The 142,553-nt window shown below is 42.6% G+C and overlaps 7 protein-coding genes across 8 annotated transcripts; 4 read left to right on the top strand and 3 right to left on the bottom strand.

Moving 5' to 3' along the window:
• Positions 1-44,797: 44,797 nt before the first annotated feature.
• LCTL (lactase like) lies at positions 44,798-53,677 on the top strand (the record flags this gene model as incomplete). The annotated part of the gene is made up of 13 exons (XM_082290622.1): positions 44,798-44,896; positions 45,833-46,030; positions 47,487-47,574; positions 47,817-47,926; positions 48,202-48,330; positions 48,815-48,910; positions 49,571-49,625; positions 49,707-49,868; positions 50,447-50,721; positions 51,053-51,179; positions 51,600-51,799; positions 52,341-52,404; positions 53,562-53,677. The coding sequence occupies 13 exons, from the start codon at positions 44,798-44,800 to the stop codon at positions 53,675-53,677; spliced, it is 1,719 nt and encodes a 572-aa protein (XP_082146748.1).
• A 1,634-nt stretch (positions 53,678-55,311) lies between these two features.
• ZWILCH (zwilch kinetochore protein) lies at positions 55,312-63,399 on the bottom strand. Its single transcript, XM_082290460.1, has 17 exons — positions 63,368-63,399; positions 62,799-62,894; positions 62,563-62,681; positions 61,848-62,044; positions 61,276-61,355; positions 60,855-61,010; positions 60,580-60,651; positions 60,170-60,263; positions 59,740-59,795; positions 58,795-58,897; positions 58,134-58,213; positions 57,771-57,927; positions 57,165-57,193; positions 56,654-56,790; positions 56,301-56,396; positions 56,094-56,212; positions 55,312-55,436 (listed from the first exon to the last, which is right to left on the bottom strand). Exons 2-17 carry the CDS (start codon positions 62,817-62,819, stop codon positions 55,345-55,347), a joined length of 1,608 nt encoding a protein of 535 aa, XP_082146586.1. The 5' UTR covers positions 62,820-62,894; positions 63,368-63,399; the 3' UTR covers positions 55,312-55,344.
• Positions 63,400-63,968: 569 nt separating this feature from the next.
• Positions 63,969-69,205, top strand: RPL4 (ribosomal protein L4). Its single transcript, XM_082290952.1, has 10 exons — positions 63,969-64,083; positions 65,434-65,605; positions 66,378-66,484; positions 66,818-66,956; positions 67,288-67,412; positions 67,648-67,777; positions 68,211-68,367; positions 68,513-68,596; positions 68,778-68,898; positions 68,979-69,205. Exons 1-10 carry the CDS (start codon positions 64,081-64,083, stop codon positions 69,123-69,125), a joined length of 1,185 nt encoding a protein of 394 aa, XP_082147078.1. The 5' UTR covers positions 63,969-64,080; the 3' UTR covers positions 69,126-69,205.
• Positions 69,206-69,463: 258 nt separating this feature from the next.
• Positions 69,464-72,345, top strand: SNAPC5 (small nuclear RNA activating complex polypeptide 5). The gene is made up of 3 exons (XM_082291034.1): positions 69,464-69,571; positions 70,286-70,375; positions 70,843-72,345. The coding sequence occupies exons 1-3, from the start codon at positions 69,482-69,484 to the stop codon at positions 70,942-70,944; spliced, it is 282 nt and encodes a 93-aa protein (XP_082147160.1). The 5' UTR covers positions 69,464-69,481; the 3' UTR covers positions 70,945-72,345.
• Positions 72,346-72,794: 449 nt separating this feature from the next.
• MAP2K1 (mitogen-activated protein kinase kinase 1) lies at positions 72,795-106,092 on the bottom strand. The gene is made up of 11 exons (XM_082290706.1): positions 105,786-106,092; positions 90,757-90,967; positions 89,030-89,176; positions 85,743-85,820; positions 85,204-85,255; positions 79,757-79,881; positions 77,405-77,612; positions 76,872-76,936; positions 75,560-75,621; positions 74,604-74,649; positions 72,795-73,709 (listed from the first exon to the last, which is right to left on the bottom strand). Exons 1-11 carry the CDS (start codon positions 105,863-105,865, stop codon positions 73,596-73,598), a joined length of 1,188 nt encoding a protein of 395 aa, XP_082146832.1. The 5' UTR covers positions 105,866-106,092; the 3' UTR covers positions 72,795-73,595.
• A 5,876-nt stretch (positions 106,093-111,968) lies between these two features.
• Positions 111,969-118,339, top strand: TIPIN (TIMELESS interacting protein). 2 transcript variants are annotated; one of them, XM_082290481.1, is made up of 8 exons: positions 111,969-112,088; positions 112,441-112,598; positions 113,029-113,116; positions 113,348-113,423; positions 114,603-114,725; positions 115,281-115,344; positions 117,230-117,427; positions 117,730-118,339. In XM_082290481.1, exons 2-8 carry the CDS (start codon positions 112,466-112,468, stop codon positions 117,870-117,872), a joined length of 825 nt encoding a protein of 274 aa, XP_082146607.1. In that variant the 5' UTR covers positions 111,969-112,088; positions 112,441-112,465; the 3' UTR covers positions 117,873-118,339. The 2 variants fall into 2 exon arrangements, with proteins under 2 accessions (XP_082146607.1, XP_082146608.1); XM_082290482.1 differs by having other exon boundaries at positions 112,065-112,092.
• A 438-nt stretch (positions 118,340-118,777) lies between these two features.
• Positions 118,778-133,208, bottom strand: DIS3L (DIS3 like exosome 3'-5' exoribonuclease). The gene is made up of 17 exons (XM_082290424.1): positions 132,992-133,208; positions 130,340-130,493; positions 129,485-129,613; positions 128,792-128,927; positions 127,855-128,031; positions 126,863-126,941; positions 125,814-125,993; positions 125,100-125,269; positions 124,614-124,775; positions 123,695-123,942; positions 122,828-122,920; positions 121,759-122,292; positions 120,875-121,029; positions 120,598-120,776; positions 120,115-120,260; positions 119,369-119,543; positions 118,778-119,299 (listed from the first exon to the last, which is right to left on the bottom strand). The coding sequence occupies exons 1-17, from the start codon at positions 133,134-133,136 to the stop codon at positions 118,988-118,990; spliced, it is 3,174 nt and encodes a 1,057-aa protein (XP_082146550.1). The 5' UTR covers positions 133,137-133,208; the 3' UTR covers positions 118,778-118,987.
• Positions 133,209-142,553: the final 9,345 nt, after the last annotated feature.

The following is a 142,553-nucleotide window of genomic DNA, read 5'->3' as shown; positions in this document are numbered from 1 at the left end:
GGAAATACTGCAACGTTTAGATTTAATCTGGTGAGCGTTAGATCATGATTCACTCTGACATAAAAGCTCAAGAGCACATTTAGCCAGGGCAAAACGCATTACTGTGTTTTACATGAGAAGGAAATAGGTCTGATGTTTCACGGGCTGCATTATTTGCTGTTGAAATCCTAATGACTGCCCATGCTCTACACCTACGTTGTACTTAATGAATTGGGTTTAAATTTCAGAAAGCTCCAGCAACAAATTGGACGATCGTATTTGCTTCTGGCTCTCCACTATAGAAGAGTTTTTTAGTAGAAGAGAACAGAAAATGGACAATAAATTAAAAAAAAAAAAGGTTTCATATGTAACACTTCATTTATCTTCACCACATTTCACTGCAGTGTTTTTAAAATAAGCACCTTTTTGATAAAATATTTTTTCAAACAGGTAACTACTCAAACACCATAAGCAGGATTGGAATCACTGGTTTTCAATACGCACAGTTAAATATACTGCTCAAGGCTCAGGAAATTTTGCTTTATCAAATAAAACACTGACTTAATGCTCCATATGAAACAGTGGCTGAATCAACACCAGTTTTACAACTGCCTTAACCCAACCTTCTGCTTTCTTCTCACCCTCATCCACAAGATTCCATTGCTTCCCTCCCATCACTTCCTGCTTTTTGGTGGTCATAGGAAAGAACAAATCCCTGCAGCCTCCTCCCTGCTCATTCTCACTCACACCAGTGAAAGAGCAGTCACTTTGGATGGCAGCACAGTCCTGCTCTGGTTTAACACAGCCCAGGACTGGCAGGCTCCAGGATAGACCTTTTTCCTGGTATATATCCAGGCCCAGCTGTGTTTTCCAAGTAGGGATCTCCATCAGCATTCCCAGAACTCTCTCAACAGGACAAAATAGACTCCATTTCATAGAATCATGGAATAGGTTGAATTGGAATGTACCTTCTAAAGGCCATGAGCAGAGGCACCTTCCACTAATTCCCATCCAACCTGGCCTTGGACACTTCGAGGGATGGGGCATCTACCACCCCTCTGGGCAACCTGTGCCAGTGTTTTACCACCCCCATTGTAAAAACTCCTTTCTTGTATCTAATCTAAGAATTTCGCCCCTTGTGCTGTTCATGGAAGGAATTTATAGTTGAGATGTGAGCCACAATGTGTGTCAGTGCCTTCCTCAGCCCAGGGCATCCCAATAAAACCCCCATGTCTGGGTTTCCAGTGTAATCCAGGTTTTACTTAGACTTGTGTTCATCTCAGCACATTTCCTTCATGTAGCAACAGGAATGAGTATATCTAAAACACCCAGATACACAGAACAAGCTGCTGACTCTTTCTTGCAGATGCCAGTTCCCAGAAGCTGCTGTGACTCCATGAACATGGTTCTACAAACCCAGACGAGGGTTGCAGGGCTCTCTAAGTATCAGCAATTTCAAGGCAGATAAATGTTATGCAAACTCAAAATTTGCAACTTTATTGCTGTGTATTATTTCATGCCAAGTTGTGCTTTACATAGAAGGCAAATATCATTGAATTTATTTTCTGTAAAAATAAAATGAAGTTTACAGTTCTGCCTGGCCTCAAGTTTGTTTATAAACACAGGAGCAGACTGGCCTTATTACAATGGGGATGGCAGAAAAAAACCTTCTTCAAGCTGAACATGACCCAAGAGTGCTCTCAGCAAGTGAGGGCTTCATCTGAGCGTGGCCTTGGCCTCTTGGGCCTGATGAGGAGACGGTAGATTTAATAACAGGTTATATAAGAGGAGATAGTAACAACTCCCTCACTTGGACGGAAATTATAGTGATGACAGAGCCAAAATTCTCCTTCGAGACAGATGCTGGAACAAGGGGAAACATCAAAAACTGTGCCTTGGCAGGCCCAGATCAGAGATTAGGAAAAAGGTTTTTCAGCAGAAGGGTGACGCAGCCCCTAGACAGGTGCCCAGAGAGGTGCAGGATGGTGATCCTTGGAGATATTTCATGCTAAACACATGCCTTTGGACACTTTTGATAAAATACGTTACAAAAAAGTTCTTGAGGTATTGGAGGAACCACAGATGTTTGGCACTTCTCAAAAGCACCTGTCCCTCTTTTTTTAATAAACAAATGCCTTCAAAAGCCTTATCATAAAATGCCTTATGACTGTGGCTCCATGCCTGTATCCCCACAACACCAGACCATTTGGGGATTCCATGCAAACCCTTGTTCTGATGGACCTTTCCCTATAAACACAGACTTAGGAGGAACAGTGCAGGATCTGTTCATGCAAGTTGTGTCACAAGAGCAAACTCCACATATTTGAAAAGATTATCAGTCAACTACAGTTCTTTCCACTGTAGAAACAGTTACTCAGTTAAGATAAACAAAGAAATTCCCATGCACTGAAAAGGAAAACCTATTAACTGATTAAACATGTGAATCAGTTGATAAACTGGTTATCAAAGTTCTGAAAACATTTTTAACAATGACCCTTCCTGCCATGTTTAACAATGACCCATAAAAGCTAGAATAATTCAGCCCTTTACAGGAAACCAGCTGGATAGAAAACAGAAAGTATTTCTGATTTAAGAAGCTGCAGCTATGCCATATGAGCTGACAAATTTAGACACTAATTATGAGTAAAGTAGTGATAAACATTTCAAATGCCAATTAAAAGCTTTGCACAAAGTTTTTTCAAAGGTTTCTAACTCTTTTCAGCACACAGAATAAATTCCCAGCTTTATCCCATCTGATGGATGTTTGTAACTCATTCCTCATTTCAGGCTTTTCATGTAACTATAAAAATACTTATTAAAAAACCAAACCAAAACACTCCTTAATTTTCAGGACAAGTTGAAGATCTACAAGCAGAACAGGAATGTAAATACTTATGTTTTTCTTACAACTGATCATGCAAATCCCATCTCAGCAAAAACTCCACCCCAGAACTACTTGCAGACATGCAAAAGCAGAATGTAGCACGGATTAATAATGAGATTTCATATGATAGAGAACATGGTTTTACTTCTCAGTACATTTTAAAAAAAGGTACACTGAAAAAACTGTTAGATCTGGCCCTAGGGATAGCTGAAGGATCCTTTTAGACAAGCCCAGATCCACAGAAGAGCAAAAATTTGCGTGCCAGATAAAGGTCACAGCTAACCGACAACACCACAACTGTTCACATGCAAAGCATGGACAGAACCCGCTGTATTTAAAGAAAATGCCCCTCATGAACTTCAGGTGGAGATTTATGTTCTCCCAAAATTCAGAGAAATATTCAGACCTAGGGTACTTTTCAGAGCATTCTATACCAAGGCTTGAATCTATTCCTCTTCCTCCTAAACTTTGTATTAGCCATGTTAACCAAAACATACCCAAATCCTACTTCTGCATGGCTTCATGGCAAGCAAATTACCTATAGGTTTATTTTTCATTATAAGAAAAATCTGTCCAGCTAAAAGGCAACATCACAAATCAGAGAAACCCCAGACTACAAGATATTCTCACCAGGGTCTTGTACGGCAAGTTAGCTAAGACTTCATCATAAAACCTTTCAATCAACTTAGAACTTTTTAAGAAGCCACAGAAAAAAGATTCAGGCTTTCTACCAATTACTGCAGAGTATTGGAAGTAAGTTAAAACAGTCAGTATTTAAACATTTGGCTTTACAATGATCTTAAAACAATCCAGTCTTTAAAAAAAAAAAAACAAAACATCTCCCAGCCTTCTCCTAAGCTGAAATAATAACACATACCGAATTAAATGCCAGTATTCTATTTTCATTCCAGAAACACAACATTTAAAAGCAATCAAATGAGGCATTTTTTAACGGAGCAGCATAAATAAAAAGAAAATATCCAGAGGTTTTCAATTTTGAAAAGTCTGCTACCATTTCTGGGAACATCAGATCTCAAACGTGGGGCTTGCTCACTATATAGAAAGACCATATTTATTTGGCTACAACCCTGTTCTCAGTAAGCACTGATGGCTCTGCTTTTGGAAGAGGAAGAAAACAAGAAGTTCAGAGTGTTGTTTTGAAGTGTATTCCAAGACTATAATGGATTTGGAATACATCTGAGCCCCATGCAGACCCAGGATGTAGAAGGAGCATCTCTCTGTGAAGAGTTCCTCAGTTCATCAAATCTAAAAAGAGATGAATACACCAAGGATTTGAGAGTTTCAGTTCTGTAATTTGAAAAAGATGTCAAAACTGCCCAGTTCATATAATTAAGGTCATGCTGCACTTCTTTGGTGTCCAGAAACAAAGCAGGAGCAGAACAGTCCATTCTCCCCATCATCTCCCTCTCAACAGTGGGAAGCTCCCAGTGGGAGCTGCTGCTTTGCAGAGGTTTAATGGTGTGTGAACAGAAAGTCAGAACAAGTTTCCCCATAACCCCTGGCTCAGGCAGCTCCTCCTCCTCTGCCTCAGAGCAGGACTCCACGTGGACTTTGCATAAAGCAGAAATGCATTTTCCCCATTGACAATGATTCCTTCAAATGAGATTAAGCAGAAAAAATTACAGCCAGTTTTCCAACCTTTCCTTTCTCCTGCTTATCCCTCGCTCTGGAGCAGCCACTCTGACCTCAGCACTGCCATCTTATAAAACCAAACCCTACACTTTTAAAGAAATTGATTGATTTCAAATGTTTCAGTTACTGGGTGCTCAGCTTGGATACCTTGAAGAATTTTTAAATTTTCAGGTGATGAGAACACAGAACTTTCAAGTCACTTTTCTCCAGACAGCCTGGAACCACAGAGCCCACAGTGATCATCAAACTTTTCCAGTGTCTGTTGCAGAAACTTGGTTACCTATAAATACATTTACAGCTATAGCTACTTCATACATCCCAGTTGTGTCAGCATTCAATTAAATGGTTTTTCTTATTCTACTTAAATGTTTTTGCAGTTACACGTGACACACAATCTTTGCTCTTCTTCTAGGGATGAAATTTGAGTTGTAAAAGCATAACAAAGTGATGCTGAGATTCATGGTTCTTGCTTTCAAAGAAATCTCCTTTAGAATCAGTGATGCAATGAAGCATCATTTTCAAAACCAGGCTTCGAGCTCTGCAGATGAAGGCAAAAGTGTCAGACAAATACCACTCAGGTCTGGTCCTTGCTGCAGCTCAAACCAGATCAAAGGCAGCAGGTCTGGTGTGCCAGAGTTCCTGAAGCTCCTCTTTGCAACTGGGAATTCCTGCCAGCTCCAGGGAATGTGTTTTATGGCTCACACACAGCCTGACTCATCGCTTGTAGCTCGATGCTGCATCAGGCATCCCTGGGACTGTCTCAAAATGGCAAGTGGGGGTGTGTTCCCACAGACTGCTGGGATGTGTGGGCACATCACCATGTCCCATGGGTGGGGATATGCTCAAGTACCACCAGGTTCAGCCCATTTTGTGCCTTCCTTAAGTGGGAGGATTAAGGAAAGGGAAGTCCTTTGGGCAGGGATCATTCCTTGGCTGCCAGCCAGTGTTTTCCATGCCAGAACCCCATCCCTGACATGGATGCTCCCTCCTGTCACAGGAGAACAAGTGTGTGCCACTCATTTCCAGCTCCAGAGGGGAGCATGATGGAAGCAGGCTGGACCAGAAATTAAAATAAAGTATTCCCTGATGCAAACCGTGACTGCAAATCCTCAGTTAGAACAAGCAAATCACTACAGTAACAATACAAGGTGTCTGAGCAATCTCCAGAGTAGTGCAGCCCTGGCCAGGCAGGAACTGTGTTTGGTGGAGGGAATGACAGCAAAACTTCTTCAGTTCACTATGAAATATTTCAACCCTCTGCACTGTTGAGGCAATTTTTCAAATTGAGTAATTCAATGAAATTGCCACAGACTGATAAAACAAAACAACTGTGTCAAATCTGCAGTTTCCCTGAAAGACCTGAGGGGGAAAAAGAGTTAACAATGACCCTGAAGGTCTTTATTTCAAAATAAACTGCATGTTACAGAAAGAAAGACAGAAAGACAGAAAGAAAGACAGAAAGAAAGGAAGGAAAAAAAAAAAATCACTGTCTGTAACATTATAGTTTTCAAAGACTGTGCAGCCAGGAATTACAGATAAGCCCTCTTAAAACCATAAAGAAAAATCTTTTGATAGTGTTCAGCTTATTGAACTGGCTCCTCCGTGTATTTGCAGCAATAAAGCTGTCAGGCAGACAGAAAAGGAGAACTAAGTGTTTCAAGACTCAGCCACATGAACTCCTATTAACCTGCATTAACATGCAATTGTTGCTGTGAGCACAGTGTTCCCTGTGTCAAGTGCTTGTAAAGGACACAGGGAAATCCTTCAGTGACAGACAAGGTAACTGCTGCTCTGTCCCACGGACCTTTGAGCACACAGTCTGCTTGGCAAGCACCACACCGATAGCTGTGAATTATTCCTGGAAATTTCCCATCTGCTTAGCAAATTTCAGGATGGGAAGAGATGTTATTTCACTTTAATAACTTTCACATTTTACATCCCACCAAGCAGTTGGTGGTTTGCTGGAGTCTGAGGACTGAATGAACCATTCCTGTCTGATTGCACATGGAACAGCCTCGGGAAGACAGCGGGGGCTGGGGAGGATGTGCTTCAAAGCTCTGAGACACCCTGACAAATCCAAGGTGATAAGACAGGAGGACATTCTGGATACAACTTCAACATTTTCATCTTCACTCCAGCTGCTGTGTCTGAGCTGGATGGGAACACACCAAGATCTCCCCTGGACACAAACCCAAGCTATGAAGCACAGACAGCTTTTTGGAACTGTCTGCAAAGCACATTCCCCTTCACCTGGAACCAGTAGCTTGGAATTCTCTGCACCACTCTCTCAGGCACTGCAGAGATGCGCCTTTAGGATGCACCAGAAGTGAGGCTGAGAGAGACACACAGGGCTCTGCAGATAAATCAGAAGGGCAATCAGCAGGAAGAAGTCATCCCATCTGAAGGAAAACACTTGCACAACAAGCAGTGGCTATAAGCCAGAGCTTAATAAATTTCTGCTAGAAATGAGAAAAAGGTGCAGAAATATTCTGGCACAGCCTTCCAACAGGATGGGAGAAACCACACAAAAAAATTTTACAGTGGTTTAAAATGGTTGTTTATAAATTCATAGAGAAGATGAGAGGCTGGAGTGACCTGTGACTGCAGGGACTGGACTTTCTCAGTTCTTACCTTGGATTTGTGCTCCGTGTTCTCCCAAATTCCCCTCCTTTCCAGCCAGGGCAACATCCTGGCATTTGTTTAATGCTTGTAAGCTTCAAGGGTATCCCTAGAAAGGTGATGGGGGAGTATTCTCAGAGATCAAGGTATGATTGCAGAGAGATAGATATGCTTGTACTGGGCTGATGGTTTGTTGTGGGCATTGCTGGTGCAGGTGAGGAGGTTGCTGTGTCCACTAGGCTGCTCACCAAGGCCTCTGCCCATTTCTCAAGCCTTAGCAGACTCATTTACAAGCAACATTACAGATGCCCTCATTGATACCACTACGGCCAATGGAAGAAGGAAGGGTGCTAACCCTCATCCAGTGCAGGGGCTGCCAGAATAGGGGCAGTTTACTGGGGTAACAGACTGGTGGTAACATCACTGCACTGCCCCACTGAAATATTTTCTAGAATTGCTTCTGTGAGTCCTGCTGTGCTTCCTTGAAGAGGTTGCTCCTGGACAGGCTGCTCTGATTAAACTTCAGTGTCTGGAAAGGAAGGGCAGCACACCAGCATACCCTGAGCAGGTAATTATGAAGCTGACTCTGTAGGTTTCATAAAAGCACAGAGGAAGTTTAAGGTGTGTTTACTCCCTTGGGTTTCATTCCAGGCATTGCAATGTGCCTCCCTCACCTGTCACCATCTTACTTCAACAAATGTAGCCCGGGGGGATTTCAGAGCCTGGATCCTCAACCCAGGTTTAAGTGGCTGCTGCTGACAGACGGAGCTGAGCAGCACATGCAGAACCTGAGCTCACAGGCAAGGAGCATGTAGCTAAATTTTGCCAAATTACTTCAGAAAAGCCTGGTCGAAAGGGATCTTCATTGTAAAATGACGAAAGGCACAAACACACATGGAAACCCCTGAAACCAGTGAATTGCACAGACAGATGGCAGGAAGCAGCCTGGGGTTTCTGACTCTCACTCACTTTCAGCAGATGACCACATCGGATTAAGGCATTCCAGAGACAATGCCCGTCACACACTATCCAACCCAAGGCCAGTCTAATTTTCACTGTAGCTAAATGGGCTGGAGAGCCGTTTAGAGTTGGAGGAAGCTCAGGTCTGCTGAAACCTATGCAAGGGGTGCCCATGGAATTACATTGAATCTCTTATGCTCTCCCACTTTTTCTCCTGTCTAAGCACAGCTGCTGAACAGAGATTCACTCATCAGGCCTGTAACTCTGGCTCTCTACAGATCTCCCATTTCCTGCTTCATACCATCCTCGTCATGGGAAACTTCTCCTGGAGATGCTCTGGGGTTGTGGCTAACAAAAAATAAATAAAACACACATCTCCCCAATCCAGCTCCAGCAAGGGGAGCAGGATTCTCCTCAAGGCACCGGCAAGCTGGGAGCTGTGGCATCTTTCTGCTCTCCCAGCAGCCACAGTAACCACCAAACATTTTGTAAGAGATTCACACTCCTGCCTCTGTCAAGTGCAGATCTAGGTGCCTTTTCCACTCTAATTCCAGCATCCCACTGAGTGAGAGCTGCAGGAGCCTCAGCTGTGCACACAGGACATGGACCACGCTGAGTGATGTTCACCCAACTGGTTTCACCTTCATTCCCAAGACATATTTCAGCCTGACTGACCTATTTCTTCAAATCCTCTGAGAAAAAAGACAGAGCAGTGCTCCTTACACACAGTAGCCACTTGAATTCACCACCTAACAGTTCTCTTTAGTAATGCAAGAGCTGTAACCACCAACAGAAACCACGATTTAGGATACGACAGAATTCACCAACCATTTCATTGAATTGAATGAGTATGAGCAGCAAAAGGAAACATCAACAAATTCCAGATGAAGAATGTAATTATGTTTGGATGGCAGAATGTTTCATATTGTTTTCTATAGGAAAAAAAAAAAAAAAGTCATCATTAAAGCAGTGGAATTTCAGTAAACTATGTTTTGGGTTACAGCCCAGAATAGTTCCAATTGGCAGTTCAGAGGCATGGGTAAAATATTCCAAGGTTCATAAATCCTTGACTTTAATTTGCAGATATAGGTTACAGCTTTAGTATCACTGCAAGGGGGTAAATCATGCTCCCACCTCAGCACTTGCCAAAGGGCACCGGACCAAGCCTTCGGCTCGACTGGGCAGTGTTTAGGAAAACCACACATCAATGTCTTTCCCGTTCCCATGGCACTCAGATCCTCTGTGCTCCCAGAAGGTTCCTTGGCTGGAACAGGCTCTCCAGCACCTATTTTTAATTCACACTTTAGATGGTGGTGTCCTGTGAGGGAAAATGGTACCTGGAGGTGGGCTGGAGATGGACAAGGTGATTCCTCTCTGACAACAGTTTATATCAAGTATCTCAGTCCTGCAGGCAGTTTGGAACTGGGAGGGATTAATCTGTAAACCCAAAAATCCATCAGCATTCAGCAGCCAATAAATAATTGCATTTAATTTGCATTCTCTGGAACAGGTTAAAGAGTTCCAGAAGTATTAGTTTCTTCAAAACATTTGAAGTGGCACCTGTGTTAACCTGGCTCTCACACAGTTCCAAATTCTGCAGAAAGGGAGTCCTGTATAATCTGGCCAGACTTGTTTTGTTCTTTGAATTCCTGCTCACCCACAGCAGCTCTACAAATACAGTCTGAGGTTGAGCCAGACTCCTCCAAGCCATCAGTCCTACCATTGTCCCAAAGAGCACCAGGAATTTGGGTGGCTCACCCAGAGACTTTGTCTCCTTGCTGCTTATTTTCCCTGGCAGCCTCCTATTAAACTACAGCAACATGTCCACACAGCAAACATTCAATAATCAGGTCACCATCTAACATCCAGAAATTAGAGAGCAGCTCCACTTCCACTGCCAAGCCAAACCCCAAAATGAAGTGCTGGCCCAAATTAAAAATTCTTCCAGAAAGGGAGAAAATTGTGGCCTCGTGTCTTAGAGTCTCGCCGTGGCTCCATTTTGGAGGCTTGTACTGTGTCAGACAGTAAATCTTCAGTGGAGACAATCCTGCTTCTCTAGAGTGATCTCCTCTCCTGAAAACAAACCCCAGTTGTCCTGCGTCCCAGCCTTGCCTCCCAGGCCAAATGCATCTTCTCCAATAAATGTTCCGAAAGAAGTTGAAAAATAAGTAAAGACATTTCCCATAAATCCAGATTTATATATAATATATTTTAAACAGCAGATGCCAGAGGAATGTAAAATGCTTTGCTAATGGAAGAATTTAAAGAAAAAGCCAGAGTTTTAACATGCAAAGAACGCAAATATCCTGCAAAGTCTGCAGATCCATGGCCTGAGGAGTGGACAGCCCCAACTGGGTGTGTAAAGGACGTGTGGCAACCCAAGAGCTGTTTGTACTTTTATGTTGCTGACTCCCTCAGTGACTATAATGTCTCACTCTTTGGGTTCTCCCAGACCCAGATTCTCCAACATATTCAAATCTGGGAGGCTTGGGACTCATCTTGATGATGCACAGCATCTCTGGTCATAAACCAGGCACTGAAACTGCGCTTTCCAAAATGACAGTTCTGGCTACAAAACCTGTGTTTGGAACAGGAAAAGAGATGGATATAAACACTCAGGAGAAGGCAAGGGAATGCTTCCAGCTCAGGAGGATGGGCAATTTTGGCAACTCAACTTTATAAACCCAAGCCAACCAAGTCCACAAGCCAACAGGAGCTGAGCCAGGGACCTCTGAGATCACCCCATAGCACCATCCCGAGAAAGTGGCCCAGCTTCAGCTGTCGTGACAATATTCCCAGAATTACAGAGTGCTTTGGGTTGGAAGGGACCTCACAGACCTTGTCACTCCTCACCCTGCCAAGGGCAGGGACGCCCTCCACTACCCCGGATTGCTCCAAGCCCTGTCCAACCTAGCTCTGGACATTTTCAGGGATGGGGCAGCCACAGCTGCTCTGGATATGCAACAACCATGAAGAGTCAAGCAAAACTCATACACAACATGACAAGGGAGGTTTGAGTGACTGTGCCTGCAAATCCAGGCAGGCATTTGCACAAGCAAAGGTCAAAACCAGGACACAAAGCTCTGGAAAAGGCCTGTGCATCCCAGTTCACATCCGGCCTATAACAATTTCTTTTTTGTGTTTTATTTACATCTTCATCTGAATAGAAACACAGTAAATGAGGTTAAGTTAAAATGGTAAACAAGAATTTCAGCTTTAAGCTTTGATTTAGACGATCTGTTTTCTGATAGTGCTGATGTGAATTGTGCCCCTCAGTTATTTCTGGAGGCAGAGTTTATAAACAGGTAACCTACAACAATGTTTCTTAATCCCACCACCCGCTTAATAAAGTGGAGGATCACCTAAATTTAAAACAATATATTTAAAACACCAAGAACCATTTCCTGGAGTGTTGCCTAGTTTGTTTCAAACTTTTTTTAACAAAAATAAAAGAGGATTCCAAGCTGTGAATGTTTGTTTATTGCTTTTATGTTCTGATTGTATTTATTTCTGTGCCTGTACAAGTGGAAGCACATAACTTTTATTTTTACAACAGCCCTTTTAAAAAAGGAAGTCACTTCTGCTCCTACTTGTATTTTCAACTAAGGACCATAAGATATGAGAAAGTGGACCACAGAATGATAACAAAGATTAATTTTAAAGGGTTTTTTGATATACTATAATGAGTAACTTTCAACCATGTTTAGATATGCTTGATTGTGGGAAGCACATGATGCCCATTCCAATTTTTTTTTAAATTTCAGACTTCCCTAAATTCTTAAATTCCCTAATCTAAATGTCTGGAGAGTTTAGAGTCTCCCTCCCACAGCTTCCCCAGGGATATTTCCTAAAGCACTGAGAATGGAAAGATAAGCATTCCTCAGTGTTCACACTGCTGCATTGTTTCGTTTCCCCCCAATTTTCAAAGAAATCTATATGATAATGGCAGTGCTGCTCTCTCAGGGAGAACCCTTGTTCCCATGGCCATAGATGACAAAACAAGCCAGGAAATGATTCCTGGGGTATCCGTGCAGGGCTGGGAGTTGGTCTCTGGTGATCCTTGTGGGCCCCTTCCAGCTCAGGATATTCTGATTCCATCACAGCACTCATTCCATTCCCAAATCACAGCACTCCAAAACTGTGTTGAGTGCAGTCCTAAGCATTATGATTTTAAAAATATTTACAGTTTACTGCCTAAAATGGAACCCCAAAAATTTAAGTGAGTTTCTGCTGTACCTTCACCTAAGAGTGAAATGATTTTTAAAGGTTTATCTTTTGGATTTAAAGGTAACAGATGCAAAGCTGCGCTATGGAATAAGGAGGAGAGCAATAGGGATTGTCTCTCCCTTGTGATTCCTTCAGCAGATGTTCCTTCCCTGGCATGGAGGACTCTGTGCTAAGCTCCATGAAGACCCTCCTTCCTTTAAAAGCTGTCAAAAAGCAGCTGTGGTTGGGCCACCTCTACCATGAGATTGACCCCCTGCCCCTGCCCTGCCTGCTCTATCCAGGCTCCATTCCCCAGGGACATGCAGGGCAGGGTAGAGTTTCCCGGCTGCCATTCCAAAGCAAAAGCCAGAAATCCAGGAGTCTTTGCCTAATAAATAAAATTCCAGCACTATTCACAGCACTGCTGGCTCAGTTTACAGGGACAGTTGACAGAGTTTTCTTCTTGCTTGGGCTCAAGTGAGTTACGGCGATGAAGGAAGACCCAAGAATGTTGATTAATAGATACGGTAAACTCCAAAAAGGGGGCCCAAAATCCGCGGCCCTTCCAGTCGTCAGGAAAAGCAGGAGGGCAGGGCTAAGAGGCAACCAGAACTTGAGCAATGTGGGGCATCAGAGACACTCTGCCCAGATCAAGTAACACTTTGTTCTTTGCAAATCCAGGAATGACTCATGGCAGAAAAATTCTAAATATCAGCATTTCCAAGTGCACAGAGACAACTTCCAACTGCACACACTGCCGGGCACGTGCCGGATTTGAGGCACTGAGCAGAAGCAAGATGGAAATTACTTATTGTTCCATATTTTTTCTCTCAAACCCATTGGCAGAAGCACTAGTTAGGTTTCTCATGGGTTTGGTTCCAGAGTCTCAGGGCTAAAATAGAAAAGAAGATGAAAATTCTGCTGGCTGCCAGGAATCTGCTGGAGTCCTTGGGACACTGGGTGAAAGGCTAGCTTGATCCAGCTGGGGAGACCTTGAGCTGTAACCATGGGAGGTTTGAGAATGGACAAACAACTGTCAAAAGTGATGTTGGTGTGGGTGATCATGTCAAGGGACTGGGAGATTTTCTGAGGAACTTCCCAACCTTCTCTTCCAGTTCCAAAGCACTTTCACATCACCAGCTGTGTTGTCAAGCACTGCAAAAAACTGCCCAGGGAAGTGGTGGAAGGGGTACTTGAAGACTCAGTTTAATGGTGGACATGGGGGTGGTGCTGGGTTAGAGTCAATGATCTTAAAGGTCTTTTCCAACATTTATGATTCTGTGATTAATTTGATTCTTATTCTTACCTAATTTTTCAACAACAAATATATATCCAACATTCTCAATTTCCCTGATTACTGACACTCTTGCTAATAAATCTTCTAAAGTCTAGGTCTCTTTCAGCTGACACTCCCAATGAAGAAAGAGCAGGACATGCATCTAACCCTGTCAGAAATCAGCTGTCAGCCTCAGCCAGCCCAGCAGAGCATCCAGCTCATGGCTATCACAGATCACTCTCCAGAAACTCAGACAGGAGTATGAGGAGCAGTTTTACGAATTCCAGACAAACAGCTCGTTCTGGCATCATGACAATGCAATAAACACACATTTCAAAGCCACTTTCGTCAGGTTCCTCTGTTGTTCACTGGACAGTTGCCAGAAGGAATGAAAATGTTACCCAGGGGTGAGCTCTCCAAAGGCATCAGGGCTGGAGCTGAACTGCACTGATGGATCTTGCAGAATCTCAGTTAGAATCTCCAGCATATATTCTGGATATTCTAAATTCCATGTTAGATTTATGGAAAACAAGGTGATACTTTTTTTTTTAAATTTTACTAGATAAAGCAAAACACAATTAATGCTTCAATACTGTGATAGGAGATTTCTTAAAAGGAAAAGAAAAAGGACCAGAACTAAACCAAACCCCACGCTCACAGGGAAGAAAGCAACCGTCAGTCAGCTGTTAAATGAAACCTGTTCTTTCTTTCAGATTAGCTACTGTCTAGTGGTCCATAATTAATACTGATTTGAAGGCAGTCTGCCCAAGGGATCCAGCACAAGTGAGTGCAGCACATGCTGACAAATGAAATATCATAATGGTCACTTTGCAGCACGCCTTGAATGAGTATCAGTAGGAGGGGGTCTTCCCCCCTCAGACTTGGAAAAGGCAAAATTCTAATTTGACCAGATTTCAGACACTGGAAAATGGAAATGATACTTGAGGAAACTGGAAAGTGCTGTTCTATTTTTTCAGCTACTTTAATCAGTTTTTCATGTCAAGCCCAGACTGCGTGTCTCGGGAAAGGAATTCCTCAGTGAAAGTCCATGGACTAAACGATGGCATTAAAACCTGCATTCCTGGGTGGGTTTTGTGTGAGTGTTCCATGAGCAGAGACCTCCCCAAGCAGCTAGGGGAAGGAGGGCGAGAGGTCAGGCTGTAACCCAGGATTTTAGCAACCTGAATTTCCTTTCTTGCCCTGACACAGACTTTCTATGAAATGGAGCAATTCTTTTTTTTGGGTTTACTTTCATACTTGTGAAAAGGGGGTAACAGCATCACCTCACAGAGGCACAGAAAGGATAAAAACTGAAGAGCTGAGAAAAATTAGGTTCTGATAAAAGTGTGATTGCCCAAATATTTAGAAGACCATAACCTTCTGCAGCCAGTGTTGTCTGACACCATCACTCTTAGAAACACAGTGGAGGAACCGAACTTCAACAAACTGAGGGGTTTTAAGAGGCGTTTTCCTTCATAAATGCAAACAGTAATCTCCTCAGAGGTAAAACATGAGAAGGGAAAAAAGGGCTATGAAGTCTCCTCCCTCAGAGCCACACCAAGTGGACTCTGGTGGGAAGAAGGAGCGAGTCCTCCTTGATGCCGTCTGTCCCTCTCCAACTGGAGGGTTCCAGGAAAAGTAGGAATGTGCTTGGGTTGAGAGCAGCCTAAAGTGATAATTAAAAGGATAAACCAAAAATTGCTTGCACAAGGAAAGCAGCTGCTGTGCGAGAGACTTATTTACACCTTGCACTGGGCTTTCTTTCATCTCTCTAATGACATATGCAAGGAGCAGAGCTCAGGGCAATTCCTACCCATACCAGAATATCAACGCCTGATGTGCAGCTACTCTAAGGATGCAAGAGAGACTGCTAAAGCAGACAGTAACATTACATAATTCAGTAAAAGCTGCGCTCATGACCAGGACAGGAGCTGGAAAGATTTCCCATGTTTCCATAAAACATCCTATTTCCCTCTATACAATCCTACCTCAGGAAACAAACACAACAAAATAAAATCTATTAATTCTAGGTTCTAAGACTAAAGAAGGAAATGACAAGTTATATTAAGAAAAACAGAGTGGCACTTTAAAAGAAAAACCAAGATGTCCCCAGTTACTAAAAGCAGATGTATGTCCCCTTTGGTACTGAAGAAAAACTGAAACAATTCTAGAACTACTCCTTTTTCTTCAATTTATTTTTAAACAAGCATGCTGAATGATAGACTTATCTCAATTTAAAAAAAAGGAATAATCCCAGAAATCATTAATATATTTCAGTAAGATTTTTTAAACTCCTTAAACTGTTTGTTTCCAAGTCCAAAACAGTTCAAAGCTCACTGTGTAAATACTGGGCTTCTGAGCATCCTGCTGAATTCAACAGCACAGAAAGTCTTCGGCACCATTAGAAATAACACATTGTTCGCATTTTTCATAAAGACATCAAGTGTATTTCATCCCTCTGAAACATGATCTCCCCCAGGGAATTATGGACGAGCAAAACCAGAACAAGTGGAAGTTTAATTTTTTTTTAAATGCCAAGAAGCCAATGGGTTAAGCTCTCAATTTATCTTTGTTTCTCCAAAGAGACAACACTCTCGCAGAGACATTACGAGCAAGACCACACCTGTGTTTCTTTAGCGGTAGCCTGCTGAAAATATTTGTCAGGCATTGTGTCAGAAGCCAGAGCACATTCCTTCACTTTATGATTGACCTTTGGAGAGATTACGTTGGGAAAAGGCTCAAAGTGACATTCAGAGTGAATTAACGGCACTCAGGCTCAAGGCTCTGCCCTTGAAGCTGCCGGTATGATTCAAACAAAGCCTAAGTCAGACATGGAGTGAGTGTCCAGAGGAAACAGAATCCACAGTCGAGTGTTGAAAACAAGCCAGGGACGTTTTGATATTTGGGCACCGGTAAATTCAATACTCCATAGGAAAAAAAAAAGACAGATGTGAGAAACCTGACCCTTCTAATCAGATCTGGTCACAGGGACGAGCAGATCAGCTTCAATGGAATAAAACCTGACCAGAACCTGGGCTCACGCTGTGAGCAGATCCTTCCTTCCCTCATGCCACACCACCCCAAACATCTGTAACAGGTCCTGCCATCTCTGCTGGGCTTGGCACTGCTCCGAACCGTTCCTCCTGACTGGGTTTGCTCCCTGGATCCGTGTCAGCTGGGGCAACTCCAGCCTTGTTTCATTGAGAGTTTATCTCAAGACTAAAGCAAAAGTCAGAGGCTGCCTAAGTCTGGGCACCCAGCCAAATCTCCAAAGACAAAGAACTTTGTCCAGCACAATGCTAATAAATGATTACACCCTCCTTTTACAAAACATTAATTCACTTGACTCAGGGCACAGGATCCCTTTCCCAAGTGTACAGTAGGGGTTTAAAGAAAAAACATACCCATGGCAAAGCAACAGCAACAAGCCCTGACCAAACGGATTTTCCCACTGTACGTTGACCAGACTCCCTCGTTCCACACCAGTGATTTGAACAAGAAATGAGGTGGCAGGAGTGATACAGAAGTGAATGGAATCCGGGTGTTTTGGAGAAGGTGTCAGGAGCACAAGGCAAAGGCTGCGCCGCGTTCCCCAATCCCGGCGTGTCCATGCTCACTGCGGTGGCAGCCAGGAGAAGGGGGATCCCTCAACACCCAGCTTCTATTATTCTGCTTAGGCACTGCTTGGGGACTGTCCTGTCTCAGCACTCTGCCTTGGACCTTTGCCCAAGCCACATGTTTTTTCCTTTAAACCCTGGATGCAGAATTACACCAAATGCTTCCAGAACAGCCAGCCCGGCTCTGCACTGCCCGGAGGTGACAGAGCTGCTGAATGACCGGGCTGGAACCAGCGGCCATCTGAGTGCAGCCCTCCAAAGCTATGAGAGGAGAACATTCCATGTTGTTGAGCACCCTCTGGTGGTACCTTGGCCACGGACACACGGGCAGCCACCTCCACCTGAGGCTCCTCTTCCAAGGAGGACAGGAGTTCCCTTACCCCACCAACTGCTGATCTTGCTATCTTCCCTTTTAACTTTTAGTTATTCTTACAACAGTGCTCCAATGTCAGAGCCTGACATGGTTTTTCAGGGTGGGTGGAGTTGGTAACAGTGTTTCTGCATTGGTCAATACCTGTCTGAATCCAGCTTCACCTTTATTTGAAATTTATTCCATCAGCTACAAGTCCATCATTTGAGGATGAACATTTAGCAGCCTAATCTCACACACAAAACAGATGATGCCCCTCCTGAGAGCAAGGACTGCCCTAAAAACTCCTGGCAAAGGACTTCAGGAAAACCAGAGGATGTATGGTTTCATCTCCATCCCTCTGTATAATTCCTGTTGCTTCCTCATGAAAGGCATGAGGAGGACAAGGAAAATTGTACAGTTCACTACAGTAAATTTTAAATACTTTGATATAAGTTTTTTTCGTGTGATTGAGAATAATTCCCTGTCTTAAATTATTAAAAGACCTGGGACAGGGATTAGTTTGAGTGCTCCAGACTCTGCAGAATCCCAGTCCCTCCCAGTGTGCTCCCATTTTCCATACTGCTCCACAGCAGTTTGCTTCTGCCCTTGGAATGCAGTGAGCTGGCAGCTACGTCCATGCATTTATCAGGAGTCTGTAAACTCCAGATGGGAGCACGGGATTAATCCCTGCCTGTTCCTAAAGCATCTGATATTCAGGAGCATCTGGGATTTCCGCAGTGTCCCACAGTGCAGACCTTTCCTACCAAAGCAGAAAACTCAGCTTTCCCAGGTGGAAGAGAAATAGCTGGGACACTGGGTCTCTCCCCAAAACCCAAGGGTGACTCTGGAAGTTGTGGGGTTTTGGTTAATCAGAAAGACTTGATATCAAGTAAATAACGGAGTTTACAGACATTCTTTCCTTGTGGAGTGACTTCTCAATACTTGGACTTTGAGATTGTTTCTGTCAACATCAAGGATTTCTGGTTTTTTTCTTTTTTTAATAAATTCCAAAAATCCTTGAAAAACACTAAGACAAAGGCATGACTCACATTCAGAATTTCCTGTTGATTTTTTTTAAATGACCAGGATGTCATTGGACAGCTTGTCCTAAAATAAACTGATTAAAACGACTTTAAGAGACATGGGATGTAGAAGGTTTAAAGAAGCAATTCTGCCTTTTGGGCCCCTCTTACCAGCAGTGCTGTGAGTGGAGGCCCCAGGGCAGTCTCTGGGACTTTTGCAGGTACAACATTCCCAGAAATGGGCTTTAGAGGTCCAGTTCTCACCAAAGGCTGACAAAGCTCTTCCTGCAAACTGGGACTCAACAGAAACCAAATCCAAAGCCATCTCCAAAATCAGAAATGCACTTCTAGGTTTGTCCTCCTGTGGGATATTGACACAGCCTTACAGGGTGGGAGGCTGATAGGGACACCAAGGGCAGATACATTCCTCTTCCCCTGGACCAGGAACGCTGGGAATGGGGAGGAATGACCAGTCTGGATCACTTTTCCCCATGCTCCAGGTCAGAGACAGCTCTGCCATCCAACACCACATCACTGTCTCCATTAGCAGCATGAGCTGCTTTTCTCTCCTGGGCTGCCAGTGGCAGGGAGATGAAGATAAATGCGAAGGAAGCACACTAGCAAAATATTAAACAGAGAGGAAGTGGTTTGGGATGGCACTTGGAAGTGCCTCAGGAGCACAAGGCTTGCAGTGCATTCCACTGGAGCCCTGCAGAAGCTGAGGTGATACAACAGGCATATTAACCAGAGAGGGGGATTTTTGGGTTTTTCTCAGGCTCTCACATTCATCCAAAGCATTGCTCTCTTGGAAAAGCATTCTGCTTGTTCATTAGATGTGGGGGATTTCTGCTGACCAGAAAGTCTGGGTTTGAATGCCATGTACTCCATAAATCCAGCCCAATAGCACTGATGATCTGTGAGTTATTTCATTAGCATTATGCAACTCCAAAGGGGGAGAGGCCACATTAAACTCCATAAAGCTTTTTGAATCCTGTGGAGGAGGGGTGATGGAGAGAGAAGGAGACTCTCATAATCCAAATAACACATTATGAAACTGAGTTTTGGTCAGGCTGACAGGGTTTGCTGGTGAGCAAAGCTTTCACACATACAGATTTTGCAGCTGCAGAGGAAAGCCTTGGTACAAATTACAGAAGGTTAGAAGGCAAGAGAGGCTGTTCCTTGATCCATTCTGAAGTGGTGCTGATCCCAGAGCACAAATCACGGAGGAACACGGGGTGCTCAAAGGCAGGAGCAGGCTCTCGCTTTGCACTGCTCTTGATGTGAGAGCAACAACAAACCAGGGCAGGAGGTGGTGAAGCCCTGACTTGGGAGCACAGCCTGCATGAGTCATTCCTCAAAAAGCATCTTTGAAAGTCTCACAGCTGAGAAGCAGCCAGCCAAGAGACTCTTGCTATTCAGAAATTCAGTATACAAGGAATAAAAATTTGTTATGGACTTACATATGGCACTACATCTGCAAATATTTTACATTTTCAAATATTTAGAGAATTACAGAAATACTAACTCCTCCAGCCTCCCTGTAAATGTTCTGAACACATTTTATAGGAGCAGCAGAGGCAGGAAAGTAGCTTTCTCCAAAGCCAGACAATCAGTAGCAGTTTTATTCCTACAGTTTGAGGATCATTAAAAATTTTAATTCAAATTCCATCACATATTTATGGAAAAGAGACTGGTGGCACCTCCACCTATCATAAAGCAAACAAAAGAGAACCCCTTAGTTAATTTTAGATCCTTACTATCTCTGCACACATTTAATGATATTAATGAAGGTTGATAATTAATGTTATGTCGACAAAACCAGGGACTATGTGAAGGATTGATAATGAAACATCCAGAGCAAAGATTCCTTTTGAAATCCTAACTTAACTCTTTCTACTTGTAAATTCCCAGTCAGCCTTTCAGGACACAGAATCACCACTGGAGAGTTTAGTTGCTCAATCAAGTACTGCACATACAAAATGATGAAAGAAAGAGAAAGCAAAAAAGTTTAGGAACATCTTATGGGCTCAAATCTGCTCCCAGGAAATCAGTCCTGCACAGATGATACAAGTGAACCAACAAAAATGAAATTCTGGTTAAAAACAATCTATAAAGAGGAGAAAAAGTCAGTAAATTACTGACTGCAGGCTCTGCTCAGGAGCTCCTGGCTCCCATTCACTAGCTCTGTCTCCTAAACCACATTGGTTTGTGCCGCACAAACTCCAGCTGGAAAAGGCTCAGCTTTGGGTGTCCTGGTTAAACAAAAGGCTGCAGCCCAGGGACTGGCAACATTCCAGCTAGGATTTTTGGCATCCACAGCATGCAGCTCTCTCCTCGCTGTGCTCAGGCGTGTGCACACCTCCATTAATAAATATGGGCTGTTCCCTCCAGGGAATAGCCAGAAAACTCCAAAGTGGTGACCTGCTGTTACTGTAGCCGAAGATGTGGCAGACCTTTCCTCCTCCTCCCTTTCACTCTCCTCATGCACGCTGAGCCCAGATGGCCAAACCCAGGCATGGTTTTAGGGACTTCCACTCTGCACTCCGATGTAAGCCAATGTTTGTCTGTTTGCAAAGGACACAGGAACTGATACAACACATCTGCTCCCACAACACTATTTCTTTCATCTGTTGGAGTTTTGGCTTCTCGGAGAGGAAGTAATTGGCTGTTAATTATGGGGGCTGAGAACTGGTCACATCACAGAACTGTGTTTGCAAGCATGATTCATGACAGCATCATTTCTCAGCAGCTGTCAGCAGTAAAGGCTCAGCACTTACAAGAAACTATTATAATATTATACCAGCAAAGGATGAAGACAAATGCTGTGCACAGCTGAGAAAGCAGCAAACAAAATATTTTTCTTAAACCTTTATTCAATGGAGAATCAACTTGAAACATGCTGTTTCTCAGGAGAGATAAACAACAATCCTGCCAGCACAGCTTCCCAGACCGTGAAACTGAAATCCAAACTCTTCAGATGTCCTCCCCAGAGCTGGATGAAAAATGAAAGACCTTTTCTCATTAATAGCTGGAAATTTTAAACTTGTTCTTAATACTCCCCAGACTGTCTCTGTTCCTGCGTCTTTCTTGTCTTGTGCTTAAATTGTTTGCTCCTTGGGGAAGACATTTTGATTTGTTATCTTCATATAAGCCCTAGGAGATCCGGCCAAAATCCAGCCCTAAAGTATTTAAAAGCAGGAAAACAATCAACCTGCATCAGATCAGAAGTCCATATAGAACGGCATCCTGTCTCCAGTGACTCCCAGTAGCAAACACTTTGGGGGAGAAAATGCAAATATCAGAGCATTGTGGACTGAACTTCTTCCTGACTGTGTTTTCCCTGCTCCCTGCAGCTTAGTAAGAAACAAATAATAGGAGATAAAATGGGCGTTATGGCCTTGGTGCACAACAGAGAGATCTTAATGCCATTTATTGTTGCTGTCCCTGTGGATTCTTTCTGAGGGAGCTTTGCCAAGCCAGGGGAAGTTTGATAAGTGTTACCTCATCCTGGCTGATCCCATCACCTGAGGCAGCTCCAGACCCTGGGAGAGGTGGGCTGTACCCATCCCATTTTATAGCCCTTGCAATGATAAACTGAAGTCAGTGGCAGCTCAGGTGAAAATGTTGGGCTGTAGACTGAAGTGATTAGGGAATGCCTTCCACAGTGTCCCATCAGCCATCCCTGCTAAATCTGCCCACACACGGCACACAAACACTTCTATCATTTTAAACAAAGTCTGCTCGTGAAAGAATTTCTTTCTAGAAACCAAACTTTAGTGCACTGGTCACTGGAAGGGAGAGTTGCACACAAACAGTTTGTCATAACCTCAGTTTTAGGTTGGGTTTCCACAGCATAAAGAAAAATGAGAAACTCTACAGAAGCTGCAGAGAGCTCTTTTCTCCTCACCAACAGCCACAGATCTCCTATTTGCCAGAGCAACCACCATGAGGAAAAGGACAGTAAAATGGGCAGCACCTCTGCCCCAATGTAGTCATCAGACATGGTGAAAAACAAGGTGGCCCAAAGACAACACACACTGAGGAACAGGGGCTTTTATGAGAAATTCAAATACTTTTGTATGGGCTTCAAACTTTTTGGTGTGCTTTTACGTCCGCAGTTCCCTTCCAGATAATTGATGCTGGGGAAAAGTCTGGTTTGCAGTAGGCAGGAAAAACGAAGGCTTCATGTTGTTTGTGGGCTAAACCAAAATACCAGAACTTGTATGTAAAACACAAATGAGAAGAAAGGAAAAACAATGTTATAAAAATCCCTCAAAATAGTTTAAAAAGAGCTGACAGTTAATGACATCTCCACGAAGCAGTGCCTGAGCCTTTTTCCCACTGAATTCCTGAGACTCTGGAGCAAACTGAGCAAAACATTTGTTTCTTAATACTCAGGAAACTTTCAATTCAGGACTACTTATATCAGGAAAAGGGGAGCTCTAGGAATTTGAAGATGATGATATACTGTCCTCAAAAGTCTGATTTTCACATCAGAGAAAAGACATTTCCTTAATTTTATGAAAACAGGCTCTCCCTGGAATTAGAAACAAAATATTACTGTTTTAGTGATGGGCAAGTGACTGCCAGAGAACAAATCCTTTGTCCAAGAACCAGAAAACGAATATCAATAAGAATTTCTTAAATATCTTTTAAGGTTACACAGGGGCAGAGCTGTGGTGTCACAGTACCACAGCTGTACTGCTGTTGGATGTACAGCCCACAGGAACATGGGCAGGTCTATAGTTCAGGTTTTGTCTCTTGGTGAGTATGAGCTAGGAAAACCAAAGGTGCAGTGCTCTCAGCCCCAAAGAGTCAGGTCTTATGCTCTAACACCCTCTGACTGAGCTTAATGCAACTGTGACTAGTTCCTAATTCATAAATCCCTGTGTAACTCTTCAGGTTGAGTAACTTAACTCCAAACCCAGTCCCAGTCCCTCAGCACCAGATTCACGTCCATGAGTCTAGCCAAGACACTGAGCACAGACACAGAAAGAAATAAAAAAACCACCTCAGACACCCTTGTCCTCACACCTGTTCAACATTCCTAATCCCAAGATAAATTAACCCAGGCCCTGTTGCCAACATTAACAAAAGTTATTCAAAGAAAAACAGTGGGTAAGTCCTGAATCTGGAAGCTTGGAGGGCACCAGTCTCTGTTTCTGCAAGTTCTGCAGAGAAGACAAATAGTTCTGATGATAGTTGAGAATTTAGTCTGCAATAAATGTGCCACAGACCATAGAGCACAAGCACCCCAAGAGTTAAGGGTGGTGTTACCTTACTGATCAAAAGCCGAGTTGAGAAGCACTTCAAAATCTACATACTTATTCAGGTTGTCTTCATAATTCCTGGGCCTTAGAGACATCCTGAACAGCATAAACTACCCAAAATTTCTCACCCACACAAAAGGTTCTGAGGTACTTCTGCCACCTGATAGAAGCTCATCAGGTCTTTAAATGTTTTCAGGTGGCACCTATAGAATAATAAAGGTTCTGCCCAGATAGGCATCACCTGTGAGGATTTGACTCCCAGCCTGCTCCCTCATTGGTGAAACTCAAACCCGTGTGCTCCAAAATATGCTGGGTGTAAGAGCTGAGCACGAGCAGAAGCTGCCCAGCCAGGAAAACACAGCTGTGCATGGCTGCTGATCCTCTCACAGGGTCCCTCCCAAGCACTGGGAGAGTTGGTGGCTTTTGTTCCATGACCACAACTGGAGCCATTCACCCTCATGTGACTGGAATCACAGAGCCAAAAATCTGCCTGAGAACAGCCCTGTCTTAGAGAGTTCGCAATCCCAGACAAAATCCGATGCTGGTGGTCAGTGCCAAGAGGTTCTTATCCAGTGGGGAGGGTGAGAACTGCACCAGCCACCCCCAGGAACAGAGCAGGTAGCTCTGAAGGTGATGCACAGGCAAACCAGTTTATTCCCTAAGTCATTCCTTAGATGTTCTCCTTGGAAAGTGGCCCTGTTTGGGACACCCTGAGCTGGCTTTGCCGCTCCAGAGTGAGGATTTAAGGATTGAAGTCAGAAGGGTGCACTCAGTATCCTGGACAGCCTTGGAGGCACTGCCTGCCCATCCAATGTCCATTTCCAATCAACTTCTGGAGTAATGTTGAAGATTCACCTAAAAACTAAACATCTCAGCTGGATAATATTTAACCAACTCATCACAAAGAAAAACAGCATCTTTTGCAGAACTCGGAGGAAACGTGGACAGTTCCCTTCTGCACAGATTTATTGGAAAGGTTTTAATAAACACAGATGTTGGGAACGGATGGCTACTGTGTAATCATGTGTAGAAAAAGCCAAAGGACAAAATATCCCTTAATGAAGACCCACATACCATGCAATATTCCAAAACAAGGGAGGAAGAAATATGGGTGGTGTTACAAATGGACAAATTGCAAGAATCCAGATGCCAATATTTATTTTTTAAAAAAATTATTTATTCTCCCACCCTATTTGTAAGCAAAAGAGCCCAAAAAGACCTTGCTCTGAACAACAGACAAGGCAGCTCAAGAGACCTATGTAGCATTTGAGTCAGTTTTTGGAGAATTAAGCCCAGTTTTAAACAACAGTATTGAGATGGGAGATGACTCTCACTATTACTGATGTCCTGATTTAATGCTTGCAAGGACGGCACACACATTTTTATTGACATTTCAATGTCACAATTTATTTGAAGAGCTTTTACTGGGTTTTATAGAATCACAGAATGTCTTGGGTTAGGAGGGTTAAAGATTATCTCATTCCACCCCTGCCATGGGCAGGGACACCTTCCACTATCCCAGGCTGCTCCAAGCCCCATCCAACCTGGCCTTGGACACTTCCAGGGATCCAGGGGCAGCCACAGCTTCTCTGGGCAACTTAAGATTTTAGTCTCTTCTGTTTCAGTTTTTAGAGGTATAAAACAGATAAAAAACTCTTCATGAAAATATTTGAGGCAATGAACCCACTGTCCTCTGCAATTCCCAGTGGCAACACTGATTCTACTGTGACCAAGAAAAATCCTGGATTAGCACAAATGTGTTCACCTTTTCCAAAGAATAGAAGAAAAGGACACTGAAACAAATGAAAAGCCAAAATCTATGGCTTTTAGCAGTTATTAGTGCAAAAATCTGTATTTTAATTTTTCTGGAACTGAGAATATAATAAATTGGCAGAATATCTCCATAGCATTTTTAGGGAATTTCACTCTCCCTTCCCCCTCCTTCATTTGTGACTTTTATTCACTAATCACAGCAAAATAATATCCAAGGAGAAAAAGTTATTTTAGCTAGTCCAATATCCCTCTTATTCCAGTGAACTTTGCTGAAGAACCCCAAACTCAGGCAACTTAAGAATATATTTGTAATATTCAACAAAATAATAAATTCTGCACATGACACAGGAAATAATAATCAGATGATCTCAGCCCCAGAAGTATTTCAGTGCTGTGGAAATGCCAGGTTGGAGAGTTCATGTGGAAAAGGAAAAGCCTTGTAACTTCTCCAAACATCAGTCATCACTTCCAGATACCTCTAAATACAGCCATTCATTTCACACTGCAGGATATTGTATTGAAAAGCAAGGCAGGGCCAACGCAGCACCTTCTACCACTAAATATGCACTGCACAAACCTTAGCTAAGTGTGTTTTTCCTATTTGGAATAGGGCTCTTTCATTTCCAAAAAAGAGCTTCATGCTTCTCGCAGAGCAAAATATTTATAGCGGCATGAAAAAAAAAAAAAAAAAAGAAAGAAACACAAAAGAGCTTGAAAAGGCAAATCCAGAGGTATTCCAAGATAGCTCCGTGTCAAATATAGAGTGACTCATCCACTTCTTTCAATGAAAATGTTCATCCCAGATAGATCAAAGGCCCTGAGTACACCAAGCCCTTTTTGCTAAACCTGGCAGGAGAGTAAAAAGGTTTTCAATCAGCAGCCACTTGGTGGGAGGTCTGGGAACAAATGAAAGCCAGAAGACGCTGGCATTTGAGAGAGACCATCCCCTACAATGCACAATAGGGACAATGTATATAAAGTAAGCACAGTTTGCAAGGAATAGAGGAAAGCCCGGCTGGATGTTTTTGTGCAGCTCTACCAGATGGATCTGATATGAGCAGTTCTGCCTTATTTTTGTGTAGACTTCCAAAGGTCCTCCCCAGCGCCTATCACCCACGTGCTTTCACAGACACGGCTTTGAAGGCTGGGCTCTTTATTGAGGATTTATTTGGAGTCTGGATGGATCCTGCCAGGCTGCCCAGGTCTGTGTATGCTGTGGAATAAAGGAGCCTCTGCAAACTGTGATATTCCTGTTAGCTCCCATTTTACTGCTTGGGCTTCCACCTCTTCCGCCACCCTCACAAAGATTGGGCTGCGGGGGAAGGGAAACCACAAAACACAGGAAAGCAAAATGTCAAAGTCTAATTTAAAATAACCCTGACCTGCTGCAGCGACTGCTTGCAGTGGTAGAACGCAAGGCTAAAGATTATCTTGCACAGTCGCGTTTTGTGTTGCGCTGCGGCCGCAGCCTCTCCCTCCGGCCGTCCCGGCAAGGCAGCGGCTCCCCCGGCCCGGGGAAGGTCCCGGTTTCCTCGGCAGCTCCGGGATGGTCCCGGATCCTCCAGCCCCGGCGTTCCCCGCTTCCCCCGGGATGGTCCCGGCTCCCCCGATGCCGGGGGTTCACTGGTCCCCTCGGGACGGTCCCGGCTCCCGCGGCCACAGCGCCGATCCCACGCTGCCATCGTGCGGTCGCTGCCGGCTCCTCGCACCGCTCGCTCCTCCGAGCCAGAATCGCGGAATGGTTTGAGCTGGAAGAGACCTCAAAGATCATCTCGTTCCACTCCACGGGCAGGGACACCTTCCACTATCCCAGACTGCTCCACGCCCCGTCCAACCTGGCCTTGAACACTTGCAGGGATGCGGCAGCCACAGCTTCTGTGGGCATCCTGTGCCAGGGCCTCCCTACCCTCCCAGGGAAGAATTTCTTTCCAACATCCCATCTAACCCTGTCCTCTGGCAGTTTAAAGTCATGATCCCGTCTGTCAAGCACTGCTGGGGCTTGGGCAGACCCGACTTCCTCAAGACTAATTTTGGGGACTGAGAGCTCTCACAATCATGCAGGATACAAGGGGCCCCTCCTGTGAGGGTTAAATAAGAATGAACATTTCTGGTATGTTCTATCCCCAAAGGTTCAGCACCTCTGTGCAGTAAAAAGCCATCATCCCATATTCCTCTCACTGAACACTTTACCTCATTGTTTGTGGGAAATGGAGAGAACTGTATCCTGTAAATGTTCCTTAACTCCTTCCCCATTTCCTTTGTCCTCCTGCTTTGCTGGCTGTTGTTTACCACTTTCAGCAGCAGAGACAGCAGGCCAGGAGACCTATTTACATCCTGCAGTGTGGCTCATCCATGGCCAACAAATGGCCAGAGGGACCGGGAATACACAGGCTGCCCGAATCATCCCGGGGAAGGCAGTACTGCCAGACCACAAGGCACAGCCTCCAGCTCGCTCCACACTGGGATACTCAGAGCACAAGGAGAGGGACGACACAGACTTGTATTAACACCACACTGACCAGGGCATGGTTTACTCCAACTGCCTCAACAGTTCCATACACAGCTGCCTCACCTTTCCATACAGAGGCATCATCTGGGCCACAATGCTCCAGCCCTGCCTCTGCAGCTGAACACAGTTTTTAGGAAGTCATTACAGTGAGAAAAGCTAACTTGCAAGTTTCTTGAGTGTTTTTGCTATATTTTTGTAACTCATTTAAAATATTAACTGTGAAGAATTGACGATTCCTACAGAAGGGGTAGTCCTGACACTAATATGCTTCTCAGTCATAAAGAATTCATGCATTTTACCCTGTTTTGAAACTCATTAACCAAGCTTCTGGAAGCAATATTTCCATGACCCAAAGTAACAAACAGTTTGAAAATTTCTCTGGGTAACAGTTGCCTACAAAGCGCTTAAAATTTATAAACTTCTCGTCCAGTTTGTGCCATTTATCATTGCTAAAGTAAATGGAAGCAGTGGAATCGACTATGCATCATGAGTAATATAATGCAATATTAAAGGACACCCAGTGGAGCACTTTGGAGGCTGAAGGATCTAAATCATACACTCGGTGCTGGGAAACCATAAGGAAAACGCGCAGCACCATTTGTTGGTGGCTGGAGCTGTCAGTGCTCAGTGTTCTGTGAGCACAGGGTTACAGGACTGACAGCAGGGATTTACTGTTTGTGTGAATGGGAAGAGAAAGGAACAGAGGAAAGAATTCCTAAGGAGTGACTGCAAGCGTTTCCATGCCGCCCAAGCTACACAAAAACTTGCAGGGAAATGAGAAGATGGGTTCAGTGAAAGGAAAAGCCCAACTCGTGCCACTGCTGCTGGGGTTCCCAGATGGGAAGCCTGGAGTAGCCCAGCTCTTTTAGAGTGTCCTTCTAAACTCTTTCCTAGAGAAGGACAGGTAACACACCTGATAACAGGCCTGCTCAGCGGCACAGATGAAATCGGAAGGAGATTCCCATCTTCATCTCTTCTTGCCACCTTCTTCCCCACTCCTTCACTGCTTCTTAGCTATATCCCAGGAGAATATATAGATTTTAGCACAATAATCAGCTACTGGAATTACACTTTGGAATTACTTTTTTTGTCCTCTGTTTTTTAATATATTTTGGTTTTTAATCTTGTATTCCTTTTCTTTCCCTCTTTTTGCCTTTTCTGTCAGTCCCACTGAAGATGCACAGAATCATGACGTAAGAAATAAGTCACCCTTCCCATTCCTCTGTTCCTCCTCCAATAATCTGCAAATCCCATCAGCTGAAGGATGTGAGACAGGGATGGATCAGGGCAGACAGGGAGGCACAGACACAAATCCTGCCTGGTGCAGGGCTGTGCTGATACAGGGGAAGAGTTGTAGCAGAAGGATCAGGACAAACCCTTATCATGTTAGAGAAATTGTGATATGAAAATGGAAGTTTAAATTCCTTGAGTATTTATCTTAATTTGTCATTTTTTGGCTCTTAAGATGGACACGTAGACATTACCACCCCCAGACAAATTATGAGAGGATTTATGAAAGATGAAGTAGTATGAACTTCATCTCAAAAGTCTCAAAATGCTACTAAATTTGTGTTTGTGTCTTTAATATCAAAATGTACACTATTTTTCTGGTACGATGGTCAAATGGTTCTATTGCTCTTCTGGAATAATTACATGCATTATCAGCAAATGAGCAGCTTCTGAAATCATGAAAGTGATTTTCAGAGTGCTCTGTTTTCAAGTTTTTAATACAAAGCTTCTCTCCATCACAATTGCAGAATAAAAGTTTGGAAGAAAATAGATAAAAATATTCCACTCACTCAGAAATGCCCAGGAAATAATGAATTTTGAAAGCATACTTATCAGCTTTAAGCTTATGGTCTTTAACAAAATCTCCTGACTTTGGAGAGCATTTTTGTTTTTTGAAAGCTAGCACTTGGATATATAAAGCTGCTCTTCACAGCCATTTCCTTCGAATCTTTGCAGAAGACATCTGGGACTGACACAGAGCAAACAAGGCAGCAGGAGTCACATCAGCACGAGTGCCTCCTGCTTCCCTGGCTTGATATTTTTATGGCAGAAGTACCTTTACATGTAACCCCAGGAATGCTTTATCAGTTACTCAATAACAGAGATCATACCATGCAACCAGTGAGCAAATCTGCCCCAGGAGAACATGGAGATTCCATGTGGTTGGAATGATTATTTACATCCAGGAGTCCATGGAATCTTGGCCTCCAGTGACAGCTGGGCCTAGCTGGGCTGGGGGGCTCCAGTGCATACTTCCCAAGCAGGATGAATGTGCCAAGAGGACATCACTCCTTCCAGGACATTTTCCAGTCTCCCACTTACTCAGATTGATGCTACCAAGAGTAAACTTGAGCTGGGGACATGTGGCACCCTCACCAACATCACCAATTTAGTCTGGAAGGAAGGGTTTCCCATTCCAAGCTCTACCTGACAGCCTGGTCAGCTCATCTCCACCTCCAGACTCAAGAAAGCACCACTGTAATGTCCTCCCGTAAAACCCCCACCTTGTCCTATATGGGGAGCTCATGGAATGGTAAATTAGGCTCTGAGCTTCTTGAGGATGCTTTGGGAAAGCATTAAAAAGGAGGCCACATTCATATTCTAATATTCCAGCTATATTCAGTGAAATATCAAAGTCTAGTCCCCATGGCTCTGATTTCCAAAATGCCAAGTCCCTGCAGGACACACACACACACTTCAGAAACAAAACACCATAAAAAGATCAAAGATCCCTCTGGGAATACATTCTCTGCACTCTTCAAAGCCAAATGTCCCCTCACTTGCCCCCTTGCAAACTGATTAATTTCAGTGGGAAGAGTGCTCACAAAATCAGCAAATCCATGCAGTGAGGGTAAGTGTTTGTACATGTTAACTCTGCAAGCACAACTCTCTGTATTTTTCCCTGCTTGACAGAAACAACAGGATTTACACTAATTCTCATTTCCAAGCTGCAGTTGGTGTTTAATCTGTTACCAGGCAGCTTTTCCTTGAGTCGTTTTGCACATGGATGGGATGCAGCTCCTCTCCCTGAATGAAGGAGTAAATGAGAGCACCATCTGGCCAGGCCCTGCCTGATCCAGCCCAGCGCCTGCGGTGCAATTCCAAAATGTGAGGAATGCTCACCCAGAAGACTCAGTTCACATCCTCCCTCCTATTGACTAAAGCTGCTCTGTCCCTTCTGGGCCGCTTTAGAGAAGAATTTGGTGGGAAGATGAGGGCTCTGAAATACAAACCATCTTCAAATGTGCCTGTGTGTGGTCTGAGCCGGCAGCTTATGCAATGAGAAATGGGAAGCCACTAAAATGATTCTGCTTCTAAATATTTTGACCTTTATTGACATTTATAAGTAGCAGGCAGCTTAATTACCAATTAAAGGAAGTTATTAGCTACAAAAGGAGCCTGTTCTTTTTTTTTCCCTCATGGCTCCTTTCCCAAGCCAGGGCTGTTAGATGAGATTTCTGTGGCAGGACAAGGCAGAGGAGCCCAGGAGACCTCAGCTACTTTATGGCAAATCTGTACAGAAATCCTTAAGAAGTCAAAAACCTTCATAAAAGGGATACTCCAGAGGCAGCCCATGCAGAACAACAGACTCTCCATTGCTGTTGGGGTTCAAGCCTTGGATTACAGCACTGTCCCATTTTCCTACATGGAATTGCTTGGTGGACATTATTCCTGGCTGATTTTCTTTCAAGCACACCCATAAAAAGGCCTTCCCAAAGTGGTTTCGTGGTTTTTTTTTTTCCTTTCTTTTTTTTCTTCACAATAGGCATTTAGAAGCTGGCCTGAGGAGCTGAGAATATACAGGACTTGGCTGCTAATCCTGACACACACTGTTAAAACTGGAAGTTCTGCCCCAGAGATGCATGAATTCCTAGAGCAAACAAAGCAGCTCCTTTAAAACCACCCAACTCTTCATACAGGATTGCAAGGTCTGGGAGTTCTACACATATTTATTGTCCCACTAGAGCATTGGGATTGTTTGCTGGCTGAGGCACTCATGAGAACGTCTTAATTAAAAAATATATACTGGAATGATCAATGCTCTCCCATAATTTTAGAGTATCTTTCAATAAAAATTAAGTACAACACATACCAAAAATGCAGGATGAGCAGAGCTCTGATACTGACAAATGCAGGTATGATATTTAGACTAAATTAGAGTTAATATGAATTAAAAAGCAGCCTCATGAAAGAATTACCCTACACTTATATTATTTTCAATTCTATAGCACACATTAATGTTGTTTTAAGAGCCTTTATGTATGAAGGGAGATGCAATGTAGAGAAGACATGGAAACCCAAAGATACTTAAACCCTTATTTCCTACCTGGGTGAATAACACCAAGGTATGACTTCCCCAGTAGCTGGGAAGGTGGATGAGTGATCCAGACCTCATTTTGGAATATGATATGGAAGATATGGAAGTTCCAGGCACAGTAATTTAGCTTTTCCTCAATTCTTCTCCTGCTTATATCCCAAGAGTCCTTTCCACCAACCTCAGCTTCTGAATTTCTGACAAATTTCTGGACTCTCAAGCAAGACTTTTAATGCTGTTTTTTTCTTTCCCTGAATTTTTACCCCAGATCTTCATGGCTTCTTCTGCTCTGTATTCTTTACACCTTTTTTACCAAGTTGGTTATTCACCCTCACTTTCAGAGGGGAAAAAAAATTTGCTTTCAACATATGTGAAACTTAGAGTTTGATCCTGCAATCACTAAAGTTAAAGGCAGCAAGGGTGTTCTGTTCAGAGGGAGCAGAATAGCCCCAGGTACCTGGACAGTGTGTTTTCAATCAGGGAGCCTTCACAGTTAAAAGGAAATCATTTGCATGGTGTTAATATTCATTGTCCACATACACAGGATGGGAAATTTGCTGGACAAGAAGGTTAAATGTGCTGATGACAGGAGGGCAGAGCTGCTCTCAGCTGTACCTGATGCAGGAGATGACATCAAACCCCTCTGCACTCACAGCTCAGGGGAGCCAGACCTGGTTCTTATATACATGGAAGGTCAGCTGAGATCCCTGTGTGGGGATTTCATCCCAGGAACAAAACCAAAACTAAAGCTCCAGGGAAAGAAGGTACCACAAGGAAGCTGCTGCAGCCCATCTGACAGAGACATCCAGTTATCAAATACCTGAGAAGAAATTCTATTCAGATATATTTTCCTGCAGTTTAATAACAAGAAAACCTGTGCAAATATCAGCTGCAAAGACTTGGAAAAGCAAATCAAATCCAAGCTTTCAACAGTGAACAGGTATCAGTAATAACGAAATAATTGCCTGGATTTTGACAGCCTTGAACAATTCAGTAAATCCCAGCACTCCACGTACACAGCCTGATAGGAGTCAGGCAGCTGCACTGCCCTTGAGAACTGGGCAGTGGGTTCTGGAAGGAAGGAAATAGCTGCCACATGCAGTAAATAAAAATAAGTTTAAAAAAAAGTACACCCAGAGTTCTGCTGCAGAATCCTTCCATTGAGCCTGGCTAGAAACATAGGCAGCTACAAACCAATCATTCTTCTCCAACATAAACACAGATTGGGTTTGACTTGAAGTAACATAGGTTGAGATTTTTAGTAGATGACATAAATAAATGTATTTTTATATTTCCTGACCACATTAAGCTTGAAATCAGGAGTTCTAAAATGTGAGCCACACACTGCAAGGCTTCTAATAGCCAATAAATTCAGATAGTCACACTGAAGCAATGTTTTCTCCTTAAAGGTACATTTTGCTGCAGTGTATATAAATACAAGGGGACTTGTTTTTTTATGGATTTGTAATTATATGTAGCTGAACATGATCATTCAATAAAGGTTAAAGTTCTCTTAGGAGGACAGCACGATGGAAACCACTTCAGAAGGCACAATCTCAGGTCCCAAATATTATTTCTACATGGAAATACATTAGTAAGGTGATGGGGGAAGGTTGAGGAAAATGACTTTCTCCAAAAAAAAAGACCAAGCCAGGAAAGGTAAAACATTCTGGCTCAAGAACATCAATGTATTCCTGTGTTCCTGCCCCACCTCTGCTACACTAAGAAAGCACAAAACCAGTTCTTATCCTGCCCAGTGCATCTACTTCCCATGTGTAAAGTAGGGATTAGAGTGCTGGAATTCCTTCAGGTGGTGTTAAAGGAATGAATGATCCTAGAGAATCACCAGTAATACTTAAGAGCTAAAATACTCCCTAATCAAAGGTCATTTTTCATCTCCAGCCCTTACAGCACTTCAAAGTGGAGCTCAGCATTATTCCCACGATATCCCACACTGGGAAATGGAATACAACAGAGCAAGGGATTTTTCAGCTTCTCAGAAAGGGCCAGTAGCAATGTCAGGAGTGATTGTCAGGTGGCAGAAAAGGTGTGTGAGATGCACAAAGGCTGATGCCTATCAGTCAGAGAGCTCAGGGCCAGGGATCACACGGCTGAATTTCAGCTTTTCTCCCCACACAAGCTGTGGCTGAGGGACACAGTCACTATCCAGGCTTGGAAGGCAAATCCCTCACCACAAATTAGGCTGTTTGGTTTTTGGACCCACCACTTTCAGTGGGTCTCTCACAGAGACGTGCTCCCAGTGGGGGAGCCATAAAGAGTCAGTGTGTGCTGGCTCCAGAGCCCCTTATTGCCTGGATGTGCTAGAAAAACCAAATGGAAATGTCTGAGTGCTGATGTCACTGCAGTACAATTGCTTTGGAGGCTGCTCAGCTTTCCTTGGGGTGCCCATTCCTTGCAGGAGCCTCACTGAGCTTTGTCTCATGGCTGGAGGTTTATGAGCAGAGAGAAGTGAAGATGGCAGCTGAGAGCCTCACTTCACAATGAGTCAAATAATCCTTTTAAGGGAGAATTTGTCATTCCCAGCCCAGTTTAAAAAACAGCAGCTGAGACTTAGTAAATGGAATGGACAAGCAGAACAAATTTAAAATCACCAACTGCTTTCAAGGGGAATTGACCTGCATGTGACAAAATTAATAAGAACCTCCCCAACCCACCTATGTTAAGGTTGTAAAGTCAAGTGTTCAAGGGCTGGAAATACCAGAGTTAAGGCTGCCATGTGTAGTCCTAATTCACTCGTGATACAATTCCTGTGTGATACAATTAAAAGCTATTTTCCCCCACGGCCTTACCCCATTTAGTGGGCAGGATGAACAGAGCTATTCAGTATTTCTGGTTGGTTTTTTTTTTTACCTTTTTGAGTCAATGTGTGGCCTTGGCTTTATTTATAGCATGCCATTTAAACTCCTCACCAAAACCAGGATTATTCATATCCTTGTGGGTTTTAATATAACGCTTATCACAGAAATATTTGCTTCAAAAACATAACAAATGTCTCATGACAAAACCCCTGCCAGTGAGGTAGGATGGTAGCACAGTCCCTTGAGCCCAAATGCTTAATCAGAATCAGAGGTCCCACAAGATTGTTTTGCTTAGGATGAGATCATCTGAATGTAATACAGTGTATAATATATTCTTGGGTTTTAGCAAACCAATAGTAACAAAAACCCCATTTCTCTGGGAGAGAGCTCCAAAACTTCCAGTGCCCTGAGTTCTGGGTTTGGGAAAGCATCTGTTTCCTTTCAGCAGCGGCCACAGCATTTGCAAACCTTGTTCTCTGTGGTTTAAAGCACCTTCTTCTAAGACCACAGGGCAAACAAGCAAGGTTTGATCCGAAGTAAAGTAACGTAGCAGAGTAAGGCTGGAGTGAAATTATTCCTGGCTCACTTGGTTCTGGGGGATTCACATTGAAATTTGCAATTTAAAAGGCAATAGAATTACTCCTACCTCTGTTTGCAGGCCTCTGTATGTGCATGCAGTTATGTAATACACCTAGACCCAAAAAAGTTGTCATATCTGATTGCAAAACACCTGAAACATCTTTAAATGTGTAGCACACAACAGTGCTAATGTTCTTTTTCAGCAGTTAATCAACCATCAGGAAAGGTTTAACAGACTTCAGCTCAGGCACTACACAATCATTCTTCTCACAGACAATTCACATCCACCCTTTTGATTTGGATCTAGGTTACAAATCAAGTAACTTTTCTTTTGAGACATGATCTCTGTAGAAAAAAATGTTGCTCCAGGTTCTTCCACAAGTATGAAACCATTTGATAAATACAATTTTCAAGTTTATACAAGCCTGCAGTCCCACCTGCACATCCTGTCAGGGAAATCAATCCATGATTCCCTGTCATGCTGCTTGTTTTACAGCACAGTCTCAGAGAAAAGTGCTTGTTAGAAACATTTTTAAAAACGTGTACTTACTGCTCTGACAGCCCTCAGGATCTCTTCTTCTTCTTCTTCTTCTGGTCTGTCTTGCTTATCTCCCACTGTTCCTTACTGATGCTGTCTTCAGAGGCCAGCTGAAAGAAAAATGCACAATGCCAACAGTTTATATCCACCAGACTGGAAATCTGGCATGTCTGGAGCATTGTTATTATTACTATAATTACAAATATGTTTGGGAATTTGTATTTTTGGCATAATGGGAAGATTCGTTCTAAAGAATGCAGCTTAGCTTTTTAAAAATATGTTAAATCAGCTTGGATCATATCAAATTCAAGTATTGCAGAGATGACTGGGACTAAGATTCTTTCTTGATTTGATGTAGCAAAAAGAAAGTTTGCAAATACAATCTTAAGTATCACTTAGCAGCATTTAAAAAATAATACTATTATTAAATACAGCCTGTGCTAAGGCTGTAAGCCTTCCCAGGACAAAGTGACAGAGCCTCTCAGAACTCACTAAGCCAGGCTGTAATTTGCCACAATTTTAACTGATTTACCTTCAGCTCAGTCCCCAGTATAATAAGGAAGCTGTGATGGAGTAGAGCACTGGGGCAGATATTTCACATTAGGAACACATTAAATCTCCAGTGGCATCACTTGGTTTTTGACTTGAGCTGAAGTGCTAAGGAGCATTAGTGAGGCCTTGTCTCTCAATTTATCCCTGAAAAAGCAAAAGTAAAAGCTTTTTTTTTTCTTTTTGCTGGTTTTGTTTGTTTGATTTAATAAATAAGCTAGAAGAAGGTCAGGCCATGGCACCAAAGAACTGTCACTATAAGAGCTGTGAAAGAATTGAGATTATCCCAGTTCATATTCAGTTTCTCCATGAAACTTTAAATTTTACCTAGGGAATAAGGAGCCTCGCAGTTCAGAAAGGAGTTTTCTCAGTCTGTGCTTATGTGAGTAAAGTCCTCCTGTCCCTGGCAGCCCTCACACTGCAGCCCCACTGACAGCTCCTGAGGCTGCACAGAACCTTCTGCATCCCTTTGCTGCCCTTTCCCACCTGCCCTGCCCAGGCAGACATAGATCCCTGAATGTTCAGCCAGAGATCACAGGTTCCCGGCTCACTGGTGCCCTGTGCAGCACCTTTCACTGGCGTTTTTCTAACCTCCTCTCAGGTGAAGGGCTGAGGAAGCCAGTCTGGGTCAGGCTGGCACTGCCCAGGCTGTCCCCAAGCTCCCAGTGCTGTGCAATGCTGCCTCTCCCTGGAGCACAGCTCTGTGCTCTGCAAAACTCCAAACTTTCCTCTCCAGCCTAAACCTTCAGCCCTGGACAGAAGCAAAATTAGTCTGAATGTCTCTAGTTATCAAAATGCTCTATCTGTCCACTTCCTGACAATTTGTGCCTGTCTGATGCATGAGAAAGGGCCCTTCTAGGGCAAAACCACAGATAAAATGCGTTTTAAAACTGAATTGAAAGCCCTGGATGTGGATGTTTTATAATCTAAGTTGAATATCCATAGAAAGAACAATAGTATGTTTTTAGTAATGACCTAATTCAACTAATTCAATAATGAACTAATTCAACCCCTTCCAAAACATTTTATTCATGAACTCTTACTCATTATCAACTGACAGTGCTTGGGGACCTTCACTAATTACCACTATTCTTTGGTTCTGGATATATTTGTGTTATGGGTGCAGGGTAAAGATGGACATGGAAAGAAAATAAAACTGTGTCTTTTTGTTCCTACTCACAAACAGTGATGGGAAAACCTCCAAAAGCTGTCTCGCTGTTTTGTGGTTGTCAGGACACTTCATTTTCTCTCATTCCCAAGCTTCAGAAGCTTCCTCTTTGTGATTGCAAACAGATGATGGCAGAGCCAGCAATTAGACTAATCCAAGTAAATTCCAATTGCTGGTAGCCTGCAGCAGCTTGCAGTGCTCACATCAAATGGAGGCCCACCCTTAGCACGAAGCTGTCAGCCGGAAAAGAGAAATTAAAATTGATTTTTCGAAGCAAACTTCTGTGACCTTCCTCATTGCACCCAGGAGTACCTATAACATCTGTCATTTATTATATATCATGGTTGGGATTTTTAACCAACCACTGAGCTTGGGCATTGCAAATCCAGTGTGCACCTTTGACTGTATCAGTGCAAAGCCTCAGGAGTTTTGACCATTTGGGAGTTCCACAAAAGGAGGAGGTGTCTGCACCTCTCTGCATGCACCAACAAACACTAAAAATATAAAATTTAGGAGCTTGTTTGAAAATGACATCTTTAAAATTGGAGTTTTTAGTACAACCAGAATAGATTCTGCAGGTTTATCCTGTCCTTGCCAATCTTTATGATCTTTCTTTGGCAAACAGCGATGGCAGGTTCTCAAACAGTCAAATTTTTTTAAAAATGACCCAAATAAAACCAGTGGTTAATGATAACAGCTACTCAGTGAGCTCAATGGGCATAAAATATGAGAGTAGTGTCTTTCTTAATAGTGGAGGAGCTGATAAGAAAATTTGGTGTAAGTTTCAGAGTCACTCATCTCCACCTTTTCTCTGGAATCCCAGTTCAAACACTAGATCTCCCAGACTCTGGAGGTTTTCTTGCAATGGAGACTGTCTCCAGAAGCTGCCTACAGATTTCCCAGGATACCAGACTGGTGTTCCCCACAGTGAGAGGCCAGCACAGGTGGGTACCAAACAGTAAAGCAAAGCATCCTCATTTCACTTCCTTCCAATATTCTTCCATAATTCCAATGTTTTCTCTGAAAAGCAAGGCCAGGCCGTAAGCCCTGTTGAGCTTTAGACAAAAAGTTTCCAAAAGCAGCAAATATAATGCAAGGAAAGTAATTTTGTTACACAGAAAAATACAAGCTCAGTTATACAAGTGTTCTTGTTCCAAGAACAATTGTAAGTGGGTTTTGTTTTGATTTGGAAAAAACTCCAATATCTCAGTGTATTTGCAGCGGACCACACACTGGAAAAACTATGTGGTTTTCTGGTGGCTGTATAATAAGAAAGGATTTTCTCTCTGAGACAGAAAAGGCCTATTCAAGGTTGGAAAGGGAGTGTAGCTTGGAAGAATGAAGAATCAGGAAGCTGGGGAGATAGGTCAGAATTGTGTGAGGATGATGTGGTCTCATTGTCTGAACAGCTGCCAGGGAATTAGGAAAGACAGCTTCTCCTTTTTCATCAAAACATAAGGGCTAAAAGCAAAAATCCAATAAAGAGCAGTTTTGGGGTGTTTGCTGTTAGGGGTGACTCCATCCCTGGTGTCTATCTGGAGATAAGAGGTTTTGCAGCACAAAGTGTGGCACAGATGGAAAATAAAGTGGGAGGACAATGGACTTTGTGCCAAAGTTTTTGTGATATGCTAACACAGAATTCTGCAGCAAGAGAAGCCATAAATATCTACAGCGTTTATGGATGAAGAACCACTCCAGGCTGGAGACAAGTGAATAGCAGATAAAGCACTCACAAAGTACTGTCTTCACACTCATGTAGTGAGCCCATTGCATAAGCTGCTTTCCAGGTTATGTTACTGCATTTTACTTCATTGGGCAATTTTGGATGGACTCCAACAAGTAGATTTTTTTTAAACATTCTTTTTACCAATAAAACACAATAAAAGATTTTATAGCCTTGATGTGTTTCTGGCACAGTTTAAAAACTGCTGCTAATAAAACTTTTCCAAGAGGAAAAAATGACCAAGCTGTCACAATGTAAATATGATTTTTAATTTTTTTTTTTAAGTTGGGGTTTTATGCAGGAAACTGGGAAACAACATCACAGGAAAAGATTATGTTGAGAGAAGAAAACCTATGCAAGCATGACTTAGAGTGGAACAGTGTCATGTTCCTGGCAGCCCATGTTAAATGCACTTGGAAAGAATTGTGTTTTCATGCACACCAAGGGCTGGCTCCTCCTGACCACTGAGTCAGTGACAATTCACCAAGTGACTTCAGCAATGCCCTAAAGCAGCAGCCTGGCTTATAAATATGGCACCAGGCAGCCAGACAAGAGCTCTGAGCTCAGTCCTGGCCTGATCCAAGCTCCTGGTGTGAGATCCATCCAGCTTCTCACATGGAAAGAAGGGTGATCTGTCAGTCTGCTCACCCTGCCAGCTCTCTGAAGTCCCAGCCTCTCCTGGCATGCCAAAGCCTTTGTTCTTGGGGTGTTTTTAGGTGCAAATATGATTTAACGAGGAATGAGTGATGCCATGAAGCTCTTTTGCCTTTTCTTTTATACCCCTGTTATACCTTTTTTACAACTTCTGTATTCTTAGTGCTTTTTGCCTACATTCTTGGACTTGTTTGTCAAGCTGAGAGACTAAACATTTTAGAAGCTTTGTAGTTAGGGATCAGTGTGCCCCAGACCCCAAGGTCCTCTCCAGAATGCATTCTGTAAACTAAGATAGAACCATCCAGGGGAAGGTTCCTTGGGGAGGGGGGCTCACTCGAGCCTCTCATTGAGGAATTTCTGATAGATATGCTAATTAGTAAAACCTATAATGTTATACCCGTTCTTTTGGGGGGGGCATTTTTGCAGGGTGCATTTTTGTGCATTTGACTTGGACGTGATGCATCTAAGGATCCTTAAAATAAGTACCAAGGTAAAATCCCTTTTCCCCTTCTAACCGTGTTTGACTGTTGATTTCAAGGCATCATGAGTAATGCCCACCCTTCACCATCACAACTCTGGCATCGTTCAGTGTTGCAGTGACTCTGGTTCACTGCCCTACCAGGTTCTGCAGGAGATAAAATGAGCCAAATGCCAAAAAAGTGACAAAAACGTGCCTTCAGCACCCAAGTCCCCTACAGCAGGCTGACGTGTGTATACAGCACTGCCTTTTGTGTGCACCACAACTGTAGGAGCTGCTGGATTTTTAAGGATCATTCCCTCTGTCCCTGAAAATGGTCCTTCCTGAGGAGCAGGAGGGCAGGCAAGTGTACTGAGAGACCTGCAGGGATGAACAGCGAGCTCCCGGTGATATTTCTGCTCTCATTCCGATGCACTTTTTGCTTCTGAGATCAGAGGCTCTGTAAGAACTGCAATGTTGTTACGTATTTTATGCCGCCAGGCAACATTTTCAGTTATGAAATTGGCCACGCGAGGGCACCAGCACTGCTCGGGGAAACGAAAGGCCAAAACAGACAAAACTGAGTAGCCAAAGGAATAAAGAGGAGTTTGTTTACAAACTGTACAGCTGCAAAAGCACAAGATAGCAGGTTCCACGCAGGAGTCACCAACCCAGAGTGTCCAGCAGCTCTGGGGGTGCACAGCAGGGAGGAGGAAATCCCCCACCATCAGGAGCTGAGCTGCTCCTGCCGCCCCTGCCGGGCTCCCCTTGCTCAGAGATCCCTTTCCTCAGCGTGGGTGTGGGAAAGGCTCCCACACCTTGCTGTATTCAGTGCCCAGAGCCTCCCTCTGTCCTGGCTCAGGCCTCTGGCACAGGGGCAGCAGTGACCTCCAGGCTCTTCCCCTTCTCCCTCAGCCCAGAAAGGTTTTCTCACCTGAGAGCCAGGTGAGCAGAGATGTCTGAAACTACATTTTCAGCCCAGCAGTGGTTACCTCCTTTCATGGCCTTTTCAATGCACATTATCTCTGAGAGAGGCTGAATGGCAACTCCAGAACTAAAAGAAATGAGGTGCTGTAGCTTGAGCTGAACACCCAGACTGGACAAGTTGTTTTTTCCACAAAGATATCACCATAAGGAATTCCTTTAGAAAGAAAAGAAAAAGGCATATTATTTTTCAACCTGCATCTTAATGATCTGATTTTAAATGATGCCATGTAAAAACAAAGCTCTCAGCCTCACAAAATCTGTCACTGAGTTCTCCCTGCCAAACACCATCCAGGATACAGATATTTGCACCAAAAGAAAATCATAGAATTCAGTATCCCAGAATGGTTCGAGTTGGAAGGGACATCAAAGATTACCTGATTCCACCCCTTGCCATAGGCAGGGACACCTTCCACTATCCCAGGCCGCTCCAAGCCCCATCCAACCTGGCCTTGGACACTTCCAGAGATGGGGTAGCCACAGCTTCTCTGGGTAACACATTCCAGGGCCTCCCCACCCTCACAGGAAGAAAGTCTTCCGCACATCTCACCTAAATTTCCCCTCTTTCAGTTTGAACCCATCCTTGGCCCGTCACTGCAATTCCTAATGAAAAGTATCTACACACCCCCTGTTCAAGAGCCAGTTCTGTATGAATGTATGGATGAGTGCAAAGCTAATTTTGCTTACAAAGGAAAACCCTCATTGCTAACAGATTCCTGTGGTTAAGCTAAAGCCCGTCCTGCAGCATTGACTGTGGATACAAAAGGATTGTTCTTCTTTGTTTTGACTGTAAGTGAACAAAATGCTGTTTGCAACTAGATGTTTCTCCCGAGGTTTTGTGATAGCCTGGATTAATTCCATGCAATTATTCTGGGAAAGTAAATTTATTCTGAATGCCCTGGTAGGTTTGTGGCAGTTCAGAGGAATCTCCCAGATAGGACACATCTGTTGTGAAGAACACCAGGTAAGGCAGGAATGGGGGGAAATTAAAATAACTCCAGCTATAATCAGGGTAGAAGGGACCACAGCTTTCACCCAGACAAAAAGGGGTGAAAAGGGTTTTACAGGACCATCTTTACAGTCTGAACTTAGTAAATCTTTTTGCACAATTTGAAAAGCTGTTTCTTCTGCTGTGTTTGTAAAGGTACATGCCAGAAAACCAGAGCAATGAAGTGTTCCAAAATGCATCTATGAATTTGAAAAGTAATTGACTGAAAATTTCACAATAGACTGTGCATAAGATTGTTCTATTCAATACAGAGTGCTGTAAAATCATAAAGTGTTTTATTGTGCTTGAGCAGTTCTTGAGGTACTGAAATTATTTCAAATTCTACTAAGAATAATCAAGCCAAATGTGAAAAATACATTGATTTTGTTTAATTATCCCTAAATACAAATGAGTTCCTAGCTCCCAAAATATGAATCAGATAAGTTACAAATGTCTCAAACCATAACAAACACCCTACAGTGTTCTGCTCTGGCTCTGGAAAGGAATTAGCAGCATCCTATAAAACCACAGAGCCCTACTGCCCTGGGGCAGTGCCTCAGCTGCAGAAACTGGGGACAGATCCCACGGAACATTTCCTGCTCTCCTGGCTTCTTTTCGTGGGACTGTTGGTCAGTGCTAATGAAAAGATGAAGGACAATGCTGAATTTAAAGGTACTGAATAAGCCAGAGAGCTACATTTGACTGTCAATGTCTAAGTTAATATCACATGTACTTGCAACCTTTTATATTTAAAATAAAAGTAAATCTAGAGTATTTAGACCTGGTTTAAAATGTTTTTAGTCTGCTACAAACTTTTTTCCCCCCTGCAATCTAAAGGTTCCCATTTGAAATGCAGAGGTGGAGATATTTTTAATCCAGGACTAAAGCCTTTGATGTTGAAGTAGTTACCTTTTCCCAAGCCAGCTGTGCAGTCCCTGCGTTAATTAGGAGATATGGGATGATCATTAATAAACACAGAAGAACAGGAGGCCTCTGAGGTTGTACATTTACTACATGTTCTGCAAAGCGGGTCAGTCCTTTGCCTTTCGCCAGACTGGGGGTTTCATTTTGGTCAGGAGCCAACCTGCAAAGCAGCACAGATACTCCAATGCAAAACATAATTATTTTAAATAAAGTACTTGTTCTACTTTTCCTCATGTTCCAACCCCATCTTCAGATTCATCAACAGATGCTTAGGAATGTAAAACATCCTTTGGGGACTGTATCAATTTGGGGAAAACAGTACTTTACTAAAAAGCTCTTCTGAAACTTTATTTAACACAGTTAAAATGGGTCTCTCTAATAGTTTAACTTGATGTCGCAGTTTAAAATTGATGATGGGACTGGAAAAGAGGAACATCATCAAGATAAAAGCTGCAATTAATTAAAACTGCAATAATCACAAGTATTAGTTTCCCTTTTCAACTTCCACAGGGCTTGTTGCCATGACATATTTAGGTGGAAAGATGCTACCAGCATAATCGCTCCTTTCTTGTCCCTTTTTGCAGGGTTTTACTTACTGGTATTTGTGGAACAGTTTGAAATCCACTACAAAATAGGTACCAACAAAGAGAGCTTTAGGATAAAGACAAGTAACATTATAGAAAATATGCAGCTTCTAATAATTAAAATTTTATACCCCATTCTTCCCTCATTTTCCTCACCCTGCCAGAAGTTTAACTGCACCTTCCACTCAGCCCAAGCTTCCAGGCTTCAATTAAAGTAGTTCCCATCCAGAAGAAAAAAACCTTTTCCCTTTTGACCCCCCAAGCCCATTTGTGGAGCAGCAACACCTGACAGAGCTCTTGTGTTTTCCCAGGTGGGCCCTGGCAGAGAGCAGCTGGCAGGGATGAGGAGGGACATCCTGAGATCCTGGGCTGTGCTTGTGGCAGTGATGGGGCTGAGCGCAGCCGAGGACTTCCCGTGGACCAAGAACAATCCAGGCTCCTTCTACTACGGCACTTTTCCGGCTGGTACCTTCCAACCCCACTTGGTGTGGGGGTTGGAATGTTCTACACCTGCTCCTGTGTTTGCACAAGAAAGCAACCCAAAGGTTTTCCTTGTCCTTCCAGGGAAATGGCAGAAGCAGAAATCGAGGTTGTTGCAGAATGCAGGAACACCTTTGGGATCTGGTCCTGGGAGTACAGGGATCCCCATAACCCTGCACTCCACATGGCCACTTAAAACAGGAAATACGGAGGAAAGGCTCACAGATTAACAGTTCATATCCACATCTCCCTGATTAAAATGCAGTGTAACAAGTCACACCTGAGAACTCTTCTCCTTTTTTATAAATTATCTACAATTAATGAAATTAACTAAAAATACCCTTTGTTAAGCAGCTAACTTAAGAACTGAGTGAAATAACTGTGCTGGGTTTGTTTCAAGCTGTTCAGTATTATCCAATGCACTCTTTAGTATGGATTTATGAACCTTATTCTTTCTTCAGCACATATTTAAATACATTTCATCCAAGCAAAATCAAAACTAGAAAGATATAGGCACTGATTGGTTTTCATGCTCAAGTTTTTAAGTAATTTATGAATTGGTATTTTGTGTAACAATAGGGAAATAATCCAGAATATTTCTATATATTTTATGTAACATCTAAACTTGTAGTTGCTAAAACCACTATAAACCAGCAGGAAGAAATTATGTGAAAACCTAGTTTGTTTTTTACAGTAACATATTTCTGCCACACTATCAATGCCCTACCTCATCACTGTAAAATACAGACTTTACAGATTTAATAAATGAAAGGATTTGATTCCTTGCTCAGTGCATCAGAACACGACACCTTCAGTCCCATTTTCACTCACTTTTTAGGCACAGATACATTTTCACCTAGAAAACCTTGGCCTCTCCAGCAGTGCTTACTTTCAGTTTCGGTTCCTTTATCCTATGAACATTTAGCAAGACCAACTAGCAGGAAAAGGTTCCAATAACTCCCCTGTTTTTACCTTTAGGTTTCTTATGGGGTGTTGGAAGTTCTGCCTACCAGACTGAAGGGGCCTGGGATAAGGATGGGAAAGGACCAAGCATCTGGGATGCTTTCACTCACAAGAAAGGGAAAGTGTTTAGGAATGAGACGGGAGATTCCACGTGTGATGGCTACTACAAAGTTAAGGTATTGTTCAAGAGGAATGAATTGCACCTCTGCAAATGTTCTGGGGCCATTCCATGATCCCGGTTTCCCATTTTGAAGGAACAGCTTTAGCTGCTCTAAAGGCTCATTTAACTTAGGAATCCAAGGGCTGGTATTTTAAATTAGTACAGTAAAATCTTCTTTCCTTATAATCTCATAGAACCAATCATACCACAGTATTTCCCAAATACATCTCAGCCTTTCAGGATTTTTGTGTCCAAAGAAATATTCTGGAAGTCCAAATGCTTAGTTAGAAATACAAGAAACACATTTGAGAGTTAAATAAAACTAACATCTTTTTGTGTGAGCCTGTATGAGGTTTTCTATGTGTTTTTAAGAGGCTTTAAAAATCAGTCTGAATATTCCCCATTTTTTGAAATGATAACAAACAAACAATCAATGCAGCTCTGTTCACAACATGCTTCCAAGCCTAATACCATCAAAACCAATTTTCAAATTACTGCGCTGGAAGAAAGACAGATACACAGCAAGAGGAATCCAAATTACTGTGAGAAGCCAGGGTTATGTAATTGGAATTGCAACTAATTTAATAAAAGTTATATTCCACTGAGGTTTCTCCACATACATGAAGTTCAAGGGAGAGCCAGAGGTCTCAGCAAGAACTAAGAGAAAAGAAACTATGCCTTACTCTCCTAAAATGGGAAAATGCAGGAGAGGTTTCATTTGAACTCTCAAACCAGCAGAAGTTTGAAAGAACAGCTTAAAAAAATTTAGAGAAGCTGGGACTCTGAGCCTCACTGGGCTGTGGCACCAGAAGACATTGACACAGAGATGATTTGGGCACTCACTACACTGGGTCTGTATTTAGAAATACTTTCTAAAACTTGTTTGTGTTAGTCCAGTTACATGATCCTCTTTATATCAAAGCACTCTTTGCCTTTATCATCAGAATTCTCTTTGCATTGGCTCAAATACCACAAATTTCTAATTTCATTTAACACTGAAGAGGTACAATTTCTTAGAAAAAGAACATATGTTCATATGGAATTAAGGGGATTTTTGCATTCCAGTATAAGACAGTAAATGAAAGTCCAAGTAATTATGGTTTTGAGCCTAATGTTTGAGGTCAAGATTTACAGGCTTCTACTATTTTCTAGAACATGCACATTACAAATTCTGACATGAATATAATTTTGTTGCAGAACCTCAGCTCATTTTTCTGCAGTGCAAATATTCAGTCTTCATAGTTACACAAACCATTACAGGATTTCCTTTGATTGTCCAAAAAAACGTGGTTAAAGAAAAAGGGTTCAAACAGAACAAGCCATCACCTCAAAGATCAGAAAATAACTGCTGGAATTCTCTTTTGTGCAACTCTTCCATAGATTTTCTGCATTCAGTGTTATTTAAGACAGATCAGTAGCTGAAGTTATTCTGCTCAGCCTCAGGATGTGTTAATTGGATTTTCTGCTCACAGGATGACATTCAGTTACTGAAGGAGCTGAAGGTGAATCACTACCTCTTGTCTATCTCATGGCCAAGAATTATGCCCACAGGCATCAAAGGTAAGGACAATTTCACCACATTCTTACCAATATTCTTACCTGTAAGGAATTTTACTCCAGGGTAACCCACAGTTGTTCAGCGTTCCTGTTAAACAGATCTGTTTGTCTGTAGAACAGAGTTTAACCATTACAGAATTCCCAGTGCTGTAATGTAAAATTCCGTAGTCAATAGTTTTAGATTTCTGTTCTTCCAGTTATTTGGGAACTAATCCAGGTAATTCCTTGTCTGTGCTTTTCATCAGCTGAGCAACTGAATGAGAAGGGAATACAGTTCTACAATGATACAATTAACAGTCTTCTGGAAAACAATATCACCCCTATTGTGAGCCTCTACCACTGGGATCTGCCACAGGTCAGACAATATTTAAATTAGTCAAACACCTCAAATAAAGGCTTCTGATAGAAATAATTTTCTAAGGTTAAGAACTAAGGGTACTTAAAATTAGAGAAGTCTGCATGATTTTAAGAACTTGTAAGTATTTCCTATTCATTTGCATTTTATATGCATTGAAGTTTTGAAAAATCTTTCTGAGCTAGAAACAGAATGAAATAGAAATAAAAGTCTTTTTTATGCAGCAGCTGACCTTCAAGTACAATTAGTGACTCTTGAAATTCTTATTTCCAAAGGTTCTCCAAGAAAAGTATGGTGGCTGGCAGAATATAAGCATGATAAATTATTTTAATGATTATGCAAATCTGTGCTTTGAGAAGTTTGGCGATCGTGTGAAACACTGGATTACGTTCAGCAATCCTTGGGTAAATCATCAGTGCTTTCCTTCCAATCACTCTGATTCCACAGTTCTGTTCCCAAAATTATGTGGAAGTGACACTAGAGGAGAGTAGATTAAGAAAATGGAGAGGGAGAGGGAAGAGGAAAGATTTAAACCATTAATCTTTGTGGCCAAAAATGTCAGCGGGCAGATTTTGCACAAGGGCAGAGATTTAAGACACGAAATTCCAGGAAAATTTTGAAAACTCCTCAGCTGGAGAGACACAGGAATTGGAAAGGCAGCTGTTATTTACCCTTTCCCATTCCATCAGCTCACTCCTCACCAACACCCTGTTCCCAACAAGCCACAGCACAGTACCAACCAGGCAGCGGGGGAGGAAATGGGAGCCAAGGGGAAGGGAAAAGGGGACTGGAGAGGGACAGCCCAGGCAGGAGAGCACAGGATCCACAGGAGGGAGCACATTCCCTGGCTCTGGTGCCCAGAGAAGGGCTGACTCTGTGTGTTTGCAGGCAGTGGCTGAGAAGGGCTATGAAACAGGAGAACACGCGCCAGGACTGAAGCTCGGCGGCTGCGGCGCCTACAAGGCTGCTCATCACATCATTAAAGTAAAAAAACCTCCTGAACACGTGCTTGAAATTACGTGCCAATTAAGGATTTTTATCAGATTTCACTCTTTAAACAGGAATAGTTTCACAACCATGTCATTTCCAACTAGGACTCTGAAATTACCATCTGGCTTTAAAACTCCAGTGCATAATCCAAGGCAGTCCCAATGTTAGGTGCTTCATTTAACACTGTTGCAACAATTTGAATTTTTCTTATATTATAGATGTCTCTAATAGTTTGTTTGAAGCTGGTTGAAAAAGAAAATATCCAGGTTAGTCTAGAAACAAGCAGTAACATCCTGGCCTGTTGAAATGAACCTGAATGTTGCAAGTGACTTCAGAAGACTCTGGTAAAAATTAACTTTCCTCTGAATAAATTAGGGAAAGATATCCAAAGAGCAGAGCCATGGGACAGAACCCTGTCCTGAGGGCTGTGTGTCACTGCCATGTGGATCTCCTCCAATTTAGGGAAGGAAGCTTGCATAAAGGCTCTTTTGATGTCCTACATGAAATGAAAGTTTCTGTAATAAACACAAAAGAAATTCTGTGATATTTTCAGACTGACCTCAGTGCAAAAAGTGCTCACCAGCTTTCCATAGTGCCCATGGCATAAGAGATGAAAATGTGCACATGATTTATTCTATTTGTACTTTTTTTTAGACTCACGCCAAGGTTTGGCACTCCTACAACAACACCTGGCGCAGGGAGCAGAGAGGTAATCTGGATTCATTCTGTGACTGTGCTGCTGTTTATATTAAGGGCTTAAAGAACTGCAGAATTGTCCCTTTGTTTTAAGGGATGGTTGGAATTTCCCTAACGAGTGGCTGGGGGGAACCTGTTGATCCACACAGCCAAACAGACAGAGATGCTGCCGAAAGATACATCCAGTTCCACCTGGGATGGTTTGCAAATCCCATTTACAGAGGGGACTACCCAGAAGTTATGAAGAATTATGTAGGTAAGTCCCAGTAACTGACTAACGCATGAATAAATCCACACTTCCAGCACACTACAAGGGAGTAATTCCTGGCCAATGTGTGCTTTAGTCAAGTGAGGGCGCAGGTGAGACACAGCAAAGCAACCGAAGGCCCCCAGGCTGGACACGGCTCCTGAGCACTTTGGGGACACACCAGGACACTTTAGATCACTGTTTCCCCATGTATTGTACCCAACGTCTCCAAACCAAAAGGATCAAAGATAATCTCTTCTTAAAAAAGCAGTCAAGCTCAAGTGTCCTTGACATTAGCACTAAATTCAGGAAAACCACATTTGGCCATGGCAGAGGCTGCCCACAGAAGCTGTGGCTGCCCCTGGATCCCTGGAAGTGTTCAAGGCCAGGGTGGACGGGACTTGGAGCAGCCTGGGATAGTGGAAGATGTCCCTGCCCATGGCAGGGGGTGGAATGAGATGATCTCCAAGGTCCCTTTCAACCCAAACCATCCAGGATTTTATGATTCTATGATTTATTTTTGGTGAGATAAAGAAAACCAATTTCCATGCTCCTCAGAAGTGCATTTTCTGGAATTATTTTGATAGGTAGGAAGAGTGCCCAGCAGGGCCTGGGGACATCAAGATTACCAACTTTCTCAGTGCAAGAGAAAACCTATATTAAAGGCACCTCGGATTTCCTAGGAATAGGTCATTTTACAACTCGTTATGTTCTGCAGAAGAACTTTCCCTTTCTCCAAGTGTCCAGTTACCACACTGACCGTGACCTGGCTGAATTGGTGGACCCAAACTGGCCAGCTCCAGGCCCTAAGTGGCTCTACTCTGTGCCCTGGGGGTTCAGACGATTACTCAATTTCATCAAGGTGAGTAGAACAGATCTTTAATTATAAAGGAAGCACCAAAATGCCTGGAGGAGCTGCACTTACACTGGTTTAGATTTAGATTTTCAACAGTTCCATCTATTTGTCTTGTCATATTGGCAATTTTCTTTGTAAAAAAAAAGTGCCTTAATTTCAGCTCAGAAAACTACAGAATTCAGTCTTTTAAAATAAACCCCATAGTTAAAATCCTACTACACATTTTTCTTACCTTAAGTAAATCTAGAAAATTTCTTCTAATGCACTTTGCTAAATCACATTTTCTGTCAAAATAAAATGATTTTATGTGAATCAATCTAAACATTTCTGTTTGCAGACCCAGTATGGGAACCCCCTGATTTATGTGACAGAGAATGGAGTGTCTGAAACCGTGCAGTGCCCCCAGCTGTGTGACGAGTGGAGGATACAGTATCTCAAGGGATACATCAATGAGATACTGAAAGGTCACTTAGAAACAGCTTTATAGGATTTGACTTTTGGAGTGTTTTCACCTTGTCTATTTGTTCTTTACATCATAAATATTCACAAGTCAAAATGGACAGCAAACCAGACTAATAAATTTTCAACAAAATGACAACCTAAGCAAACATATTAATACTAATAAATACAATAACCTACATGAGATTTAAAACTGCAATGGATCATCAGTTGCCACTTTCAGAAAGGAGAAATTACCATGCCCATAGAGCTCTAGTACCTCTAAGCTAAAGATATCAACTTCAAAGAATCTAAATTAAATTACTTTGGCCTTCATTTTTCTGTCCTCCTCCCCATCTCTTCCTGCTATAAACCAAAACATTTACAGAACCATATTTTAAGGACAAAAACCACCTTTACCAGAGTGATTTGTGTTCTGTTTACAGCTCTAAATGATGGTGTTAATGTCAAAGGTTACACTGCCTGGTCACTGCTGGATAAATTTGAATGGAACAAAGGCTTCTCCGAAAGATTTGGGCTTTATCACATTGACTTCAAAAACAAGAACAAACCACGGTACCCAAAGGCATCTGTTGACTACTATAAAAAGATTATCAGTGCAAATGGATTTCCAAATCCAAGAGAGGTGATGTCAGCTGCTGATTTTGATCTTTTTTCCTTTTTCTTTGATTTATGTGCAAATATCACACCGAATTTCAGGAAACACCTTGCATGAATATGGTACAGAAGTGACACTTTGGTTCTGTAAATTAGGGATCTGTTTAGTACAGAGATATTCAGACACTGAAAGTGGGAACAGCCTCAATTACTATTTTCAAAGCATTCCACAAACTACCTGGACTTACTGATGCAATCAAAAATTCTCAATCAGAAATTGTTTAGCAATGCTGTCAGATTTCTAGGCAGAAAACTGCACATATGTACTGCCCTACTGGAAAATAACATGGAATATATTATATGCTGTTAAAAATTTTATTGAACAATTAACTTTGAGAAATTCACTGCAATAAAACCCATGAAGAGACAAAGAAACTTTCAGAAAATCATGTGTTGGTAGAATAAAATAGTTTCAAGTTAATTGTAGGGACAAGTGTTGAGGGACAGGGAGGAAGGTGCTGGGAATGAGGAGGATGCTGCAGTCTAACAGAACTGTCACCCTTCCCCAGGTGGAAAACTGGCATCGGAAGGCCATGGACACCTGCTCTGCCACACACCAACACCTTGCTGCAGGTAATGCTGGCTCTGTTTTGTTCTGTAAAAGCAGATTCTGTAACTCTGATATTAAATTGCTCTCTGAATATGGATAAAAGGTATTTTCTCCCCAAAAGCACAAGATTCTAAAGAAAAATGCCTTTATTTACTGTCTCAAACTAAAATCACTGTAGCCAAATGGATCAGTTTTGGATGTTACTGAAATACAGGAACTGGAAGAGCTAATACTTAAAACGGAGGTTGGGGATGACAGCATTCTCCTTAAAATAAAAGTGCTAAATGCTTTTTCAAACACAAACCAAACTCAGACAAATCAAGACAACCACACAGAAAATCTCTAAATGTCTGACTTCTACACATAGTGGAACTATAAATAAAAGGGCTAAGGACTGGCCTAAGATTGAGTTTGGGCTCTGATGCTCCTGGTAACAAAGAAACAGCAACACAACTGGGAGCAGCTGCTTGAGGACACAGAACACTCTGCCCACAGCTCCCACAGTGCCAGGCTGATCCAGGATACCTAAAAACTTCCTGGTGTAATTCAGGACCTTTCAGAATTCCTGAAGTAGGAATTTTTAAAAGAAAGATCAAGTAAATACTATAGATTCTTACAAGAAGATGAGATAAATTCCACATGGTAGCAAACATCCCAGCAGTCAGCCTAAGTTTATCCTGCTCAGCCTCCACTTCCAAGTCACGTTCAGTGTGAATGAACTGGGTTTACTGAACTCTTCCAGGCTTTTCAGTGGAATAAAGTTCTACAAAATAAAACCCATTTAATTTTTCATCCGGTTACAGAACAATCATAAAAAGGCTAAAGTGTTTCCCAAGGATTTCTCTTTGACAATTTTCTTTTCTACCCTTTCCCCTTGGGGTGGGGGGAATAAAAGTCAAAAGACCAGTAAAATATTGTTAATGCACTGCAGCTAATTCATAGCAAGGACAATTTTTGCAGCCCTTTGAGCACTGACATGTCTTCAGAAATTTAACTGAAAAAGAGAGAGAGAAAACCATCATGGATTTGTTCCAGCTTTGGCAGACTTAGGAAATTCTGTTTGCTTCGTTTGCTGTTTATCCAATGTCAGCATTTTTATGCTCAAAACAATCTTATGTTTGGTATGAGTGTACTCCAGAGGATTAAATCTCTTACATACTACTCGTTTCTCAAATTTTAGATTCCCTGATTACTCACATGGAAATGGTGACAGAGATTGTTCTTCCAACAGTTTTCACACTCTGCATACTCATCAGTATTGTCCTCCTCATATTCTACCTTCGAAACCACAGCTAAAATTAATGTTTGCACACATCTTCATTTGCCAAAAGGACTAAGCTGCAACTGTTTTATTTGATAGCTAAAATTTACCACAGATGCCTCTTTTTATACCCCGTAATGAAATATTATTTATCAATCCACCTAGAGCTTTTATAGTTTTTCTATTCAATTCCCAAAACATCTTTTTGTTTTTACCAAAATCCAAAATACCTTCTCTTTCCACATTACTCTCCACTGATTCTAAGTAACAGATTTTACAATCCTTATTATTTTGGAAACTATTACACATTTTGTTCACCAGAAAAATAGTTAAGATTAAAGAGATTCAAATCTTGACAGTACAAATTTCAAGTGACTAAAACCTGCTTGCAAATTCTGATTTCAGTCTGTTCATCAACAGAATTTTAATGACCATGTAATTGCTATTTGAAGAAAGACACATGATTTTAAAATATAAAAGGACTTAAATATTCCAAGAGCACTGCTTAAGTATGAACTTATGCATGTCTAAAAGTTAGGATAATATATACCTTGCTATTTAGGTGTGGAGAAGAGTTGTTTGAAGTGAGTAAACCAAGATGACAACTTCGGAATCAGATTTAAACTACATCTCTCCAGTTTAGTTTACAGGAACTAGACTCACCTTATACAACTTCATAATATATTACACACAAATGTGGATTATAAGTAATCCAAGCACTTCCAAAATGCAATATTCCACCTTAAATTCCCTTCTACTGCAGTAGAAACAAGTACTATAAAAACTTGGTTCCAGAACACAGCTGGCTGTACTGAGCTGCTGTGCTTGAAACCAGAAATGATAGAAATTTATAATAATAATCTATAATTTATAGTTTTTAAAAGCATGAATATTGGGGTTTTCCTTATTCTTACTTACCAACAGCTAAGTTTTTAATGCAAAATATTTTTGTCTCAAATTATTTAGTCAGCATGTACAAAACTATGGAATTATTTAAATTAGACCACCAAAATGTTACTTCACTGACTAATCAACATAACACAGGCAACTGCCAAAATATTTAAATTATTATACCCAGCCAATGATACTGATTTTTGTTTCAAAAAAATACGCAAAACATAAAAGAAACACTGTTAAAATAACTCACTTCACATTGAAGGAATCAAATAATTTGAAGAGGAGAGAGAAGTATATCCAAGAATACTCCAAAATTTAAATACAGGGACAAAGGAACCCAGACTGGCTGAAGATCCCAAGGCCCTGGATGAAGAGCTTTCCAAATTCTTCACGATGATGAAGCATCGCTTGCTACCAGGAGAATGTGACAATATTGCTTGGTTTGTTGGTTAAGATAATTCACACTTTGAACAGTGTCTGACTGCATTCTTAATGATCAAAAATAAAATACAAAACCCCAAATTGCACAAGTTTATTGAATGCTTGTAAATATATGAAAAATATCCACCATATTTACAAAATATTTATACTGTACAGTCATAATTGCACTACATTTTTAACAAATGAGGTGCCTACAGGTGAATTGTGGCTGTGGAGGTTCCACTTAAGTATAATAAAGCAAATAAATCAGTAAAGATGAACTGTTTGAAGCCCAGAGTGTTTCTAAAAGTTCTGTTGGGACGGAAAACATTGAACTTTCCCCCTTTCTGTACCTTTGCTGTCCTGCCTGCTCAGTAACATCAATTTATGTGAACTGCACCTGACTGCACTGAGTTGTTGTAATAAAATACAGCCTTTCTTCACTGCTTCCATTTACTGTGGAGTCAGAAAAGAGACCTGCAAGGACAAAGGAAAAAGTTGGGATTAGCCACTCTTGTTAGAAATGGTAGAGATTAGCTCATAGAGCAGCTTCAAGAACTGTTTGCAAAGCTGCAGTTTTACTGAAGCATTTCCTGACAAAAATCAATAATAAGAGGAAAGATTTACCAAATCCTCAAACCAAACCTCATCCCAAAAAGGCAAATCATTTCTATACCAGTCTCCCTGCTTAATTCTTCCCCATTCTGATGCTTTTCCACTTGTTCTACATTTGCTGGCAGCAAGGCAGGTCTCCTCCCCTTTGCACCTTCTCTGACTGGAGACCAGCATTAACAACAGGGAAATTTCTCTTCAAAACTCTTCTCAGATTCATTGGCAAACATTCTAGAAATAAGATGCAAGATTTCGTGGATATCAATCATCTCCTATTTGGAACTATTCTGTCAATTTAACTCAAAACATAACTCAGCCAAGGTGAAAAGGCAAGAAGTCACCACTTTCTGAATATCTTCAGTTCTACAAATACCACCTCATTCTTTTAATAGAAGGCAAAATATCATTTTACTCTTGTTAAAAAGTAAATATAAAGCTCAGACCCACTGAACTCAGGATAAAAACTGAATTTGTTTGAAGTTTGTACTTTGATTATTTCATTTCAGCACCAACATTCCCTACCTGAATTGTTTGCTGTCCCATGTTCAACTGGAGCATTGGTACTGACTTGCCACGTTGTTTTAACCTCCTTCTGTCCATGCCCACTGCTTATCTCCATCTTCCAGATTTCAGGGTTATCACTGAGAGGATAATCAAAAAACATCAAAATTGAGTCAGGTATTCAGTCACATCTGAATTTTATGCTGTGAACACTGAAGTTTCTCTTACTTTTGATAGAATTTCTTCACAAGAGCTGGTCTGATGGGCATCTGAAACACATGCTTCTCATTCAGAGGGTTTTCCTTGTAATACTGCATGCAAATCCTGTAAGAGATATCAAGTTACTTTCTTTAAAGAAATGCTTGTACAACAGAGTATAAACCTTGTGCAAAATTAACTATACTCTCACATTTTATTATTTCCTTTAGTTTTCATTTTTAGTCACAAAGAAAAATTTGGCAGGAAGATCCAACTGCTCCTTCTGAAGTCTCACTATCGTCAATAGGTGTTCCTTTAAACTGCCAAACAAACTCTATTTGTGATTGTCATTTAAAGAGCAAAAGTAAAAATGAAATAATTACTGTGTCAAAGGGAAGAGGTTCTCATGTCTGAACTGGAGTAAGCCTGTACAGCTGACAATTATTTCCAGCATGTGGTGAAGCTTTTGAACACGATGGACTTGTTCTTGGAGATCCACTGATGTGGAAATGAAGTAATCCTGGAAGAGCAAAGAGCTTCTGCTCTTACCTGAGCACTCTATTTCTACAGGCACACAACACACCCTCAGTAAATAAAATAATCTTCCTGCTTCTTTGGAGAAGCCAACATTTTTAGAGTGGCCCAGCAGACTCAGAACAAAGTCCCATCAAAGTGTGAAAAAGGTTCACTGCCTTGACAGTGACCCAGATCAGATATCAAGGGAATTTTCTGTGAATAAGGAAATAAAACAATGACACTTCTGCAGTGTGTTGTTTCAGCCTCATCATCTGCAGTTCAATTCCTCAGCTTATATTATTTGCATCCCACCACCAGCTAAGCATGCTCTACTTTCTCGTGCTTTCAGAGTTTCAAAATAAAAATAAAGCATCTCACCAAGTAGGTTACTGTTGCAAGTTCCTGGCCTGTAAAATGAAAAGGAGAAAATAAAAATTAAACTTTAATACATGGTATCAGATGAAATATAAGCGACACTCAAACAGGGATCAAACAGGGAGTTCTACCAAAGAATAGCACAAAGTCACCAGGAGTGATTTATTGACATGATCGTTTATTCCAAACAAGAAAAGCCCTGTACAGTGGCATGGTCAAAGCATGATTTTATTTATCAGCAAGGCTGCACAATGAAGAAAACCCACCATGTACTTTGAGACAACCACCCTCCTAAGGACATGCAAGTTTACAAGTAGTGAAAATAACATAGCAAACGAAACAAAGAATGAAAGCAGGATGGCAGAGCAAAAAAGAAATGAAGGGATAACAACAACGGCAAAACACAGAGCTCTAAGTTCTTTTGAAACAAATGAGTTTTTTAAATTTTGAAATTTAAAAGCTGAAAAGTTCCATTATTAAGGAACCTGGAAACTGCACTTCAGCAGATGGGAAGGAAGAGAGACTGAGGTTACCAAAAAGTTAATTGTTTCCTGCATGGAAAACCTTTTCTCTTGAATTTCTAGTCCTGTTACCACGTGTCAGGCTCACCTATGAAAAAGCTGACATAATCCTTCTTCATCTTCTCCAAGCCAATCTCCAGGAGCATCTGAATGGGAGTGATGTCACTGAGAGGAACATCCTCCATCTTTCCATGATAGGACTGTTGAATCAATTGACTTAAGAAACTGCTACTCCCTTGATGAATCTAAAAATGAAAGAAGTCTTCTTGTGATGTAACTGCGCATGAAACATCATAAACATTGTCCAGAAGTTCAACAGCAGGGAAACAAACTGTGACACATGAAAGCAATTTAAAAACAACACAAATGAGGGGCAGTGAAGGGACAAGAACTTTATTTTACTTGAAACTATACTAAATTTCAACTTCTATCGTGAAATACAAATACGTACCCATGGCTGTATCTCACCAAGTTCCAGGGATTTTATGACCAGTGTGAAACAGTCTATTAACTCCTGATAGGAACTGACACCTGGAAAGAAAAAACCAGAATATTTTAATTATCAATCCAGGCTGTTTCTCTGGTTGTTAAGTCAGTAACAACAGGCCAACACACCCTTGCAAGAACAAACCCCCACAATTAAAGAATGAGACTTGAAATTACAGACTGCACTGCTTTTTGGCAGCTTTGTCATATGATGACTTTAAAAAAGGTTACTGTAAAAACCAATGACCAACAGAGACCACTGAAATCTACATACACTGAAAATTTTCCTTCAGATCTAGAGAAAAGAGAAGTATAAAGTTTTCCGGTTTAGAGCAGATGAGTTTTGCTTTAGAGAAACTACCAATGGCTTAGTACCTTTTGCAGTCAAATAAAATGAAATTATCTCCTCCTAGATGCTGGTCTGCTGTTGGAAAGTTCTAAGAAAATACATCATCCTACATACCTGAAATGGGCTCTTTTAGAAAGAGACTGCTGCTACCAATTTTCTGAAGAGCTGACGAGTTCTTAAAACTCAGAAATGGACATGAATTTCTCTGAGAAAGCAATACTGTCTAGCAGATAGACAAGAAAATGAAAGGAAAACAGATGAGGCACAATACACTTACCTTTCATTTTGCACCATAATTGCTCAGTAAAATCCAGGTCTTCTCGCTCACCAAAGATTGATTTTATGCAACTGTCCACAGCAGCTGTGTCACATTTGATTTTCTGAAAGAATTTATTGGTCTTCAATGAAAAATGGTGCCTGAGATCCAAAAACCTTCCAATTCTGAATTTGTCCAGAGATCAAAACTGGGTATATCACTAATTTTCCCCATTTTCCAGGGAAACTACCACACAGTAATTTGGAAGTATATTTTTATTTAAACGTGAGTTTAATTCTTTCCAGAATTATCACACTGGATAACTGCTAGCCTTGGACCAGGAAACAAAACCCACTGTCAGAGAGACTTTAGATCTCAGCCAGGTATTGTCTGTATACCCATCAGTGCCCTGGGAGGCCAAAATCCAGACACATAAATTCTCAAAATAGAGAGCTACTTCCCTGTAATCCTGATACAGAATATTTCTGTTGACACAGAAATCAATATATTCTTAGATTATCAAGTAAATGCTGCTTCTCTCGTAACAGAAAATAGATGTAAACCTTTCCTTGTAGGCTGAGAGGGGAAAAAAATCTTAATATAACCAAACGCATTTTTTATAATTTAAATTTGCCCATTGCTTTACAATATCATAAACCTCTAGATAAATAAGACACATATTCAGCTGATACTATTAAATTGGCCTCAAATCACTAAATTAGGAAAGAAAAGCAAATTAATGATAGACTGCAATGGCACAAAGGTCAGAATTCCTGGAAAAAATCAGACCTTCTCCCATTATTTTTACACAGCAGAAGCAGAAAGGAAGAGATCCATCTTTCTCTACACCTTTACATCTATGTATTTACACATATAGATAACATACAAGAAATAGTCAAAATCTGAAATAACTACAGTTGTGAGGAAAGTGAAATGACAAAGCAGCTGTTAGGAAATTGCACGCACCTCTCTTTCACTCTTGTTTCCAGATATACAATCTCCATCCAGCTTCTTCTTTAAATCTAGTAGAGTTAAAAAAATAAGTTCCATCACTATGAAAAGCATCATCAAACCAATCATATTAATCCCCAGGCACATCATAACTAACAAATACACTGAAAAATATAATTTATTAATTTAAAAATGCTTTTAGGGGGTAAGAATACAGTCTGAAAAGACTTTTAAAAATATTTTTTATTCTTTTTACTTTGATCCACGATATTAGGACAAAGAAAAATGACAAATATGTATTAACCTATTTAACTACTCTGTGCATGGTTACAGCACAGAAATGAACACTTCTAGTTCTAATGCTTTAAAAGCTCTATGTGGAATTCCCTTTTACTCCTGTGAAGTGCCACACCCCCTCCCTCCCCACAGAACAAGCAGCAATTACCAGTCAGAAATTCCTGGACCAGTTTAAGAGCTGATTCAGACTCTGATGGCTCAGGCCACTCAGTCACACCTGTCTTCAGACCTTCAGCCAAAGCCTAAAGACAGCAGGAAAATCACAACAGAAATCAGTTCTTCTTGGCAGTCCTGCACGTGTCAAACATCACAGATAACTTCACCAAGGATCACAAATCTCTGCACAGCTAACCAGGAGTTACAAATTTCCAGAATTTCCCGGATGATTTGTCCTCTTTGCATTCAAGATTCCTAAAACTGAACTCAAAGTCTCAGCTAAAACAAACGCTTGAAGTTATATTTGAAACATCAGATTAAGTTTTAAATAAAGCAAATTATTACCACATAAAATCCCCACTCCTTGCAAATGTGAAATTGGAATTTCTCCCCCATACTCACCAAGAGGAACTGCAGCTCTCGGTATAGCTGGAACACAGGACTTCTGGGGTCCCCCGACTCCAGGGCAATGTTCTGAAAGTTCCATAAGTTTATCTCAGTTTCAAACTTTAGAAATCAAGTGTCCTAAAATTTTCATTAGTGAAAAGTGTCTCAGCATAACTTATAATTTATATTACGAACAGGCTGTGTTGTTTCTATTTTCTATCCTTGAAACTTCTCATGATGTAAGTGGTGCCAAGAGCTTGCGTTTGTTTGCTTTTTCCATCCTGACTTACAAGGGTGGCAGCGGAGACCAGTGGGGGAGTCTCCAGAATCTTCTCCACACCATTCCATGTAATATCCACATAGATATTGCTTTCAGATTCTGCAGTGCTGTCCTCTATTGCAGCTGCTGCAATCAGCTCATACCGAGCAAATCCTTTTGTTGTCACCTAGAAAGAACAGATTTCAAAGATAAAACCAACAAAACTGCCACAGGCAAAGTCATTTTAAAAGCATTTCACAAACACACAAAAAAGGGTTAATATCAGATAAATGCATTATAAACATGACCTGAAATCAGACTGTTACACCATAGAATCATACTAAGGTGAGTTTCTATAGAAGATCTATAAAGCTTCCCCAAACCAGCATCATAAATCCCAAAAGAGAGCTTTTAAACTTAAGCTGAAGCCATGACAGAGCATAAAAACCTACAACAGATGAATGATGTCTTATTTTATGTTCCTTTTTGAGCTCTTCCAGGTTTGCAAAACGGGTTTTATCAGCTGTAGGACCTAGGAAAGGAAAAAAGTGAAAATCAGAAAACCCCATTTGACACAATTCAAATTTAGCACTTCAAATTCGTTCCCAAACACTCCATTTGGTGAAGCATGACTCATGCTGTCCTTTAGAAAGCAGGAATTCTCCCTGCATGTCTCCTATTGATTATAGGAGCTGGTATGAGCATATATAAATGTTCAGAATGAGTCAGTGGTTATGTAAGATGCTGAATGGCACCAGTTTAAATTTGCTGTTACTGCACCTGAGTACAGGTAGGCCTGCACAGCTACAGGTGCATCAAGTAGATAAAAAAGCTATTTCCCCCACACAGTATTAGTTAAAAACATCTTTTCTCTTATTTCAATCCCTTCTTGTTCATTAAAACCAGGAATATAGAGCATTTCCAAGCCAGTACCACACAAAGAACAAAGATGCCATCATGACATCAGCATTCCCACATTTTTTAGCCATCCTCATTTATTTTCTGTGCACCATGATCACATTACCATCACATGAAACCATGTAGATATTGACTCCTGTGACTTTGTTTCCAGCCTTGAGAGGCTCAGCTCCAATCCAGCAGGTGTGCTGAGGATCAGAACCATCACACCTGACCCAGAGGAGAGGAAGCACAGCCAGGTCACTTTTGCCCAGGTAGGTCATGTTTGGATTTTGCACCATTGTGTACAAGGAAATCAACTGCCTAGAAATAGGAACAGGGAGAAAATTATATGCCAGCAAATAACACATTACATTAATGTAGACTGAAGATTCTAAAATCATAATTGAATTTTACATTTTAAGCACTTTAATTAAAAGAATACATCTGTTAGGTAAACCACATTTTGGTACCATGACTTAGTATTTTAACACCAAAGACCCGTATCACATTTTTAGGGCTTTTTTTAATAGAAGCCTTACTAAAAAAACAAGCACTGAAGTCTTAGTGAGCTTTTTTGCTCATCTACACCCAGGGAATTCCATTAACTCAACAGCTCAGCTCAGAAGTCCTTTTCCAGTGCCTGGATTTTATCTACTTTTTAAAGCACTTTTAAAAGAAGGGAGGCCCTTTTGCAGGATGGAAAACAGTCACAAATCCTCATAAACTAATGAGTAATTTTATTTTGGGGATTGAAAATACAGGTTCTGAATATTAGAAAAAAGACACAAAATTACAAAAGAAAACTCCCTCAAAAGGGGAGAGAAGGCTTTCACACTTACTTTGCTCTTCCAACAGAAAGAGCCAGCGGTCCAGGACTTGCCTTTGGCAAAAGCTCAGGGGCACAGACAGCATTATCTGTTCTTGATTCTTCCATTGAATCACTTTCTTCATTGTGTGTCTTTAAGAGAAATGTGTAGGTAAATCAAAAAACTGCAAGGTGTGTGAAAAAAATCTGACGGGAATTCAAAAGTCTGGATTACATTTAAAAAAATGAGCATCTACCATGCACACTTACTGCTTTCTGCAAAATACACATTGCACTGCTTCCATTCCAAAAGCTTTCAATGGGACTTTTGCAACTGCCACTGACCAATGTGATCTCTACATCAGTCTGCAAAAAAAATTAATCAAAACTTCTTAATACACTGTATAGAGACTGCATTTCAAAATTTTTTTATACCAGAAATTGCAAAATCAAACAATTCCACAGAGTGTTTCCCAATCCTATTGCATCCATTCATGACCGAATTGCAGCCTTCTAGTATCTGAAGGGAGCCTACAGGAAAGATGGAAAGAGACTATTTACAAGAGCATGGAGTGACAGGACAAGGTATCAGCTTCATGCTGACAGAGTAGCTTTAGACTGGAAATTCGGAAGAAATCCTTCCTGTGAGGGTGTGGATGCCCTGGCAGAGGCTGCCCAGAGAAGTTGTGGCTGCCCCTGGATCCCTGCAAGTGTCCAAGGCCAGGTTGGACGGGGCTTGGAGCAGCCTGGGATAGTGGAAGGTGTCCCTGCCCGTGGCAGGGGATGGGATGAGATGATCTTCAAGGTCCCTTCCAACCCAAACCGGTCTATGATTTTACCTCATAAAGATAAGGATGTTCAGGGATACTGTCCTTTCCTTCTTCACGTATCCTGAAAGAAAAGAAAACGTTGAGATGCACGACTTTTCCCCTCAGCATTCCTCATTAAACAGCAACATTACCCACATACATTAAACACTCCAAGGCTACAACCGGAGCCTCAGCAGGCTCCCCACAAGCCAAGGCCATACATCCCTCAGCAGAACAGCAGAGACCCCCGGGCAGTGACCCCAACGCCCACCGGAGCAGGACTCCGGACAGCCCCGAGAGCAGCCCCGATCCCCACCGTAGCAGGAGCCCGCTCAGGCCGCAGCCTGCCCGGCGCCGCCGCTCCGCCGCCATCGCCGCCCGCCACAAACAAACCTCCCGCCCGCCGGCGCTACGCGACGTCTGTGAGGGGAGGGTGACGCGTCACGCTGGATCCCTCCGCCGGAAGAGAGTCCCCTGCTTTCGCGGAGGACTGAGAAGGACAGAGGTGCCCGGACGGCTCAGGATGGGCGCGACGGGGCCGAAGAGACTTGGACCGGGACTGGGACCAGGGCTGGAACTACGTCCGGAACTTGGACTAGGGTCGGGGGTTGACCGGCCGGCGCGACAGAAGCGGCAGGCACGGAGCGGAGGGACATCGACGTAGTGAGGAGGCGGTGACGAGTCCTTCCTTTTCCGGTCGGGGCGCGGCGCAGACAGGCGGCCGCACGAGCAGCTCCGCCGCCATGGTGAGGGGAGCGCCAGGCCTAGCCCGGGGGTGTGGGGGGCCGGGGGTAGCGGGGCGGGCAATGGGCTCGGGCCGGGGAAGCCGGGGCTGGCGGGCAGGGCCATACCGTGGGCGGCTCAGGGGCCGCGCTGGCGGCGTGGGGCGCGCGGCCGCCATTTTGGGCCCGTCAGTGCTCGGCGGCCGCGTGGAGCCCGTGAGCGACCGAGCGGAGCCGGGCCGGGCCAGGCCGGGCTGGGGAGGCCGCGGGTGGGAGCTCGACGTTGTCCGCCCGAAGTCCTCTTTCCCTTGGGCAGTAAGGGAGATAGGTCCCCATCGCTATCTGGCAGTACTTTGTAGATTCTTCATGTATTTATTTAAAGCAAAACAGGCCCCATGGGAGCGTTTGCGCTCATCTAGAGTGGGAAGAACGGCTTCTAAAAATCTATTTTTTTAACCATTTTTGTTGCAAAATAGGCTTTAGGGGGCCTTGATCTATAATCAGGTTGCAAATGAACAACTTTTCTTGCCAGTACAGCTGAGATTGTGCTCTGATGCCTTCCCCGCCATCAAGTTTGTTGCTGGTGTTGAGGTCTCTGGGTTAACACGTGGGCCAGAGCCTTGCTCGTGACCAGTGTCACATATAGAGGTGGTCCTTCCATTGTTTTTAAGCTGGTTAGTTTTGAGTTCTGGAGTACTTTTAATGAACTGCAGAGGGGGAAGGGAAGGAAGATGCTTTGCCTGTACTGTTACCATGAAAATAATTAACAACCAGTACAATATAATGCTAAAAAATTGGTTTTTAAAAGGTGATGTTCAGCCTCTGGCTATTTTTGGGCATCCTGTCACCTTTTTGACAGGCAGCTGGGGCTGAGAGCAGCTTAATTTTTCACTTCCCTTCAGATTTTAAAGCATCAGAGATTGTTCAGGGGGTCCAGACTTCACTCTGACAGTGTTTGATGAGCTGCAGTCATTGCAGCATTTCCTAATTTAAATGCAACCTAATGGTTACAGCATTTCCTAATTTAAATTACAAGTTTTTGGTTAACACAGGTCAGTTTTTTATGGGCTTTTTTAATAGTAGATGGGAAATAGTTTTGAAGGAGGTTATTAAAGAGCCCAGAGGCTGAATTCTGGAAATGCCTTGGAAATGCAGGTGTAGTTTTCTGGGCATGGACTGTGCTGTGTTCCCAACTTTGAGTGAAATATTGCTGTGATGACGTAATTTGCGTCTTATCCAGTGCTCAGTGACAGTTGCCTGCTGTCGGCGTGCTGGCACTGCTGAGCTGACGACTCCTTTGTTCTGAGCAATATTTGAGGAGTTGCAGTGACAGAAGTTGACTTTACCTGCACTTAAGGGTTTGTGCTTCCCCAGGCTTGCGCTCGGCCGCTGATCTCCGTGTACTCCGAGAAGGGGGAGGCATCAGGCAAGAACGTGACGCTGCCCGCGGTGTTCAAGGCGCCCATCCGGCCCGACGTGGTGAACTTCGTGCACACCAACCTGCGCAAGAACAACCGGCAGCCCTACGCCGTCAGCGAGCTCGCGGGTACGGCTGGCACAGGAACCAGCCCAGGGCTTCAGTACAGGGGGGTTCACGTGGAAATAAAGCTGGAGTTGAGATAAGAGAAGTACTTATCAATGGGGTTTGTATAGAAGGCAAGGCCAGTTATTAACAGCCTGATGTGAAATTGTTTGAAATACAGTGGTTTTATTATTCTGAGGAGCATCAAGGTGTTGTTTTGGGGTATTCTGGGGTCTTACCTGAAGTGCATATCAAGTATCACAGTGCCAAGGTCCTCAGGTAGAATCTTCATTATTTGTGGGAAAAACAAAAAATGTCTGAAAGTTTTTCAGGTGAAAACCCCTGCTCCACATTGACCTCGTGAGACTTGCCAAGGAGCAACTCCTGAAAATGGGCATTTGTTAGAGTTGCTTCTGTTGTTGGTGCAGATAATTTCTGCTTCCCAAGAAATTTGTGCCAGGAGCATGCCTTTTTAAGTTTACTTCTAAGTTTCATATAAACATTTTAACTTGATAGGTATAGTAATGCCAAGTCAGACCTCCAGATTGAGGATCAAGCTTAAAATGAGTGTCTTAAAGCCCTTAGGTCAGAATCGAGTACATTACTAGACTAGGATTAAGTTTTCCTGATCAAGATCTGTTTTGCTGAAATGATGAGCCTCCACTTCATTGGTCCGTGTTTCTGAAACCCATGATTGTGTGGAAGTTCTGATTGGTGCCCTGAGTTCAGCATCCCTCTGACTTTGGGAGAATTGCAGTGATGTCACTCTCTGAATGAACGTCTCTCTCTGTTGCAGGTCACCAGACCAGCGCCGAATCATGGGGTACTGGGAGAGCCGTTGCTCGAATCCCGCGAGTCCGGGGTGGTGGCACTCACCGCTCTGGCCAGGGTGCCTTTGGCAATGTATCCTTCCATGGCTGTGCTGGCTTCAGGGGCGCTGAACTCTGCCAGCAGAAAAGTTTTTAATTATCTAAATGTGGATTGGAATCTTCTTCTTGGGTAATGGCTGCAACTCAGACTTGATTTGACGTGATTCCCACTCCCAAACCTCATGACCCGTTCTGTCTTGCCATGATGTCGTAATTTGCGCCTTACCCTGTGCCCAGGGACAGTTGCCTGCTGTCAGAGTCCTGGCATGGGTGGTTGATGACCCATTAATGCTGAGCAAGCAATAAAGCTGTTTGGGATGAGAAGACTCTAAAACAACAAAAAGTTGTTCTTAACTGCAGCTCCCAGATGTGTCGCGGCGGCCGCATGTTCGCCCCGACCAAGACCTGGCGGCGCTGGCACCGCAGAGTGAACATCATGCAGAAGCGTTATGCCATCTGTTCTGCTCTGGCTGCCTCTGCCCTCCCAGCTCTGGTTATGTCTAAAGGTGGGAATTCTGGCTCTGGAATTGTTTGTCTGAGCCCATATTGGTTACTTCGTGGTGACTTAAATGGAGTCTTGCAGTGTAGTTTGATTTCTATTCATGGAGGCAAAGATTTGCTCAATACTCAGGTACACAAAGTTCTGTGTGAGACAGACCGGTAGGACTCCACTGAAACTTCACTGCTCTGGTTTCTGTGCCTGTCTTTATTTCATTAATTTCTATCATGAATTTAATTTATCATGTATCATTTATGAATATACAAAGCAGTAACCATGAGGAATGGGGTCTAGCCACGGTCAGTGAGCAACATGATGTCTTGTGAAATCCTCTCTAGGCCACCGCATTGAGGAGATTCCAGAACTTCCTCTGGTTGTTGAGGACAAGGTTGAGGGCTACAAGAAAACCAAGGAAGCTGTTCTTCTCCTGAAGAAGCTTAAAGCTTGGAATGACATCAAAAAGGTGAGTTGGGAAGGTGTGATCTGAAGGGCAAAACAGAGGTGATTTGACTCTGCTGTTTAATTAGAGTAAGAATTCCAAATAGTTCTATATTTTGACTCTCAAGAATGATGAACTTCTCACTGGTCCGTGTTGCAGATCCGCAGTGATGATGGTGAAGTTCTGACTGAAGCAGTTCATTGTGTCTCACAGGTGGGCTGTGGGCTGTTGGGATATTCACAGTTTGTGCTGTTCCCAGGTTTACGCCTCCCAGCGCATGCGGGCCGGGAAGGGTAAGATGAGGAATCGCCGCCGCATCCAGCGCAGGGGACCCTGCATCATCTACAATGAGGACAATGGCATCATCAGAGCTTTCCGGAATATCCCAGGTAACTGCCTTGGGACACATTCACTCTTCTGCTGGGAGACTGCCTGGAATGATGAGATTCCACTTCATTGGTCCGTGTTTCTGAAACACATGATTGTGTGGAAGTTCTGACTTGCTGCAGTAGCTGATATGTTCTTTGTAAGAACCTGTTCTGGTGATACTGAGGGTGTTTGTGACAAGTGTTGTAGCTGTTCCCAACCCTGAACTATGTTTGGGGCAGTTAAAAATGAGGCTGCTGAGTTTGCCACTGGAAAAAGGCTGCTTATTATTATTAAATTTAAAATTCAATAGATTTTCATTGAGAGGTGTGTGTAGCTCTGTAGTGTCAAAGCCAAAAAGCCCCAGTCTCTTTCTGCATCTTGTCTACTGCTTAGTTTCGTGTTCCTCAATTTGAAGTACAAACTAAAGGGATTGGCTTGCCTGGTTTCCTCCAGGAATCACTCTGCTCAACGTGAACAAGCTGAACCTGCTGCGCCTTGCTCCTGGGGGCCATGTGGGGCGTTTCTGCATCTGGACAGAGAGCGCTTTCCGCAAGCTGGATGATCTGTACGGCACCTGGCGCAAGGCTGCCACGCTCAAGAGCGACTACAAGTGGGTGCAGCCAGCCAGGCAGGCTGGGAGAGCAGCCCCTTTTTTCCCCAGGAAAAGGGATACTGTGACTTGCTCCTAAATACCTGGTTTGGTGAATTAGCCATGGTTTTCTCACCCACTCACACTCTGAACATTGGTTTCACAGCCTGCCAATGCACAAGATGACCAATACAGATATTGGAAGAATCATGAGAAGCCAGGAAATCCAGAAGGCCCTGCGTGCTCCAAAGTAAGTGATTTTATCTAATGAACAAAAGCTTTGCCAGGGAAGTCAAAATCTGTTTCAGGCTGGGATTTCTTAATCTCTGGGTGTAAACACAAGGAATTGCAGTTGTCCACATTTCAGGGAGAATTTAGCACAACTGGTGCTGTGAAATATGCTGATGATACAACATGTCTTTACTTTCCAGGAAGAAGATTCAGCGCAGGGTCCTGAAAAAGAACCCACTGAAGAACCTGAGAATCATGATCAAGTTGAACCCGTATGCCAAAACCATGCGGCGCAACACCATCCTGCGGCATGCCCAGAACGTGAGTGGGGCTGGGACAGGCAGGGCTGTGTCTCGTGATTCAGATGTTGCACTGACTGATGCTCTCTTTGTCTGTTTTAGCACAAACTTAAGGAAGAGAAGAAAGCCAAGGCCCAGGCCAAGCTGCCAGCCAAGGCCCCGGCTGCACCCAAGGCAGAGCCCGCTGCCAAGAAGGCCAAGACGGCCAAGACAGCCAAGCCCGCGGCAAAGGCCAAGGCTGAGGCGTAACCGTGGCAGTGCTGCCCCGGGGTCCCCGCGGGCGCTGTGCCCGGGGTTTGTCCCTAATAAACGCTGTTGGAACAGAGAAAGCCGTGTCGCGTGTGGGTGTCTGAGCCGGCGTTCAAACGGAAACTCTTCCGGGAGGAGGAGAGGAGGGAGTGGCGGGAGGTGTGGCTGAGCCCGCGGCAGCCGGGAGTGCGCGGTTCCCCCTGCAGGCGCCGCGGGTGCTGTGCCCGGCAGTGGCCGCGCGGTGGCGGCCGCGCCGCGCTGCTGCGCCGTGGGTGTGACGTCACGCAGGGGGCAGGTGACGCGCGGGGCGGGGCGCGGCGCTTCCTCCCCGCCGGCGGGGGCGCTGCGGGCGGACGATGCTGAGCCGGCTGCAGGAGCTGCGCAGGGAGGAGGAGACGCTGCTGCGGGTCAAGGCGGCGCTGCACGATCAGCTCCGCCGGCTGCGGGTGCGCGGGGACAGCCCGGGGACCGCCCGGGCCCGGGCATGGCGGTGGGGATGGGGATGGGGATGGGGACGGGAGCGGCGCGAGCGCGAGCGCGGCGGCGCGGCCGGGCCTGCCCCTCAGCCCTGCCCGCGCTCCGCGGCCACGCTCCGCCACAGGACCGGCCCTCCGCCGCTTTGGTTCAGCGAAAGGGAAAGCAGGGAATTGCTGCGGGGTTTCAGGTGGTCTGTGGAAGTGCGATCCATCTACGGTACTCTGAGAGGTAGGGTACAGCTCTGAGAGGTAAATGTAGTGATGCGTGTAGGATACGTTACAAGATAAACGTGAGTGTATGTAGCATATATTTTTAAGAGGTATCTGTAATTGTGAGTCTGTGTCTACATTAAGAGATAAATGTAATTGTGAGCATGTAGGATACACCTCTAAGAGGTAAATGTGAGTGTGTGGTTTGTCTTAGCTGATGGATAGAGAAGGGATAGTTTGAGGTAGTGGAGCTAAAGACCACTTGGGTTTAGAGGTTCATGGGTATTGCAATAAAGGAGCTTAGAACAGAGTTGCAGAAGATTTAACAAAGCTTTTCCAAGACTGACGGGTAAAACCCCCAAAATTCTGAGTCAAAAATGTTAAGGAGTGTCAGATAGCCCGGGCTGAGTGCCGGGGTTGGCAGGTCTGATGTTTTAATGGAGTGCCAGGAGTGACCAGTGCCGCTCCCTGCAGGTGGAGGAGCTGGCGCTGCAGTCCATGATCAGGTCCAGCGAGGAGAACGTCCCTGTCCCCCTGTCAGCCTTGGCCGAGGACACTCAGCAGGTAAGGGGGGCCCAATGCCTGGGTGTCAGTATGAGCAGAGCTGGGCTGTGCGTGGTTTTCCTGTACAGTTCCTAGTGTCACGTCATTTATGTTTCTCATCACTGCAAAGCTCAGCTGTAAAATGTCTGATTTGTTGCTGGTTTCACCTTTTCCCAAAAGCAGCACCGTGTTTCCAGGGGGGTTGGGAAATACCTGTTTGGTGTAGCTTCAGTTTACCATTTATGAAATGTGTTGTCTAACACTTGTGATACTGGGGTAGCACTGGTGCTACAGCTTTTCACTCAATACGTGGCCAGCCTGACCCAGGTGCAGTTTTCCCATGGAGATCAGGGACTTCTTGCTGTGATAGGTTCTCAGTCAGCAGTTCTGAGATCTTTAATTAACAGTGACTGCACAGCTTTAACAGTGATTTGAGGAGCATTTGGTATCTGTGTTGGGTTTGGTAATCAGCTCTTTTCTCATGACAGACTCTTGGGCAGATGGACAATGAGGCTGCCATCAATCAAACCGAGTTACACCTCAGTCTTCAGGATGATAAAGAGGAAGAGGAGGAGGAATCTGATTCTTGAGAGAAAAAAAATCAGAGATGGTTTTTAATACAGACTCAGGAATTTCTTCTTCATTCATTTAAAACCCACCGATTTCCATTTTGTGCTGTGTGTGGATATGAACTATTTGATATATCAGAGTCGAGGGCAGTGACATTCAACACATGAATGTCACAGGCTGGGCACATCTTGACTCAGATGTTGAAAGAATGAAAATCTGCTGCACAAATATGTAGCATAATCCATTCCACATTTCAAACCTAATGTAGCTCTTACAACGTCTTTGTATGTGGAAGGAAGAAGTAATTGATCAACCAGACTAATTTAACACATGCACTAAAAGCAATAACTTGTCTGTTCTCACTTCCTGATGTGAGAAACAAATCCAGGTCCTGGAGGGTGGTGCTGAACCAGTGATTGCATTATAACCTCATTTGCCTAAACTGGGAATTTAAGATACAGGGTGAGAAAAGATGTGTCCAGGGCTGTCTCCAGCCTTCAGCTGCTGTGGTGTCAGTTACCTGGAAAGCTGGAGTTACTCCCAGAGTCCTCTCAGTGTCAGCCCAATTCTGAGCACAGCAGGGAGGTCTCTCTGTACCCCTGGTGCTCTTCAGTTCTGTCAGTCTGTCCCAGAGAAGGACTTTCTACTTCTGCTCTTTCAGAGTAACAGCCAAGGAGCCTTTTATTTGTCCCCAAATTGTAGAGCAAGAAATGATCTGTGGTGCTTGTAATAAGGAGCTAATACCCTTAAATTGGTGTTATTTTCCTTTTCTCTCATTGTAACCTCATAAATCAAGGCAAGGCCACCTGCTTTCATGTGATCTTCAAGGAGGAGCATGAGGAATTTAAGAACTTAGTTATAAATGGAAAGTGAGGTGAAATTTCCACAACTTTTGCATTTGGAAAAGTGTCTGGTATCCTGGGGGTGGTCAGAAGACACCATCCAGCCTCCAGTGAGTTCCTGCCACTGTTTAATGAGTGTTAATTTGGCTCTTGTTTGGTTTGTACCAATGGAAACTAGTGGGGTGTAAATGTGGCTTCATCCTGTACTAGAGACTAATTGGGCTTTGAGGATCCTGGATGTCTTAATGAAGGAACTTAGAACAGGAAGGAAGATTCTGTTTAACAAAGCTTTTCCAAGCCTGACAGGTAAAACAACTCCAAAAGTCTGAGCCAAAATGTTACAGTCAAATAAGCCCTTGCAGTGATGTGTGTGAAGAGCTGGTTTGGGAGGAGCTCAGGAGCCATCCTGGCCTTTCTTGGCGTATTTCAACTCCAAAGGCTAATTCTGACTGTTGAAAAATGTTACTTGTGCCCAGCATGGTCCAGAGTAGTTTTCATGGATAGAATTCCTGCTGCTTTTGTGAACGAGTCCCTTGCTTTTGGAACAGCCCAGTTCTAGTGCATGTTGCAATAAAGTTCTTTTCCTGCTGTCCTTACACAGACCTGTGTTTGCAGTGTCCAAATTATTGCTGTCTGGGGGGACAACCCAAAGTGGGAGTTAAACCTCCAAAACCTTGCTGTGTATTTCTTGTGGTTCTGTTTACTGGGTGGAGGTAAAGCTCAGGGAAGAGTTCAGTTTCCAGCCTCCCAGCTGTCACTCCAGGTCTCATTGGAGCCATGACAAGCTGGAGGAAGCCTTGGACGTGTCAATGAGACATTTCCTGCCGCTGCTGGGCCCAGGGCTGTGCCAGCCCTTTGATACCCGAGCCTGTTGGCCATGTGGAAGTTCATGTCCCACTGATGGGGATTCCTTTTGGAGAAGAATTTCGGGCATTTCCTCATCCAAAGTATCCTTTCAAGGAGCTGGAATCTGTAGCACAGTGACCAGATTAAAGCCTTGGTTACATTTTAAAAAAAGCTTCAGGAAGTTACTTGATAATATATTTATTAAGAGAACCCATTGCTAAACATCTGAGAGAATAAAACAATAAAGGATTTTCATACACTTTTAGACACTAAACACAGTTGTCATGAATCTTTAGGTTAAAAGAAAGCAAAGTGCTTGGATCATTGTCTTGATTCCATAGGACACTTCCAAGAACTAACTTTTAAAAATCAATTAGAAAGACATACATCACTAAATCCAAGGATGATGATATGTTTGAAAAATAAATATAGAAATATGAACAAGTCTACAATTAGAATATTGCTCTGTGCATTCCAAGAAATGCAGAGCTCTTGCCTTCTTCACCTGCAAAGAGAGAGATCTCTAGACAACTGCAAAATTGGAGCCAGGAGGCCTAACTTTCGGGTACAGCTGGGCAGCAGCAAAGCATGCTCACAGACAGGCTCGGAGCATCCCGATCCCGAGCCTGGGGAGCTCAGGGAAAGCATGATTGAAGTACCAACGATTTACAAAGAGTCTTGATAAAGTTCAAACAAGCCAGGGGCCAACCTCCCCCAGTGATATTTTCATTAAGAAAGAATATCCATAATCACCTAAAATCAGCAAGCACTGGAACTTACACAGCTTACATTTGGTCAGTGAACAACAGAACCCGGTACGATACCAATTAGTTTAGGACAAGATTTAAAACCGTTTGGCACATGCTATCAAGACATTCTTCCTTAAGAGGTGAAATACATGTTTGAACAGGTACAAGCTGAGGAAAGAGGACCAGAAGAGCATCGTTGTCACCAGAGGTACAGTCCAGGAGCTGCCCCCAGGCTCAGACGCCGGCAGCGTGTGTGGGGGTGCTGGGCTGGTTAAGGCCGATGGTGGAGCAGAGCCACCCCGCAAAATCCACCTCCTCCGCCTCGGATCTCTTAATGAAAGCATGGATCTGGGCACAGGAGAAACGGGGTCAGTGTGCCAGCACTCAGTCTGCTCAGGAACAGCCCTCAGGAACACCCAACACAATAAATCCACTTAGAGCAATCAAGCTGTAAAACTTTATAAACCACGTGGAGAGTTTGCCACAGAATTGCAGAAACAACCAGCACGTGCCAAAGTATCCCAGAGGAATCCTGCCACAGTGCCTGCTGCAGAGCACTTACACCACATGAATGATAAGGATGTGACTCAGCCACTCAAGATGATACTCTGGAAAATGTCTGCCTGGGCACTGAAAGGCTTTTTGTAATAGAAAGAGTCTCTTTGCATTTTGCACCATTATTGTACAGCAGGATCAGGGCAGGGAAAATCTGATTTTCTGCAGTACAACTGAAGTCCTGGCACTGCACTTAAAACTAAAAAGATTCATTGAGACTGATACAGTTATTTCATACAGGGAAAAATGCAGGATTTCTGTTGAGTTCTATAGATTTTGCAAGACAAAGCTGGTAAAAAAGACAGAAATTTTGTGTTTCACAACAGATGATAAAAAATATTTAATTAGTCCATATGGTATGTGGAGCTTTGTTCTTTTGTCCTCCTAAAAGTATTAATCAGTACTTTATTATTAACTAATAAACTCAAGAGAGATTCTTTTGTTAATTAAGTCACCCATTGTGATTATCAAATGGCAGACTGACAACCCACCAGTTTTAGTCTCCTTGACAGTCCCTTTTGTAGGAAGGTGTGAAATCTGCAGCCCCTTGACCTCTAGCTCAGGAAAGCTGTTCCTCCTCAAGCTGAGCTACCCCTGAGGCCACGTGCTCTGATCTGCTCTGGACCAGCTGAGGAAGCCAATCTGCCTGGAAACTGCTCTTAGATCAAATTAAAAACCTTCACTTACCATCAGCTGCTTCAAGTCGGCTCTCTCAGCAGGATTTTTAATTAAACTAGGAAAACACAAAGCATTACACAAGTTACACTCTATTATGTTTTAAAATAAGGCTCAAGTGTCATATTGGTTGTGCTGCTCTGGTCTGGTGACAGCACTTGATAAAAGCATCAGGTGCCTCTCAAACAGAGATGGGAGCCTGCAATTCCCTTCTGTGGGTTCCACAGCTCTAGGTTAGAAATCCTGAGTTGTCTGTGACTGATGAGTGTCTAAACCAAGCTAGAGAGAGAAATCCCGTTTCAACTAAAACAACATGAGCCACTTTATCCCTCATGTTTCTTTCCCCCAAGTCTCTTCAAGCTCAGTATCACGCAGAGCTATTGCATTACTGTCCTTCCTTTTGGAAGCTGTAAATAAACGTATTTACTAAATAAATGAACTTTTGCAACTGCAGTGAGCTGCCTCCCTTAGCACTGCTTTGGTGCTGGCATCACTGAGGTGCAACTGGAAAAGTAGAGATGGGGGAATGGCTGCTGGGCTTAAGGTGTTGGTTCCTGGGGAAGAAAGAAACACCTGGAGCCTGCAAGATTCTGCACCCCACAGCACAGCCACTGCAAGATGATGTGCCTGAGCCTTGGAGAAGCTGTCTGCAGGTCACTCCCTGAGGCTGGGAAAGGACTACTCTGAGCTGCACACAGCAGCAGAAATTCTACAAGAATTTCTAAATTCTAAAGAGGGGAACATCTCTGAGCCTTGGGGTTCCTCTGGATGCACGAGTTGCCTGTAAGATGAACTTCAGGCACATTAACACCCAAAGAGGATTATGCTGATTGCAGTGCCCTTGCATTTGCCCTGGCCTGGAGCAGGGACTCTGATTGCCAAGTGCCTGATAGACAAAGACAGCAGGGCTGACCCCAGTGTGACCCTCTGCCACTCAGCCACAGAGAAAATACAGAGACAATACTCACCATTTGTTAACAAAATCTTGAAATTCAGAACCAAAGACACCATTGGGCAGTTTTGGAGGTGGCTATAAATAAATCAATAAATTTTAAAAATCAGCAATCATTCAGCATAACTAACACATGATGATGCACAACCTACCCAGGGATCTACCAGTTACATGTCCCACATCTGAGCAAAGCTGTAAAACCCTGGCTGATTTGGATTATTACTCCCAGCTGCAGGATTTCAGGTGTTTCAGTAATGAATCAGAATTTCCCTGGTATGGGGTGGGTTTTGGTCAGTTGGTTATTTTCTCCCCACACACCTGAATGGGGTGAGCACAGCCTCAGCTCTCATTAAAGAAGGCTCAGAGCACTAATGAGCACTCTGTCATTCTCTGCACTGCTAAGGGAAGATGCCCTGCCCATCATTACTTCCATAATCCTTTTGATCTAAAGTTTCTGTCCCTGTGAATGAGTTTGTTCAGGCTCTGAATTAAAAAAGAATTCTGACAAATAAAGAAGGGGGACTACATTAACCTGCACATTATTGCCTTGTCCTCCAGGACATTGCCACAGGATCAGGGTTAAGTTTTCATCCTTACACGGAATTACTTTTATGTACAGAGCAGAGACAAGGCCTGCACTCACTCTCTGGTGCACAGCCTGTGTTGGAGGCAGCAGCTCCTGCTGAAGACGTTTGTGCTAAATCAGAGGTGGCACCAGATGATCTTGCCAAACTCTCAACTACTGCAGCTTTTCAGCCCAAACTGACCCCCTCAGGGATGCTGCAAGAGCAGGACCACAGCAGCTGAAGTAATTCAGTGCTAACTCTATTCCCAGAGTTAGTGCTGGCAGATTGGGGTGTTATATAATATGCAAAATAGCTTTGTAATCTGAGAGCATTGTGCAAGCAGATGAGTTACAGAAGCAATTTATCAATTTATCAGGGGCACACGCAATGCAGGGACCCAGACATCAACTGTGCCTTTTAAATGGGTGAGTTGGACAGTTTTCAATAATTCATCCAGCTGGAACAATTGTTATCCAGCTGCTACAAATGACAGCTAACATGAGCATGCTTTGTTTTTTTTAGAAGAACAGAAGCTGTGGAGTCACACAAGTTTCAGTGGTACGTGTGAAAATACTGGAAACAATCCATTCTAAAATATCAATCTCTAACTACTCTTGGAGCTTAGCTATTTGAAAGATAGGAGAATTGTGAATTAGGTTGGCTAAACCAAACTAAATAGCACTAATCCCACAGTCCCCCAAATTCCAGGATGCTTTAAAAATTTACAGTTGTAAAGTGCAGGTTTTTAAGTTTATAAATTACCTCATTGACAATGTAATCCAGAAGTTCAAAGATTGCCATTGGTGGTCTGCTGTCTGATCCATAGGCTGGGAAGAAATGGGAGAAGTGGAATCACAGTGTTACTCTCCCTCCATAGCAAGAGTGCTTCAGGAAGCCCAAGTTGACACTGTTGGCACCTGACACCCAGTAGATTTACAGGAAAAGGTGCAACAGCAACAGGGTAATGCTTTCATGCAAGGAGTCATTTCTGGGTCTGATCCAAAGCATTCACTTCACTGGGAATCATCCTGCTGCATTTGGATCAGCATCTTGGAGAGACCAAGAGCAACAGACTGGGATCCCAGTAACGGGGCTGTTCACAAGAACCACCAACAAAAGGGTCTTGGTGCTCTGTTCTCACATGGCTCCTCACAGTGAAGCTGAGCCAGGTGCCCAATGCAACCCTGATTTTTAGAAGTTTAAAGCCCCACTGTGCAGACCAAGATCAGATAAGAAAGACCTTGAAGCTGACAGAGAAGTGTATTGGAAATGAATTTAACAGTGTTGTAACTCACAGCTCATCGGTCGGCCAGGCGCCCTTTGCCTGGGGGAGGTCTCTGTGACTGGAGAATCCCCCTCCACGGGGCAGCCAAACATCAATTCCAGCTCCTTGGAGTCAGGAGGGGGAATGGGGTACCTGCCAATGGCCATTTCCACCAGGGACAGCCCCATGCTCCAGATATCCGACTGCACTGAGTAGTGAGTGCCCTGCAGCCTCTCTGGCTGCAAAACAAAGGGGAGGGGAGGAGACACAGGTTTGTAACAAGAAAGTTTTTTTAAAAATTACATTCAGCAATACCCTGGATAAAGTAAAGATGAAGCCCCAACTTCTTAGTACAGCATGCTCAAATGAGTGATGTATTGGTATTTTCCTGGAAATCTGTCCTCAGAACTTCCTGAAATTCCCCAAACATTCCGTCACTGCAAACAATGTGAGACTTCTCCGAAATGGTGTTCTGATGTACTGTTTTATTTCTTTAGCACAAATCTAATGGAAGTATTACACAAGGCTCTGCAGGCAAGATCAGACTCAACCAAAAATATATTTTGTACTGTCTTTAGGAGATTTACACACTGTAAAGATATTTAAGTATGGGATTTTTTTGGTCAGTTGAATCATGATCAGAAGTGAATCTGGCTATTCCAGTCCCACTGCTTCACAGACCCTCAGTTTTGAGCAGTGTGATCCTCCACCTGCTTCTGCCAAAGCCAAAAGATGAGTGCTGCACTAACTCCTTTTGCTTAATTTTTGCACCTGCTTTGTCAGTCTATGTTCAGTGCTGAATATGGTTCCTGAAATTATTAATACATTGATGTACTTCACTCGTAGATCCATTTTTACTAAGAATTCTCAAAGAAAATGTTCACTTTTCTGTACTTTTTAAAATCAAGCTCATATTTTACCAAAATGGTGCAGATTCTTCTCTGATTACATGCACATATTGGAAAAATACATATGTAATTTGAAACTTCCTCTCAGAGAATGTGAGAATGCAGTAAAGTCTCTTCCTTCTGCCATAAGGGGGTGATAGTTTTGTTAAATTAGTTTTGTAGGAGTTACTGAGATTATATTTGAGTTTTCTCCAGTGTCCCACCTCAGTCAGTTCCAAAGCCATCTGGACAAACTACACAACTGCTGGACAACAATGGAGATGCCCAAAACCCAAGATTTTCATAAAACGTAAGTGTAAAGGAAGGTGGGTGGATATAATTAAAACCTAGAAACTGTTTCAAGTTAAACACTGTGCTTTTACACACCTCCATGCAGAAGAAAGGGATGTTTGGTAGGTAATAATTCTGTATGTTTAGAAGTGTGCAAAGGGAGCTACTGCAAGAGAAGATCCTTCAAACACTACCAAAACAAAATCCCCCTCATGGCTTGGTCTGTGATGCCAGAGAGCAAAGCCAAACCTCAGTTTGTAAAAACAGTAAATTGAAGAAAACTGAAGGCAGACAGCACTTGGCTCTCATCCCTTCTGAAAGAGACAGGGAAAGGCAGGAGTGTGGATGAGCTGGAGCTGTGGATTTGGTTTTGCTCATTAGCAACAGCCCCCAGATGTGAGAACTTAAACCCCAGCTCGATTTCAAGCATGTCCCCAAGATGAAATGACACAAAGACAATGCAGGTCTCATGCTGAACAGAGGCAGCATTAAAGCTTTTTTCCCCTTTAAGTCTAAGCCCACACAGTTTTAATCCTACAGCCAGAGCTGGGAACAACTGCACCAGTTAATTGTGTGCTGAACAAGGTGTGTGAGAATAAAAGAGCTGTTATTTCTGTTAGCTGGGGCTTGCACATCACACAGAGAGCTCATCTGGAGAGAAGTTCCAAGGTGTTCCTAATCCACAGGAACACAGAACACCCTGGAAACAGTCCCAGATGAACTCCTTGCCCACACGTGCCACTCCCAGGATTTCTCCTGTTGCAGCAGCCACGCTGGGATCTGGGAGCAGACACACCAGGAGCTGGTGAGGCAGCACTCTGCCTACAGAGTGACCCCAGCGAATGCTGGAGTGGGAAGAGAACCACGCTTCCTAAGGAAAACAAACCATAAACACTGGGCTTTTCTGGGAGACACACGTGTACAACCCCCAAATGCAAAACCTGACTGGATTCTGCAGTGTAGACACAATCCCATCTCTTCTGGAATGTTATAAATATTCCAAGTGCTTGGCTTTTCCTGCAACACTTCTTCCCCCCCACACACAATCTGATATGACACTGGAATATTCCTGGAATGCAGGAAGAGCTGAACCATGAGCAGCAGCAGGAACAGCAACAGTTGGTTCTTGTTTGATCACCAGAACTGGGACAACTCAACCTTAACAAACTCAGAGCTGTAAAATCTGTACTTAAATCTGTACTTACAGACATGTAGGAGCGTGTGCCAACAAAGGAGTTTGCCATAGAATCTATCAGCTGTCCACTGACACCAAAGTCACAAAGCTTGATTTCACCTCTAGAGTTTACCAAAATGTTGGATGGTTTAACATCTGGAAGAAAAATGAATGGATGATTTAAGACATAAAACAGGAAATCCGACAATGCAAGGTGGTAATTCTCACGTGCCTCCCTTTGCTTCCCTTCTCTGGGAATAATCACAGATTTGGGTCCCTCCCAGGCCCATTTCACAAACTCTCTATTTAACTACAGATAAATAAAAAGAAATATTTGAAATTACACATGCATAAAAGGTTGTCAGCTTTTTGATTTCGCCCTATTTCCTGGCTTTTAAATATGAGATTTGAGCATCCACATCCTCCTCGCAGATAAATGATCTCCTTTGAGATAAGTAAGTGTACAACAACATAACTCCTCTTGAATGATGATCCTTTGCCTAGAAATGATCAATAAAGAGGCCCTACATATTTATTTTACAAAGGTCAATGAATTACAGCAACCACACTATCATTCCTCCATATCTACATAGGCATAAATCATCCTTTGCACAAACACTTCCTGGAGTGGGTTCTTGTTTTCTGGGTTTGGTTGGGGTTTTTTTGGGTGGTGGTCTTGGGTTTGTTTGTTGGTTTAGATTTGGGTTGGTTTTTTTTTTAAAAGCTCTTAAAAAATAATTTCCCTATTATTGAAAATATGTATTTAAAATACTTTGAGGTTGTTTTTCCTTTGAGAGAACCCCCTCATGATTTTGAATTCATCACTTTTCCTAAATGGAAATTTAATAAGGGTCACTGGTAGCTTAGCAACTAATAACAGCTCTTTGTGAATGCAAAGGTACAGGGAACAAGTGTTTAGCGTTTCTTTTATAGCTGTAAGGAGGTTTTTCAGTGTATCTCACTGCTTAGCTGGTCATTACCAACCCATTATCAAAATAAGCAACCAACAGCCCACATTGGCAGAGTAATGCTGCAGAAAAAAGGGACCTGGAAATTTGTTTTGAAGAAAGAGAATCATTAATTTCACTTCAGAGCAGACCCAGAAGTCCATAGGCTGTCACACATTTTCATTTGCTTTTCACTTTTAAGCACAGATATATTCCAAGAGCTGCCCTTTGATTGGGATGCCCAGGAGATGTCCCTGGGAAGAGGACACTGATGTGACTTCTCCCCACTGGAGAAAGATCTCCATGCAGGACGTTTACACCTCACTGAACAAGGTCCATGGGGAGGGCAAAATAAAACAAAACTGTATTTCAGCTGTTCCTCCTCCAGCTCCCTTTTGAGGAATAACACAAAGTTTGGATAATTATCTACTTTTGGAAATTGTGGCTCCATTTTCTTGTCCCTGAAATCCCCTTCCAGGAAACTGAAACTGTTCAGGCACACCGGGAGCAGTGTCCTGGCTGATCTGTGTACAAAAAATCCAGGCAGGTATTTTGCATGTGCTGTTTTCAATTCCCCACTCCTAGGAGAGGATCAGGGCTGCTGGGCACACAGCTGGACATTCTGCAAGCTCTGTCTCCTTCTTGCTGAGAGACCTCACCACAGGTACACTCCACTGTGGAAAGGAAGAATCCAGTCTGGGAGCTTGACCTACCAGTTTAAAATGCCAGCAGGAGCTAAAAAACAACCAAACTCAAACCCAAAGCAGCTGGAGCAGGGAAGCAGGGAGCAGAGATTAGAGATTCCCACCTGCACAGGAATCTGCACCCAAAGCTCTGTGCAAAAGCAAGGTGGCAAAAACAGTGTTTGCAAAATACACTGGAAGCACAGCAGAGCCTGAACAAATCACAGATACCCAGATTTATGCTGCTCATCAATGCACAGCTAAAAATTCAACTCAGAACAAAGATGTAAATCCTCACTTTAGTGTCTAGAGTTCATTCATACTTCATAATTAAATGGCAAAGAAAAAATCGTTACCATTCCACTGTCAGTGCCCCAAACAAAGTTTTCTTTATGAGCATCTTAAAGTTTTAGAATCCCCCTGGTCTTTCGAAGGCTTCACTTTTCCCTTCAGTGTTTTTGCAGGTGGCAATGCCACATTGCACCTCTCAGACCAGCACAGCAACCACGCCTCCTCACTGGATTTCTGCACAAAGCTTCTCTTCCCTGGAGTATTTTCATTTTCCACACAAGGCACCCCATGTGATCATAGTGATGTTTGGAAGGCTGCTGCCTTTCCACCCCTCTAAATGTAGCACCTATTCTATTTTCACTCCAGAGCCTCTGAACACTTCAGCAGTTTCTCTGGAAACCAGAGATTTGTATTGCCAGAGGAACAGGAATGCCAAGACATCCTGCAAAATGTATGCTGGAACTTGCAAGGAACAGACAAAAGGAACACAAAGTGTGTTATGTAAGTGTTTCTGTTTTAAAGAAAGTGGAAGGTATTTTATACACCACCCCAGACAAGCCAGGAAGAGAATTATAGAGAAGTCCTTTGCCAGGGGGATGGATATATGACACTGCAAAGGGAGTGGCAATACAGAGAAGTTTCCAGAACACTTGATAATCTCTGTCAGAGGTTCCCTCCTCTGCTCTGCCCCACAAGTTCATTCTGAAAGGTGGCCCTGGATGTTGCCATGACACCTTCAGACCAAAATTCACTCTGCACCAGTTACTGAGTAGTCAGATGTGAGGACATACACCAGAGACGTGTCTTGCAGCACATTATTGAGATCTTCCAGTCAATTCCCATTTCCCAAAGCAGGATCTCATGAGAATCCTCTGGAACTGCCACCCTGGAACAGACCACTGACACTTCCCTGCTGGGTGGCACCGCCTGCCCTGGGGCTGCTGCCTCCAGCTGGGGCTCAAAACCTTACAAAGCAGCTTCTATGCAAAGAGAGACTTTCCAGAGAGGATTAAGCTTCAGACCGGACCAGAGATGTCTTTATTTAACAGAAGATATTATTAGAATGTCTAGCACAGTGATGCTCCTTGCCCCTTCCTTTCCTGTGCCTTGTATCCCACCAGTTTATCTTCCAGAGGTTTCATGATTTCATTCCTGTCTGTTCAGAGAGGACCAGAACCCAGCTCCAGAAGAGCAGTAAAAGGACTGTATTTTCCTCTATAAAAGGACTGTATTTTCCATTCCTGCTCTAGTAAGCCCCAATAATTTATTTCTGGAGCTGTCTGGAATGACAAATGAACACTTTTCCCCAGAATTAGTCCAGGACACACCTGTGCACGAAAACAGTTTAAGCTCAATATTCCAAAGTTGCTGATACTGCCACACAGGTAATAAAACACAGCAATGGAATAAATTCCTTCCTGCAAATGAGTTCTCACAAGCCTTGCTGTCTTTAGATTTAAGAACAGATTTTTTGGCCCTTTGTTGCTATGTTCTCATGTTTAACAGTGATGTCTCTTCATTTTTAAGTCACCCACTCTCCCCACAACACAACTCCTATAAATCCTACTGAAAACAAGCCCACCAAGTGCACACATTTTCCCCAGGGATGGATGAGTGAGAACAAACAGGCCATGTGAGATGTTGTTCACACCTTGTCAGTGCAGTGCTACAGCAAACCACAGGGGCTAGAGAAAGCAAAGCACAGAAATCTCCAATTATCAGAGCTGTGTATAAAATAATGCTGACACAGTTACAGGAAGAGAAAAGTGCTTTTACCAGCACTGTTTATTTCAGCTGGGATTCAAGGAAGAGGCAGTTTGGGAAAACTGCCAGAAGCAGCTTCACCTGCACTCCAACCTTCATAAGGGGTGTCCAAATAATGCACGAAGTCTGTGGCACAGACAGACCCGTGGACAGCATCGAGGACAGGAGCTGCAAGTTTGGCTCATGATGGCCAGAGATGGGAAAACCAGTCCCTGTTCTGACTGGTTTTCCTTTTAGCTGCCAGCACTGGCCATGATCAACTCCCAAAACATCACTTTGGCTCCCTCTTTATCAGACATCACAGATGTGATGTGATCACAGAACAGCTCCTGCAAGAAGTGCACAAGGTCATGAATTCTTGCTGCTGTCAGAGCACACAGGATGGAAACTGAGCTGAAAAATAAAAACCACAATGGGAACATGCAATTTTACAATGCAGGGCAATCCAGTAAAACTGGAAGCAATGGGGAGAAGGAACTTTTCTTGGTCCATGAACCTGAAGTGCAGTCTCTGATGTAGCAAATACTGTGAGGTTAACTGCACTTAAATGAGATCAGGAGGGCTTCATTTTGGATTTATCAGATTTACAGACTGTAAAACTGAAAATAAATAAATGAAAACTGCTGTCTCAGCTGAGCAAGAACAACCTAAAAAAAACCCACCAAGCAACCAACGTAGTAACAACCCACTGCTGTGGCTGACTTGAGAACAAGAAGATGCAGCAGTTACTCTTCCAGGACGCCCTAAAATAAGGTGATCTCTTTCCCTGGAGTCCTTATGCTCTGAACAGAGACAAATGACTTTGCAACTATCACCAGAAATGTTTTAAGAGTCTCCCTCCAGCCCCCTTGCTCCACAAGAGAGCTATATTTGTTTAAAAAAACCACAAGCCAGAAATGTGTGATAAACACAAGTTCATGTTGTAGGTGATCCTACAACAGCTTGTGCAAGCTGGGATTGCTAATTCCTCTTTTTGGTCTGGGCAACAAATGTAAACTCAAGACACATATTAATGTCTGAACATTCTCCTACGGTCCAAAGCTCCTCCAGCAGCTGCTGTGGGCTGCACACAGGGCACCACCACTGCTCCACCAGCCACACAGGAATATGGACTGCTCCAGCTCCACCTTCACATCACATCCACAGCAGCAATAATGGATTTATTACTGTACCAAGGGTCCTTTTTCTTTAACGGAACATGCAACAGTTTAATGGAAGAGCTGGATTTTAAAAAGGGCAACTAAAATCAGAAAATAATCCAATACATTTATTCTAAAATAACTAAAGACCCAGGAGAAGCAACACTCCCATTTTACACAGCTTCACCGTGGTTTTTAAATTGTTTTAAAGTATAAAAACGATGCAGTTCTGCATGACAAATGTCAATAAACAGCATGTGAATGTAAGACAGATGGGAAAAATAGTGACTTTCTTGAAAAAGTTTTAATGGCCATGACTGTTGAACAGTCAAATGAAATCTACATCAGAGATTTCAACTGCAATCAGTCTCAAACACAGACAAGTTCTGTGTGCACATATAATGCAAGAACAGCAGGTTCAAGCATGGATTATAAACCCAGATAAGCTGCAGGAAGACAGAAGTTGAAGATACCTGATAGTCATGGTAAGAGCTTTAGATTTAAAACAGAAAGTTTGCCTTACACTGCCCAAGAAAAACCCTTTGAACCAAAGGCATATGGAACCATGATGAACCAATCATAGAGAAAAAGAGGTATTTTAATGTGAATAAAAATTATATTCAAGAAAAGTTACAACACAAACTTTTATCTCACCTCTGTGCATTATTTTATGCTTTTCTCTCAGATATGTGAGTCCTTTTATCACCTAGAGACAAATGAAAAAGAAATTAATTTAGGAAGCAGAAGAGAGAGTTGAATGTTTTGTCTGTACAAGAATTCCATCTGAAAGCAGCTGAACAGAAATCCCAAAATGTAATCACTGCCAATCAACACCGAGTTTTAATTTATACCTCCGCCTCAGAAAAACAAAGTCATCCAAGCCCTTCCTGGAAGTTCTGCATACAGAGCTTTTTGCAGAATGGAGACGAAAAGGTAATATTGAAAAATAAGGAAGTGTTAATTCAGCTCTTATCCAGAAGCATCAACTGATCCAAAAGCAGCAACTCCAAGCACACACACCAGAATGTGTTACTCATTCCAGTGCCCACAGTTACCACGTACAAAGATGCTTTAGAAGAGAAAGCAACTGACTGCAAAATCTGGGAATATTCCCTTCTCCCTCATCCCTCAGTCCTGGATGTGGCACTGCCCCACCAAGCCCCAGAGGTGCCCATTCCCATGGACCCACTCACCGCAATGCTAACTTTGCCCAGGATCTGCTCTGGAATTCTCCCAGCCTTTTTCAGCACTTGATCCAAGGAGCCGCCATCCTAATAAGAAATATTTGAATAGTTGAACTTGAATCAAATTGCTCTAAAATATTTCAAACAGGGCTGTAAACTGAAGCCTAAATTTGTTTTTAAAAAAAACCCACAAAAAACAAAGTTGCTTTTCATGTCTGCTTTAACACTGTTGTAGTGCAAATCTGAAACAAATAAATTGCTCCTCAGGAGGAATCAGTCAGGTTTATGTTTATTTTAAACAAACATTTAGCCACTAACAACATCCACTCAAATAAACATTGCACACAATGCTCTTCCAGAGCAGCATTTCCATGGTTTGGATCTCCTTAAGGAAGCACAGTCCACAAACAGTGACAAGCAAGAAGGAAGGATTTCACAGGTTTCTGTAATTTTCAGTCCAATGCATTTTTTTCTTGTCACAGTCATCCATGATAATCCTCCTCCTCCAAAGACAGAAAGAAACGACTTTATCGATCCTGATTATGGGGCTGAAAACTCATCATACTGGAAAAGACAGAGTTTTCTGCTTGAAAATCCCAGAATGATGGGGTTGGAAGGGACCTTTAAGTCAGCTCCTTCCACCCCCTGCCATGGACAGGGACACCTTCCACTAGCTCAGGGTGCTCCAAGCCCCGTCCAACCTGGTCTTGGACACTTCCAGGGATCCAGGGGCAGCCACAGCTGCTCTGAGCACCTGTGCCAGTGGCACCCCATGATCACAAGAGAACCCAGATCCCTGTTCCACTCCTCTCCCAGAGCAGATCCTACACACAGGAGAAGGTGCCTCTGTCAGTTCTGCAGGTCCAGGGTGACTCTTCCAAGGATGGAAGGTTGGTTTGGCACAGAAAGAACCAAAATAGGGAGAAATGTTTTTAAGGTTCCCTGGTAAGCCATGACCTTGTTTATTAGATTAAATAAACTGCCTGCATGCACACACACCCCCAGCAAAGGCAAATATATCCCACTGTTGCTAAGAGCTTTTCAAAATGAAAACTGGGAAAAATGCTGTTTATTTTTAGCAACTGATTCAACAATAGACTTGTGCATAAGGTCTAGATTCTCTGGAGCAGAGAATATACAACCAAAGAAGAAACTGAAAAGTTATTTTTCAAATTTAAAACCATACCCGATTGTCTGGATCAGCACTGGATCACTCACAGTTATTAATATTTTTTTGACATAAAAAGCCAACTGGTGTAATTAATTGCCTTCTGCCTTAACCTCCACTTTGGAAGTTTTCATCAACATTTACACATGGTGAAAGTAAAAAAACTGGAACACAAAGGTTTATTATTTGAGGACTAAAATCTGTAACTCTTATGAGAAGGGAAGTATATAAATACTTATTTGATCATGTATTTTTGTAAAAAACACACCCACATACTCCAAACTTGATTAAAAATACACCAGCAGAAAAAAAAAAAGTCCAGAAATCTCCTGTAAAACCAGTCTGCATTTCTAGACAGCTGTCTCTGCTGAGACACTGGTAAATTAACCATAATTTTGTACAGAAAAAAACACTTTTTTTCCCTTCCCTGAGGACCAGCCTTGATCCTAGACAAGGCTGAACACAATTCAGCTGCCTCGTGTTGGCTGCAGCCTTCAGTGTCTTGCAGGAGCTGCCTCCAGTCCTTTTGCCTGTTAAATACCTGCTGCTAAGCAAAGTTAGGCATAGATCTTGAATTTAGGTACCTAAAAATATCAAACACTCAAGTTCCATTCCTGTTCCACCTCCAACTTTTTGTTCATAATCCTACTTAGGTTTTGTAACGCACTGCTAAAAATAAGATTTCTGAGTGGTAACAACTGAAGAAAAAAGACCACAATGGAGACTTTCATCTAATCTTTTATCCAAAAGGAGATCAAAAACTACCAATGATCCGCATTAAGCTTAATGATAAATTAAGACTATAATTTAAATAATCCACCTCTCTTCTGATTTCATAACTTATTGATCAGTTGTTCTATGTGTGAAACACTGTATCCAGTCTGGCTTGGACCAGATTCAGCACTGAGCCACCAGATTTCATCCTGCCTTCTCTTAAATTGAAAACATTTGCTGTCAGACATAATATTCCTGTCAGATACATTATTCCCTGCTTAGGAACCTCCAAACCCTGACTGCTGCTGGTGATTTTCTCATTGACAAATAAATTGAGGCTCCTTAGGCCTTTTATTTCTCCATATGATCTCCTGGACCACCATCTCTCTCTAGAATGTGATAACACACAAGCTCCTTTAGCAACTGCAGCTGTGCACATCTGTGACATTTAATATAATCTCAAACAATGCCCAGACAGTGCTTTTTAACACCTACTTTCCTATTTTTCACTCTTCCCTTCAATTTTGAGAGCTTAACTTTCAAATTCCCAGCAGGAATTTGTATTTTGGGGGATGCACACCTTCCCTTTGGCTCTCACATGCCTGAAACCCGGATCGTGAGCGCTCGTTCCTAAGCAACCATCGATTCCTTCTAAAAATTCTGAGGGACCAGAGAAGCATTAAAACAATCACATGCACTTTCCAGAAAAAAATACAGCTTCTCTCCAAAGAAACAGTTCTTCGCAGGGAAAAAATAAAGAGGTTTTCAGCTGTATTGTGTTTCATATTGTTAAAAACCTCTACCAAGTGAGGAAACAAATTTGACTGTCCTTTAATGACAGAAAATTTACTTTTCATGTTTTGAGTCCATATGGCTGGAGAAAAGCAAACAGATGTCGAGAAGAATGTGTACTTTGTATTAAAATGAAACACAGCTAAAAATATTTTTTGGCATTAAAAAAGTTGTGTAAGATCCCTCTGGGCTTGTTCACTATTCTTCATGTTTGCATTTTCCGTAAAACTTGGAAAAGGGACAAAACATGGATTCATATAAATAAGAAAAAAGTAGAATCTGCAGAGCTGCAGTATCAGAGTGATCTGGTCCATTCTGCAGAAAAAACAAAGCTGAACCCCAATCAGAACAAGTGTTTAAGTAGCAGGATTGGGTAAATATTTTGAAATACAGCAAAAGGATGAAAGAGAAGCAATTGGGAGGCCACATTTGTACAGGGCAGACACTGGAGAAGGCGATAAAACAGCTCCTATCAATCCCAACCTCAGATTTGCAGAGTAAATCCAAACCACATCTTTAGTCGAGCAGTGAACTTTGCCAACTGCAGTGCTGGTGGCACTGAGGGCTTGCAGGAAGGCTCAGTGAATAGTCCCCAGTAAATATGCCATTTCTGAGCACTCACCATGTGCTCCATGCAGATGGAGATCTCCCCGTCGCTGTAGAAGGCTCCATAGAAGCCCACGATGTAGGGGGAGTTGCACTCGTGCAGCACCTGCAGCTCCCGGATGATCTGGTTGCGGATGGCTGGCTTGATCTCCAGGTGGATTAACTGCAAAAGAAGCCACTCTTCAGGATTTACTTGTGCCATTCAGAGAGGTTTTCAATACCTGGCAGGCCCTGAGCCTGCTCTGATCTCAGAGCTGACTCTGCTTTGAGCATCTCAGGACCTCCAGAGGCCCCTTCCAACCTGAATTATTCTACAATTTAGCTGTAAAATAATCCATCCTTGTTTTCTTAGTGGCCAAGGCAAAACACTAAAACACAGCACCCATGAAAAGGCAGGAATTTCATCCTCTTTCCACAAAATCCTTCTCCAGCAGAAACTTTTTGTTTCAGCACATTTCCTTAGGGAAATGTGTCAAAGGTGCACTGACTCAGAGGCAGCTGCTGAAAAATATCTGTACAGGTGTTTGTAAAGCATTAGTGGAAGGAATGAGCTGAACCTCCAATTAAAAACTCCCCAGTGCTTTTTCCCCACTAGACTGTTTATCCCATACAATACAAGTGTATTTCTCTTGTGAAAGGAAAGATTATGGAAAGAGAATTTCAGTTAATAGATGAAAGAAAAATTGCAATTCAGCAAACATCTCAGTTACATCAAATATTAACGAATTGGGCAAAATTTCCGGTTAAACCCATAGTAGGTGAAAAACAAAAAATCAATTAGATTGATTTAGTTCAAGAAAACCTCAGTGATTTGTGCATTTTTTAACTCTCACACCTCAGAATTGGGCGTTTTCCTTTGCTTCTCCCCAAACTGCCAGTGTCCTGAGCATAGTTTATTCTTAGTCAGCACATGCACATTTTCCTTTAGTTTTGCTGAAGATAACACTGTCCTCTTCTTAAAAAGAAATATCTTAAATCTCCAACTTCTCAATCAAAAAAAATGGAAGCACCCAGTGTAGTAAAACCATGGGACCTGGGATGAGTGTTCTGTTCCCAGGATACTGAGAGGAAGTGAAAGCCTCTCATGTAAACAAAATGAGAATTAAAACATCAAGCTATTTCAGTCAAAAAAAAATCTCAGTTCTCTTGCAAACTAGGTCACAACTGCCCCAGGTTGTAAAGCATGAAAAATACTCTCACAGAAGGACAATCCCCTCCTGCACAGAAACTGCACCCCAGGATGCAATTACAGAACAGGAGATGTCACTGAACTCCAATGCATTCCCTCATTCCCATTTCTTTGAGTTCTTTTCTTCTCCACTCTCATCCAGAGGCCCTTTTCTGGTCTGTGCCTGCGTGAAGGAAGCTCTTAGGACAGGTGATACCTTTTCCATTCATCTAAACTTATTGCCCAGAGCACAGAATATTGCCACTTTTCCCTAACTTCCAGTAACTTCTTTTAGGCCTTCTACTCCTCAGCGAGAGGGAAAAGGGAGGAACAAATGCCCATCCTTTCATTACTAACAAGTGTGACACTATTTCTGAAAAACTAGGAAGCTTACGTAGGATAAGGAAGTGCAGCCTTTCCTACATTTGGAAACACATCCTCTTCTCTGAAAGTTTGCATTAAATAGTAATTTTTGTGTACCAACACCAATTATTTCTCTAAATAAAGTCACTGTATTTCAGAGACAATGTCCTTAATAAACACAATCCCCCAGCTGCTCTTTTTGAGCCCCTCACCTTTCTTGCCATTATGAGGCCGGAGGGTTTGTGAGACACTTTGAAGACCACACCACCGTTCCCTGCTCCCAGCTCACTGATCTTCTCAAAGTCATCATCCTTCAGCTCTCCAACTTTCTGCTTCTGGGTGAGGAATGCTTCCAGGCGCTTTCGCTGCTGCTCATCCAGCTCCAGCTCTTCCAGCTTCTTCTGAAGCGCTTCCAAATTTGTCCTGCACAAGAAAGAAGAGCAGCATTGAGCAGTGCTGTGAGAGGAAGAGTGAGGGAACAGAGGTTAGAGTTAAATCACTCCATTTTTGCACCTGCACACGTTATTTAGAAGGACCCAGCCTGCACAGTCACCCCCATGAGATGTGTCACTGCAACTCTGATTTAAGTAAACTGTGTTTTATTTCAGATAAAACAATGGCAAACACATGATACCCAGCTTCCCCATCCGTGAGGTCTTGCCCAAATCCACGCATGTTGAGTTTCACCACCTCCAGGAGTGGCTTAATGACTCTGCATTTCTGGTCAGAGAGAGTTCCTGAATCACAGCACAGCACTCCACGCTATTTTTAGTTGTGTGTTTTCAAGGTTGTGTTGTAATTTCCTACAGAGTTTGCCTAAATGTTTTATTGACTGATTTTCACATAACTGTATAACCAATAATTCATTCAGAAGTTTCTTATTTTGGTATCACTTCAAAGTCATCAAGCCCAGCCAAACACACATTCAAAATACAGTCACTGGAAATATAAGTCTTTGGCCCAAAGGTTTTAAGCTTATTTTTAATTTTGTTTAAGGACACATCTTCTGGAAACCTCGTCTTAACATCTTTAAGCAACAAAAAATAGAAAAACAAAACTTTATACAGTAGTTAAGTTTGGAACTACAGACACAAGTTCAGTTTTCCGGGAACATTTTAATAACTTCAGTTCCTATGGAAACACTTCATTCCAATATGACAACTTAAAAGCTCCTTTAAAATTTCCTGCTTCCAACTGCAACTATACGTTGCTGCAAGAGTAAATATTTAACAGCAAATACCTGTTTTGCTTTGCCAAATATAATGCAATGTTCCCAGGCAATAGTGTTGCTAGGATGAAGAATTTGAGGAAAAGAATCTATTTCTTCAGGAAGTATGAAGAATGGAACTACTTTCCATTAAAAAATTAATTAAATTTCACCAGTAATCAAAACTATTCCTATTCATCACTTTGTAAAATGTTCACTTTGAAAATATGTTGTACAAAGGGACATCCTCACACCCAGTGAGGAGCTGGTCAGCAGAGAGGATGTGAGGCTGATGCTCCAAGAAACAATGACAAACAAGCCACAAACTCAGCTGAAAGACAGAGTGATGGGATAAAAACCCCTCAACTCACTCATTAGAGAGCCTGCACTCCCAGGCAGGGAAACAACCTTGGCTGGACCGTGTGCAAGGTTCAACTGAGGCAATTATTTTATGAAAACAAAATATTCCCAGCTCTTCCTTACTCCACAATCCCGGGAAAGGTTTAAGCGCCGCCGCTCCGACTCCGTTACTCAGTGCAAATCCAAGGGACAGGATGTCATTGCCACACTCACTTAGGAAGTGATTGAGCAAAACAGAGGAAAGAGAATGAGACCTTTGATGGAAAGTTCTGCTCAGTGAGTTAATGTGACATTTATCACTCCAAGCATAAGATGACCAGGGCACACTGGTGAGCAAGTTCCACAAAACTCTCACCCTGAGCAAATGCAATTTGGCAAAGCTGCTCCAATCCTCAGCAGTCTGACAGAGGAAATTCTGATGTACTTACTGTGCTGCAGTCATACTACCACAGCTGTCTCTATCTTAGCTTAAAAATGAAGTATCTGCACCCAAATGAAATGATTTTTATACTCTCTTTTAAAGAGAAGCATTATTTCTGTCCTCATACCATATTTTATACCTGTATAATCACACACCAATAATCCTGGAGTATCCCCACTAAAGAATCCCCATAAGCATGGCATCCAAGTTAATCTGTTTTACTGACCCTGTTTTAAAGACTAATCGTTAAGAAAGAAACATAATTTTTGAAATTCAGAAATTCAAAACTGAATAATTAATCACCGGATTATTTTTCCCCCTCAAATGCACCCAGTGAAGCAAACAAATCCCAGCCTTTAGTCAAAGTGAGGTGTGTCTTTCCTAGAACATGCCTGAACCAGCTCTTCTTACACTGTGATCACAAGAGAAAAACTGAACCAAAGTTAAGCACCCCTTACTTTCCTACAATAAAATCCAGAGCAATGAATGCTGGACACAAACTCCATGTTCTACCCTGGAAAATCACTGTTGTGAGAAGACAGAACTCATGCCTTCATTATAATTTACAAGTTTTGAGAAGAAACTTGCTGTCATTTTAAGGATTGCTGAATAAGGCAGGGCTGTCCATTTGGAAAAAAAACCAAAACAAACAAAAAAAAAGAGACACAGAAAAAGGATGCAACAAGGCTTTCCTTGCTGTGCTTTGAAGAAAACAATTATTCAGTTTTTTTCTCAGGCAGAAGGGGGTTTTTGGCTTTGGAGACAACACAGAGATGCTTGAGCACATGACTTGGAGCAGACAGAATGCTGGTGTGATGGAACAAACAACTGTCATGCTGATGCTTTAGGAACAAAAAAATTGCTAGGATAGCATTTATCACATCTATTTAGTCTAATGTTTGTCTGGATGAAGTTTTTTTTAATAAGTTGCCTGTTTCAACCTAAATAAACTTGGCATTCACTTAAAATAGGCATTTCCTTGCTTGAAACTATGAATTATTGCTTGGGTTCCTGCTTGAATACAAGTCAAGAGATTCCAAAGGCTCTCACAGATGGGAAAGTATTGATCTCATGAATTTCAGCACCTCAGGTTTCTCCACTGACTGTGACCACCAGTAAAAATCACCAGATCATTCTAAGTTCTAATGGTAAAACCTTCATTACTTGCAGTGACGAGCAATAAAGTTCTCAGATTTTCAGGACCAATTCCCTAACTGTAAAGTGAATTAATCTGAAAGATATGAACCCAATAAATTGTCAGAATCACTATTCAGAATGTAACTACCAACATCTGCAGTTAGTTTTATGATAAGAACAGAACTATAATTAGTTTTATGGTAACTGAATATCAGGCATCAGGAAAGAACTGATTTATTTCATTCTGGTCCTTTGCTTGAAGGACCAGACATTAATCAATTAAAAATGCAAATAGGTAAATAAGAGTATTTTTGTCATCAAAACTGGTGGTGGTAAACTACTCTGAGCATTTCCAGGAGGCAGGACTTTGGTAGCTTCAGTTTTTAACTCCAACTACTGTAAGAACACTCCCCTCATTGGTAACTGAGACTGTTACCTGGACCCTCCCCAGATAAAAGCATCACAGCAAGCTGCAAAGCACAGAGAAACAGGTGGAAAAGTAAATCATTACACAGGAAGTTTTACAAATTGAATGAAACCAGCACATACAGAACACAGAAGAGGGAATACTTCAGACACTTCATCACCAGGCACCATGAAAATGTTAAGGAACTTTGGCAGCTAAAGTCTCCAGGAGCACTAGTAGTTACTTAATCTTACATAAAACTTTTATTCAGAGACAAAGATTCCTATTAAAATTCATCACCATTACCTGCTGCAGTCTTGGAGTTGTGTTTTTCACTGTCAAGGCACTACGCCTTTGCCAGGCATCCATCAAAGCAGGAAATCATCAAATCAGCTCAGGGCTCCACGGTGCCAAGCACTACTCTAAAGCAATAGGTTATCATTTAATTTATTGCCAGCAGTTTGAAAGCCAAGCACATACTAAACTGCACCAGGGATGGGATCCAGCTTCCACAGGGTGATCCCTGGGATGAAGCCACAGAGAGGTCAGTGCTGCTTCCTCCATTTGTTAAAGAAACAGCATAATTCCAGGGAACACCATCAGTAAACACCTTCCTACTCAGCTGGCAGGAAGGATAAATATCCTGCACAGCCAGCAGACAACACCTCTGCACACAGTGCAGTGTCTTCACAATTATTGCAAGATCTCTCTCTTCCTGGCTAAATGGAAAGTTTAAAAAAATACATGTTCAGGGCAAGTTTTTGAGACAGCTGGTTGGTTGTTTCTCTCTTCCAAGGGTGGCACAAGGTACCAAGTGCCCTAGAGGAGGAATTCTCTCCACCCACATTTGATAAGAGAGGATCTTTCCTGTTAACTCACATTACTTCCTCCTTTCTGTGCTCAAGGAAGTGTTCTCACAGTGCAGCATCCCCCTGGCCACGTGGCACTTCTGTAACCTCCCAAGTTTGAAAAGGACGCAGAGAGAACTCAGAGCACACAAATGCAGCCCACCTTCCCCAAGCAACAACCCCTGATGGGTGTGGAGAAACCTCAGCTCTCTCCCTGTCCATCTGAGATTCTGGGGGAAGCCACATTCAGCCCTTCTGCTGCCATGTTGTGCAGGTGAGAAAGGTTTTCCAAGGAGAATCACACCGTGGGGATGTGGGAGTTTTTCAGACTCAGGAACACCTTACCCTGGGCAAGCTCATCTGGGATCTTTAACTTCTCACCTCCCCCCAGTCCCTCACCTTCTGACAATGGCCAAAAGTTTGTGCTTGGGTAAAAGAATCCTGGCTGGACACAACAAGCCCAAATAAATGTACAGCAACACCTCGAGTCACTGCTGCACTGAACATCCTGTTCTCTGCTTCCCAGACATGCACATGGTCTTATCCACAAATCCCTGGACAGACAAGGTGTGTCACAAACACCATCCCATCACCAGATCACTTTTTGAGCCCATCACACTGTTCCTTTAAGGGCTGGTTGTAGATTTTTTTTTCAGATTTTCTTTTTAAACATCCAACCCCCCCGATTTATAACCACTGCAAACATGTGCACATCACACACAGCTGGGCACTGCAGGGACAGAGCAGTGAGTTAGGGACAATGAGCAAACCTGTATTTCCTACATGCAGGTTGGGCAGGGAAGAGTAACAGATTGTGCAGAGTGAGAGCGCTCAGCACACAAAGATGGACAGAAGGCATGAGGAGATTCTCAGTTCCTGGCTTTGTGGACAGCCACCTCAGCACTGAGGAAAGTGCTCCTGGAGGAGATGCATTAACATTTTAGAACACACTTGTTCTCTTGGAAGCAGTAATAGGAAGAGAAATGCTGCCTTTAGTCTACTAGCACATAATGGCGTAACAAAAAACAGAAAATAAGTCTTTAATTAACACTGGTACTCCAAATCCCTGGGAGCTTTTTTTTAAATTCATGTTAGTGCTAAGTTGATCATACACTCAACCCTAAAGGCTACAGTTAAGCTGTTACTCAACTCTAAAGTCTAGTTCAGAGAGAGAAGAAAAAAATGTGGCAGGGGGAAAAGAAAAAAAGTTAGAGTCTTTACCAGTAATTTGTCAAATATCTGTTCAAAGGCATTACTATCAGTGCTGCAAGCTGAACAATTAGCATAAGTGAAAGCATCAAAAAGTACTTTCACTTTCAGATCTCCTGTCGCATGAGGATACAAAGCTTGGGGGTTGTTTTCCAGAACAGTGACATTAATGCTTTCCCCAAGCCCACACAACTGTCAATTTAGAGAAGAAAGTAGGCAGTTCACTACAAAATTTCCATGAACAACCTCAATCAGGGAGCTGAAATTAAATATTAGGAACATGAAGACATTCTGTGGTTTTGAGAAGACAGACTACTATGTTGTGTGACTCTGCCAAACCCGGGCAACAAGACAAATTCTTATTAAACTTTTCCTTTAACAGAGAGCAGTTCACAGAATAACATGGAAGATAAACGTAATTCCAGAAGTCTCCCAGCTTAGAGTACAGGTGTCTGTCTGGGCTAACTCCAGTGCAGTCTCATAATACTTGCAGTCAGAGCAACAACTCAAAAAAATCCAAATTCCCTATAAATGCAAAGGAGTCTGGTTTGGAAAAATACACTGGTTTTCAACCCCTGCTTATTTTCAATCCTTGCAACATGTTAGAGGATCTTTAAAAATTTCCCATGTATTTAGGTGGGATTTCTAAGCGAATTTATCATCTGAACATCACAGACTGGTTTCTTAAAGCTCATCTAGTCCCACCCCCTGCCATGGGCAGGGTCACCTTTCCCTATCCAGGGTGCTCCAAGCCCCGTCCAACCTGGCCTTGGACACTTCCAGGGATCCAGCGACAGCCACAGCTGCTCTGGGCAGCCTGTGCCAGGGTCTCTCCACCCTCACAGGGAGGAATTTTTCCCTAATATCTAACATACTATCCACTTTCACACTGCAGTAACATAGCAGGGCATGGAGTGAAGTTTAATACTGCCAGGAAAAAAAAAAAATACCCAGTAAGAGGCAGACATTCAATTAAAATCTATTTCTCAGTAAAAGGCATGTAAAACAAAACTATTAGAAAACCATTGCTCTGTCCAGAAGAGCATCCTGCTACCCTAATTTAACGTAAATTCTCGTTTTTCTAAGGCTGAAAGGCATGTGTTTTAAAGAAGAAAACAGGTGACACAACTTCAAATCTCCTGTTGAGTCTCCAACCAACAGGACAGCTGAACTTCCAAAGCTCCCTCTAGGCTGAGCTGTTGGGGGGGAATCTTTGCTTTAAGCCTCCTTCTCCTTCTCTTCAGCCTCACCACTATCCCATGAAACATTGCATTTTTCTCAACTAAGGCAAAGCACATCAATTGACACATGTGAGCTGAAGGCAGAGCTCACCAGACAGAGAAGCCTCCGCTGCCAGCAGCGGCACAGAGATTCCAAATTCATGCTCTGGGTGCCTCTTCCCACCAGATTTTTTGCAGCTGTTCCCAGCCATCCCTTCGTGTTCCAGCCCTTTATCCTGAGTGGCAGCAGGAGCTGCCAGCAAGCCTCAGGCACCCCTTTGGCATATTGAGCTATGTGGCTAAACAATGCCACAGAGGGGGAGTTTGGGGTTTTTCTCTGAGTTAAGAGGCTTCCTCAGGACTTACTGTAGAGCTGCATTCAAAATATGCCCTAAATCAACTTTGTAATCTGAAGTCAAGAAATTCTACAGCCAAACCTTCAGAACCAGAAATCCAAGCTCTCCATCTCCCTTTCATATGTCTCTGCATCACTGATTTTTCCCAGCCAACACTACACATCATCAGGATAAAGGAACCACAGGGCAATTAACACTTCCTTATGGACAGAAAAATGAACTTCTTCACTGGATATTTAAAGCACAACACAGAGGATACACAGAACTATAAATTCTGAACATCAGCTGACACACATATTTGCCCAAGTCCTGCATTTCCATTGTTTCATGTCTCTAAAGTACAAGTTAAATATAATGATAAAAACAAAGGATGAACACATGCAGTAATTACAGTAACAATATCTTCCCAACTCTCTCATGTGGTAGCTGCACAGCCTTTGAGGGACACTACAACAATAAAAAAGATGAAGTTACAGGATCAGTTTACAAGGCTCGTGAAAAGGCCAGGATTAGAATTGAGACTCCTCCATGCAAGGGCTAAGCCCGGAGCACAGCAGGACAAATTCCATCCAGACCCACAGTTACTACACCAGGGACCAGGAAAAGAAACTGCCAAAAACTGTCCAAAAACAGACAAAACCCCCCATAACTGCGATTCTGAGGAAGCCAGGGATGGAAGGTTTGCCTGTATTTCAAATGGATGGATTGCATAACACTGAACATTTGTCAGCATGGCCATTTAGCAAAAGAAATTAATAACTTTTACTTAATATATTAATAGACTGTACCAATACATACAGAAATAGTCACATATCTATATCCAAAGAGAACATTTTTTTCCCAAAAGAATGCATTCTGCAATCTGCTGACTCATCTTCCCACCAACACGGAAAAAAGTTCTGGAAAAGCACAGAACAATGCTGAGTTGTACAGAACCCTGCAAGAAAGGGAGAAGAGTTGCCAGGAAGTTTCAAGGGTTTGCTTTAAAAACCCTTAAGGAGGTTTTTAAGAAGATACTTGTTCATCCAAAGAATCCCACACTGTTGGAATATCTCCATCCTGGTGCTCAGGATGCAAAGTAAAATAATCTGCTTCCATCCTTATTCCTTTTGCATCCGCAGTCAGGGACACCACTTGATACTTCCGGCTGCTGGATGCCTGTGGGGAGGCTGGATCCAGGTGGAGATCCCATCCTCAGCTGTCAGCAGAACTCCCTGCTGGAATGCACTCTCCTCCTGCTCAGACAAGAATCAGGATGACAAAGGCTCCTCGACAGATGTTTGCCAAGAGATGCTGAGCACTGAATGAGCCTTTCCCAGTTGTTCCCTTGACGTGGGCAGGAAGCCTTGCACTTCTGTTCCAAAGTGTAACCACGACTTTGTCTGAGTAATACTGAGCATGTATCAAAGCAGGAATCATCTGATTACTAATTTCTAGCAACACAAGTTTAGAAATTAGTTTAGAAAAAGAGACCCACTGCTTCCTCAAAAAAAAAAAAAAAAAAAAAATTTAAGAAGTCTTTGGAAGAAAGAACATGATCCCCAAAAATTCAGTTTCGCCAGCTCACACTGCTTCCTCCAAGAGACATTCTGGTGTTCTGGCAGTGGAATTTCCACACTTTACACAGTCCAGTCAACCCCCAGGGCAATGCTGGGAGAACAAATAAAGCTGTAAAAAGGGCAACATAGGCAAAAAGGGGGAGGAGCTTTTTTACTGGAAAATTTAGAACTTAGTAACTGAAAGGGAATAAACTACCTAAAAAGTAAGATGGAAAAGTTTATCAGACCTCACAGAAAATTCCTTTCTCAGCTCATTTCAGAATGTTTCTCCTGTATACAGTGAAATACATAGTCAAAATCCACTATAAACTGGCTGGTGTATTTTCTGCCTCATGTAAATTCCCCACAGTTTGCATGTTTGGTTTTTTTTAAGTTGGTGCTAATGCAAAACCCCTTTTTCCAGGTTAACAACAGCAGCACAGTTGTTATACCAGTAAATAATTCAACTACGTGTTGGGTTCATGCCAACCGTCTCAATCCCTGTTTTTGGCTACGAGATAACACCGGAAGGTCTCACAGGTGATTTGTTCCTCTTGAGACAGAGACCTGAGACTACTCAATTAAAAGATGTGCTACTCTGAAATTGTTGTAATTACTGAATTCCAGCATCTCTCAGTAGTCCCTCTCAGGCTCCCAGTGCTGTGTCACTTGATCCTGCCAAGGCCTGGGCTCCTGCCAGGGGAGGTGATGGTCCCATTCTGCCCCAAGCCACTCATTCCCAAGTAACCCATTTACAAATTAACTGAAAATACCGCACATTTTCAGCGGGATTATTTCCCTGGGCAAGCCGACCGTGTAGCCACCCCAATGCTGGTGGAGAGAGCTCTGAAAACTCCTCTGGGCTCCTCTGGTGGGTGAGTTCTCAGCCAGAGCAGCAGCACCAGGCAGACACGAGCACAGCCAGGAGAGGAGAGACTTCTGGAGAAGGAGCAGGATCTTGCACAAGCTCTGTTGTGAAATCACACCTCTGTGACTGGCTGCAGACTCAGTTTAAAGGACAAGAAAAGCAGCTGGATCCACGAGTACAGCTGCACTTCCCTCACCACCCATTCTCCTCACATTTCCTCAGCAACATTTATTTTTACACCCAGTTTTTAAACTCCCCTAAACCAATTTAAGCTTTTTGAAAAAGACATATCTTAGAAACTAAATATTCCTCCATTACCATCATTATGCTTAAAACTGACTGAACATAACAAGACAGTATTAAATGTCTTAAAATCCTTCCTACATCCATAATTGTCAACAAAAAGCTGACTATAACCAGAAAGAGCTGCACAGGTCAATGTGCCCCATACATTAATTTCTGTACTACTGGTGTGCACTCAGTCATAATTTTTTTCAGCACATGTATCCAGAAATAATAGAAGTCCATGAGGTGCTGCAGGCTCTGCCTTTTCGTTATTTTATTATAACCGATCATGTGTTCTATTAGTATATTTAAGTAACATTAAAATGGCATTTCTAATTCAGTGAAGGACTATGCCAGGCTCAAGCACATTAAAAGAGAAAGCCATGCATGAATATATTTTAATCTAAAATGCACTCTCTCATATCACATGTATTTGGAAGCTTTATTAATCCTTCATTAGTAGGGGATTTTAAAAAAAGTTTCTCTTTATCTTTTTCCCCCCCCCCTAATATTTACAAGCTTGCAGTAATTCTACATGTATATTGAATGCAACTGCAATCCAACCAGATCAGTCATAAAATTCTAGGGTCTAATCTTCCAGAACACTACACACAGGCACAAAGCTCCCCTGAAGTCCAAGGAATTCCAAAGGGGAAAAAAAACCTAAATAAAAAATCCCCCCCCAGAGGAAAGCAGAAATGACCCTGCAAGCATTAAAGTGAACAACTCTGTGAAAATCTTCCTTTCCTTTTATCTAATCTCGCATCCAAGAAAACTGATTCAAAAAACTACTCCATGGAGGACAAATCCTCTTGGAATAGGATGCACTGGGAAAGAGTCCACAATGGAAACTTAAAGCCCAAAACCCCAAACCTAAAGTCCCACAACCCCATACCTCTGATGGAACACAGCCTGCCCTTCTACTCCTAAAAAACCCAAATTGAAGCTCCCTTGAGAAAGATACTGAAAAACATGAAAATGGCAGGATATACAGTAAGTGAGCAATTGTGTATTGCAAACTGTAATATAAATTGAAGTGCAAACCAGTTCTGCATAATCCCTAAACTTTTCTTTGCCAAGCAAATATAGGGAGTTGCACTCAGAGGTCTCACCAGCCATTCAGAGACTTCCTTAAATGCAATTTAACCAGAATAAACAGCAACAACAAGAAAAGGCTGATGAATTAATACCCAACCTATGACTGGAATTTGCAGTCACCCATTTTTGCAAAATTACTCTCTGGCTTGAACAGTTCTAAGGCACAGATTTACTACAATTAAGGCTTTAAAAAGAGAAAACCCCGAAAAACCACATTGTGCCTGATGACCTGGTTTCACTCACAGTTTGCTTTAGATTTTCTTTCTTTTTTAAAAAAAATACAGTTCCTAAGGTGGTAAAAACCTATGGACAGCATCTTAAATTCCTCTCAAGGACCCATTTCTATTCAGCATATTCAGAGAAGATGCAAATTCTGTTGTCTACTTTTTTTGCTAACAGTTTTATCTAATTATACACAAACCTCCTATTGTAGCTGCCACTTCACATCTGAGATTTGCAGACATCACAGCTCAGGCTTGATTTGGGAGACACAAATTGTTGCTAAAACAGACACACAGTTATATTTTGAAAAGAAAAAAAGATACACTCCAATCCCACCATGTCAAAACTCATAAAATACATAAAAGTCAGTGGCGCTCAATTTTTAAAAAGAATTGTTTCCATTTTTGTATTTAATCAAATCCCAGGCACTTTTGGAAAGTTTATGTTTTAACACCCAAGCTGGGAAAGTTGTTTTGATTTACTGAGACAAGGTAAAATGTAATGCTTCAGAGCAGTTAGTTTGACCCTTCTCTCTGACTTTTTTTTTTTATTTTAAAGATGCAATTAAAGAACTTCATGAAGTACCTTTCTTTTCATGTGAACAAAAAACTTATTCTAATACAGAAAGCAGCATTATCTCAAAACCTGCTTTTTTTTCTACTTCATGTTCTGGGGCTGGGCTGGCTTTAGAGAAAAAAAAAGATTGGGTGAAAACCGTCAGATATTCAAAGCAACAGGGAGTCAGAAGTTTGAAAGAAACATAAATACATAAATTGAAGATTTGTTCTTGTTTCTTTTGGCTATTAACACACTAAACTATCCCAGATCGTTCAGCCAAAAGAGTTTTCTTTCTATTAATTTTCATTCAGGTTTGGTTAGGTTTTTTTTCCTTTCTCTGCAGAAGCTTCGCACAATTACATCTGTGCAGCTCTGAAGGCAGCAGAATGAAATTAGACCGCAGCTGGCCAGTGTCATCTTGGTTTCAGTGTGAGGAGCTCAGGCAGCACAGAGCTCAGAGCAGCAGAAAGGTTCAGCCCTCTCCGCGCAACCGCAACTCTGCGGGAAGTGTCAGAAACAGAAGTGAAGCTCAGGGCACAGGAAAACCTTTCAAGAAGTTGTCTCTATTGTCCAACTGGGCAGAGCCAGGGATTGGGAAGGCCCGCGAGAAAAATTATTTGTACAGGATGTTGTGGTTAAGTAATTGCTACAAGTACCAAAATCTACTGTTGGAGAGAAACATTGTGAAATTTTCATTAAAATATTTGGGATACATGTATTTAATTTTAAGTGCCCTAACTCCCTTTTATACTACCTTGTCAAGAAAACAAGGGAGAAAAAAGAGAAAAAGAAAGGCAAAAAGATAAAAGAGTCATGCACATGAGACCTGGGCCTCCTGCATACTCTTAAAGCCCTACACCACATGCTATAAGCTTTCCCTTGCTTCAGTCAATGAGTTCCCACCACCAAATAAGGATGAAAACAGAGGACAAGACACACATGTGAAGCAGGACACCCTGAATCATCCAGCCCCTTCTTTCATTTCCTCCCTTTCCCCTTCCTTTCTGCCAGGAAGTCACAGTATCAGAAGTGCTCATTCCTAAAAGCATTAATAAGTCACAGAACCTTCCCCCTCTGACAGTGAGAAAGTCTCGGAATTCCAGCACACAATTCCCCAGGGCCCATGCACATCCGTTTGGTTTTGTGCCAAAATTGCCTTTGGGCCTAAATAACTTCCTTCCTTCTGGATGCTTGGGTCCTTCATGCACTTACAGACAGGAATCTCATCGCCTCGCTTGGAATCTTCCCTTTTGCTTTGCCAAGTCATTTGAGCTCCTTCCGTGCTTTCCCGTCTCTGAAGAGCAGGGAGGCATTTGGAGAAGGACAGGTTTGTGTATGTAACAAGTAAATGGAGCCTCATATAGCCAAAATTCCATGATAGCAGGCTCAGAGCTTTAGAAAGTGTTAATATGGCAGTGCAGGGACGCACGGCATACTTGGAACGCCTGGCGATGCACAACAGCCTCACAAACACCTTACTGAGGAATTCAGCCAGTGACCAAAGGGGGAAAAAGCCCAGAGCAGGAGAGGGGAGAAAAATAAACTACCTTACAGATTAAGGAAATGAAAAACAAAACTGTTTTCAACTTAATTCCAAGAACATTTCCAAATTATGATGCAACTGCTCTTTGCTATTTGAAATCTTTCACAATGAGGGCTTAAAATTAGCAGGATGAGAGGATATTTCCATGATTAATTAATCCTGGCTGTATATAGGACAACTGGTTGCTGAATTTACTTTCATTAAGCTACTTCTTTTAAAAATACTACACACCTCTAAGCCTGGCAAAAGCTGGGCATAAGGTCTTGTGTGTGACACACATCAGAAGTCTGGGGAACACACACACAGACCCCAGCCAAATCAACACACAGTGCAGAAAATGAAGCAAGGCAGTTCATCAGTGCAAAAAAGACTCAGCACTCCCAGGAGTCTCCAAAGGCTTCCAACAAGTAAATGAGTACCATACACATAAATGCAATTTAAAATTAATGACACTTCTTGAGGGAAGAGATACGATATCGAGTATATCGGGAGCAAGGTGATTTACATCAGGTACTACAAGCAGCAAATGATTGGTGTATCAGATTTATTCTGTAGAACAAGACTAAAATGCAAAGAGATCCCTGAAGACTAAATCAACATATTCCCAACTGCCTTGAGAAAATCGACTGGAAAGTGCTACCCAAGCAAATTTAAAAAAAACAGTATTTTCCCCCTCTCAATCCAGAACAAAAGCTGTGTAATATTCATATCATAATGCTTAGATACAATCAGTAACTTCTGCCAAAGAACAGTTCTTAAACAGCTCATCTCTCAGTTAATCATCAAAAGAGTTTACTAGCTGGAGCTGCTAGATGCTGAATTTTTTATTTTTCGGGAGGTATTTACTTGGTTTTGGGGTTACAGTTCTTTTGTGGTTGATCTGGTTTCAGTTGTTTGATTATTTTTTAGATGTTTGGGTGGTTAAACGAGATCTGAGCCTGTCTGAAAATGTGGCACTGATGAATACAGAGCACTTTAAAGCCCAAGACTTGCACATGTCACTGCAAGCCTGCCTCACATCCTCTCTGTCACTGTGGTACAACAGCACATCGCAGCTCAGTTTACATCTCCCAGAGAGGACCGAACTGACCATACAGGGGCAGGAATGTGCTCCTCCAGGATGCACCTTTGTTTCAAGGCTCACTGAAGAGCCAGCCTAACACCTTTGTCTAAAAATCAAGGTGTGAACAGCGATCCGTGAACCTCAAATGAAAACCTTCTGTAACATTTCATCACTTCGAGGTGCTGGTGTTGTGTCTGCCTGACTGAGGCCACCCTGCCCACCCACATCCGTGAGAAACGTGCAACAGAGGCTTCATCAGCAACATGCAACCATCCAATATTCCGTATTTTTTCCCCCAGAAGTGTCCCCGGGATTAGCTCAGCCCTTCCCACATTTACAGTGTCATGCTTGTGTTGCACACAGAGGAGCTCCGAAGCTGTTTCTGCCGTACCCAGCACAACATGTCAATTACTGAAGAACAGATTTACTTAAACTAACGATTGTTTGGGTTAAAGCCAAGGACGAGGCAAAACAAAACAAAACACCTTTTCTGCAAACCTGCGGGTTCCAGCATAAATTCTCACACACACACGTTTATGAAATATGCCATCGGAAACATGTAATTGGGGATTACTAGGTAATTATATAAGCTAAGAACCCAGCAGACACCATCACGGACTATGAGAAAGGAGTTATACAAGTTTCCCCCTGTTTTTTCACCAGGTTTTTTTTCCCTCGCGTATGTGACAGAAGTTTGTTTATTGCCGAAGGCACCATCCACTTACTCCGCGGAGGAGACTCTGAGTATCTCCCACCCTGGGGTACCCCGGGAATCCCCGCCTGTGATGTTTGTGGCAGCCGGGCCGGGCGGGTGCGGGGCAGGACGGGCTCGGGAGCACCGCACCCCGCGGACAGCGCTCGGCCCGGGCCGGCCCGCACCCCCCGCCCCCGGCTCCACTCACTCTGCAGAGCTGGTCCCGTTTACGGCGGATCCATCCGGAGCGGGGTTCAGCTGGATCGGCCCGGGCTTCTTCTTCGGCATCTTCGCCCGCACACGGCGCGCAGGGGAGCGGACGGAGCGGCCGCGGCCCCACTTCGGACAGGTCCGAGGGACTTCCTGCGGCGCGGCAAACTCGGGGGGGAGCTCCCCTGTCTTGCGGTGCCCCCGCGGGCTGCGGGCAGGTGACCGGGAGACTCCTAGACACCGCTCCGAGAGCTCCGAGCTCCGGTGGGCACTGCCCGGGATCGGGATGTGCCCGGCCGGGACCGCGCCGGCGCGCGCCGCCCGCACCGGCCGCGCGCATGCGCGGGGAGCGCGCGCACGCGCACGGCGGGGAGCGAGGCCGGGGGAAGCTGTGCCCTCACAGCGCTGCTGCCCTGAGCGAGCCCTGTCCGCGGATCAGGGGCGATATCGGGAATAATCCTTCCCTGTGACGGTGGGGAGGCCTTGGCACAGGCTGCACAGAGGAGCTGTGGCTGCCCCATCCCTGGAAGTGTCCAAGGCCAGGTCGGACGGGTCTTGGGCAACCTGGGATAGTGGAAGGTGTCCCTGCCCATGGCAGGGGGTGGATGGGCTTTAATGTCCCTTCCAATCCAACCTATTCTATGATGACTTAAACAGAGCACTGCCTTGCTTTAACATCAACTTGCTTCCACAAATCGATAAAGACCTGTTTTTTTTTTTTTTTCTAATTATGCTACTTAATACTAAAGGGCGTGTGAACTGCAGTATTACAAGCATTGGAAGCAGAGGGATCCCAGAGGAGAAGCAATAGCAAACAAACAGGACAATGGTGTCCTGTGACAGCTCGGCTGGACCTGGGCAGCTGGAACAGTGCTGGTCAGTCAGCCCAGGACACGTGGGGCCTGTCACCAGCCAGGGCTGGCTCACGGGCCAGCAGGGCACGTCACCCCTTGGACAGGATGACTGGGCGTCCTTGCTCCAGTGGGCTCTTCTGGGGTAGCAAAATTGCTTTGAGATCAATATATATCCTTGCTACAGTCAGTAGAACGTGTTCTTCCATGTCAATTCTCTTTCCAAGAGGGAGAATTTAAACATAAAGATTCTGTCGTTTAGTTGTGGACCTTGGAGGGGGCAAGGGGCAGGATATGGAATATTAAAGCACCCAATGGCCCTGTTTGGATAAGAAAACCAATCTGGACACACACATGCATTAACTATGACACATACGTTAATAATATGATAAGATTCAGGAGGTAAAAGGAGTTCCGGGCATTTGACTTCCGTGAACAGAGTGACGTTATGATCCTGACTCTACTTCTGAGATCTGTAAAGAACTTTGCTAAAGTTTTAGTTGCTTTATAAGATTAATTTCTCATTGTCTGACCAGCAGAAGTCAGCTGAAAACTCTTTTAAGGCCTGTAGGAGTTACACAGTGAGAAGGGCTTGCGGAATTCTTCTGATTTCTGACACAGCTGAGAAATTCTTTCTGCTGCTACTGTACATTTCTGTACCACACAGTGCTCCATCTGTCAACAAACCTAACACATTGAGCAGAAAAAACTCTGCAGTTACTCATAAATTTGCTTAAGTAATAAATGAAACCTCTCACAGACACACGTGAGTCAAGAAGTGAAGCAGCACCAAGTAGCTCAGCACTAAGGTGGAGGTAATGGCTTGGTATGGGTAAAAGAGTGAAAAAGCAGTTTCTTCAGCAGTTCAGTTTTTTTCCTGAGATTTCCTAATAGTCTTTTTCATATACAAGACGTGAATACACCACTTGAATGAATAATATCTTTCCAGCAGTGGACAGGTTTTATACTCCAATGAGTTGATTCAGACACAAAAAGAAGTGTAGAGTAAATTTCATAACAAAATTTATACTGTAAATACTTTGGATAAAGAACCAGCCTGAATTCTGTGTAATTTAAATTTTTTGTGGTTTGCAAAAGTAAAATTATATTTTAATCAAAGTAATCATTAATGTTTTTACAGAAACTGAAATGATGAACAAAGTTCCCCATATATAATGCAAAAATGCTAAATATTTCCTATCATCTTACCCATTTCTAAAGTATAACAAAAAAAAGATTAAATTATTTTTTTCACAGCTTTGCCAATAAAAACATATTCCCTCCATCCAATTCCAGATATTAAGGGACAGCTCCCTCCTCTGGAGCGCTTTATCCTTGCACTGAGAACACTGGACTGTGGAATTACCGATTTCATTAATCTCTTTTAAAATCCCTTTGACCAAAGCACAAAAACCAAACATATCTTGGATTTACTGTATCTAGAAATAAATTCACAGGATTGATGCCACTGCAGAAATAATTTCTGTGCTGTCCTCTGTAAAACAAATAGGTTTAACTTCAGGGCATTTGTAACTAAAAATTAAGTACATTTCCCCAGCCAAAACAGAACACATGTTTTGGGAATTTGAATATTCTCCATGGAAGGAACTGTGTTTTTCTCTACAAACAGGTGTTTCTGGAGGTGAATCACATAGGAAAAGATGAAGAAAAAATAGAAGCCACTGTAATTTCAGTGAGAGGCTTCTGTGCAGGGAGACTTTCTGATTTATTGATTCCACCACGGCTTGGAAAAATAGAAATAATTTGTCTCTGTAAATAGAAGGGGAACAAAGAAGCTTGTCTTCATTACCACTTTTTTCCTCTTATAGAAACTGAAATTTTGCCTAATTTCTTGCATGAAAAGAAAACCACAATTACTATATAGATCAATTGCATCTAAATTAAGCCAACTTTTCAAACTCAGTTGTCACATAAAGCTGCATATTTTACTGCCAAAACATAGGCACACAAACTTCTATTTGCAAGATTTAATACTTAATCAATTTAGTGGTTAGCACAGCAAGTTAGGGAAATAATTAGTCCCATAAAGCAATGGAATTTAAGAAGTCTGGTTTGAATTTGATTGAAATTGGCCAACAGGATCAGAAATTATTTGAAGGGAGCTGACAGACAGCCTGACAGAACTCACAACCTGCCTTGCACCTTATTTCCCTCAAGAAACAGGGATTTAAAAGAGCACTGTGCATCAGAACACAATTTAAATGCTTTGTGATATATTAAAAGCCTATAAATTAATGTTTAAAGTGTCTGCATAATATAAAATTTAGATTAGATTAGCAAGGTATAAATATAAATAAGTATAAATCACAAATATCTGAAATTTGCTTAACCCTTAGGATGTGACTTCCCACTAATACAGATACAATGGGAGCAGTTATGCTGGGGGTTTATGGCATGAACAGCTTTGCCAACATAGTATTTGGAGGTTTTTTTGCCGAGCAAATGTTGCTCCCTTAGGAATAAAGCCCTTCAAGCGTGGAAGCAGGCAATTATCCATTTGACAGATTTGCTTTGCTGTATATTACGTGTAACAAAGCAGGAAATGAGACTGAAATATAAAATAAGGTGCTAATTTTCTGCAGTTTTTCTAATGAAATTACAGGAATCAAACAGAAACAAGCAGTAATATTTCCTTTTCACCTAAACTAGAAACCAGAAGTGTTTTCTAGAATAGAGGCAACCTGTGGGGGGTTTTTTGTTTGTTTTTTCCTGACTTATTATTTTAGCAGCATGTGGCTGGTTATTCATTTCCTGAGGAAAAACCAATAATCAATGCCTGCCAGCATTTGCTTTTTATTTAATTAGGAACATAGGACTGGAAAGAACCACCTAAGTCATCAAGTCCAGTTTCTAATTAAACACTCTTCAAAAATATTGATTCATCAAAGTTGCATAAATATGGTGGGTTTTATAACCCTGCATCTTCTGCAGAGATTGTAAGTGATCTTCTGCTTTTTTTGTTTGTAAGGACTTTTAGTACAAAGAGTGACTATTATTTTCAGTACAAAGAGCTCATTGTGTAGATATTTGATTTTCAGTAATTTCATATGACACAATTACAATATTTTGTGCTGGAAATTAGCAGCACTTGATCTAAGATTATTATTAAATCTCTGTGTTAATTTTCATACTTCAACTGCCTCAGTCGATTGAAGAAATTTTCCATATCTAAAAAGATAAGATAAATGGATTCAGTGCTAAAAAATCCATTAGTATGTTCTCCCTATATTTAATGTATTCTTGATGCTGCAGCAATGGGGAATACACATTTTAAACATTAACTGTTAAAATAATTTTAACCAGAAAGTAACTGCAATTGATTTTGTCATATTAGAAGGAATACATTAAATTATCAGAAACATTGTATGTCAAATTTGAATTTATAGAGAAATAAGGGGAAACCAATTCCTTTAATGGATTAATATTTTACATTAATTTATATAGTTTTGTTTAAATGAAGAGACTATAATTTAAGTCAGATACATTTCTATGGACTGAGCCGTAAAAATATGAGAACAATTTACAGCTCCAACTGCATTGGAGACGGGAGCCTGGAGCCTCTCCTGTTGTTCCTGCAGCCCAAATCCTTACATGGCATTTTATGTGCACAGCTGCCAAACCTCTGAGGGCTCTGCATGTTTATTCCAGCCTGGACAACTGCAAACTGTTCAGTTTTAAATTACCAGAAGGGTCTGTCTGGAGATGAGCTCGGGATCACTCCCTGTCCTGGTCCTTTCCTTTGAGACGGGGTGAGAATCCCTGACCTGGACTGGGAATTGTGTGGCCACAGGAAGAGAGCAGCAATTCTGGCCCTGTGCTGGGCACTGGGGAGGAGCACCTCGAGTGCTGTGCCCGGCCCCTCAGTTCAGGGAGGACACTGAGGGGCTGGAGCATGTCCAGGGAAGGGAACGGAGCTGGGGAAGGGTCTGGAGCCCCAGGAGGGAGCTGGAAGCGGGGCTCAGCCTGGAGAAAAGGAGGGTCAGGGGGGACCTTGTGGCTCTGCACAACTCCCTGATAGGAGGGGGCAGCCGGGGGGGTCGGGCTCTGCTCCCAGGGAACAGGGACAGAATGAGGACATCGCCTTAAGCTGCACCAGGGGAGGTTCAGGTTGGACATCAGCAGGAATTTCCTCACAGAAAGGGTAGTCAGACTTTGCAAGGGGCTGTCCAGGGAGGTTTTGAGTCCTCCTCCCTGGAGGTGTCCAAGGAACACCTGGACATGGTACTCACTGCTCCGGGCTGGTGATAAGGTGGGCATTGGGCACAGGTTGGACTTGACGGTCTTGGAGGTCTTTTCCAACCTCAGTGATTCTGTGATTCTCTGAAGCGACAGGGGGCTCAACAGGCACTATTTTAAATCCCGTTTCTGGGGGTGACTCATCGTGGGGCTTTGTAACATTGGATACTTCAAATTAAACACTAATCCTAAAGCACGTTTTCCCTGACAAGACAACACTACAGGGGGCTGGAGGTGCTGGTGGATGAGACATTGGACGTGCCCCAGCCATGTGCAGTGGCAGCCCAGAAAGCCAAGTGTATCCTGGGCAGATCCCATGGGAAGGGCAGCAGGTGAGGGGGAATTTTGCCCCTCTGCCCTGCTTAGGTGAGATCCCACCTGCAGAGCTGCCCTGGCCCTTGGGCCCGGCACAGGAAGGGGAGTGAGTCCAGAGGAGGCACCTAAATAATCAGAGGGATGGTGCACCTCTCCTATGGGGAAAGACTGAGAGAATTGTGATTGTTCAGCCTGGAGAAGAGAAGCTTTGGGGTTACCTAATTGTGGCCTTCCAGTACATGAAGGGAATTTACAGGAAGGATGGAGAGGGACTATTTACAGGGGTCTGGAGAGACAGGACAAGGGGGAATGGCTTCAAACTGACAGTAGGTTTAGATGGGATGTTAGGATGAAATTCCTCCTTGTGAGGGTGGTGAGGTCCTGGCACAGGCTGCCTAAAGAAGCTGTTCCCTCCCTGGAAGTATCTAAGGCCAGGATGGACAGAACTTGGACCAATCTGGTCTAGTGGAAGATGTCCCTGCCGACAGCAAGCGGGCTGGAACGGGAATGAGATAATCTGTCCTCTCCCTTCCCACCCAGGCCATTCCCAGGTCGCACGCCCAAGCCCTGCGATCGCCTCAGCCGCCCCGCCGCGCCCACTGCGTTTTGGCGCCAAAACCCCTGAGCCGCCGCGGCCGGGAGCTCGCGAGACACGGGACTCTCGCGGGACTTGGCGCGCACGGGGGTGGCTCCGGCCCCTCAGCCCGCCCCGCGCTCCCGCACGGCCGGAGCCGCTCGGAGCCGCCCGAGAAAGGGCTCTCGAAAGAGTGCTCTTGCTGGAATCGGCTCAGCCCAGCCCCGCTCCGGACGAGGTCTCTGGAATTAGCTTCACTTGAGGAGCCGGAAAAGGGGAATCCTCCTCCAGGCGGTGTTTCGAAGTGGGTGAGCTGTAAATTTGGCGAATTGCCACCTCGAAGCCTTTGGTCAGGGATGTGAGTAGCACGCGGCTCCATGGATAAGCGCTGTGGTCAGAAATCCCTTTATTTTGGTTTATTCCTGCCACACCCAAGTGATTTTGACGAGTTGAAGCATGACTAGCCCTTATTTTATTCGGCTCAGCGAGGGTGGGTTGTGTTATCCTCTGTATGGTATCTGCTGTTTAATTTGCGGGATGATCTGGCTGGCGAATCTTTTTCTGAAAAAACTTAAAATACTATCTATAATTGACGTTTATCTGCCTCTGTGGAAGCCTCGCTGCTTCTCTTTAAATGCTTTTGCTGTTTTCTGCAGGAGGGCAAAAAAGGCTTCTGTGGCAATGATAGATCCTTTAGAGAACAACTTGTTTGATCTTCCTGATTATGATAACACTGAAGATGAAACGTTCCCACCTCTTCCACCTCCTGCCTCTCCGGGAAGAGACGATACTGAATGGGCTCAAGTTAATGGAGGTGAACACCCGTGACCCCTAAAAATCCCGTTTGAATGCTGTGCAATCGAAATTATTGGTGTTGAACTTCACTGCATTGAGCTCACTGCATAAAAATAGGCAGAAAACAAAGTGTAAACTTACATAGTTAATCATGGGATGCTTTCCAGCTAGTGGGAAAAGTTTATTTTTGTAGATTCCATGAAAATATGTGCACAAAGGAATCTTTATTAAATTCAAGCTCTTCTGACAAAATGTTGGTAGAGGTAATTATACAGCAATGATCTATTACTCTTTGTGACTTGGCTTCTAGGAGAGATAAGAGTATTGGATGCACTATCAATGCACTTATCAGAAATACAAGTAGAAACTTAAAATGTACGCAGTGCAATTCTAGGTGATGGCAATTGCATTGAATGCTTAAATTATGTCATTTTTTTCCCCGGATCCAGATGGAAACCAGCAGTCCCAAACAAAGGATTCTGCTGTGACCACACAGAAAGCAGTTAAAAGACCAAGGCCTAGATTAGATGCCCAAAGGTAACTTTATACAGAATATTTCTTTGTGTGATGAGTTTGGTGTAGGGCTGTGGGAGAATGATTAAGGTACCTCTAAAACTGGTCTAAGTTCTTTATAATCAACAGAAAGAATCCAAGCTTTAGGCTGTTTCAAGGAATGTGAGCGTTTTTTCTTTGTTTGGGTTTTTTTACTTGTTAGTTGAAAGAAAGAAGTGTGGGTTTCAAATAACTTTGCCCATTTCCTATTCTCAGGTTAATTTCAGAAAGAGGGCTCCCAGCCCTGAGACACATGTTTGACAACGTGAAGTTCAAGGGTAAAGGGCACGAGGTAAGACCTGGTGAGCTTTTGTTTTGTTTCCTGGGAGGTTAATGTAGATTTGATAGAGCGCTGCCCATCTGATACGGGGAGAAAGCTGGTTAGCCAGCTTTCCAGCAGTATCTGAACAAACTTGAATGCTTTAAGAAAACCCATCTTTGATCATAAAATTCTTTTCCTCAACTCTAAAAGTAGAACATCCCATCTGTGACTCTTGTATTGTCCATAGAAGTAGGGTTTTGAATTTCAAGGTTTCAAAAAAAAAAAAAAGTGTGACATACTACTTGAGCAAAGAAAAATCAGGACTTTCACTACAAGCTTTCTTATTGTTTTGGATGTGCTTAAACATGCAGAGCTTATTTTCCTTTACATGTCATTATAGAGTTCGTTGCAGACAGGTGAGGGTCAGTCTCTTCTTCCAAGTAACAAGCAATAGGACAAGAGCAAACAGCCTCAAGTTGTGCCAGGGAAGGTTTAGATCAGTTATTAGGAAAAATTTCTTCACCAAGAGTGTTGTCCAGCTCTGGGCAGCCTGTGCTGTGGACTCTTCATCCCTGGGGGGATTTCAAAGACATGCAGATGTGGCACTTGGGGACATGGTTTAGTGATGGCCTTGGCAGTGCTGGGGGAGTGTTTGGACTCTGTGATCTTAGGACTTTTCCAACCCAAACAGTTCCATGATTCTCCTTACACACTTGCAAGGAAACCTGTGCATCTCTGGTTTTTGGAGAGCATTCATGGTATAAATGTTCTCCTTACCACTGGAGGCACAAAGAAACTGGGCAGTAGTGCTGAAAGGTACAAAAATCTTTCCTAGATCAGGTTATTTTGATGTATCTGCATTCTAAACATAAGAATCAATGCCAGCTGTGCCCCTGTGGATTTATTTCAGCCTGGGTTCAGCCCTGATTGTTTAAGGACAATGCTTCAGGACCTGGCAGATGTTTTACAGGATATGCAAATACTCCCCTGAACTTGTATCACTGCTGTTCTCATAGCCTGAGATTATGCTTACACACTGGATTGTGGGAGGAGGAAGGAAAGGTTACCCACACATTCATACTGCATACATTTTCCAGAGACTGTCAATCTGCAGATGCTTCATGTTTTCAGGATTTAGTGTCCTGTTTACCTCTGCAGTCTCCTGACTTTGTCAGGTTTAGTAGCTGGGTGTTGTCTTTCTTGCTCTAGGCAGAGGACCTGAAGACACTGATACAACATATGGAGCACTGGGCTCACAGACTGTTCCCAAAACTGCAGTTTGAGGATTTTATTGACAGAGTGGAGTCTTTGGGAAACAAAAAGGAAGTTCAGGTATGAATTGTTTCTGTCAGTTTCTCTTCATGCTGTTTGGAATAGTGCAAGTGGTACGTTTAGGAGATCAATTATGCAGCAAAAGAAGACTTAGGTTGTGCATACTGCTAAGAAGTATAATGTTATTTAAATTAATTTCTCTCAGTTTAGAGCTTTGTCTGGTATTTAAGTTTAGATACAACCTTTATGTATTTGAAGTAATACTTTGGAGAATGCTTCAGCATTTTCAGGACATCTTTAACCACAGAAAGTTGCTTAAGAGTGCTGGAACTGGGTGGGTTTGGGGGTTTTGTTTGGTTGTTTTTTAATGTTTGAACCTGCAAAAGAAGACTGGTAAAGAATTCAGCTTCACCTGGCTGGGTGATAGATGCAGGACTGGGAAGATGATCCACAGCATTGAAGGTGTGTGTCTCAAATGGACACTGAGTGAAAGGAGTATTTTCTTCAGAGTAATACAGCATAAAATGAAATTGCTGTGGTTTTCCCATACTCCCAAAGTTGAACATAAAAACTTGCTACAGATGAAGTACCAGTGTTTTAATCTCCCATTTGCAGACCTGCCTAAAGCGGATTAGACTTGATCTTCCTATTTTACATGAAGACTTCAAAAATAATGAAGGTATGCTCTCTCTGCTGTTTGTTCAGTACTTCAGTGCTTAAGGTTATCTACTTCCCTTGCACTGACCAGAAGTGAATGGTCATGATATGCTTTTCTCATGCAGAAGAAGTTGCTGAGAGGTCTCTCCTTTAAAACCAGGCTTCTGTGAATCTTATGATGACAAAACTGAACTGGTACATAAGTATGCACATACTTGCACATAAGTATGTGAAAATAAGTAAAATTGTATGGTCTGCTGAAAGGAAATGGAAAATGGGTATTAATCAGCATTGTTAGAAATATTCTTCAAAAAAACCCTCCAGAAATGCAGTTATTGAGCACACAGGTTTGTGTTGCACTCTCACATGAGTGCAGTCTGGAGAACTCTTGGATCCTACAGACGGAGCAATCATAAACATCCTCCAGGGAGTTGCAGTGCAGTCAGGGTGTGGTGCCCTTCATAGGCAAAGTACCTGCTAATGCGGGGGGCACTGTTATGTCTGTCAGTTCTGGCACACAGCTGCTGGGAGCATTCCTTCTTCCAGGATCAAAACCCAGCATTTACTGAGGACATAAGTCAAGAGTCTCTTCCAATCAGATAGAAATTAGACATAAACAATTTTTTAATTAAAAGAGGAAGCTTCATGTGATAGTTAGAAACTTTAGTAGCAGAAAGGAGGGAATTTCATTGTCATTCCTAAGGACCTTGTGCAGGTTTTCATACCTTCACTGTGAGTGTGATAGTCTTGAGAGTGTTATCTACCCATTGTCCCGTTTGTCTTCATGTGAACTTCAGCCAGTGCGTGGGAATGGTGTTTTGGTGGATGAGTTGATGAGTGGTAAGATCTGGCCTCAGCTTGCGCCAGTTGGTGACACGTGGCTGTCTTCACTGCTGCTGCATTGGTGAGAACTGCACTGCAGCCAGAAGCAGCCACGGACAGCAACACGAGTGGTTCCTGCCGACAGGGTCTGTAGAGTGATCAGATGTTCTGTGCGATGGTTCCATACACTGGGCTTTAAATGTGTTGTTGAGCTGCACCTGAACTGTGTGACTGAGTGCACTGCTACATCTGCCCAGCCTTCAGGGGAAAAGCTAGAGCAGGCATCTCACAGGTGTGAAATAAAAATTCAAGCTGGGGCATTGTATTAACAACCCAACCCTTTTGTCAGCTCACCTTTCTATTCACAGGCTTAAAGTGGTGCAGAGGCCTTGGGCACTCTTTCGAGAGTGCTCTGCTGCTCTCTGGGTGGTGAAGCTTGTCTAACTGAACTGCCTCCACCTTGCACATTTCAGTGCTGGCAGATGAATAAATATCTCTGTAATAGAGCACACTGAATTCAGAACAGTATTCAGTGTGTGTGTTCAAACCTCTGCTTCACAGAATGCTGGAAGGGTTTGGGTGGGAAGGGACCTTAAAACCCACCCTGTTCCATCCCCTGCCATGGGCAGGGACAGCTTCCATTGGTGCCATCCAGCCTGGCCTTGAAAGGTTGGAATTCCTGTAGCTACTCCTGCCACTTCCTTAAGGAGAGTGTTTTATTAGTAGGGTTGGGAGGAAAATTACCTGGCCCTAAAGATTGCCTGGAGTTCCTGTCCCTTTTGACCCTCCAAGCACAACTCCTGTTGCTAACTCAGTGAGCTGTGCCTCTTTACACTCAGGCATTGATTATTCTGTGTGTGTGAGCTCTGAGCACTTGTTGTGTCCTTTGAATATTGGAGATGTGGGCCTAGGCAGAAAATTGCCCATTAAAATTATATTATACAATGATCTTCAGCTGTCAATACAAAATGTAGATCATAGAAATGGTTTCAGAATGTTCTCTTGACTGACATGTAGTCAATCTCTATGGGTTAAAGGTGTTGATTCTGCTCTTCTTCCCCCTGCCAACCCTTGTTTTTAACCAGAAGGAGAAGGGGAAAGCAATGGACTGGATCCAGCTGCTGAAGATGCACATTCCCACTCTGGAAATGCAGAAGAACTGAATTCCCTGCCTGGTACAACTCTGACGGAGGAGCAGCAGGAGCGGATGAAGAAGAACCGGCAGCTGGCCCTGGAGCGGAGGCAGGCGCGGCTGCAGGGCCACAGCCAGTCCCAGCACCAGGGTAAGGACCCCAGTTTCAGTGAGGGCAGTAGCCTGAGCTGCTGGGTCATGGCTCTGATGGCTTTTCTAGTAAGTGCTGTAATGTGTAACTCTCATATTTTAACAGTTTTCCTGTAGTTAAACTCCAGAGCCGTCAGTGCTCCCCTGCTTGTTGTGCCAAGCTGTGACAGTTTTGCCTTGGTGAAATGCAGCTCACCTTGTTATCTCTGAGCTGCCTTTGCCACAGACTGGGATTCTGGTGATGGAACCATCAGTTAAACACAGCAAGTGTCTGCTTATGGTTTTTCTTTCTCTCCTCAATAGAGCTCCCCAGTAGTTACTCAGAAGAGGAGTTTGACAGCCCAGTTATTCAGGATCCCACTGGCCTTATTGAAGACACTCAGGTTCCTGCAGCCAAGGATGCTCCCACAGATGAAGAATTGGAATGTGCCAGGGAAGAGCAGTAACTTCCCCACACTGTGAATGCCTTTCTTGACCAAAAGACCCTCCTGCTTTAAGTACTGTCATTATACTGAAATGTTGCTGGCTCTTGGCACTCCAGAAGCTTCAGGGAAGTCTTTCCCATGGCATCACTGCAGGACAGAACTCTTCCCTGGAAGCTGCAGAGGAGCAGCTCCATACACCAGCAAACAGAACAAAGTTCTTCAGTTGCACTTGAGCCTTCTTTTCCACCTCCCAAAATGTTTTTTTTAGGAAATGTTTATGAGTTTTTGGACCGACTTTGAATATAGTTTATAATTTATGTCAAACTGAATTAACTGGGATGTTGATGGATTAAGTTGCTATTAAAGTTGTGGGTTTGGGTTTTTTTTAACAGGTCTTTTAACAGGGATACTGGTTTTTTTTTTTTTAAACTGCTTATCCATTACTTATATATTTTTCTTATAAAATGGAAGCTATTAAATTTCAGAAGTCAAACCTGAAATTCTTGTATGAGGCTCTTACAAGGCCAGGCCTCCCACACTTCCCCATCCCTTGGGTCAGACATCTCTCCCCAGACAAGTACCTCCCCTCAGGGAACAAGACCTTCCTTACCTGATCCTGCTCTCTGCTTGAAGCTCTGCTTCATCCTCTTCTTAGAGTCTTGTTTTTCCTTACACAACAGCTTTTCCCTTTTGTGGAATGAAGGGGAATCACCCCTTCCAATAGTAAAAAGTACTGAATTTCTAGACACTGAATTAAGCCACTACCCTCAGGGTACCAGGTGTTATTTTATGAAGGAATTTGCTTTTTATATCCTTGTAGGGAAGAAGGAGGTATTTAGGTTTTAAGAACCTAATTTATGGACAACATGAGCAAAGTAATTTTTTGAATGATACTTAAAATAATTCACAGCCCAGTGTCTTTAGTCTGAAATATGAGCTTTATCAGGTAAAAAATCTTTTCATAACTCACCCATACCCATAATCAGATAAAAATAATTCTTATTTAAAATAGACATTGAGCTTAGTAAAAGAACACTTGAATATTTAAATAAACTGCTTTTTAAAAAATCCCCCAACCACTTGTGCACAGTGAACAGGAGCAGGACAGCCCCAGGCAGCCGGTGGCAGGTCCCAGTTCACATCGTGATGTCCTCTGTCACATCCAGCAGTGCCAGCTCCCGGATCTCCTCCAGCAGCTGGTACAGGCTGGGCCCCTTGGTCTGGCAGAACTCCTGGGACTCCTCATCCATCACTTCCACCCTGGCTCTCTCTTGGGCACGCTGGGTTTCCTCTGCAGACTGGCTGACTTCTTTCACCAAGTCAGATTTCACCACATGGAAACTCTTCTGGGCGGCCTCTGTGTCCGCAGTGTGGTGCGGTGCGTTCCTGATGATTTCCAGCTTGATAGTGTCAGCGTGGCAGCGGGAAGTCTGCACAAGGATTCTCACCTGGAAAGCAATATTTTGTTTATATTTCTGATGGTGCTATTTCCTTTTCCTCCTCTCTGAGATACTCACTGTGATGTGATCGAAAAGGCTCAAGGTCACTGAGTCTCCAGTAGTTGTAGTGGAGGTGATTTTATGCTGAGAGCGATGGAGGGACCCAGGCTTCCACTGGCAGTTCCCAGCCCCTTGACAGGAGATGACTAAGCCCTCTTTGTTTTTCATGTAGGCAGCACCTTTGATTCCATATCTACAAAAAAGCAGAGAAGCTGTTCTAACCGTTTTCAGCTTTTTCAGGTGTCTTAATTTTGAAACCCACAGGCTGGCTGGGATTGTAGAAAAGCAACAGGAAGGGGTGGGCACGGCAGCCTGATAATCCTGCTCCAGGGATGCTGATAGGTGGTGCCACAGAAACCCAGATTTGAAAACAGCGTGGAGACAGTGACTGAAGTGTTCTGAGAGCAGTAAAGCAAAAGTGAAATAGTCAGTGATCCATTATCTTAGTGCTGGGTGGGGCCTGGAATGGCTCAGTGATGGGAAAAGAGCAGCTTTACAGGTTTTTCTGGACAGACAGTGAGGAAACAAGTTCTCCATTAAAAAAAAGCTACTTGAAGAGCAGCAGCATGTTTGCCCTGGGTTCTCTGTAAGGCAGCCTTTCCTGGCTGGGGAGCTTCTGGCTCTTGAGCCTCACAGCCAACCCTCTGGAATGCTGGAGATGACACATCTGCATTGAGCTGGTTTATACCCAGGCTGTGCCCTCCCAGCATTCCAGTAACACCAGGTGTTATTTCCCAGCCCATTCCCAGCCGTGCCAGGCTCACCGGGGGACGAAGACGAGCACGCCGTTGGTGCGGATGGAGTAGACGACCCCGTCGGCCACGCAGCGCTCGTCGCTCTCGGCGCTCCTGTCTCGGAAGTACATGCACTGGAAGAGCTCTGTGGACTGCTTCTGAGCACGCTGCGCTGCCTGTGAGCACCCCGCACACAAAGAGAGACAAAAACCTACATAAGTATTCCAACAGGCGTCTTTGGCTTTGATTTCCACAGCTGCTTTTTCCCATTATTTACTCCCTTACCTGTCCCCTAGAAAAATTACAGCTAAAAGAAAATCTTACATGAAGTACAAGTGAAATATGAAGGCACTTTTACAACCACTCTCAGAAGAAAACTGATATTTAAAAAAACCTCAATGCACTACAAATAAAAATAAAAGTAAATTGATACTCTTAGTTCCCAAAAGCACAGTTGGGACTAGTATCCCATTCCCTAGGGCACCATGGAGACTCCCACAAGGACCCCCTTACCCGATTCCTGTTATTAATGTGTCTGGACAGCTCCTCAAGATACTTGTTACTGATTATGTTATCCTTAACATCCCCTGTGGTTCCCTTCAGGGTCGCTGCCATCAAGAGCCTGTGCACAACAATGTCAGCGTATCTCCTGATGGGAGAAGTGAAGTGAGTGTATTTCTCTAGGGCCAGCCCTGCCAAGAGAAAGGAAGAGAGGTTAGCAATCAAAGCCATCATGTGCCTCCTGCAAGAGTCCAGAAATCACAGCAAAGGCAGAAGAATGACCAGGTACCATAATGATGAAACTGCTCCTCGGGACAAGAACCAGTTGAGAAGTATAGGGCGTTGGACATGGCGTGGGTGGCCATGGAGCGCAGCAGTTTGTTCACAATGGGATCCGAGGGGTCGTTTGCTCTGTCCAGAGACTCAGCCAAAGCTTTGTTAGACCTGTCGAGAAGGTCATAATGGCTTATAGGTAACAACAGCATAAAACCCACATAGAAGTTAATAGTTACTCATAAAAAAATGGCAAGCAGAATGATATTGAAACTTTCAATGCAGTTTAATAACAGCTCTGCTCTAGGAAAATGTTTAGAAAAAACCCAGTTTTCACCCAGTTTTCTGCTGCAACCTGGAGAACCAGGGACTGGAGCAAAACCCCTTCCTATGCAGTACAAAAGAGAGAGCTGGTCCAAAACCTTTGTGTCCAGCACAAATGGGACAAGGTGACACCCAGGTCACAGAGGCTCTACTGATGCCTTTCACCATGGCCTTCTCATGTTGTCTTGACCAAGTAATTCTGAATTATTTTGAGTCATTTAAAATTACTACACTGCACAGAATTAACCTAATTCAAACCAGGACTCTCTTACCCAGGAAATACAGTGCAAACAAGGCCACTGCAAGAGCTTGACCACTGCACAGTGACTGAACAAATGCTTTATCTGAATATGTCTAAAATTATTCAGCCACTGCCACTTGCAGTACAGCCAGCAGAATGCAGGCAGCTTCCCCTGGTCAGAACATCATCAGAAAGGTTCTGATAAAATTTGTTTCAAGAACTGCTATGCAGTGTCTCTTAACATTGATACTTGGAGCTGAATTGTTTGTAATGATAATATGGCCAAGTAGTTAACTGCTTAACTTTAATTACAGAACTTTAGTAATAAAAGCTACCGTGTGTCTATTGAGAAGCCTTTGGCACTGGCACATTCCCGAAGCTCAGTGAAGAATTCCTGTCGTGGTGGAGGGTGTTGCCGAAGCAGAGCTTGGTGGGGAAAATCCTCGGAAATTCTTTTCGCCACCCAGTGGTTGGCCAGGATCATGCATTCCGCCACGGTCTCGTGCACTTCCAGCGGCTGCTTGGGAATGAGGTCATGAATATTCCGTCTGTCATCCAGCTGCACTCGGATCTCGATCCCTTCCAGCTCCAGCGCGCCGCACCTGTCCCGCTTAGCTCGGATGTGTCGTGCTATGTCGGTGAGCTTGGATATGGCCCAAACCAGCTCAGCCAGCTTCTTCTGCCTCATTCCTTCATCCAGGCTTTTCAGTTCCAGGATATCCCCCACCACACTCGTGTCTCCATCCAACAATCCCTGTGCTGTCTCATACTCCAGCTTGTAGGCAGAGCGGATGAGAGTTTTGGTGTATTGAACCCTCAGCGTCTCGTACGATTCCTTCTCCAGCTCCCACAAGACACTCACAGCGTATCTGAAAGACAACACCACAGTTCTGACATAGTTCTGGTAGACTTAAACTCCCATTTCAAGCACATTCAACTCTTTTATAGACTTAATTATGGTTGTGGAAGCATCTTTTTCTTCATGAAACCAGTGCTCAGCAACACCACTAAATAACGCACTTGCCTTTCAGTCTCATGCATCACAACTTAAATGAGGACCAGCTACACAGCAGTATTTTCAGTTCATCTGCTGAAGCAGAGTACCCCTAAGGTATAAGGTCTCCTTTATGTTAAAGCAGAGCTACACTGTGATAGTTACTTTTATCTATTTTTATTTTATTAGTTAGATGCATTCACAATGAACACCTCTGCACCCTGCATATCCTCATGCCAGCAGCCAACAGAGCCTGTAAATTGATATAAACTGGTCTGTAAAATTCAGCCTACCTGTGGTAGAACTGAAAGGTAATTTCTAATGTACACAATTCTTCCAGTTGATGATTTAGTAATAATGCAAAATGACTTGTAAAAGTCTCCCTGCTCAGAACAATTCCAAACCCTTACCTGTCCACTCCACTGAGGAGGGAGCACACGTCAGCACTGAGGACAGAGGGCAGCATGTCATAGCGCCGATCTGCTAAGTAATACGTGGTAGCCCTGAGGAACAAAACACAGTTGCTGTTCTCACCAGGACTCCTGGGTCTGGGGTGTAAGCATTGCTTCATAGTCTGATTTTAAAAGGTTATTTCTACAGAACACTCACAGGTGCAATACCAAAGTAAAATTATTTAAATAGCTATTTGTACAGTATAACCCTAATTTTGCCTTTCTTGGTATTTCAGCTGCCATTAAGGGCAGAACCAGGGCTGGACAAAATATGCTCACTGAAGAAGAGGTGATTTAATGGGTACATCAAACATCTCTGCTGCCTACAGTTCATACTTCTTTGCATCTACAAACAATACAGTTCATGAAGTGATTCAGCAGTTTAAGTCCAAATAGCGACAATAAAAGAAAAAAGGGAATGAAATATTTGGACATTAAAAGACAAGATTGAATATTAAAACATAAGCCTGACAAATACCTCTGGAATTAAATTAATGTGAGACTTAATTCCATTTTGTGGGTGATCATCTCCCTTGGAATACAAACGAGTGGTTTTCAAAAATACTTCAAGTCACAGATGTTAAATTAGACTCTAAAGCAAAGAGGAGTGATGAGGGAAAAATAACCTTATACTATAACTTTCTGGAAAATGTGTCCAAATAAAAGCAGAATATAATTAGTTATAAAATAGTTTAATTAGCTTTAACAAGTCTTTAGTAAGACATGAAAGGTGGAAGCATGTTTCTTTCCTTCCAAAGTTTCCTAAAGGTAGCATCACAAACTTCTGAGCTTCATGAATTTTCTAATTTTCAGAAAATAACTTACCTTGCTCTGGCCTCAACGTCAGTGTAGGAATTTGCTGCCACAAAGTGAGTCACATCTGCAATGTGCACCCCCAGCTCGAGATTTCCATTGGGCAGAGTCCTGACAGAGAGAGCATCATCCACATCCTCGCAGCCCTTGGGGTCAATGCTGAATATCAAGTGGGTATCTCTCAAGTCAAGGCGTTTTTTTTCCTCCTCTGGACTCACTTTCCATGGATTCTTCGGAGAACTCACAGGCATTTCACTCATCTGTACAGAAATATTGTTGAACATAAATTTATATTTTCTACAAAAAGATACCAACTAATTAGATTTAATTAGTTTTTCAAGTTCTTCTTGTGTTTAATTTTCCAAGTCCATTACATTTACTTTATGGAAAGTATGGAAAAAACTGAAAAGAATTCTATGTGCATTAGTAACCAGTGTTATTACTGTGGTGATACTGCAGCTCTGGCAAATATAACCACTACATATTGGTTTTTTACAGTCTTTTTCTTTCAGTTAATTGTAGGTATAATCAAAACAGTTACCTGAGAAAGCTGGATCCTCTCCCAGTTGAAAACAAAGTATTTAATACAGTAGGAGGAGGACTTTAGGATAAGTAGCATAACCACACACTAAAGACAGAAACATCTTAAAAGCCTAGCTCAAATTTGCATTAAGAGTTTGTAATCTTTCCTCACAGCAAATGGATTCTATTAAAATCGCTCTTGACTTGAAAATCCATAGTATCAATAGAACCACTGATCCAAAAGATTCCAGAAAAATAAACTAAAATAATAATAAATTTTCAGCTTTCAAAATGGGCTTTCAAAAACCCACTGGCAACAAAGATGTTCGGCTGTAAAAGGGTCCCTCTCTTTGAGAAACAAGGCCCTGGAAATGAACAGAAAAGACTGGATCTGATCACAAAGACAAACCTGGATTTCTGAGAAAGGGGCAGCAGAAATGCTGTTCTCCACCAGAATTGCTGCAACTTCCCCCTCGAGATCTCCAATTCTCCCCAGAACTCTCACAAAGTGTCCGTTTGGATAGAGGGAAGTTGACTCCCAGGAATCGATGCGCACGACAACTCTGTACTCCTGCAGCAAGGCAGCTCTGTTAGAACAGCACTGTGCCCCTTAAAAGTACAATTTGTATACCCCTAACAGGACCTTTCGTTTATCAGAAAAAACCCAAAGCAAGTGGTATGTAAGCGTGGCCAAATTCAGAACTCAAATAAGCGTCTTAACCTGAAGTGGTTCTGACAGGAATTGAACACAATCCTTCAAGGCAGAAATTGAACCCTCACAGACTTCACTTTAATAGTTTTACCACGTTTTTGTCAAAGAAAACATCATTAGAGCATATAACACCCACACAGCTTTGTAAGAACACGGAACAGAGAAACACTTCAGTTAAATTACCTGTAATGCTTCAGCCTGCTGAGTGCTGATCCGGATTTTGGGAATTCGGTAATCCCAAGGTGTTACAAGGACTTTCTGAGCATTTCTGCCCTGGGACTGGCTCTCTTCTTTAGAAGGGAAAGTGACCACATAATCCCTCCAGTTCTTTTGGATGATTCCAACTACTTTACCTTTAAATAAGGAACATTGTGCATTAAAGAGTTTAACAGGAGCAAGAAAGCAAATATGTGGGACGTACAGGAGATTCATTGCTTCATAAAATGAACTGATGTGTCCCCAAATCTGTGTCACAATTGCCAACAACATATGGTGTGCAGACAATACAAGCGTGTCATAAACTATTGTTGGCACAGGAAGATTTTAATGAGCTTTTATTTATATGGAGACTAACTCAATGTATAGATTTCAATTGATACATAAATTATTCTCACTGCTGCTGAAACATGGCCAATTCTAGTAATACAGAAAACTTTTAACAGCAAAGAGCAAAACAAAATATCATTTCCCTACAAAAAGAGAATTGACCTCTTAAAACTTTTAGCTCTGACCTCAACAAAAATTTAAGATGCAGCTATAGCTGCAGAGTAATAATTTCAAACGAGACTCTAAGTTCCCAAAGTACCCAGGCATGTCACACTGGGATACTTCTTCACCTAACAATTTTTTTTTTTTCGTTATTTATCAGCAGGGAATTAAAAGGATGCTTCTCCTTACCTGTGGGCATAGGGTCACCTGTGGTGTCCGCAGGTGCTTTGTCCTCAGTCTCATTTTCACAGAGGGCAACAGTCCTTCCTTTCCATTCATGCACAGGGAGCAACTCAACCACCACCACATCCCCGTGGATTGCACGATTCCGAGCCTTGGCCCCATAAATAAGGATGTCACTTTGGAGTTCTGTATTTAAAATAAACAGAACTATAATCTGCTACAAAAATTCAAATCCGTCCATTCTTGGCAGCATTCTGCTGAAATAACAGAAAATTACTTTTCCAATATGATTTCTTCCAAAAAGGACTACTGGTAAGTAATTAATATTGCAAGGAAAGGAAAACCTTTTCCTCTTTTTTTTTTTTTTTTTTTAAGGACCTATTAAGGAATTCTCTAAGTGAACTTTTGGATAAAAAGCAGCATAGGCTGGGATGAGTTCATTGTTCTTAGGCAGCAGCTTTAAAAACACACAGCATAGTTAAATTGGGAAAGCCACTGCCACAGGATTCTGGGCAGGGTTCAGAATAAAACAAGCTTTTAAAAAATAATGAGTATATTGAGCACTGGTTTGACTGCAGGGTCTGTCACAGGAGCATTTGAAAGTAGTTATTAGTGAGAGCTGGGCCAATGTGTCTGTGCAAGGGTAATGGACTGCTCCTTCAAAGGTGTTGATTAGTAACTCATGCCAGAGAGATAATCCTGGATCAGCTTGATCCAAAAGGCAATTTTCCAATTATGTTCATGAAGACCAGCTTCCTAGTCCTGCCAACATCTATGCAAACTCTTATTGCAGTCAAAGGAGTGGTCACCTGAGGTTGGAGCAAAGCACAGGGACAACAATTTGCATCAGCATTTCACATTTCACTTCAGAGATGCAGGGAAACAGGACAAGAGGCCAAAATATGGCCAAAGGTGCTAAGAAAGAGGAAGGAGTTTTCCTCCCAAGTTCCACCCTCTGGTTAATTTTCAGCCTCATTTCTGGCCCATGAAAACCACACAAGCACTGCAGTGTCTCGGCCTTCATCTTGATTGATAACTGAAAACCGGCTCCTCACCTGTGTCTTTGCTGCCAAACCCCTGAAGCCGAACAAAAGCTTCCAGCTGTGCTCGGTGCTTATTGACATTCAGTGTACCCTGAAAGAGACCAATAAACCAATCAACAGAATGGAACAGTCACCCTAAAAATGGACAACTTTAAAGGATAAAAATTTGGGGTTTGCAATTTTTTTTTACATGACTTAGTTTTTATTGATCCGTAGGTTATTTTGAACACATTCTCTCTATAGGGGGGAATGCAGGATGTAGAACTTTTAAATCCTGAATTTATTTGTAAGACGGTAGACGACATTTTATTCCAACCACAGGCAATGTAAGATTACCTTTGCTGCCTGCTTTAGCACAGAATCTGGCATTATTCCAACAAGAAAGAAAAACCTCTGTCTTTCTGTTCATATTTTATTCCTGCCTCGCTGCTGGAATTGCCAAGAAAGAAACAAATTACTGGCTCTAATTATTTAAATTATTTTTGAAAGAAGGACACTTGTCTACCAACAATCCATATTAAGGCCCTGAACAGCCATAAACCAGTAAATTAATTTCATTGACTGAAAGATGTCTGTGCAAATGAAGTTAGAACTGCTGCCTTTGTGCAGCACTATTTATATTTAAGAATGAGGTCTCACTGCTTCAAATCACACCTGGTCTCTCGATTTACAGGTACATCACATATCAACCTGAAGAAAAATCCATAGCACATTTCACAACCTCAATAGCCAATTCTTATTTTAACTTCTCCAAGGAAAAAAAAACCTCAAAGCAAACAAACAAACAAACGACAACAAAAACAAATCCACGTGTCACAAAAAAGTGTAGGGGAAATATTTTGAGAATCCTAAGAATCCTAATCCCTTCCATCCTCTTGCTTTTTGTTTCCTTTCCCTCTTCCCACCATAGCCATATTTCTTTCTCTAATCACTCTAATTCAGGCAACTAAAGGGACCAAGTACAAGACTGCATTACTCTGTGTACGTTCTCTGCACAAAAATACCTGCAGGTATCTTCCGGATTTGATCCCAGACTCCAATATTTCCAAAGGTAAGTGCTCAGGATATTCTTTTCCGTGGTTCTCTTGGCTTTCGCTCTCCCGTTCACGCCGAGCTTGGGCTATGGAGTCAAAGAGTTCATGGGCAGCCTTTAGGTCAGGCCAGAAGTTATCCAAGTAATTCTGTATGCACAAATATAAATAAACAGGAAAGTATTTAGAGACCTCTGTTCTTTTAATAATGCATTTGGAAAGCCCATAATGGACAAGAGCTATCTCACACTACATTCAAATAGCACTTCCAAATGGTAATGATGAGTCTGCTCTAAACCCCACAGATCTGTCCCAGGTTCAGCCTAATCCACTCTTAAATGCAGTAAAGGTAAATCAGTTTGGTGCTGTTTTTATTCAACATCCTTTCACAGCTAAACATAAACATCCCATCCCCCCATCCCACTGAATACAAGTGGTATCATAGATGGACACCAAAATGAAGAATGAATTATCTTCTCAGGCTTCACTGTATCCTCAGCAGTCCAGGCAAAGTAATGGGCAGAACACTGCTGATGGATATTTAGGCTACAGCTGCTTATGGACTGCTTGCACTCCAGATTTAGACAGCTGGCTGAGGGAACTGATCACTGCTCATCAATGCCAAATTCCTTAAAAACAAGGAAAACAAGGAAAAGGTCTCCTAAGAAAGATGGCCTCTATCCTCAGAGCTGCTTTTTATCTTTCCAACTCTCTGCTTTGCTCACTGCCACTGGTTATTCCAACATTCTCATAAGTGACATACTTGCTTGCTTTGATAAATGGAGACATGAGTTACCATCACAGCTTTCTTGAATGTAAACTCTGACATGATTTGCAATATACTTTAATGCACTTGCTTCATCATTTTGATGGGACGTAAAGGAAACCTTTTATTTTTCTGGCATGTTACCTTGAAGGAAATCACAAACACTCCTTCTGTTTCATTTCCGTACCGCCTGATAGCATCTTCATCTTCTGTTACCATAACAACTGGCATCTGACCCAGGCAGTGATTGTAGTACCAGGCTGCTGCACTGTAAATATTCCTAGAAAAGCAAAGTTTGAAATAAGATTTCTGGCATAGCTCATTTGTTACTTGCAAGATTTTGCTGGCTTTGTATAAACAAGATTTTGATTTAACACCCAGACTTTTAAAAGATATACACCCAGCTGCAGGAACATTTTTCTGCAAAAACGTTTATGTGCCATTCTTAAGCACCATGAGAAGAGAGGAAAATAGAATGTTTCCTCCCCAATATATCCACTTGTGCCCTAGCTGCAACACTATAACAAAAAGTTCCTCTGAGTGAAAGCTTGTAAAAAGCCGCGCTCAGACTCCAGTGCTACAGTGTAACTTCAAACTGATCCAGCTTTTTCCTTAGCATTATTGCATTTAATTTAGTACATTTTGTCTAGTTCCCTAAGAAAACAATGTTGATACTTTTGTAACCATTAAAGCACAACACAGACTTTCTGTGGCTGTGAACTGTTACAAAGCTAAGCAGAACAAGAGCATGAACTCTCAGTACCCACTGCATGCTCATACTCCTAAATACAAAGTCATGATGCTATGCAGTGTGGCACTGCAGAGGTTCAAACAAACCTGGTCTGCCACTTCTCCATGGATTCTCCCTTCTCCCTTGGCAGGTAGCAGTGCTGGTGGAATTCATTAGCAAACACAGTACAGTCATGACGGGGATCCTTCAATAGATTCCGTAATTTGTTGTACTGTCTGGAATGAAAAAAGATAAATATATTCTTGTGCTTTCTTTTGATAATGCTGTTTTAACTCCATATGAAAATACAGCTGAAAAACTCGAGGAAAATTACTGTCATGCACAGAGAAATGTATTCATTACATTACAACACTGATGATAAATCCTGAACCATCAACCACAAGCAAGTTTTTTATGCTTCTGATTTTAAACATACTTGTTTTCCAGTGAGCCCCACAAAATACCCTAAGTGTTCAGGAACTTATTTGTTTGTCACTTTTGAGACAAGGGCTATTTCTTCAAAGGCATTTGTGCTTTAGAAATATAGGATGGCCTTGAGAGCAAATTTTGCTCTGAAATGCTATGGCAATGCCCAGGTTAATGTCTGGTGAGGTAAGTACCATACAACAATATTAATTGCTCCCCAAAGAGAAGTGCTCAGGCATCAATACAGCAAACCAAAACCTGTCCATAATCAAGCTGTGGGCACATGATAGATCATTACTGCAAAGTCTCATGAATTCCTGTCACTGGCCATTTGATTAGCTAATAATGATACAGGTTTCATACCTCTCCTATTGAGTGAAAACTATGCCAGGCATTGATGTCCACGGATCACAAAGGATCCCAGTCCTTGCCCTTCTGTAAAACTACATTAAGACACTTGAAACAAATTATACATTTTACAAATAAGTATTTTTACGTCAATCTTAATAAAAAATAAGTTCTTATGGGGTAAGTACCTGCGTCCTTTCTGATGTTGCACAGCCTGACAAGCTGTTTGCATGAAAATAATTCCTTTCAGCTCCGGAAATTCCAGAATCTCCAGGTACTCCTGAACAACCTTGCAGTCGGGGACAACGTAGTGTGTGACATCGTCTGATAACAATTTGCCGTCTAAAAGGTAATTCAGAGTTTAAAGGATAAACTTTCAGTTGCAATACTGGTTTCTTGAAAATACTTTCCGATGTAAGAATTAGTTGTGTCTTCTCAAATGGGTACATTTCTTTTCCTGGTAAACAATATTATGGATATTATGGTACAATCCTGTGGTACAGTCCATAAATCTGTGACAAAACCCTTTTACATCCACTGATGCCAAAATTTAGTGCAAATTCTATCCAAAGGAGAGAAAAATAATCCACTTTCATTATGAAAAAGCTATAACTTAAAAGAGCGAGGGTTACAGTTCTTTCTTCTCTGCTTCCATATGAAAAAAGGGACTACATATCTGGCACAGAAAATCTTTTCATGGAATTTCCAAAGGCTGTAGAATTATGAGCAGTTCCTTTACCCTGCTCTCACAGCTCTCTGTTCAAACACACCATTTACAGCAGGCTCTTTACATAAAAGAGCACAGGTAAGGGTACATGTAGAGAAAGCCACTGCTACTGCAAAGAGAAGAGGTTTTTAAACTTAAACTATTAACCATCGATGTTAATTTTCTTTATGGAGACTCTCTCCCTTAGGAATATGCCATCAAAATACCACAGCAAAAACATCACAGACGACATCTTAAAACGTACCTCAAAATTAATGAATTTAATTGCTTTTGGTATTTCAAAGATTCCCCAATAGCTTTCAGATGGGAGGGGATTTCCACTGTATTTTCTCTTAATACCTATTTATTCTTTATCATAAATACTGAACTGTTGAACTCACCACAGTGCAGGCAAATTATATAGAACAAAGTATATAGGTATTGACAAGTAAGGTTATTTTCATGTATTTCTTAGAAGCTGACATGGGACAAACTTTGAGCTGCGACCACAAGAAGTGAATCCAGCTAGCACAACTGTGCTCAGAGTAACTTGGCCTCATCTCACACTGAAGGCTTATAATGGATGATGGCAGAACACATACAAGAAAGCTAATATTTATTAATAATTCAGAAGAGCATTAAAAGTGAAATGTCACTGGAAGATTTATGAGACCTGCCTATGCGAAGCTATCCTTGCCTAACCCATACATCTAGAAGAGAACGACTTCTAGGCAGCCACAGCTCACCCTTACAAGCACCTGCAGATGTGATTTTTGCAGGCAGTCTCTCACAGGGCAGGAAATAGATTTGCTGAGCACACTGTGTAGAGTCGGGAAGGAAAACAAATATTTTGCTCACATCTGGGTTACCTTGAATAATTACATAGGGACATATTCTGACAGACACCTGTAGCACAATCTACATTTAAGTGCAAAAGAGGGGAAGTTAGGCACAGCAGGAGAGGTTTTTTTCTGATATGTGCCTTTAAGTTATCCTTGAGGAATTCATAACCAAATGCAGTATTTTAAGGAGCAGTAACTATCACTAGTCCTGATCTCCTAGATAGCAGTAATACAGTATAATAATATAATCTAAGCAATACACCTTTTGCCCTCTGTTGCAACAGGAACCTAAATTAAAAGTGAAAATATCTATGTCAATCACAGTTCCAAAGGGGAAAAAAAAAAAAAGAGTTACAATTCTCAACCTTTTCTTTTAAGCAAGCAAGTCATTTGGTCGATTTAAACAGGTTGGATATTATGTTTGTTATTTGCCAGTCACTTTCCTGCATCAAATAAATTGTGGTATTGAACAACAACCCAAACTGAAATATCAATCAAAGCTCAGGTGATGATCTATGATGCACATAACAGCACCACAGTACGTAAAAACAACAACAAATGCAGACATCAGAGCCTGGCAGCCTTCCCGTGTCTGAAATGCCCTGATATAACATAGGCAATTACATTTAATTACTGAACAGGAATAGCTGCTGATGCAGAATTACAATAGCTTCAAGATAATAGCTTGGCCCCATTGTAATACTTAACAGATATGTATAGCATTTAATTCATGCTGTAAACCACCACCCTTCAGAAATTAATGCATTTTAAAGGATCTTTTAAAACAGGAGAAGTGTAAAAATTGAACAACCCTTTAGCCTTTTATCACTGCCAGTAAACTGTTCACAGTTAAACCCTCTAACAATCAGCTCCTCGATTCCTTCCGCTCTTAACGCCTCGTTGATTTCTAAAGGATCCTACTTTAAAGGAAAACTATTGCTATAGAGGCGATTTGTTCAGCACCGTCCGGACACCCCAGCCCGGGGATCATCCCCCCCGCTTCAGGGATCACCCCAGCCCGGGGATCACTCCCCACCCAGGCATCACCCCAGCCCAGGAGTCACCCCCTGCCCAAGGATCACCGCCAGCTCAGGGATCACCCCTCGCTCAGGCATCACCCCCGCTCAGGGATCACCCCCGCTCAGGGATCACTCCCTCCTCAGGGATCACTGCACCCGGCTCTGCCCCCCGCGACCCGCGGCCCCGGGGGACGCTGCCCACCGCCCCAGCCCGGCCCGCGGGCGATCCCGACTCTGTCAGCGCGCACCCCCGGCTCCCCCCAGACCCCTCACCGCGGGCACAGGCGGCGCGGCACTGGGCGCTGCGGCACAGGGCGCTGCGGCACGGCACATCGGGGCGCAGGTAGTGCTCCCGCACCACCCGCACGGCGCGGCCCTGCTGCCCCCGCAGCTGCAGAACCTTCTCCGTGCGGAGCATCGGGGCGGCGAGGACCGGCCGGGAATGGCGGGGAATGGCGGGGAATGGCAGGGACCGGCGGGGACCGGCGGCCCCGAGGCCGCGACTGCCGGGGCGCCTGCGCGGGGCGGGGCGCGGGGTCACCGCGCGGGGAACGGCCTCAACCGAGGGGCGGGAAGAGAGCGGGAGGGGCGGGCTGAGGGAACCGGGTGGGGACGAGCTGAGGGAACCGGGGCGGGCTAAGGGGCCTCGAGCTGAGGGAACCGGGGCGGCTGAGGGACGAGCGGGAGCGAGTTGAGGGAGGTGGAACTGGAGCTGAGGGGCAGCGGGAACGAGCTCAGGGCACCGGGGCGGGCTGAGGGAACCGGGGCGGCTGAGGGCCGGGCGGGAGAGAGCTGAGTGAACTGGAGCTGAGGGACAGCGGGAACGAGCTCAGGGAACCGGGACGGCCCTGAGGGGCGGGCAGGAGCGAGCTGAGGGAGCCGGAGCGGGCTGAGGGAATCGACAGGGCTCTGAGGGGTCGGTGAGGTGAGGGCTGAGGAGGAGCCCGACCAGTGCAGGCGCTGAGCCCCGAGGGAGCCCACGCTTGTGAGGCTGGGTGAACACAGAGGGCAGATTCCCTTAAAGTGGGGGATGCAGTTGTGTGACCCCCCATGGTCTTTCACAGCACCTTCCAGGAGAAATTCCAGGTCTGTTCCTCACCCCTGATTTTGTGAGATCGCACGCCGGAGCACTCGGGGAGTTGAGGTAGAGGTCAGGGCAAGGCTGCGTGAGGAGAGCAGGCAAGCCCTAATGACAACTAATTTTTACAGTAATCACCAGTATCGCCCTTCACATTTACGGGGGGGGGGGGGAAGATAAAGGCACTGACAGATGAAGTCTAGTCAGGAGTCCAAAGTAGTGTCTCTGGGTCTGAGTCACTGCTCTGTGTCTGTAATGCTGCATGTGTGGCATTTTGGGGATTATTGTTTTGACTCTTAAAAAAGCATTCATACTTTCTCAAATAATAATTGCCTACACCATAACTTCACTTGAACGTAAATACATGGTGAGAGCTGTGTAGTGTTTGTCCTTAGGAGGGAAAAAACCACTGGAAAAGAGCCGAGGCAGTATGTCACTCTATGTTCCTGTTTATTCTATGTCTTATTTTTCACATGTTTTATAAAATGTGTATCTCCAATGACTAATTCTTCCAAGTAACCAATTTGTGCCAGTAAATGGAAGCACCATCTGTAAGAAGCTGATTTGCAGAAGCCGAGTTCTCAAACATCTGAGGAGGAGGAGGTGTTATAACTTAGTGAGAGACAACCAAAGTGTAGACTTGGTTTGGGAGTCAGGATGATATTAGATGTATTATGTAAGAAGGATGTGAGAGGAAAAGGGAAATGGAGACCAAAATGATGGAGGTCTTGTTCTGCGGGAACAAAGATGAAGTAACCCATGCTGATAGAAAGGGTAAGAAAAACTCAACATTTGGGAAAAAAAGACATTTAATTGAGTTTGAAATGTAGCAGATGCTGATTGCTGACACAGTGAGGAACATAGACCAGTGTGCTTACTCAGTGACATTCAGTGACTGTAATAAAATGAAGGTTAATTAAATAAAAGTAGCTGAGATCACTGCTCTCATTTGTTCACTGTTTCACAGAGGAAAATGGAAGATCTTTGGGCCAAGTTCATGCCTTGCTGATACTGTTGAGTAGCTGCATATGTATTTCTAACATTGTAGTTGGAACAGTTTTATCATTCTGAGTTTCCCCACTTCCTTCCTTTTTTTGGAAGAAAACTCAAATGATTGCAAAAGGCCAAGCTGGAGTCGCTAGAGCCAAAGAGAACTCTTGACACTTTATCTGACAGCTGAGTTTGTCCCTGTGAGATCAGAGATGAACTTTCATCATCTGGTACTTCATGCATCTGGTAATTGTCTTTACACAGGGCAAGAAGTTGGTGCAGGCACAACCAAAACTAGCAGGATAACGTGTGCATGTTTAATTGTTTTAAAATGAAATTTGCAAAAATGTTAGAGTACCACTATTAGAAGATCTTACCAAATGTTGAAGAATAAAGATGAAGTACCTTCTGCCTGCAGAACTATGGGACATACATTCCTGCATACAGCTTCACTTCATAAAGTACTTGTAAAGAAAAAAATCATGGTAGAATACAAAGACATCAGTACAAGTATTATTTTTATGGAGTATTCCTCACTTTGTGCAATGCTCCCATGGATAACACCAGCAAGTGCTAGAGAAGCTTTTATTTTACATGGGCAATAGAAGCCTTTAAAGTTCAATCCCATATTTGTGCTTGCCTGGGATGGGAAGTGGGAGCCTCTCGGGAGCTCTCCCTGCCTGGAGACGCCTGTCAGGAGATGCAGTACAGAATTTCAGTGTGTTACCTTTTGATACAAGTTTGGTAGAAGTGTTTGGGGGAAGAAATTTGAGGTCACTGGAGAATACCAGCAATTGGCTCAAGTTTCCCAAGCCTGACTCATCTGACAAATGCCACAAACAAGAGGAAGGGAATTAATCTAGGATCCACAGAGTCATGGAATCAATAGAAATTGTATCTTTCCCCTTGAAAAAGGCCTTTTTATTTTTTTTTCTTCAAGTACTCTGTCACTGAGGTAGAGGATGCAAGATTTGATTATCTCATAGCATATTTTTGAAGTGGTTCTTCCATTCTTAAAGCAATTGTGGAGCAATTGGCAATTCAACATCTCCTTCTAACTCATAGTAAACTGGATAAATGCTGTCTTCTCTTGGAGATTCCTTCTCCTGGATTGCTGGCTCAGTAAAAGCCAAGTATTTTAAAAATTGCACCCACATCTGGGAAGGTCTCAGGATTAATGTGACATTCCTTGCACTCATAAAAAAGAAATATATCAGATTATTTTTAAAATGTCTGGTTTATGTAATCTAGTGTCCACTGGCATTAATTATGTCATCCTCCTTTAATTATTTTTGTCAGATCCCATGTTAATTAGATTCTGTAATTTTGCTTGGGATTGCCCTTTGACCGATGATTATCTCATTTATCCTTTAAAATCGTTTATACAGCATTACAAAGAGAATGCTAATGTTATTTTAGCGAAAAGAGAATGATTTTGTATTCGTGCATTTTTGGGCTTCCAAATTTTCACCGTGGATTTCAGTTCGTCAAACCCACCTTAGCCCTTCGTGTTTGCAATACCGGACACCCCCGCTGTGGGACGCTCTGTAATCGATTTTGGGTTGAAATCGGAACGTTTGCTTCCCTGCCCGTGTCTAATGGGCTGAAATTCCACCTTTCAGCTTCCGTGAACAAACTGCTTGGAGTTGTTTATAGCATAAAGACACAATTTTCTCCACAAAATAAACTGGAAAGCGATGCAGCTCTATAATAAAATAATAAAAGAAAAAAGACTTGCAGATTTCTTCAAGCATGTCAGGAATATGAAACTACACGATGTTTACAATTATTGGAAGCATAAAAGGAATTTATCACAATACCTGATATTTACTATAGCATGCATTTGATCTTCTTTCCACCACCCTTTTCTTCCATGGATGCAGTTCAAAAGTTTACAGCACAGGAATGCAAAGCCGTGTATTATTTAGTTTCACTTGTTTTCTGTGCCTTTATTTACTTTATCCCAGGATTTTCACTATATTTACTGATGAGAGATCCTAAATATTATTTAAAGGAAAAACTCCTTTATGCTGACATAATTAGAATGTTACACTTTAGCTCATCAGGGAGCTCTAGGCTATTTGCAGCTGACAATAACTTGGTGTATTCCAGAACTTCTGCTTTCATAAAACATGTTTATATTTGTTATGCTAGAAATTATGAAAACAATTTGGTTCAAAGGAGAAGGCTACCATATCAATCTTTTTGTCATCAAAATGCATTTGATTTAGTGGGAGCCTTTGCACTGAAATGATGCTCAGGGGTGCCTTGGCCTCTGGAGTAGTTCCTGCAGGGTTCAAAGGATAATGGTGGTCAGAGATGGAAAGACCCAACAGGTCAGCTTTTCCACCCCCTTCCAAATTGGGAGTGCTTCTTGTGGTATATCTTGCTCAAGTCTGGGGTCAGTGCTGCACAATATCATGCTGTAAGGTTTATTTATTTATATACCCCAGTAAATAGAAAACAGAATAGCAAGGGTGACTTTTTACCTCTCCCTGCTTTCAGAATGACAAGAAGTTTCTGGGTGAAGCTGATTAATTCCCTCTTAGGCTCCTATCATCAGAAATTAAATGGGGTTGACTCATGGGGAACTCTGCAGTTGTGATTTGCTCTAAAAATGAGATATAAGAGGTTTTCCTTGAGAGCTCAATGATGAATAAAAGGAAACTAAAGGAAAATGTATCACACTGCATTTCTTGGCTGCAGCTGTGCATCTTAGGTGCTTTAAATTCTTCTTACTAAAAGCCCTTGAGCAAAGATTTTATACCCATAACTACTCTATCCTCTGGCAAATCATACTGCCTGGCAGGGCTGGGTAAATAACAGGTACTCTTAAAAAAAAAAACAAACTACAGAGGAAAAAATACAAGATTTCAAGATACGTTCTTTTGTCATAATTATTGTCAAGAACTAAGTCTCAGCCATCAAGTAATTCAGGAATACCTAATTGTATATAGTAATACTTTAGCCTATGCTGCTCAGTTCTGTATATAGTGATATTTTTGGGTTTCCTTGATGTCTCTGTGTGACAACTGACCAACAGTGAATAGTTTTAATTTAGTGTAAAAGTCATAAAATAACATATGTAGTGCTAATCACTTATTGTGCAATTGGAGGTTTTCATTTGGCAAATGTTCAAGCTTAAAATGTGTTTTTCATGATTATTCCCCTTATTAAAGCTCATTTGCTATTCATGGAAAGTGAGCACAAAAGAGATGTGAACAGTCAGAGAAACACATTTAAAAATTCAAATGAATATCCAAGGGAAATGGATTTCAGTGTTTGCCCAACTCTACTGGGACACTCAGCTGCTGAACGTCTTCTTAATGGGTGCCTTTGTCATTGTCCTCAAGGCTTCCATCACAAATGCTGGATGGTTCCTTACGACATCATATTGCAGTCATTACACAAAATTCATTCTTGATATGGTTAAAGTGGTTCATTAGAGAGAGGCAAGGTGAGAGTGCATTCACCATGTGTCTGTTGCTTTTACAAATGAGGTGAAAACTAATTTGTTGTGATACTGAGCACTGAGTTTAGTGTGGAGTCAAAGAAGCTCAGGTCTTTGGCCCTTGCTAAAAGCTGAGACATCCAATGGCCTTGCTCATGCTGGCCTCAGGGGCTCCAGTTATCCCTCTCTATATCCTAGTGATGAGAAGAATCTGGATTATCAGCTGTGGGAACAAAAAGCAGTTGCTGATGTTTATTTTCTACTTAGGCTGAGCTCCTGCAAACTAAATTACACCTTTATTCTTCACTTGCTTTCCTGGCAGCAGGATCCACATGCAAGGCTCTTTCCTCTCCACCTCTTTCATCCACAAGGCCTAATTGAAGTAAGTCAGGTGGTCAAGAATTGTCCTCTAGGTCCCAAACACTTGATAGAACCACCAAAGTGCTTCTTGTTACTACCTCAATAAATGGTATCATTCCCTACTATGCTGAAAATACAGTTATGTGAACAACCACATAGTTTTTAAGGATAAATAACTGAAAAAAAAAGAAGTTGCATCATTCAGCCTGAGAATTTGGAGGTGCATTTACTCATGCAAGCTGAGATCAAAGGCTGGTGCTTTTCAGAAAATTCTTGCTTCTTAGCCAAATTTATAACTGCTTCAATTAAAGAAGATCAAATTATTTGCCTAGGGTCACATGGCAGCTCAGTGGCTCAAGCACAGTTTGAGCCAAAGATCCATTCTCTTGGTTCATCACCCTTGAATGTAAATAGGAGATTTAATTCTGTTTTATGAAGATATTAAGCAGGTTTTGTAAGTTTTATAAGTTCCTGAAAGAAACCGAGCTGCCATTATAATGAGGAAATAGTCTAACGGATAATAAAATTCAAGAAAAATAAGATAAAAAAAAGTATTTCCGGAGGAAGAAATTAAACCTTGAACTAGTAGTTTGTGGCAGCTGATAAGATGTGGAACTTTCTGGGGACATGAAGGGCTTTAGAATGCCAATCAAATACCAAAATGCTCATTTAATTTAGTGGATACTGACTGATTTTTTCACATTGCTGCTTATTTTAGATATTTTTCCACTCTTTCCCCAGTTGCACATTGCAGAATGCAGTGTGTGGAGGCAGTGCACAGCACCAGTGTGAGCAGGTGTCCCAAACATTGGATGAGCTGGTGCAGCTGCAGGTAAAGGAAAGAAAGGTAAGGAAAAGCCAAAGAGCAGCCCCAGCTGTGGGACAGAACAGTTCTGGGTTTACAGTCAGCTGCCAAGAATACTCTTACAGATATGGCAACCCATACACTTAAAAGCAGGGAAGAAGAGGAGGGACAGTCTCAGATAATTTCAGTCTAATATTTTTGCTTAAAATTGAGTTCACCGTGTTATTTTCCAGCTTATCTCACCACCCTTCCTTTTTTTTAAATTTTCCTTCTAGAATGTCCCATCCCTTCAAGTTTCGTTTTTTGGAATTTAATATCTCCTGTTGATGATTTCTGTTCCTTATCTTCTCTTGATCCGTTCTGCTTCTCTTTTAGATCCTGTCTCCTTCAGTCTCCAACTAATGTCTCCCCATATGTCAGATTAAAAAAAAAAAAAATTGCAAGATGCTGGGCTGTGAAAGGAACTAGGGAATGTTTATGTGGTTACAGCAGGCTGACCATTAAAGTGACTTTATTTCTACAGCATTTCAGATGCTGGGCTTGACAGTTTCATTTCCGAAACTATTTATACTCACAAAAGTCTGTAACGGCATTTCCATTATTTCCTTATAGGATTTTTTTTGCCTATATTTTATCAAATTATCTTCTTCTATTCAGGCCTGATTTCAGACAATAGGAATACAAAGTGGAAAAATCCTTTCTAAAAGAGACTGTAGCTTTTTATCTATTAAAGCATCTTTCTGTGTCCCAACACATTTTTATCTCAGCCTACTTTTCAGCTTCTCCTGTTGATTTGATCCAATGGACTGACATGCAGGGGAGACTTAGATGAAAGTTGTACCTGAAGAGGGTGTGTGCTCAGAGCTGAGGAACCTTATTAAAGCTGCCTTCCTCATTATCCACCAAAGTCCTCTTGCAGCTCTGGATCCTGATTCCAGAGTGTGCCGTATTAGAGCAAAGGCCAGCTATAGCTGTTGCCTCCCACTGAAAGCACAGAGGGAGTGGATATTTTACTAAACTATCACCACTGGGCATCACAGCAGGCTAGGAGGGAAAAAAATTATAGATTTTATATTCTTGATTTTCTAAATATAATGCTGTCCAAGCCTTTATATATGTGATGTTCAATTTTTTCTTCATTTCAAGAAAAAAACCAACCAAACCACAATTTGCAGTTTTGAAAAGGAAACTAAAGCTAGCATTAAATATTCTTGAACAACATCAGTGTATTAAATTCTGGCACAGTTTGCATAAAGAGGCTCTGTGGCAATTTGTAAGAACATGTGGAATAAACTTGTTAAGAGTAGTCTAGGTGTAACTCGTTCCTTGCTACAGTAGTAAAATCAGGCGTTCTGGTGATTCCCAGGCTTTCTGGTCTGGCAAACCCTTGTCAGCCCTCAAGTATCCTGCACAGACCACCACACCCCCTCAGTGTCAGTGGCTGTTGCAAACAGAATAAAGAAAATGCTCATTATGATTTCACAAATGGGTTTGGAAACCACTAGACATAATGATGGCTTTGGTTCCCTCCAGCTCTACACTTCTGTGGCTCTGGACTGTCGCTGGCATTCCAGGGAATGGTAGGGTAAGTTTGTGATGGGATATGATGGTAACAACAGTCTGAGCTACTGAGTACAGCCCCTTTTTCTTGCCTTGGAGAGACGCTCTCCCAGGAAGGTCAGCAGGTTGTTTGCTTCCTGCTGAGCTAATTGGCAGGGTGACAGCCACTTCCTGCCAAACACATGCATTTGTTTAATCTCTGCTGGTTGGGGATAAAAACCACCAACAGACAAAAGAGGCCTTCTTTAAAAGAGCTGATTTAGAGCTGGGTGAAGATGGGTCCTCCCCTTAAACCCCAAAGTGTCAGTAGTAGCTGCTGTGGATGTGCACAAGTAACACACACCCAAGCTCAGTTTGGATCCCTTTTTTTCCCCTGACAATGCAGTAGGAATAGAGGGGAATTATTGATCTTGGTATAACATGAAAAGTTACCAGAATCAGGTAGATTTGGCATCTATAGTTATGTATTTGAAAGATGATGCCCATTGTAAAGGCAAGATTGAATAGATTGTAGGAGAGATAAGGAGCTGCCTGAACTGATTTGAGATGCACGAAGCTGCTGTATAAAGGACATGTGCAAGGCCCAAGGGAGTCTGTGCAAAGAATCTTGTTAATGTTTATGGGCTTTTGATCAAGTCCTAAAGACAGGCTCAAGAGTTGAGATGTTTTGACTTTGAAACAAAGGCTCTGGTGCAATTACATAATTTCTATTATTCTCTTTATACTGGTGTGTGTTATTCATCATTCTGATCAGAATATGCTTTGCATCACTGTCCTATTTCTGGTTTGATGATTGTGATAAACTTAGTAACCTTTTGCAGGCTGTGAAGTTGTACACTTTCTTCAGATACTCTGTTTGGCTTGTGAAAGTGCTTTTTGAGTTTTAAAGGACAAAATTTATATTTGTTTTTCCAGTTAGGGATTACCGGGGGCTAATAATGTAAAACTGTAGGAATGATTGTGATAAACCTTATGACCCTTTTCAGCCTGTGAAGCTGTACACTCCTTCATTTAGATTGTAAAAGTGCTTTTTAAGTTTTAAAGGACAGAATTTATGAGGTTTTTTATTTCATCAATTAGAGATTATTAGGATCTAGTGGTATTCTAAAAATATAACTTCTAGTACAGCTTCATCTTTGCCTCTTTCAGAGATTTGCATCCTCTCCATTTGTATGGAATGTACCTGTTGCTGACATCTCCCTATAACAGAGGGCTATCTCTTTGGTATCCTCAGGATTTGCAGGTTTTAATTAGAATGGATTTATGTTGATTAGAGTTGATGGGATTGAAATGCCATGTAGTTATTAATTTCCTAGTTTTAATTTTGCTACTTAGTCATACGTTACCAAAAATATCTTGGAAATGTGTTTTTTTCCCTTGTAAAGTGGCAAACCAGAGAAATAAATGCATCATGGCAGGCTGTCATTTTGAGTACAACTCCTGTTAGATCCTGACTTAGAATTCTGAGAATGACTATGGAGCTGGATGAAAATGAAAAGACAGATTTGCAGCCAAGTTTTCTTAGATTTTCTTTGAAAACAAAAATGAACTTCTGGGAATTTCTGCTAGGATTTGATTAATTTCTTTTTTA

The sequence above is a fragment of the Coloeus monedula genome, assembly GCF_965178545.1.
Source record: "Coloeus monedula genome assembly, chromosome: 14".
NCBI classification, from domain to species: Eukaryota; Metazoa; Chordata; class Aves; order Passeriformes; family Corvidae; genus Coloeus; species Coloeus monedula.
Note: the sequence above shows the minus strand (reverse complement) of the source record. Positions and strands in the feature narration are given on the sequence as shown.

Coding starts and splice junctions, on each gene's coding strand:
- RPL4 (XM_082290952.1), top strand. Junction 66,957..67,287: donor AGCTCTGGTTATGTCTAAAG/GTGGGAATTCTG, acceptor AATCCTCTCTAG/GCCACCGCATTGAGGAGATT. Junction 68,597..68,777: donor AAGGCCCTGCGTGCTCCAAA/GTAAGTGATTTT, acceptor TTTACTTTCCAG/GAAGAAGATTCAGCGCAGGG.
- DIS3L (XM_082290424.1), bottom strand. CDS start 133,136: ATGCTCCGCACGGAGAAGGTTCTGCAGCTGCGGGGGCAGCAGGGCCGC. Junction 129,614..130,339: donor CAACATCAGAAAGGACGCAG/GTACTTACCCCA, acceptor TTTTCATTCCAG/ACAGTACAACAAATTACGGA. Junction 124,776..125,099: donor AGCAGGCTGAAGCATTACAG/GTAATTTAACTG, acceptor GCCTTGCTGCAG/GAGTACAGAGTTGTCGTGCG.
- SNAPC5 (XM_082291034.1), top strand. CDS start 69,482: ATGCTGAGCCGGCTGCAGGAGCTGCGCAGGGAGGAGGAGACGCTGCTG. Junction 69,572..70,285: donor ATCAGCTCCGCCGGCTGCGG/GTGCGCGGGGAC, acceptor CGCTCCCTGCAG/GTGGAGGAGCTGGCGCTGCA. Junction 70,376..70,842: donor TGGCCGAGGACACTCAGCAG/GTAAGGGGGGCC, acceptor TTCTCATGACAG/ACTCTTGGGCAGATGGACAA.
- MAP2K1 (XM_082290706.1), bottom strand. CDS start 105,865: ATGCCGAAGAAGAAGCCCGGGCCGATCCAGCTGAACCCCGCTCCGGAT. Junction 85,821..89,029: donor CCATCTGCATGGAGCACATG/GTGAGTGCTCAG, acceptor ATTTCTTATTAG/GATGGCGGCTCCTTGGATCA. Junction 79,882..85,203: donor GCATAAAATAATGCACAGAG/GTGAGATAAAAG, acceptor TTTTTCTTCCAG/ATGTTAAACCATCCAACATT.
- TIPIN (XM_082290481.1), top strand. CDS start 112,466: ATGATAGATCCTTTAGAGAACAACTTGTTTGATCTTCCTGATTATGAT. Junction 112,599..113,028: donor ATGGGCTCAAGTTAATGGAG/GTGAACACCCGT, acceptor CCCCGGATCCAG/ATGGAAACCAGCAGTCCCAA. Junction 114,726..115,280: donor GAAACAAAAAGGAAGTTCAG/GTATGAATTGTT, acceptor TCCCATTTGCAG/ACCTGCCTAAAGCGGATTAG.
- ZWILCH (XM_082290460.1), bottom strand. CDS start 62,819: ATGTGTATTTTGCAGAAAGCA. Junction 59,796..60,169: donor GGTCCAGGAATTTCTGACTG/GTAATTGCTGCT, acceptor TAACTCTACTAG/ATTTAAAGAAGAAGCTGGAT. Junction 56,397..56,653: donor AACCTCTTCCCTTTGACACA/GTAATTATTTCA, acceptor TATCTCTTACAG/GATTTGCATGCAGTATTACA.